Source organism: Neofelis nebulosa, chromosome 1 (genome assembly GCF_028018385.1).
Source record: "Neofelis nebulosa isolate mNeoNeb1 chromosome 1, mNeoNeb1.pri, whole genome shotgun sequence".
In the NCBI taxonomy this organism is placed as follows: Eukaryota; Metazoa; Chordata; class Mammalia; order Carnivora; family Felidae; genus Neofelis; species Neofelis nebulosa.
In genome coordinates, this window is record NC_080782.1 from 133877909 (window position 1) to 134022087 (window position 144179).

The 144179-nt window shown below is 38.9% G+C and overlaps 1 protein-coding gene, 1 long non-coding RNA gene and 1 other non-coding gene across 3 annotated transcripts; 1 reads left to right on the forward strand and 2 right to left on the reverse strand.

Moving 5' to 3' along the window:
* Positions 1-18559: 18559 nt before the first annotated feature.
* On the reverse strand, positions 18560-104067 carry SLC27A6 (solute carrier family 27 member 6). The gene is made up of 10 exons (XM_058737156.1): positions 103037-104067; positions 84559-84762; positions 69352-69510; positions 67906-68030; positions 39573-39767; positions 30987-31077; positions 27245-27443; positions 25356-25453; positions 24057-24187; positions 18560-20092 (listed from the first exon to the last, which is right to left on the reverse strand). The coding sequence occupies exons 1-10, from the start codon at positions 103515-103517 to the stop codon at positions 19916-19918; spliced, it is 1860 nt and encodes a 619-aa protein (XP_058593139.1). The 5' UTR covers positions 103518-104067; the 3' UTR covers positions 18560-19915.
* Positions 104068-104268: 201 nt separating this feature from the next.
* Positions 104269-105275, forward strand: LOC131516306 (uncharacterized). Its single transcript, XR_009263979.1, has 3 exons — positions 104269-104550; positions 104955-105010; positions 105107-105275. It is a non-coding gene; the product is annotated as an uncharacterized LOC131516306 (long non-coding RNA).
* A 21839-nt stretch (positions 105276-127114) lies between these two features.
* LOC131489339 (U4 spliceosomal RNA) lies at positions 127115-127249 on the reverse strand. Its single transcript, XR_009250492.1, has one exon. It is a non-coding gene; the product is annotated as a U4 spliceosomal RNA (small nuclear RNA).
* Between the last annotated feature and the right edge of the window lie 16930 nt (positions 127250-144179).

Genomic DNA, 144179 nt, shown 5'->3' on the forward strand with positions numbered 1-144179 from the left:
CACACACACACTCACACACCCCATACATTAGTGTAACAGAGACAGGTAATCATGCTAAGGCTGGAAGCATTACAAGTCCAGTACAAAAAATAGAGAACTGCTGAATACCACTAGTTTAGTGTGGTTTCTGTGAATCTTACCAATGAGCAGGATCAGGCGGCTGTCTGGCGTCTTTCATCCAAAGCAAGGTTTATGGCGGTACCTGGAAAAGACAGAGACAATGAGTTTCCACTAGTCAGTACTTTGCCAAATTAATATAATGAAATAAAATTTTCTGTAGCATGTCCAAAGATGGGTAGGCACCAGGATAGGACACAGTTTACTTTTATCCCAGGCTTGTTTGTCAGCTTCTAGATGCACAAAATTAAACTCCCTGGTGGGCTGACTAAATTTAAACCCCAGGACTCCTCTGGCAAATGCATTTTGCTTTTATTTCCACCTCACTTTCTTCCCACCTATGTAGTCTGCAGCCCCTGAGCTCATTTAGACTGGAGTCTAATATCCGTGCTTCTGGCATCTGGTTTGTTTGGTCCCAACTGAGTCTTTCCCTTCAGAAGATAGATCTATAAAAAGAAAACGGATATTTTTAATAAGCGTGGAAAACTTTCTGGTTACAAATGTTTTCATGATGACACCACTGGCTGAAAAATAAAATTTGAAATGAGACAGTTTTGGGGGTATTTTTTAATGTGTAGATAACACTTCAAGAAGGATAACACCCTGGGGTAATAACCTGGGAGGAAGTACAGAATGCTAAACACCAAAGGGAATAAGCAATTGAAAAAAAAAAAAAAAAAAAAGCCTGGGGAACTCTTAAACAGAAGTCAGGCAAGGAAGCTGACCCTTCCTGTCCAACAATGAACTGAATGCTAGAAGCATGGGTATCATCTGGGAGGTGGTGAAAAGGGCATAATCTTAGGTCCTGAACCTTACAGTGTCAGAGTCTGCATCTTAACTATATCATTTGTTGATTCAAATGCGCACTAATGTTGGCACTCAGCAAGATTTTAATTGTTAAAAGTTGTCATAAAATAGTAAGGTATCATTGCTACTGTATTCTTGCATTCAGAAATCAGAACCTAACACAGTTACCAAACCCAGCACAACCTAACTAGCTGGTTATCAGTAACTGTTTATTATTAAAATTAAATCACCACTTTTGTACTGAAACCATTTCTTTTGCTGTGTAGACTATCACTGCTGAGATAAAGTTTATGGCAAAGCAATAAATGTAAAATTTGAAAAAACAGCTTGAAAGGGAGGAATGCCCTATCATTTATGTATTTACATATTCCTGTGCCTGCACACATGCAAAAGTCATGTATAGAAATGTATAAAATGTGATATGAATTAAAAATGTAATGTTTGTCATGTGTCTTTATGTAATAAAGGATACCTAGATACAGAGAACTTAAATGTATCCAGTGTCATGAAACTTTTTTTTAATCTTTTTTTAAATGTTTATTTATTTACTTTTAAGAGAGAGAGCACACGTGGGGGGAAGGACAGAGAGAGAGAGAGAGAGAGAGAGAGAGAGAGAGAGAGAGACACAGAATCTGAAGCAGGCTCCAGGCTCTGAACTGTCAGCGCAGAGCCCAATGCAAGTCTCGAACTCACAAACTGCAAAATCATGACCTGAGTTGAAGGATGACGCTTAACTGACTAAGCCACACAGGTGTCCCCAGTGTCATCCAACTTTTAAGTGGCAGAATATGGGAGAGAATCTAGTTCTCCTGACCATAATATTACATTGTATCTAATAACTTTGATGCTTAAACAATTTATTAACTACAGTAGTATCTCATGATGAGTTTCAAACAAGAATCAAATTATAGCTTGAATGTTATGGACATTATGTTCATGTTTTTCTGGAATTTTAAATAAATGAAATGCTCATCTTGGAGGTAAAAATACTTCTCATTATTTATAATCAGATTTTTAAAAAAAATTTTAAATCTTTTTATTTATTTTTGAGAGACAGAGTGTTAGCAGGGGAGGGCAGAGAGAGAGGGAGACACAGAATCCAAAGCAGGCTCCAGGCTCCGAGCTGTCAGCACAGAGACTAACGTGGGGCTCGAACCCACGAACCACGAGATCATGACCCTAGCTGAAGTCAGATGTTCAACTGACTGAGCCACCCAGGCACCCCTATAATCAGATTTTTAATGTTTATGCTATTGTATTATTATGGACTTTTCTACTTTCTAAATAAGATAGGGTAAATTTAATTTGAACCTTAAGGTTTTAACTCAGAAATTTTAATTTCACTAAAGGGTATCACAAAATTTTAAATATGAAAGTGTTTCTAACACTTGATTCATTTTAATCTGTTCAATTTTTATAATGTAAACCATAAAATATATGAATAATAAAGACTATTGGGTATTTTCTGTGTGTCATGCACTTAGACCAATAAAACTTCCTTGTCTTCAAAATACTGATATATATTAGTTTCAATTTTTATTATATATAAACAATACCTTATTTATATCTATACTTTATTTTTTTTTAAATTTTTTTAACGTTTATTTATTTTTGAGACAGAGAGAGACAGAGCATGAACAGGGGAGTGTCAGAGAGAGGGAGACACAGAATCTGAAACAGGCTCCAGGCTCTGAGCTGTCAGCACAGAGCCCGATGCGGGGCTCGAACTCACGGACCGTGAGATGATGACCTGAGCCAAAGTCGGATGCTTAACCGACTGAGCCACCCAGGCGCCCCTATATCTATACTTTAAAAATAAGGAATGTAGAAAGTCAAAACACTTGTGTTACAATAAAATAATCCAAAATTGCATGTACACCATGATTCTAATATAAAAATATTCATACGTATAAAGAATGAAATGCAAAAGTAAGTTTATTTGCTAATACAGACTTATAGATTTGTGCTCCTCTAGACATTTACATAATATTATATATTATTTTCAATAAAAATTGAGTGCTCTGTGTGTGTGTGTTTTCAAATGAGAAAACAAGTGTTTCCTCCTACTGTGCTTAAATTTTTATCTTCTTAGTGATCAACTTAGGGAAACAGAACTTAATTTCAATTGAATTAGAGACATTAGTTTTATTCATATGTTTTGGTTCTGTTTAAATTTTTACAGATCACAAGTTCATATTCTCTTATCTTCTAAAAATGTCATAGTTTTCTTACTTTCACATTTAAATTTGCGATTAATTTGTGATTGATTTTCGTTTGCGGCAGGATGTTGAAACAAGTTTCGTTACTTTTCCACGTGGATATCCAATTTTCACAACATGGTATTTTGAAATCTGTGTCATTACCTCACCGATCTCCAGTACTATTTTTCCACGAGTCAAGTGTTCATATGCACAAGGCCATGTTTCAGGCTTCCCTGTTCTGTTCCTTTTTTAATTTTTCTACCTTTGTGATACCATGATAATACCTTAATTATTTTAGCTGTATAGTAAATCTTTCACTACACATTTTATTTACTTCATAGAAGAATATTCAGATTAACAACATCTTTTTTATCGTTGTAATATGTATTTGAGAGAGAGAGAGAGAGAGAGAGAGAGAGAGAGAGTGTGTGTGTGTGTGTGTGTGTGTGTGTCTGTGCACGAGTCAGGGTGAAGGACAGAGAGAGAGAGAAAATCCCAACCACAACTCTGAGATCATGACCTGAGTCGAAATTAAGAGTAGGTTGCTCGGGGTGCCTGGACAGCTCACTTAATCTTCTCACTTAGGCTCAGGTCATGATCTTGCGGTTCGGGAATTCGAGTCCCGCATCGTGCTCTGTGCTGACAGCTTAGAACCTGGAGCCTGCTTCAGATTCTGTCTCCCTTTCTCTCTGTCCCTCCCCTGCTCATTCTCTCTCTCTCTCTCTCTCTCTCTCTCAAAAATAAACATTAAAAAAAAAAGAGTGGGTTGCTCAACTGACTGAGCCCATAGAAAGTCTAACATATATGTAACTAAAGTCTCAGGAGAGAAAAAGAGAGACAAAGAATGACACAGAAGGAATATGTGAAGTAATAACAATTAAGAATTTCCTGAAACTGATTAAAGACTTCAATTCATAGATTCAAGAACACTAAGTTCTGATCAAAATAAAATTTTACAGGCAAATAAGTGGGAAAATGGTTAAAGAGGACACAAAAATTGAAAAAGGAACAAGAAAGAAATCAGATAAAAAGCATGTAGATACATTATAGGTTTTAGCTCAGATACTATGGATGTTAGTTACAAATTCAAATACCCATTCTATTGCACGTAACTGTGGTAAGTGCTAGGATTGGGCTATTTCAGAACCTCTCAGATGCCTTAAAGCCATTGTGCAGTCTCTGCAGGAGTCGATCGATTCCCAGTGTATCCTAACTCCTACAATATAATCTTTTGAGCCATAATGTAAAGCATTGTAGGTTTAGAAGGGTCCCCACCGTAGGTGGATTCTGGAGTGCCTTTGTCCCAGATTCCCAAAGTTCTTTCGTTAGTGTGGCTGAGCTTCCCCGACACCACTTACTGCTCAACGAAAGAACCCTGGGCCAAAGCAACCCCAAAGGGACTCAGCATTTCTCTGCTTTTCTTTCAAGACTCAGTTATTTGCTTTTCTGTTTTCTCATCCAGGGACATACTACTTTTTAGGATCCAAATCACTTTAAGGACATTTTTTTTGCAACCTAGTTTCTGCAGGTTTTCTCGTTCTCATTGAGAAGTTACCTAGTTTGCCATTACCAGTGAAGATAATTCCTCCCTTATTATTATTTTTTTTCCACAGGCATAGGGGCTGCCATTTCATCTTTCTAATCTAGTTCAAATGGTCTCTTCATTTCTTAAATTTATGAAAAATAAGGGTTTTAATATCAAATAGCATAGAATCTCATTAAAAGTCAGAGAATCTCTGAGTTCAGTCATTAATACTATATTTAATACTTATAAGTCGAGGGTTTAACAGGTTTATTGTGTGCATTGCCCTAGTATTCAATTCCATCAAGATTCGAATGGGCCTAAGCTTTATGTACACACATTTAACATCAACTTTATTTAGCTTAGCTAATTCTAAAGAAAAACATAGTAATAATAGATATAATATTAGAGATATGGGGCAAATGGTCTCCAAATATTTATAATCTGGAAGACACTAAAGAGATAGGGAAACCAGGAACTAAAAGCAAGGACAGAAAGAAAGATGAATATGTGCAGAAGACAAATTCCATTTTTTCTGTTTTTCTAGGCTCTACTACGGCTCTCTGGAGCTGCTCGTTCACCTAGTATGCAAATAATGTGGAATTGGGGGTTCGTGTGAGTATTTCTCCCATCTCATTTTCCTAGCTTTATGCTTGCTTATTCTTGATAATGAAAACAATGCCAGATGGTATGGCCAGTTAACAGGCTCTAAGAGACAGCTACCAGAACTTAAATGGGAGTTAGTCTCAAATAACTCAATTCAGTTGCTTTCCTTACTGTGAACTGGAAATGTGCAATCAGTTGGCCAGGGATAGACTGAGTTACTTTATGTTAATACTTCAAGCTTTGTTTAATGCAGTTCTGTTCAGAAACTGCTTGTGGAGTAGAAAAGATTTCTTGGTAAAGACAAAGTCTGTGATGACTGTTGAATAGTGACTATGAATTACCAAGGTTGAAAAGGGTATGGGGGAAGGGTGGCTAACATGGGGATATATTTAAGAGATGTATTTTAAAATCTTATCATGGGAGAAGCAAAGGAGTAATTTCTGCCTCTAATCAGACAAAAGTTTCTGACCTGATGAATTGGGTGAAAGGATAATGGTGCAGTTTACTGTGATTAGAAATACAATCGATTGAAATCCTAAGATGCATCAAATTTAAGAAATTGGATTACAAAGAGGTGCAAGGGGCTATGAGAGGAAATGGAAGCGAATCCAGAGAAACTAATATCCTAGAAGTCAAGAGATTTGAGAGTTTTGCAAAGAAATAAGCACCCAAAGATATCAAATGAAGCCCGGGAGTCTAAATAGAAAATAGTGAGAAGCCATTGGATTTAACAATATGTTGACTACTAAGGAATTTTTGAAAGCAATTTTGACATCATTATGGCATCAAAAATGAGATTTCAGTGAGTGAACATGCAAAGGAAGGTAAGGAAGTAGAAATAACAAGGCCTAGTAGACGTTCAAGAACCTAGGCCACAGTGACATGGCCTTGATTCCATAAAGGAATCAAGATTGAGGCAAGGTGTCCCCCCGTCCCAGCCCCAGAAGGAGTAAACTGAGAGATCAGAAAGACCCAGGGATAGGATAAGTAGAGGGGAAAAAGTACACAGCTGATAGAGAAAATACCAAATGAGAAAGAGTGGTTTGTTTGTTTTTTTAATTTTTAACTGTTTATTTATTTATTTTTGAGAGAAAGAGAGAGAACAAGCAGGGAGGGGCAGAGAGAGTGAGAGAATGAATCTGAGGCAGGCTCCAGGATTTCAGCGCAGAGCCTGATGCAAGACTTAAACACGTGAACTGTGAGATCACTACCTGAGCAAAAGTCAGATGCTTAACCGACTAAGCTACTCAGGCACCCCTGACAAAGGAGGGTCTTGATGGAAAGTAATGGTAAGTGGTTGGTCATAAAACAGAAGGACATTTTGAACATATGAGGGTAGGCAAAAATTGTTTAATGAAGATATAGATGTGAATGTGTTTGGAGAGGCTTAGCTATGTAGATGATGCATGATCACACCTTAAATGATGAAAGATACATTGATTAAGCTTTACTCTGAAAACTTATTTGAAGTTGGTGTTTAATACAAGGGATATAATTAAGAGAAATACGACAATTTGTAATAGTCATCCACATAATAGAGACTCTAAGTAAGATGAATGATACTGTGAACCAATCCAACAAGAATATTCTAATTAAAAAATCTTGCATTCAAGACTGAGCTTGAATGACAATTATGGGATGGAAGGGAGTTGCTAATGTTGTGTAAAGGCTATGTTCTCATCAGGAAGGCTGCCCTTAGACTTCAAGGACATCCATTCCATCAACCAAAGAAAAGGCCAGCAGTCACGATGGGGTAAATACCTGAGATGGCAGAAGTCAAAGAGGAGGACATGCCTAAAAATATGTAGAAAATAAGAGCTGAGGAAAGAGTTTTTGAAGCATTCACCACAATTCACTGCACCTGGTAATATTCTATTTATATTGGCCCTTGGGATTTCGATAGAGCTCATACATCCCTGTTTGCCTGGTTTATATCTGTTGTCACAGCATCCTTTCCTATTTAACATTTGTCACGTGGTGAGCCTAGATTTAGGCACACCTGGTTGAACATTAGAACTAAGAAAGGTCATGCAGAAGTTAAGTGAATATGTCAAGTTAAGAGGGGTAAGAAAATTTTAAATTAGATCGCCATGTCCACTGGTGTTTGCCTGAAGCCACTCCCAGCCAAAGCATTTTGCTTTAATGTAATTTGACCTTGATATGCTTGATTTTATAAGCTTCCCTGTTCAAACTGCAGGAGATTAGCTAAGGCTGAACTACTGACTACTGAACTACTGAACTACTGATGATAAAGATCTAATCACAAGAAAAATGCCCCAGAGGCTCATAAACCTCTAGAAGCTTTCTCACTGAATCCAATGCTTTTTAAATTAAGAGTCAGGTACCTAAAAAGAAGTAGTTATTTGTAGCCACAAGTAAAGGACTGTATTAGCATTTTTTTTTTGAGGAGACAAAAGGGGGAAAAGTCAAATTAATATCTGCTTTTCCTATTAATTTGCTTTGCCTTTCTTCTTTTCCCGCCCCATTCTGGAAAAGCAGCTTATAATTTGAATATTGTTTCTTGAATACAAAATCAATACAAAAGCCTCTATAGACAGATAAGGGATTTTATACTTCAGTGCAGGATTTTCCAACGTTGGCATTAAAGATGCTTAGGAGGCTCGTTAAAACACAGGTTGCTGGGTCCTGCCCCCAGAGTTTGTTTCAGTAAGTCTGCCACTGAGCTGGAGAGTGGAGTAAAACTCGGGGATTTCTAACGATGCTGCCGATGCTGTCCCAACCCACACCTGAGAGCCCCTGCCTTACTACAGGTAGCAACTCAAAATACTCTCTTCCTTGTGTGGTACTCAAGAAACCCTGACTCATTCTTGCCCCATCACACTGCTGCCCAGATGCGGTGAAAATTCAGGCCTGCACTGAAATCCCAGATCACTCATGATTAGTCACATGCTTCAGGAGACTCTGACCCTCAGCGGCTCATGTGAGAATTAAGTGAGAACATATAAAGTTAAATGGCTACCAAAGTAAAAGGCCTGATGAGAAATCCAAAAGTCCACTGGTTACCGACACAAAGCCTACGGGAGCCAGAGGGATTAGCTTAAATGAGCTCATTCCCCCATTTGTTAAGTGTGCTCAATATGGACGCCTGATCAGGGCAGAAATCATCCATCTGCAGTCCCTAATCAGTTTCTTTCATATTTTGATATGATTGCAATCTTAGTGATAATGGGAAATTTTAAAGATTTCTTTTCAGATTACCTTTTTTAAGTAGGTTCTACACTTTTTTTTCTTTTTAATACAGCAATTTTACAGATTACTTTTTTTTATTGGAGCCCAACGCAGGGCTTGAACTCATGAACCTTAACCAACTGAGCCACCCAGGTGTCCCTCATTTTACAGATTACTTCATAAAAGTAGACAAACAGTAAGCCGTTGTTCTTATGTAGTGCTTCCTAAAGTTTTTTAGGTCCTGAACTTTGAGAAACTGAGGAAAGCTATGGACATTTTCTCCAAGTAAATACACACGGTTTGTTGGGGAAACAGTTCAAGACCTCCTGAGAGATCTGTATTCTCCAAATTCAGAACCTCTTGTTCTAAGCGCTTCAGGTTGATCCCCTGCTAGTAAATGAGCTTTCCACAAACCTAGGATCTGAAAGTCTCCCTTCTGGGAGGATTTCAGAATCAGGAAGGGCTGGGCTCCCCGCCTTGACCTGACAGAGTCTGTGTCTTTAACTCAATCTTCTTTTGTCCTAGAATTGTATTCATTTTAGCTGTTGTGAAAAATTACCAAACTTTGCAGTTTTCGAACAAACTTATTACCTTAAAGCTCTGAAGGTCCGAAGTCCTAAAATCAGAGTGTCAGCGAGGCTCTAACAAAGAATCTGTTTTCTTGCTTTTGTTTTCTTGCCTTTGTGAGCTACAAGAGGCCTACTTGCATTTATTGGCTGGTGGTACCTGCCTCTGTCTTCAAAGCCAAGGGCCTAGCTTTCTTAAATCTCCTTTTCACCTTCGTATCTCTGGCCTTCATTCCAAGGTCTCTCTGGCTTTCCTCTTTCCCTTTGTGAGGCTTCTGTGATTACACTGGACCCACCTGAGAAATCTAGGATACTCTTCACATGTCAGTATCTTTAACTTAACGATTTCTGTAAAGGCCCTTTTGTATGTAAGGAAACACATTCCCAGGTTCTGGGAATGAGAACAAGGATCATGGGGTTTGTGTGTGGGAGACATTATTCTGTCCACTAAAGCATTCATTTTATTATCATCCCTCTAACATACACTAGCTCTTGCTTGATTATCATTATTTACAATATCAGTCAAATACAATTAATAACTGCAGATTTCAGTTAAACATTTTAAACTTACTAGTAGTAAGGAAGGACACTGAGAGCTGCTCAGTGAAGTGTAAAAAACTTCTAAACTTAGATATTTATACACATAAATTAATAACGTTTTTAGTTCTCAAATCTAAAACTTGCACATTGTGGACACATGGTCAAAAGAGCCTATATTTTCAGAGCAACTGAAAAAAATAAATAGAAAAAACCCAAACTAGTTTATCTTAAAAGCACATGATGTAATCCATCGAAAATTCTTGTGCTCAAATATAGAAAAACACTACAAAATGGAGGAAGAAAGACATGATTTCACAGATTGTCAAATAAAATGTTATTTTTTTAATTGATTCCATGTTCAATATGGTTTTTAAGATAACATGACTTTAAGCTGAATTATTAGTAGTATAATATTTAGACAAGGAGATAACGTTCATTCAAAAAAGATTATTTTCATTTTTTAAAAATTTTTTAATGTTTATTTTTAAGAGAGAGAGAGAGAGAGAGAGAGAGAGAGAGAGACTGCAAGTGGGGGAGGGGCAGAGAGCAAGGGAGACACAGAATCCGAAGCAGGTTCCAGGCTCAGAGCTGTCAACACAGAGCCGGACATGGGGCTCAAAGTCACAAACCATGCGCTCAAGACCTGAGCTGAAGTCAGACGCTTAACCGACTGAGCCATCCAGGCACCCCTAAAAAGATTGTTTTTAAAGCATCTATCCACCAGACACTATGCTAGATAATGAGGATACTTTCTACTTTGTACTGTTACTATGTCCTCAATTTTAAAAATTTTAGATTCATAAAACCTGAGTAAAAAAAAAATCACATTACAATTATAGGAAAAGGCCTAAGCTTTAAACTCAATAAAATCTTGGTACAATGAATTTTTTTTTCTGAATTATTGTACCTGATCATGCAGTTTTATTAGCAAAAATGCATTTAAAACTTTTTTTCTATTATTGGTTGCATCACGCAAGGTTTTAAACCATCTGCTTTTCAAAATGCTCAATTTAACATCACCATCTGCTGAAGGGGATTAAGAGCACAGTTACCTTGATGAGCCCTGAGTAACATACAGAGTTAGTGAATCACTATATCATACACCTGGAACTAACTTAACACTGTTTTAACTGTAGTGGACTTTTAAAAAATTTTTAAAAGGAAGAAAATTCTGACACATGCCACAACACAGATGAACTTTGAAGACATTTTGCTAAGTGAAACAAACCCTCTGCAACATTTGAAAACTTTTTTTTTTCATTTTGCCCATATGTCTCATGAACATCTCTCATTACACACTACAGTATAACCAATTACAGAATTTACCTGCAATCATTACTTTTAGCTAAACTTTTAGTAGGCTGAGATTTTAAGCTGCAAGAGTAGTAAATATGGCATTATAAAAATCTTTTAAACCAATAATTATTTACACGATATTCTAAATTGTCTCAACCTTTTCCACAGACTCATTATTGGATTTGGGATGGACACATATTTTTAAAATCCTGAGTTGATGCATACATAGGCAGATGCATAAGAGTTGTATGACAAGAAGTAATTAATTCCTCTTCTTCAATGAAGAAAACATGGGAAAAAAAAATAGAAAAACACGAGCGGTGACTGGTGAGTTTATCAGGCTGCAGACTCAGGTGCACAGGAAGGGAACCCAGGCCTTGGTCGCTTTGATCACTTGACGCTGGCATGAGCTGACCTGTCCATCATCCCACTTCCCCCATCTGGTCTGCAGATCAGGCCAGAGGCAGGCACATCAGTGGCAGCTGAGCTTCCTCCCCAACTATGAAGCTTTTTGGTCCAACACTTTCATTATGACAATGACCCTCTAAAAGCCTTGGAACAATACTTGGCTGGGCTCCTGAACCATGCTGGCACAATTAGAATTCTCTCAGACTATCTCAGACCGCTTTTGCTTAGACACGCCACAGACAGTTCCTACCACACCACGCCATATTGGATAAAGGGGTCCTTGACGTCTTGCTGCCTCCCAGGGCTTTACTTGAACTGGGGTTCAGACTAGCCCCCTCCAACCACTGCTCCAATTAGGGTTTCTACTGTTCTTTTCTTTCCTGGTAGTTGGCCTCAAACATCAGCTGTTGTGATTCCCTGGGAATCACAACAATATTGAACCCTTTGGTATCCCCTACTGCCCCCTCCCCAACTTCTAGTCTGGTAAACTGGAATATTATCTCCAGAGACGGGAAACGGTAGCCCTGACTGACTTTGCAGCTAACCCTTGTGAAACTCGAAAGTTATGTATTGACTTCTTTGTTCTGTGTTCTGCTGTGTTCTTCTTTGTTCTTTGTTCAGGCCAAATCTGAGGTAATGGCTGCCTGTTGCCCTAGCTGGGTAGGACGATGGTGAGGAGAGAAGGGGAAGGGAGGAAAAGCTGGTTCCTGGGATAACTAGGAGGTGGATACATATTCAGAGTCTTAGTCTCAAACTTAAAAACACAAGAAAAAGGACAAATGTGTGAGTGAATATTTGGAGGGGAGCACTTAATTTATGTGGAATTCTTGAAATTACAGGAGTTGTGAATGAAAATAGCTCCACCTGAAAGGGCATAGGATTGAGGCTAGCATAGGAACTTACCTATTCAGGTGAGAGGGAGAAAAGTGTTGGTTAGTAAACCAGCTTTTCAAGGTTTGTGTAGTTTGATTTGTTGTAATTTTTTCTGATAAAAGTTAAATTTTAGATTTTTAAAATGCTATGAGGAATGACAATGGGCTGGGCAGAAAGGAATTCACTCCCATTTTTACAAGTTCTCTTCTGGTCACATGGTGGTTGCAAAATTTTTACCTCAGGAGGGGTGCCTGGCTGGGTCAGTCAGTGGAGCATGTGACTCTTGATCTTGGGGTTATAGTTTCAGACCCGAGATGGGTGTAGAGATTACAAAAAAAAATCTGGGGCTCCTAGGTGGCTGAGTCAGCTAAGCGTCTGACTTCGGCTGATGTCATAATCTTGCAGTTTGTAGGTTCAAGCCCCACATCAGGCTCTGTGCCACAGCTCAGATCCTGGAGCCTGCTTCGGATTCTGTGTCTCCCTCTCTCTCTGCCCCTACCCCGCTTGTGCTCTGTCTCTCAAAAATGAATAAATGTAAAAAAAATTTTTTTAAATAAAAAATAAATCTTAATTTTTTTTATTTCTGAAAAAAATGAAAAAAAAATAGGGAGAATTTGTCCTCATCATCTTCTCTCCTTCTTGTTGAAGACTTTCAATCCTAAACCTCAGACATTGCCAAATATTATGAGAAGTTGTCTTTCTGTTTTTCTTAAATTTATATATATTTAATTGTTACTGAAGTAATGCTTGTGTTTTGCTAGGCAATTGTATTTTTCAACGCACAATATAAATTTTATTCTATACAACAATAAGGAAAGAATCCAGGCACCAGCCCCAAAGGGCCTTATAATCTCCTGTCTAAGAAAATAATCCACTTAGTTCCATGGAGAATAAGATGCCATGATTCCATAAGGGGAATGATATGAAATTGATAACCTGGGCATAGGTCCCCCAGGGACACAGAATGACCCCAACCTATCCTGGGCACTCAGGAAGTATGCTGCCAGCTACTGATACCAGGAGAGCAGCAACCCATACAGAGATATCCTTACTCATGCAATCTATTTTGGCATTTGAAGGCTTGTTTAATCCATCTCTTAAAGAATCGTTTACAGAAGGTAATGCATGGCAATGTTTATTCTTATAAATTATTTCTTCACGATAACAGCCACATCCAATTTCATTGTCCTTTTCCCCTTCCAGTTATGGCTTAGTACTACTTCTAATAACGTCAGACTTTGTGTTTGACTTACATTTGAACCTGATTTAGCAGCTTTCCTCGAAGTCCCTGATGTGTTTCCTAGTAGATACTGAACACATCAGGATACTTTCAATGACAGGTAATAGGAATCCCAGTCAAACTAAAGGGACTTCATTGCTTCCCATAACTAAAGGTCTAGATGAAGAACAAATTACTTGAGAGGTCCAATTTGGGATTTTGCTCCATTTCTCTGCAGTGCTCAACTCCACGCTTCTGTATGTGTTTTTTTTTTTTTTCTTAGCTCAATCACACATCCTTGTTTGTTTTTTTTAATTTTATTTTTGAGAGAAAGAGAGAGAGAGTGTAAGCACGGGTAGGGGCAGAGAGAGAGAGAGGGAGACCCAGCCTGGGAACAGGGTCCATCCAGGCTCTGAGCTGTGAGCACAGAGCCCGAGGCCCGGCTAGAACTCAGGAGCCACGAGGTCATGACCTAGCCAAAGTCCGACACTTAACCAAGTGAGCCACCCAGGCATCCTGTCAATTGCCACATTAATTGTAACACAGCTGCATTCAACAGTTAGGGCCACTCACTCATTCACCTCTGGTTAGAGAGTGTGGCTTTCCATTGTTCTCTGTTAAAAGTAAGGAAGGACTTTCACAGAAACCCCCAGGAAACTTACCATGGTGTCTCATTAATGAGAATGTGAAACTCATTTCTATTCTTAACAAGCCCACTTAACAAGGGAATATCAAGAGCAACTTGTTCTACCCTGTAAACTGAGGTCAATTACACAAACCTTATAATTGATAGGAGAAAATCATCATCATCACCATCATCATCACTATTTCAAATAGGATAAGGAAAGTAAACGTACTGGCCTTCATTTATGGACTTCTTTTTCCTATTAGAGACTCCCACCCCTGCATCTTGCCAGTAATACTTTGGTGATTTATTCCCTCAGCATTGAGCTTCACATAGTCTTTTTCTGAATTTGTATGCCTAACTCCTTCATGTCCATGCTCCTCCTGCAAGCCTTCTCAATCAAGCACACTACCTCTTCCTTGGTTCTGCTAAATAAAGGTGAATGAACATCCTGTATGGCATTCATTCCTGTTTTAACTTGCTGATTGATTGACACTTAGATAGCTTTGTGATGAACAATATGAGGGAATATTATTTGTTACTTATGATCGTTGTTGCCATGTCTGGATTATTAAGGTTTGGGAATCCACCTCTTCAGGAATGTAACCCTCTACTAAAATCTTGTTTCTATGGGAAAATGACTGCATTTTTATTATTTCCATTGCCATTAAATCCATTTATTATTTGAATTAGTATATGGCTCTAAAGTTAGATACTGGTTTTTCCAAATTAATGTGTTCATTCATTCATTAAGAATGATATTTCATGATCTAAATCCTGTACATACGAAATAGCCATCTATGTTTTTGCAAAATGAAAATTACACACTGTTGTGTATATTCAGTAGGTAGACGCAACAAGCATTTTTTTTTTTATTACTGAGTGTACCCAGAACCTTCACATTTGTTGTCCATTTCATCTTCACAACATTTTTGTAAGATTTATACTTAGAGTTATGGATTTATAACTCCTATTTTACAGGTGAGGCAAATAAAGGTTAGAGAAGTGACTTCCCAAAGGTAACCCAACTAGGTAAGCACTGAGGCTGTGAGAGAAGAGAACACAGTAAACCTGACTATAATTACACTTTACTCCTGAGTTTATTTTTTATTTTTTTAATGTTTATTTATTTATTTTGTTTGAGGGAGAGAAAGCTTGAGTAGGAGAGAGGCAGAGGGAGAAGGAGACAGAGAATCCCAAGCAGGCTCTGTGCTACCAGCCGGAGGCTTGAACCCCAAACTGTGAGCAAAACCAAGAGTCGAACGCTTAACCAACTGAGCCACCAAGGCGCCCCCTACTCCTGAGTTTAAATAGAAAGTCATAATTCTGGACACTGGACAGCACAATGTCAAGGTGGCAATGCATTTCCAAGAGCCACATATTAAAAGAATATTTTGGTATGCATTAAACTTCTACATCTGCAGTGTGGGCCAGTAGATATACACCACTGTTTGGGAAATTTTTTAAGAAATAAAAATCACCACAGATTAATAATAAGAAAGATCATCATTTGCTATTCCATAGAGTTTTTAGAACTTGTTAATCTGATATCTCTCTTACACAAAGACAATAATTTTCTTAAAATTGCCCAATATTTTACATTCTGAGCCTAGACACAAGCCTATACGTCTCTGGGTCTTTACCAACCTTAAAAGTTTTGAGGACTGCTAGTCGGGTATTTTGGAAAGTGTTCTCATTTGGCATTTTTCGGATGCTTTTTCTCACGATAAGACTGGGGTTATCTGTGGGTTACTGCCCACAGTCTTTTTTTTAGTCCAGTGTGAATGACTAAAGGCTAAGAAAAACATATGAGAAAACTGTATTATTGCTTTGTTCTTTTTATATATGAAACTTCTCCCATTTCCCAGAAAAAAATTAATTCCTTTACTACAAAACCCCATTTTATCTAAATGGCTTTTCATGTTTTCATAGCAGATGCATTGTGATAGCTTCAGATAATGTTTTCTTCTTGGGTTTAAATAGAATATGAAGGTAATTAAATAGCAAAATCAGATATTTTGATGCAGATCAAAAACAATTGGCTATTTATAGACTTCCTTTTTATTTTTATGTATTTTTATTTTTTACATTTTTTTAAAAGCTTATTTATTTTGAGAGATGGAAACAGTGTGAGCAGGGGAGGGGCAGAGAGGGAGAGAGAGAATCCAAGCAGGCTCTGCACTGTCAGCACAGAGCTTGATGCAGGGGTCAAATCCATGAACTGTGAGATCATGACCCAAGCTGAAATCAAGAGTCAGACACTTAACTGAGCACCCAGGAGCCCCTAGATTTCCTTTTTTTTTTTTTTTTTAATTTTTTTTTAACGTTTATTTATTTTTGAGACAGAGAGAGACAGAGCATGAACAGGGAAGGGGCAGAGAAAGAGGGAGACACAGAATCTGAAACAGGCTCCAGGCTCTGAGCTGTCAGCACAGAGCCCGACATGGGGCTCGAACTCACGGACCGTGAGATCATGACCTGGGCTAAAGTCAGATGCATAACCGACTAAGCCACCCAGGCGCCCCTAGATTTCCTTTTTAAACATAATAGTTTGGCTTGCTTATCAATCACCAAAATATTTGACTACCATAGTTTGTGCAGATTTGACCATTCTCTTTGATATGAACCAATGAGGTCATATTTTTGCCTTCTTCGTTTTCTTGGCAACATTAAGAAAGAATTACCTTTTTGTTTGTTAAATTCAGTCTGACAGAAATTTGTTCATTATGGTATTGCCTTTCTGGCATAAGTTTTCACATATTATCTTCAATATTTTTAGCTCATTTGCATGAGAATATAATATCTGGTCTCAATACTGCAACTCTTAGTATATGGAGAATTTGCTTTAATTTTCCTTTATGTCATTGACAATTTACAAAACATATGTCTGTAGAAAATGGCATTTTTTGGCTCAGATGTTCACTTATAAAAGATAGTATATTCAAGAAATAGAACAAAGAAGAGCCATAGTAAACAAAATAATAAATAAATAAATAAATAAATAAATAAAATAAATAGCAATGACTTACCTAATTCCATTCCCAAATCTGGCATCACGATGTCAGCTTAAGTCTGTCATTGGCCCACCTATTACTGGTATGGGTATCTTCTTCCCATCCATCAGGCACATGGAAGCCAAAGTAATCCCTTGGCTGCTCTTTCTATTCCAGCCCTAATTCATAAACAGGTAGAAAGAGGCAAAATATCTGCCAATTCTAAGACAAGTGCTTCATGAATCATACTAGAAGACCCTCAGAAGCACAATTAATGGACAATTCTCTGAGTATTTATCTGGAGAGTTCCTTTATTGCAATTTTTCTTCCATATCAAGAATTAAAAGTTAAGATACTTAATATTAGTTTGAACCAGAATTTATCTAATTTACATTTTGGAAAGCAAGATGGCAGCACTTAATTTCAGGTAACTTTGGCTTTTCTTCCACCTATCATTTCCCTCAACTTTGGGTCTATGTTCTGAAAAGTATGCCGTGGACACTTGGAGAAGAGGGGGCACGTATTGGGTTACGTGCCATACAGTGGTCTCTGAAAAAGCCATTGTTTTATTTGGCTCCCAAAGATCCATGCTGTTAGTCACTGAGATGCCCCTTATTTCCAGCCCCCAACCCTCTAGAAGCCCAATGTCCTTCTCACTAATCTCCTGCTAAAATGGAAGTCATGGGAACCATTCTATTTCTGAAATAGCCTCATCTCTGTGTCTCTAACATCAGAGGCTTTCCACTGCAGGTGGAAGTCTCTTTTCTATATTCTCTTAAGGACTTTTTTTTTTTTAATTATAATCAGAAACCTCCTTTCCCCCTGCTTCTATCCTAGCAAAGTTGGATCTTGGTAGGAGTTCCATTTCTCATACTCTCACATATATATTTTTTTTGCAATTGTTCTTAACAATACATGTGGCCAACTTCCTTCCCCAAGTTTCTAGATGTTTTGTCTTACTCTTTAAAAACGTAAATCCTTAGTGTCTTTTGTTTGAAAGGCATTTTGAATGTCATACAGTCTTATTTTCTTTCTTTTATGTCATGAATTATTTTATACGCTGATGGAAATTTTTTATAATCAAGAGAAAAGCAGAGAAACTCACTATCTCAATTTGCTACAATTACACAGAGGGCCCATCTTGGTCTTTATATGTATTTTCATTGTGGCTGGAGTTTCTTTTGCCTTTGAAGCAGTTTTCAACTGCTTAATCATGAGGCTTCGTTTCCCCCATCCTGCTGTTGTTTCTTTGATAATCTGATCCCAGGTATTTTCCATTTTCCAGTAATTTCTGACAATGTTTTATCTACAGAAGACAGACTCTCTTGTCCGCCTCCCCCCATCTTTTAGTAGATTATTGTCTTCATAATATTCTGTCTTTTACTGTAATGGATTCAACAGGAAAGGTGTGGGTAAGGGAGTGAGATGTGTATGCTAAATTCACCATCATGATCTAATGTCCAAAGATTTTAAAGAGGAATTAGTAGAAAAGTGTCCAGATTTATTGCAGTAAAGAGCACCCATAAATTAAAAATATGTACATAAAGGCAAAGGAGTTTTTTAATGGGAAAGGTAAAGAACACCAATCACCAGTATAAAAATTAAATGCTAATTTATTCATTCACTTAATACTTTTTTAACAAACAACATTTATCCATTCTCAGATAGTGGGAGAATACACTTATTTAATTCATTCTACTTATCATTTAAAAACTTTTTTTCTCTTTAAAATTTTTTTTTTTTTGCCAAATTGATTATATTTTCTTTTTTTTTTTTTCCTTATCCTAAAGTTCGGCCTCTTATTTCTATGTTACTTATGGTTAACCTTTACATTTAAAACATATTTCAACCTTACAACCTTTGTTTTCCCAACAATGACAAAAAGGAACTACAAGATCTGCAAATTCTTTTCCAACCAAAATAAGCGTTTTAGCATGGGAGGCAACCTGAGGCAAAGCCAACTTTCCTTCTGGTTGCACAGGGAGCCGGGTTTATGGGCAAAGGAGCTTCCTGCCGAGCTCCGCTCCACTTCTCAGTCCAGCTCCACACTCCCCCCTGTGGGAGAAAGCTCACTTTGCTGAGAGCTGTTCATGTGGTTCTAGCTTGAAGCAAACCTTGGAGCTTGGCACTTCCAGACTGAAAGAAGTGCAAGGGTGCTTATTACCCTGTCCTTGCAATAGTGTTCTCACTTAACAACTCACAAGTCTGCTCACACGCAAAGCCTTTTCCTGCCTCCGATCTTGGGGTTCATACCTGCATTCTTGTTCTAGTCCATTCTTTCTCTGTATCATTAGTGGTTTCTAGAGCTCTGTTGGATTTTATAATGAATTTGATCCCATTTATGTATCTTTCAAAAGTTCCTAAATGTTTCGAGCTTACCAGTTTTCTTGTTTTGCTATCTCACACTTCTATGTTTCTCCTATCATCTGAATGTGAATTCAAGATAAGGGCGATAGACAGAAGTGCATATATTTTGGCCAGTCAGCTTCCTCTACTGGAAGTTTATAATTAAAAACATCAGAAAAAAAAAAACACCTCAAAACACATATTAATGAAGATGATTTTATTGAGTTTTAGGACAGGGCAGATAAAAATCAAATATTGGAGTAAAAATAAACCCATTTTTCAAAACTAGAAACTAAATATTTAAAAGTACATTTTACTAAGTGTCTAAATTGTTACCCACTTATGTATCATTTAGAATCTTCACAACTAAAGCAAATATTAGTTATGCACTAAACCCCAAAATAGGTAAAACAAATAATCAACTAGAGTTTGTTTTGAATTAAAATAAATTAGAGTTCCTACTAAAAGAAAAGCTGTTGCGTATTAAAGAAAATACAGCATATGTTGATTAATGTCCATTCCCTTCCTCCTTTAATGTTAAAGAATCACACTCTCCTCTCCTCTCACCTGTCCTAAGAAAACATGAAAATCCAATACGTAAAAAATCTTAAAGTTTGACCTCCCCTAACATGATCTGATCATAAAGTTCTTTGGTCAAGGGAACATAAGACTTTTTCAAGTTATCCATGAAATAAAGTGGGTCAGAAATTTTCAGTGGACTAAACCCTTCTTCCACCAAGTGAAACTTCTGTAGTTTGAATGTCCCTGTTGTTTCCATCTTCTCCTGTAAAATAATTGCCAGAATTAGTGGAATCATTTAATATTGTCTAAAATATATAAACAAAATATTCAATAATGAGACTATAACATTTAATTATAACACTTTCATAACCATTGACCATCTCTCTATTTACTACTAATAATTCAACATTAGAAATTTTAAAATGCCCTCTAAAACACTGAAATCTTTAGCTCAATTTACCGCTGAGCTTTATTCAACCTGTAAGAATTACGGAAATTGTCGGGTCACCTGGGTGGATCAGTCGGTTGAGTGTCCGAATTTGGCTCAGGTCATGATTCGTGGCTCGTGAGTTCAAGCCCCACAGTGGCTCACTGCTGTCAGTCTGTCAGCAAAGCCCACTTCAGATCCTCTGTCCCCCTTTCTCTGCCCCCCTCACTTGCAGTCTCCCCAAAATAAATAAATATTAAAGAAAAGAATTATGAAAATCGTCAAAAACTAATTACGCTTGATTATAAACCCTCTAAAACACACAGGCTTATCACTTTAATTCACTGTCAGTACATTATGTACAGAGAAAGCTATTAGACACCAAGAAGATAGAAGTTATAAAAGAGAACATTCTATTTCATAAGGCAGAATTTGATAAAAACCAGAAGGGGTAAAGGATGATCTAATACTTGGGTTGCCAAACTCTGCACTAAGGTGCTTTGCAGTATCCCTGGTGAACTTCCAGAGTGTCCAAGGGATATTTAAAATTTTCTAGGTAAACCCTGTGACATCTCAGTCACCACTTGCAAACTACTAGCTCAAGGTAGTTCACAGTTCCTATAGTAGTTTGTGATACATTCTTTCCAATGATGTCTTTATGAAACAGGGTTTTCAGTGGTTGGCATGATAAAAGGGAAGTACAGCCGAAAATCAATGTGGGACAAAGAATTAGGCTGGTTCTGTTCAGTCTGATCTAATCCCAGGGTTTGAGGAGTTGTATAATGCCCAATTTACATCTCTTTGGTATATCTGGTTATTAAAAAAAAAAAGCATTTTTTCTTTCACGTTGTATGCATTACTTTTTCAAACAGCAACTAATTTGTTAGACTTATGAATTTGTTTTGACCCAAATACTGAATAAATCAAATTTTAGGTATTTGCTTGACTGCAGAATGCCAGGAAATATTTACTGAGACACTATAGATGCCATGAATCTAGAAAATTTCAGAAGCTCTGCTTTAAGGGATTTAAAGGAGATAAAATGGGGGCAGCTGGGTCGCTCAGTCAGTTAAGTATCTGACTTTGGCTCAGGTCACAATCTCACAGTTCGTGAGTTCGGGTCCTGAGTCGGGCTCTGTGCTGACAGCTCAGAGCCTGAAGCCTACTTCAGATTCTGTGTCTCCCTCTCTCTCTGCCCCTCCCTCAATCCAGCTCTGTCTCTCTCTCTCTCTCTCTCTCTCTCTCTCTCTCAAAAATAAATAAACATTAAAAAAACACAACAAAAAAAGGAGATAAAATGTAACCCTTTGTGGTTGTTTCAGGCATGGAGAAGGAGCTTGTTTTAAATCAGATGACCATGTAGAGGTTCTTATAAAGGTTCTAGGAGTAATATGGCCATTTTTATTCAACCTTCTGAACTAATTCGAGAGTCAAGTTCTCTGTGAGTCTCCTTCCCTGATCTCATCCTCACTGTCCCCACCCTTTCCCAATACTGTCATCACAGAATTAGATCTATGTAGAAACACATACTCTTTTTCTCATTTTTAGAAAATTAGAAGCTCACTGTACTTACACTATTGATGTTCAACCTTAAAAGAAAAAAAGTTTTATAATGTGCCAGGTATATTTCCCCAGATTAGGTAATTTTTCATTGGGTAATGAAAAATTATTAGGCAATGGTTTAATAAGATCTCATCTAATTATAATATTTTAATTAACATTACTCTTATTCTAACTTATAAAGAATATCAAAAGTTTTTATTGCTATAAATAATACTTTGAAGAACATCTTTATATATAACATTTTTTCATCTTTGATTATTTCCTAAGGATATATTTCAGGAAATGAAATTATTGAGTCAAAACATGTAAATTCTAAGAGTCTGATTATATATTTACCAAATTGTTTTCTAGATAGATTATAACACCTTGTGTTTCTACAAGCAGAATAAAAGGACCATTTAATTTCATTGTACCCATGCTGAGCAATACCATATAAAATTTTTTTGGTAAATTTATTGGCCAAAAAAGTCATTTTTTAATTTGTGCTAAACAGACTTCGATAAGATTTTATTTTGATAATATAGTTGCTTTATTCATTTTGTCAGAGGTGACCTATGCTTTTTGCTCTGCTTATATCACATCATTTATAAGAATTCATTTGTTAAATAAATATTTCAACTGCCAACTATCATGCATTGTAATAAATACTGTAATAAATACAAACACTGTAATAAATATAATAGTCACGGCTCTAATTCTTTGAGGTGTTTAATGACACTAGAATATTTTCTAAGTTTGTCCAAGACTGATTTAGACTTCTAGAGTAGTTCAAAGCTAAAATATTTCTTCTGCTTCATGAAAGTGAATTGTAAGGTGCCCTAGGGGAAAAATGTTTAAGATATCATTTAATCTATCAACTGTGTTCTCCATTACACAATACACTATTTCTAGGGTGGTATGGGGAGGGCCAAGAGGAAGCAGGATATGGTTATAAAAGGGAAAGAGTTCTTGTGGTACCAGGAATGCTCATATCTTGACGGCAGTCAATGATGAATGAAGCAACATGGGTGATAAAAGTGTATAGGCCTTAAAACACACACACACACACACACACATGCACGCACACATGCACGTGTGAATATAAGTAAAGCAGGAGATTTAAAAAGATGGATAGATTGTATCACTGTCTATGTCCAGGTTATAATAGTTTTGAAAAAATGTCACCACTGGAGGAAATCAAGTAATGAGTACACACAGGATCTTTCTGTATTATTTCTCACAACAGCATGTAAGAATGTTATACATTGTAGATCAGTCTACAATGATCTCACTAAAAATTCCAGTTGAGAATGTGTTACTTCTGCTTTACATCCACTTACCTTTAGTATTTCAGAGCATTTTAATGAAAATAATCTGAGGCAGTGTATACAAACAGAAAAATAGAAAATTACGTCAATATGTATTTATGACAGTTAAGATGATGTGTCCCACTGGACAGTAATGACAGGCCACAAAGATGCTCAACAAATGCTTTAAAGATGAATATGAGGCCATCAATTGCTCCCCTCGGAATGTAACAGTGATACGACAAATGTATCCAGAAAAGCTCTATGTGATTGGATGTTAAGAGGTGATAAGTGTTAGCTTTGGGTTCACAATACTAAATACATGAATGGCTGAATAAATGAGCAAGCAAACTGATACAGTAGCTAAGTAAATTTTATTTTTACTGTTTTTTATTCTAATAACCTAACAAGAGAATGCCAGCTCTCAAAACAAATACATTCAGAAATCCCTAAAGGTATAAAGTCCTAGAGGGAGGGCAGACAGAAGGAGGTAAAAATTAAAAGCAGAATTGCTTAAAGCCATTTGCTTTTAGGCTCTGCACACATCCTGCAGACACCTTGAGGTCAGCTTGGTGGAACATAATTTTAGGCACAGAGCACCAAATGTCTTCACAAGGCTTGGGTGAAACGTAGTTTTGGCTTGAAACCATCTCTGAGGTCTTGAGTGAAGAGGAACAAAACAATCCCATAATGAGGACAAAGACAAAGACATCCTAGCATTTCATCACACTCCCTTCTATAATTAGGCTTTGAATATGGCATAAATTAACATCCTAATGATTTTCAGTGTTCTTGAGATTTTCTAATAGAAATAAAGTGCTCACAATATCTAAAAGATAAAATATTATTTTGTAAGTAGACCATCTCCTGGATTCCTGGTCTTGTAGTTCAGTTGAGTCTTTACCCAAGTACAATTACCTGAATTCTTAAAGGTCAAGCAGTAAGATTACCTGAATTCTCAAAAATCTTGGGCAGGCATAAGCTGGTAGAAAAGATACAACTTGTTCATAAACTTTCTCCAAGTCTAACGACTTATTTGGTTTTAAAGTAATAGAAGCCATTCCTGCTTTTCCTTCATAATCTGAAAAAAAAGTTGGAAATAGCATTAATTTTACAGGTACTAGGTGATTTTTAAAACGGTCCTGTTAATTATATACTAATTGTTGCAAATAGAGACATTAATCGTGTCACAGCAATAACAATGCAACAGTAGCATAAATGAGTGGGTCCTTCCTTGAGCATATGATTTGCTCCCCAGAAATAAGTTATAAACAGGGAACGGTAGACTCTATTCTTAATCATCCACACCACGAAAATGAAATAGATGGGGTGGAAAACACCATAAATAACCCCTAGTTTGCATCCTACAACCATTAATGTAAAATATTAATAGGAGACATTTATTTACTGGTGAATATATTCCAGAAATATATCCATGTTAAGAGTCAATGCAAAAAAAAAAAAAAAAAAAGACAACATTGTTTTCAAATTTAAAAACTAGACTGCCATTTCCATAACTAATTCCACAGATCACTTACTGCTGATCATGCCACCTATGGATTTTTCCAGGGAATCAGAATCTCCTATAGCTTTCCTCCAGCACCCAATGTCTGTTAGAGTAAATATCCCCTCCTCTGCCCCCCATTTAATACTCCCACCTCATGTGTCCTGGGCACCTACAAACATTAGTTGGAAAACATTGTTGTTTATCAAAACAGCACAGAAGAGCAAAGGGGCATAGCTATCCTCTAATTCCAAGTTGGTAACTTTTCTTTGCCATTTTCGCCATCATGAGAAATCCTCTTCTGCATACTTTCAAAGATAAATGAGGCCAAACAGACTTTAAAATTATTTTTGAAGAAGACTCAACTTAGCTACAAGTCAGTGTCATAAAACATTTAAACTAGAACATGTCCACGTTTAGTAGCATGTATAAACTCTAGTCACAAAGAGAACAATAATTAATAAACTATGGAAGAGCTGTAACTATTTTCGAGCAGTGAGTCACTGACCAGAGTTTCCAAGCTTTACCTAAAAATACACACATACATTAAAATTAAGTTGGTACCTGATGGGACCATGAAATTTGTTAGCCTGGTCTAGAGTCACTTGCCAAGACAAGACTAAGCTACTTATTTTAATTGATAAAAAAAAAATGAAATGTGGCATTAGTAAGATCATTGCAGAAGTGAAGAAATGTGGCACATTCTATTCGGAGAATTCCTCCCAAACCTGAATTATATTCATACCTGGCACCACCACCCCATACACGTTTGTTTCCTGTATGAAATCCAACATTCCAATAACATCAGCAACCTCTGTGGTTGCAACATTTTCTCCTTTCCACCTAAATGAAAGAAAGAAGTTCTGATTAATACACCTATATTTGAAGAAGTAGGTACCCAGTTTTAGTTTTAGTGCCTTGTACGTGGCTCCGTGCCAGTACCTGGTAACTGAACACAATGGCAGATTTCAGAACGAATGGGAGGCATTTGTAAGGGAGCACACTGTTGACAAGTCAACAAAACCAGAATCAGTGTTTTAGTGAAAATAACTTTATCTGTGTTTCATTGGTATAAACTGGTTATTGAAAAGTGTTTTTTGGTAATATGTCATAAAAGGAAAAGAATGATAAATCCCTCTTTATTTATGAGATGTATTAACGGTTCAGTACAAAACATTCCCTGTCTCCAATGACAGAGATAGAAAAAAATGAAAGGAAAGCTATAGTGGTCTCTCCAGTACCGACCCCCTTCAACTTCTAGGGATTAACCCCTTTGGTTCCCTGAATGCCAATGAATATTCTATTTCAATTAAAATAATTGTACGTATGGTGAGCACATAACATGGTACTAGAAGGTGAGGAAGTAAGAAGTATGATTCATTTATTCATTCAAACATGTTTTTGAATGTCTCCTGTATGTTCTTCACTGTTCTATAGTCATAGACCATGACTAATAATTTCATAAGCCCAAAATAATCTTAAGGAATTAAGAAAGAAATGTAAAAAAGATAAATTTGGCTCTTTCACTGTTTTTATCATTAGGTCAAGAATTAGACCATATTTGACCAGATTGGTTTCTGTTTCAACCCTGCCATTTAAACACCCAGAGTGGATGAGGTCAAATATAATAAAAATAAGTTCAGAGGAGATATACACACACACACACACACACACACACACACACACACACATATATAATATTTTATATATATTATATAAACATATATTTTTATATATCTTATATATTTATATATTTTATTTATATTTATTTATTTTAAATATATATATTATATAAATATATAAATTTATTTATTTATAAATATATCTTTATTTATTTATATATTAAATATTTATATATTATATATTTTTATATATTATATTATATTTTATACATATATGAATGTCTAAATATGTCTAAAATGTCTAACGTTTATTTATTTTTTCAACTTTTTTTTTTTTTTTTTTTTTTTTAATTTTTGGGACAGAGAGAGACAGAGCATGAACGGGGGAGGGGCAGAGAGAGAGGGAGACACAGAACCGGAAGCAGGCTCCAGGCTCCGAGCCATCAGCCCAGAGCCTGACGCGGGGCTCGAACTCACGGACCGCGAGATCGTGACCTGGCTGAAGTCGGACGCTTAACCGACTGCGCCACCCAGGTGCCCCTAACGTTTATTTATTTTTGAGAGAAACAGAGATAGAACGTGAGTGGGTTAGGGGCAGAAAGAGAGGAAGACACAGAATCTGCAGCAGGCTCCAGGCTCCGAGCTGTCAGCACAGAGCCGGACGTGACAGCTCGACAAGCTGTGAGATCATGAAGTGAGCGGAAGTCGGACGCTCAACTGACTGAGCCACCCAGGCGCCCCTGTCTATTTTATATTCTAATGAAAGGAGCTCACTGATTTTGACCACACTGATTCATTAAAGTAATGATAAAAATTGACATCAAGATTTAACTTAGGTTTCAATCTAACAACAGATGGTCCATGAATTTTTAAATGAGACATTATTGAGATAAAAAGCGCTCTGTCTGCCCTGAAGGTAAAGACCAGGGCGTCTAGAATGTTTCCATACAGCCTTGCTTAGAGCACGGTTCACAGTCACAGAACCAGCAGTACAACCGATGTTATTTCATACCTGAAAGTGTCTCCAATACGGTCCCAAAAATAAAGGAAATTCTCCTGATCTTGGACCATTAAATCTCCTGTGTTAAAGTAAACATCTCCCTTCTTAAAAACATCACAAAGCAGTTTCTTTTCTGTGTGCTTCTTATTCCCAGCATAACCAAAAAAGGGATTATTCTCAGTCACTCGAGAAATGAGAAGTCCAGGTTCTCCTGGGAGAGAAAAGCATTTTTCAGTGATTGGATTAAAACGATTATTACACATATCATGCACGTACTTAAATGGTATCTGACCAACACAACCAGGGTTGCCGATCTTCCTCTGAACTTATTTTTATTATGTTTGACCTCAGGCACTCTGGGTGTCTGCATCCAGCATATCCTTTCACAGACTGCCACAGACACAAATTACTTTGGAAAAACTAACAAAAAAGGAAAGCGAATGTCAACAAAACCATATTAAATTTATTTTACATCCTGCATGGATGACCGAAGGCTACTTTTCTTTTATGTTAACTAGATTTTAACACTAAGAATAATGACAACCCTATAAATAACCACAATTATAATGTTAATAAGATTATGACTGTAGCGATGCTTATTGAGCATTTACTATGTAGCAAGCCCCATGAGCCCTTTGCAAACGCTAGCTTGTTTATTCTTCACAGAAATCCTTTGAAATTGATCATTAACATTCCTATTTCACAGGGAAGAAATGGCCCAGAAGGGTGAAGTAAATTACCAAAGACCAACAGATGGACAGGAATGGACCCAGAACTCAAATGTAAGTCTAGGATTCTGCAGCAAGGTTTCTGTTCACTACTCTCTCTGGTCTAGAAGTTATTAGAAGTTTAAGAAAATGTTTTATTCTTATGGGATGTTGTCTGGAAATCCTCAATGGGCAAGAGACAAGGCATAAAAGTTATTAGTATTACTTAGAAACATTATCTGAAAAAAATTTTCGATCAGATTTACTCAAATTGATCAGGATTTTGCCCAGCAAGCTGCACGGTAAAAAACTACTTCTATGAGAATGATAGAAGACAAAGGAAGCAGCAAACACTGCCTGAAAAAAAAATTTTTTTAAATGTCTCTTCAGTTTTTCAGAGAAAGAGCAGGGAAGGGGCAGAGAGAGGGAGACAGGATCCAAAGCGGGCTCTGTGCTGAGAGCAGAGAGCCCGATGCAGGGCTCAAACTCATGAACCGTGAGATCATGAGTTGAGATGTGAGAGCATGACCTGAGACATGAGATCATGACCTGAGCCGAAGTCAGACGCTTAACAGACTGAGCCACCTAGCTAGGCACCCCTGTCCCAGAACATTCTAAGTCCATTGTTGACTTCCTGTGAAGAGAGGCAACATCCACATGATTGATTAGATGGGGTTAATTCCAGCACATTGTAGAGTGATTTATATCATTTTAACATTCTCTATTAAACTCTCATTGCTTCCACTCATTCTGGACATCCTGGCTTCCAAAGATATACACCAGTGGCAAAGCCATGCCTGCTCTACTACAGAAAAGGCTCCTGGTTGTCACTGTCATCACTGACACCTCCATCATCATCATCGTCATCATCATCATGGCCATTGCTACACTTTCTGAGCATTTTCTGGGTACCAGTCGTTATTCTGAGCACTTTATTTTGTGTATCCCATTTAAGTCTCATCACAAACCTATAACACAAGCCCTCATATTATCTCCATTTTAGAGGTAAAGAAACCGAGAAAGAGAAAGTAACTTGCCCAGTGTCACATATTTGCCAAATGTTGGAGATGGTTTTTTTTAACCAGGTTCATCTGACTTCTGAGCCTGTCTTCCATCACATATTCCTTCAGTCTACATATCCTCTATTTCAGAAATTTCCAAGCTTCTCTTATTTCCCTTAGAATTTTTTTTTTTTTTCAACGTTTTTTTTTTTTTTTTTTTTATTTATTTTTGGGACAGAGAGAGACAAAGCATGAACGGGGGAAGGGCAGAGACAGAGGGAGACACAGAATCGGAAACAGGCTCCAGGCTCCGAGCCATCAGCCCAGAGCCTGACGCGGGGCTCGAACTCACGGACCGGACCGCGAGATCGTGACCTGGCTGAAGTCGGACGCTTAACCGACTGCGCCACCCAGGCGCCCCTCCCTTAGAATTTATATTCTTCTTTTTCCTTCAAGACACAGGCTTATAGTTTCTTCCCTGACAATTAATTATTACAAATGCTTAAAAAGATCATAGTGTTTCTTCTATCTGTTCTAGGCAAATGTATGCAAGGCAAAATACCATTAATAGAAAAAAACACTGAGTAATTCATAATGAGAATTGCAAAACACTAAAGCAGATGTTTGGGGACAATCTGCTTTTTAAAAAACCCTGAGTTTACATAAGCAGTTCTGGGATTCAAGTTCCAATGTCAGATATGATTGTAATTGTAATAAGTAAAATACACCAGGAGTGCTTGGCTGGCTTGGTCGGTAGAGCGTGTGACTCATAATCTTGAGGTTGTGAGTTTGAGTCCCATGTTGGGTATAGAGATTACTTAAACAAAATTGTAAAATAAATAAATAAAATAAAACAAAACACACTAGTTAAGTGTGTGTATAGTTTAGAAATGGATTTTTTTCTTGGACACAGCTTATAGAGTTGAATTAGGGAAAGATATTTTATAGATGCCCTTAGGCTTGAAATTCAGAGGAGAAGGAAATTTGTGTTTTAATAGATAATGCTTATATTCTTCCCAAGCTTTCAGCTACCAGAACAAACCAACCGACCAGGCTTGCAACCTTTATCTCCACATTTGAAGTAACAATTTAAATGAAATCATCTCTGAAATGTAGTCCAAGCATATTCTGAGGCGGCAAAAAGTAATTTTGGCCTGATTTATTCAGACTGAATGTCTAAACAATTCCAAATGCACATATCTACATTTAAATTCCTAGACTGATTATATGCAGCAGCAAGTTAATTGGGGTACTTGCTTTTATTAACATGTCTAACCAAAAATCATCATAAAGTCCTCCTTGGGGCAGGAGGGAAGTGAGAGGGAGAAGTGGGGAGGTAGCAAGCCACATGCCAGGCTCTCAGTAGGGTTCTACATCTATCATCTCATGTAATTGTGAACAAAACCTCATAAATAAATATTGTCACCTCTACTCTACATATGAAGAAAATAATCTCAGCCTGAGTGGCCTGCCCAGAGTTGGACAGTTTCTAAGCATGAGAGCCCACATTTAAATCGAAGTCTGCCTGACTTTCCATTATACCTAGAATGATAACTAGGGCATTGTTTTTCATATTATATCTTAGTCATATGGGACATTAGTGCCACTATTACAGCTAGACGTGGTGGACTGAGCAAAATATAAGCCCAGGAGTGCCTGCATGGCTCAGCTGGTTAAGCATCCAACTCTTGATTTCAGCTTAGGTCATGATCTCACAGTAGTAAGACTGAGCCCTTCGTCAGACTCCACTCTCTCTCCTTCTCTCTCTGCCACTCCTCTGCTTGCTCTCTCTCTTTCTCTCAAAACAAACATTTTTAAAAAAAGGAAATATGAGCGCAAGAGTAATGTGTTCTAAATTTCAATATCTTACTGAGTGACCTATCTGGGATCCCTAACATCTAATAATTAAACTCTTCTCCCTGCACTGAAATTCCAAACAAGTCTCATCACATATTAGTAAAAGCCATTCATTCTAAATTCAGTAGTAATTAAACAGAAATTCAGAAACATTGCCTGAGGGGACGTGGTCAAACACAAGAATCTTACCTTTTTTCACAGGAGTACACCAGCCCTGTTCATTTCTAATGGGTTCATCTTTCTGAAGATCATACTTTATCAAGTCAAAAGTGAATAAAAGCTGCCAAAACAAAATTAAACACACAATAAAGACAAAAACAACAACAAAATATTCATTTGTGCAGTGACATCTACCGGTTATGGACTTTTTGTTCTGTCAGTTGAAATAAAGAATGAGAATGTAGATTTATTACTATAAGTCAACTTTACTGAAAAAAAATTAACTATGTATTTGAAACTCAAAACTGAAGGCAATAGTAAATAGCACTTGTATACTGGTATTTACTTCAATTTCATTTTGTGTTGCACATTATCTTAGGAAAATTTAATTTTATTCTTTATTCCTCAATTACATATTCTACTAATTCCAGGTAAGAGGAACACTTCTTGCCTTCTCCTTCAGAAATCATTCAGAAACAGCCTTTGAAATAAAAGTTTTAATAGAACTAAAATGTCAACTATGTGAATGCAAGGATTTTGTTGTCTACTTTAAATTTACAATCCCTTGAAAAGGGAGGGATCAGATGCCCAAAAAATACTTATTTGACACGGACTTTGAACTTTTTCCCTAGGCCTTTCACCTTAATGTCCCTAAACTAACTCAGTACCTCTGTGCACTCATGTGCTATGAGATGGTAAATTGGTAGAACACACTCATCAGATTGGGAAGCAAGCTAATTGGACATCTCTCCTTGTCCCCAAATATTTCCAGCTACCCTGCTCTTGTAATGTCCATGTTACCATGCCATGCTGATTCACAATCCACTAACGTGTGACCCTGGGAGAAAACTGCAGAGTGGTTCAATCCAACTCATTTATTTTATATATAAGAAAATTGAGGTTTTCCTGATCCATTAAACAAACAATCTTATTAAGGAGAACTAGAAAATGGTAAGCTAAGATGGAGATAATAAAAGGAGGTAAGAAAAAATAATAAGGAAGGACAAAGAGAAGACAGAGACCAAGAGGAGGAGAAACAAAATGAACAAATATAGAACAAGTAAGTGGAAAAGATTAATAAAATTAGTGAGGTAAATGTATTATTTACAAAAAAAATTTTTTTAATGTTTATTTACTTTTCAGAGAGAGAGAATATGCACACACAAGCAGGGGAGGGACAGAGAGAGACACACACAGAAGCCGAAGCAGGCTCCAGCTCTGAGCTGTCAGCACAGAGGCTGACACGGGGCTCAAACTCATAAACCATGAGATCATGACCAGAGCCGAAGTTGAACGCTTAACGGACTGAGGCACCCAGGCACCCCGAGATAAATGTATTATTTATCATTGAAGACTAGACACAAACATTTGTTTTTGTTTTTGTTTTTGTTTTTTAAGTTTATTTATTTATTTTGAGAGAGTGAGAAATAAAGCACATGAGCTGGGGAAAGGCAGAGAGAGAGGGAGAGAGAGAGAATCCCAAGCAGACTCTGTGCTGCCAGCAGAGAACCTGATGTAGGGCTCGAACTCATGACACCATGAGATCATGACCTAAGCCAAAGTCAGAAGCCGGAAGCTTAACTGACTGAGCCACCCAGGCACTCCTATTTTTAATGTCAGTAAAATCCACATGTAGTTAGAATCACAAGTCATTACTTGTGATGAATATAACTGACACCAACTCATGTTGATTGAGTGCCTCCTGCATGTCAGACACTGCTACAAGCTTAAGAACAGCATTTAATTTAATGGGATAATTTAATTAATATTATCCCATTTTAAGATGTGGGTCAATGAGAGAGGAGGCAAAACAAAATATATTGTAATTCTAGACATAAAGATTCTTTATTAAAAGGCAAGCTTGCATCTTGTTGGTTTTCGTCTGTAATTGGGATAACAGCTTTCTGGCCACTTGCCTAATGACTGGTAAAAGGAGAGATTCCAGAAGTTCCGGAACTGCATTTATCATTTTGGTCAAACAGGAACAGCGCCCTTGTTCATTACCAATCTCCTTTAACATGTTTTATAGTTTGAAAACTTTGCTCAGAAGCTGACGATATCAGCATTAGTGTTGTTTCTTTCAGATTAATTGGTCAACCGCATTCATGGATGCGATTCATTTTACACCAAACCACTGTGCCTGTTGTCACATATAGGGGACTTGCAGGTCACAAGTTGGGTAATTTTATCATACGAATGAAATTTAAATATATTGCAGCATCGTGAGATGGTCTGGGTCTGAGTATTAAGTTTCAGCTAGAGGGATTTTTATTTTTTTCTTGCCTTTGAGATTCCACACGATTACAAAAATGGCTGTGTTATAATAACACAAATAAAAGTAAATAAATCCCCACCTTTTAAAAAAAATTTTTAAGTTTATTTTATTTATTCACTCAGAGAGAGAGAGAGAGAGAAAGAACAGCGGGGGAGGAGCAGAGAGAGAGGGAGAGAGAATCCCAAGCAGGCTCTGCACTGTCAGCGCAAAGCCCAATGTGGGGCTGGAACTCACGAACTGCGAGATCATGACCCGGGCTGAAGGCAGGCGCTTAACTGACTGAGCCACCCAGGCACCCCACATCCCCACTTTAATATCCCCTGATTGTATATGTGCACACACAGGTATAGGTATGTGTGTCAAGAGCAGAGCTGCACGGGATCGCATTCATAACAGACTAGGTAAACGGATCCCCAGCACTGTGAAGCACACACCTGGGGGCTGTACACAGTGCCTCAGAGTTCCCATACATGTCCGCATGCTTTTGTCTATTCACATCTGTACATTTAGAAGCTGCAAAGGAAATAGAAAACTCACTGCCTCTGTTAATCGGTTATGTTTATCTTGTTTGTTTTCTGCCTTCCCCAATAGAATATAACCTGCACATCAACAGGAATCTATGTCCACTGTGTTCATTGGGTTCACAGGGTGAGGCGTACTGAAAAATTTTAATAGACTGTATAAAGGAGTTCATTTGATGAGCATCATTACAAATGTGTTTAAATTGATAGAGAGAAAGGTAGGAAACTGATTAATAAAATATACTCTCTGACAAATGAAACCATACCATTTTAGGAAGTGAAACCAATTTAAATTTCCTTGAGTTTAACCAATGAAAATGGAGCTCAAGTTAAATTACAGTGTTTCTTTAGTGTAAAAGATATCAGTCCCTGTGAGGTAAAGACCCTTAAACGCAGAATTTAACCGAGGTCTGGCTTTCACTCTCAGCTTCTGGCAGATAATCTCTATGCCCCTCCAATGCCATGGCCAACAGTATGTTTGTTAGCCTCAGGCTGTTCGGCATGTGGATAGTGACAATACGAGCTAGATTTAGTGTCTGAACCACACTGATAATGTGATGTAGGGGCGGGGCTTTGGGTCCCCTAGCTTGACCTCTTGAGGGATTGGAGATGGAGGTTAGCCCCAGAAGCAGCCAACTACATTTAAATGTGGACATCAAGGCTGGTGAGTTTCCCTAGCGGCAATACTCCATGTACATTGTCACCTGTCAATTCCAGGGGAGTAATGCCATCCTGTCTCCACAGGAAAGGAGTAGAAGCCTTTGCATTTGGTGCCCTGCTGATTCTGCCCCATTGCTTCCTCCTCCGTCTGATTTTAATCTGTATCCTTTAGATCCTTTAGCTGTAATAAATGGTAATTATTATGCATAACAGCTTTCTGTGAGTTTTGTGAGTACTTAGTGAATTATTGAACCCAAAGGGGGCTTTAGGGACTTCAAAACTGCAAGTGCTGTCAGAGGTAAGGGCTTGTATGGATTATTGCCTAACTTCATAGTTAGCTAAATTTCCTAGTCCATAAAAAACACCTACTTTTAGGGCACCTGGGCGGCTCAGTTGGTTAAGCAACTGACTCTTGGTTTTGGCTCAGGTCATGATTTCATAGCTCGTGGGATCAAGCCTCGCACTGGGCTCTGGGCTATCAGCACGGAGCCTGCTTGGGAGTCTCTCTCTCTGCCCCTCCCCCACTCTTCCTCTCTCTCTCTCTCTCTCTTTCTCTCTCAAAATAAATAAACTTAAAAAAAAATGCCTACTTTTAAGATAATAAAAGTTTAAAGACATGTGAAGGAGCCTTTTATTTACACTGTACTTATGGACTTACTACTATAAGATGAAAGAATCAGCACTTGTATTTCGGCCTCTGCTCCCACCCAATTCCCATCATTGTTAGTGCTATAATTATTTTTATATTTTCAGGATTTATACTTCCATTCCATCTATAAACATAATCTGGAGCTGTTCAATCTTCTATATTTAAATGGATTCAATCAATCCTTTTAACTGAAGGTGATTCCTTCATTTCTAAGTTCTGTTTTATCTTCAGGATGACTGGACATTTTCACTAAGTGAGTTTGATAAAGTACCGCGTTCCTGTAAATACATGGGTGTTATAGTCTCTGATTTCTTAACTTTTTGGGAACACCTCTTTAGACTCAAAGAACAATGGGGTCAGAAGTAAAATTCTTCGGTGAATACATTACTTTGTTTTTTTGTTTCTTTCTGGCATTGAGTGTTTTGTCCTCATTTTGAGAGAAGCCTAAGCTGTTTCGCATCTTCAACCTACAGTTTGTACAGCCTTTGTTTTCTCTGCCTCAGCATCTCCTTAGAGATCTTTAATTCGTGTTCAGTAATTTCAACAGCATATATTTTTCTGATGATCATCCTGCATTAAGTTGTTTGTTCCTGGAACACAATGTGCTCTTTTGCTAAAGATTCAAGTCTTTAAGGAAGTTTTCCTCTATTAGGTTTCAAATAAGAGTCTTCTCTTTAATTTTCTTTTTCTGCAGGGACACCGATTAGCACATGTCAGATAACTGTCTATGTTTCCAAAATCTTTCTAATTTATTTTGTATTCCTATTTGCTTATCCTTTTTACTGTGTTTGTGTGATGCCTTAATCCCATCTATCTTGCTCCCTAACAATGTTACAGCCTATAATGTGGTGTTCATTTGTGCAACACTTTCATCTTCCCTTTTAGTTTTTTTTCTTTGAGCTGACTCTATCTACTTTCCAACTCCTTTTGTTGATTGACATTTCCCTGGAACTTTCCTCTCTTCTGATCTCTTATTTTTATTTATTTATTTTTTAATTTTTTTTTTAATGTTTATTTATTTATTTATTTTTTTTATTTTTTTTATTTTTTTAATGTTTTTTATTTATTTTTGGGACAGAGAGAGACAGAGCATGAACGGGGGAGGGGCAGAGAGAGAGGGAGACACAGAATCGGAAACAGGCTCCAGGCTCCGAGCCATCAGCCCAGAGCCTGACGCGGGGCTCGAACTCACGGACCGCGAGATCGTGACCTGGCTGAAGTCGGACGCTTAACCGACTGCGCCACCCAGGCGCCCCATAATGTTTATTTATTTTTGAAGGAGACAGAGAGCATGATCAGGGGAAGGGCGGGGGGGGGTGGGGCACAGCATCCAAAGCAGTCTCCAGACCCTGAGTCTCCAGACCGTCAGCACAGAGTCCAACGCAGGGCTCAAACTCACGAGCCCTGAGACCATGACCCGAGCCGAAGTCAGACGCCCAACAGACTGAGCCACCCAGGCACCCCTGAGCTCTTATTTTTAAAGAGAGTATCATTGCAATTTTTGAAATTAAGGGGAATTAAGGGAAACATTCCCTGGTCATTTCAGAGGGCTTATTATTTTCTGTGCATCCATATTATTTTTTCAGCTACCTTTTATTAAGATCTATCTTTTCTCTTTTTTTCAAGTTTTATTTTCTCTAGGGATTTTGTGTTTGTTCCTTCCCAATTATGTTATCCCTGGGTGTAGGGATAAGGAAAAGCCAGTCTGTTGCTGTTATCAAATGCAGGTCCGTCCATCAAAGGCACTGTCACAAAATATAGGGTTTGCTCTGAGGGCACAAATGGCACACAGAGCCCTTCAGCTGTGTGCATTTAAATGGCAAATGTGGCACACAAGAAGGACACTTGGGTCACAGGAGCTCTGTGTTGATGCCTCTTCTTTTTCCTTCTCTGTTAATATCCCATCTTTGGAGGCTGATTTGTTTCTGAGACAGTAAGTGGAGAGGAGGCCTCCATGAAGTTTAAATTTGTGAGAGACAGACTTATCAAATCTCCCCACATGATCATGAAGCAATTATTGGTCCAAATTTTTCAGCTTCCCTGCTCTGTAACGAACTCCTATGCAAATGAAGTGAGAAAAGATAAGGTAGAATTCATTTGATATGAGGTACCACGTTTTTCATTTCCAAACTGAAAACATAACCGAGCCTAAGTTTAAAATCAGAAGTTTTCCAAATCAGTTGGAGACAATCATGCCTTATTGCTTTATTGACAGTATTGCAGTCTGACAGGGAATTTAAGACATTTAAAAATTATAATGAAGTCAAGCCAGTAATGTAAAATACAAATCTTCTTCATTGTGCTCTTGTTGGATGATTACTTTGCAATGACTCAGCTTCACTAAAGAGCTTTAACATGAATACCATATTTTTAATGGAACCACTGCAATGAGTTGAGAAAATTAACTGGGAGGAGTGTAAACCTCGGTAGTGTCAGCACTTATTTTCCCAAAATTACTTTTCAGAATGTACATGCATGTCTGTGATGTCAATAAGACCCTCAAAATCCCAAAGAGCACATCATAAAAATAGTGTGTATCTTCTCAAGGTTACAAACATCAGAGCAATTTCTATCAGGTTTGAATCTATTTCTCTGCTTTTTAAAAATTATATGTTTATCTCTTTTGATGCTCCTCACTGTTTATTTTATATATATATTTATTTATTTATTTATTTATTTATTTATTTTACGTTTATTTTTGAGACAGAGAGAGACAGAGCATGAATGGGGGAGGGTCAGAGAGAGGGAGACACAGAATCTGAAACAGGCTCCAGGCTCCGAGCTGTCAGCACAGAGCCCGACGCGGGGCTTGAACTCACATACCGCGAGATCGTGACCTGAGCCGAAGTTGGCCGCTTAACCAACTGAGCCACCCAGGCGCCCCTTATTTTATATTTCTTTACTTTATATTCTTGACTACTTCCTTCTTTTTATTTCCTTTAGGTTTATTCCAGTTGCTTTTTATGTATTTAAAAAACACTTTTTAAGTGTTTATTTATTTTTGAGAGAGAGAAAGACTGTGAGCAGGGGAGAGGCAGAGAGAGAGGGACACACAGAATCCGAAGCAGGCTCTGAGCTGTCAGCACAGAACTTACAAGCCATGAGATCATGACCTGAGCTGAAGTCAGATGCTTAACTGAGCCGCCCAGGTGCCCCTCAGTTGCATTTTAATTAACCCCCAGAAATGGATATTTAGCTCACAAATTTTCAACCATTCTTATGTGAGTCCAAAAACTGTGAAATATAATGCTTTCATCTTGATTCAGCTCAAATTACTTTTTAACTTCAATTATTTGTTTTTGTTGACTCACTGGAAATTTAGTGATGTTTTATTTCCAAATATATGGGAGATGAACTAGCTGTCATTTAAAACATTTATTTCCACTTGAATTAAAATGCCGTTGGAAACATCATCTATATTCAACCCTCTGAGATTTGCTGGAATTCCCTAAGTGGCCCAGTAATCTTTGTGAATGTTTCAAAAGGGCTTGAAAAGAATGGATGTTCTGCAGTCTTTTTCAAATTATTTGTATTTATTATTATTATTGTTAATGTTATTATTATTATTATTATTATTATTTGGTAGGCTCTACAACCTGTATGGAGCCCCATGCAGAGCCCAACGTGGGGCTTGAACTTATGACCCTGAGATCAAGGCTTAAGCTGAGACCAAGAGCTGGACACTCAATGGACTGGGCCACCCAGGTGCCCCTATTCTGCAGTTTTTAGAGGCAGTGTCCTATATATATTCATTAGCTCAAGTAGTTTCTTTATTGCATTATTCTGTATCATTGCAGATTTTCTTTGGCTTCTTCTATCAAACATTGAAAGAGCTATAATATAATATCCTACTATGATTCCAGCCTTATTTTAGTTCCTCTTGAGGTTACATACATTTTACTTTATAAATTTAGAGACTATTTTCTTTACTTTCACTTTTATTCCTTAAAAAATATCGATGACTATAAACTCTATTTTGACAATTACTTTCACCAAACCAGCTGAAGACATCTGTTCAATCTTTTGTCTTCCACAGTTGTTACTGAGAAATCAGCAGGAAGTTTTTTACTCCTAGATAAGTGATTTGGGGCAGCTTTTACGATTTTTAGTAGTATCTTGATTCATTAGAAGCCTGTACATAACTTTTGAGTGATATAAAAATGAAGGCTAAGCAGAAACCCTGCATTGAAAATACTCAGGCAAAATGAAAAGAGTCAAATTAACATGTATTAGAAACTTTGCTTGCTGTTTATACATTACATCATGAAATTTGAAAACAGAACAAAAGACTTAGGTATCATTATCCCTACATTATAGAGGAAAACATGTGAGATGGTTAAGATTTTCATAATCTATGTTCACCTAGAGGCCATGACTTTATAGAAGTTCTCAACTCAAAAAAAAGGAAAAAGAAAGGTGATAATATTTACCATAATTCACAAACAAAAAGTCTAGAAGAGAGGTAAGCAGATCTCAATATATTTCTTTTGTAAAGAAAATACCGTACTTACTTTGTGAAGGAAATTTGTTCTCCCAACGGATCCAATTTTCCCATTATGATTAATTAAACAAATGTTTCCTTCAGTAGCTCCATAAAACTCACAAATCTTAATATTTCCAAATCTGTCTAAAAATTCCCTCCACACATCACTCCGTAGGCCGTTTCCAACTGCCAAACGCACTTGATGATCCTTTTCTCCTTCTCTCTGTTAGAGGAAAAGATTTGACTTGTAATTGATTCATTCTAGTTCTCAGCTCTTTATCTCATTATTATGACTTAAATGGAAATATCCAGAAGTTGGGTGCACATATGCAATAATGGAAGGGAAGTTAAAAACAAATCATGCTTAACTCTGTTGCAGAACTACATCCAATAGCTAAGGAAACTAACACTGGCCTAGAGTAATATAGCTTTTATTATCTGGTAAAAGCTCTTCCCACATTCCAGATTATGAAAGCCTTATTTTGGTAGAGATTAGGTAAGGAAGAAAGCTTATTTCAGGAAACAAGCAATAGTTTAAAAGAATTATAAAATGTACCTGAGTTTATCCTCTCAGCTCTACTACTTACTATCTGTATAACTTGGAACAAAAGGTTGAATACCACTATAATACTATAATTCTCATTTTACTCACTTGCTGAGAACTGACAACATCTATCTCACCTATGTACTGCAGTAGTCATGTAAACCCACCACATAGCAGGTGGGAAACAATAAACTGAGGTCATCTAATCACTATAATATATGACAGTGCAAATATTACAGCAACTACTTGTAAATATTATTTTTGAATCCATAATATTCTCATATTTTACTTCTAATTTGTATTTTAGAATTGAAAGAGAAAACAGAACTATATTTTCTTCTACATTCAATACAATACAATACATTAAGTAACATGAATTATACACTGACCAAAAATGAGAACCTCATACGTGTTAGAATGGCAATTTTTTAAAAAGATAAGAAATAACAGGTATTAGTGAGGATGTAGACAAAAGGAAACATTTGTGTATTGTGGGTGGGAATGTGCATTGATACAGCCACTATGGAAAATGGAATGGAGATTTCTCCAAAAATTAAAAATAAAACTCCCATAGGATCCCATACAATTCCACATCTGTGTATTTATCTGAAGGAAATAAAAATGCTAACTGAAAAATATATGCACCCCCATGTTCACTGCAGCGTTATTTACAGTACCCAAGACACAAAAACAACCTAAGGGCCTACTGACAGATGTTATCAGTCAATAAATAGTGGTACACACACACACAGGACTACTATTCAGCCAAGAAAAGGTAAATATTGCCATTTGCAACAACATAGATGGACTCAAGGGTGTTATGCTTAGTGGAATAAGAAGGAGAAAGACAAAGACCATGTGATCTCACTTATATGAGAAACCTAAAAGCAAAAGCAAAACCCAAAAAATCCCCAAACCCAAAGCTCACAGATATAGAGAACAGAAATGGGGAAAGGGGAAGGGTGAAATGGGTGAAGGGGATCAAAAGGTACAAATTTCCTAATATAAAATAGTCATGGGGGTGTAATGTTCAGCATGGTGAATGGAGTTAATAATGCTGGGCTGAATATTTCAAAGTTGCCAAGAGAGTAAATCTGTTTCCATCACAAGAAAAACAAATGTGTAACTATCTGTGATGTTGGATATTAACCAAACTTATTTTGTTGATCATTTTGCAATATACACAAACACTAAATCATTATGTTGTACACCTAAAACTTACATAACATTAAATGTCAATTATACCTTACCAAAAAATTAGAGTCAGACTATACTATCAATGTAGTTATGGTAAATCCATGATTCCCGCTGAGCTACCTCCATCCTCACCAAAATACAAACTTAACAAGAAATAATAATACATCAACAACGGTAATAAAATAGAGAAATCAATGTCCCTGACACTTATAATTAAAAATGATCGGTTGATCACATTCTTTATCTCAGTCCCTTCTCAGTCTTAAAGGAAAGATTTCATCGATCAATTCTCAAGAACAAAGAGAATGTGAGTGAAAGGTCATTTTGGAAACCGCAAAGTAAATAGGTAACAGCCATGGGACGAAGCAGAGTGGGGAAGGCTGACATCAAAGTCCATAGGTGGGGCACAACAAATGCCCTAAGGTGTTATGGAAGCACTCTTCAAAAAGAATGAAGAAGGTAGAAGCCTGGGTGGAAAACCAGCAGCCATACCCACAGATAACGTCGGCACAGGTGATATACATCTGGGCACCTGCCCTTGCTACACATTAGGCAAATACTGGAGATTTCCCCTCTGGAAAAGTCCATCCAGACAGACACCAGCCTGGATTGAGGAATCTACTGAAAATAGTAGTGTTAAATAAAAGGTGAGATCATTAAACTCAGAGCAAAACTAATCTATAGTGATAGAAATCAGAATATTGTAGGCATTTGGTGGGACAATGACTGACTCTTAAGGACATTCAGGGGGAAGGTCTTCATGAAAAAAAATAAAATTGCTTAAAAATACTTGAAGTGTAAATCATAATGAGAAATTTCAACTTCAATGGAGAGTTTCAGATTAATCAGTATTGCAATACTAATTCATTTAGATCCTAACTCATAGGCATTTAGAAAGCTCAATGCCTTTTTAAAAAGGCTATTATTAGAAATAAGATGTTGCTGCATCCCAATGTTTATAGCAGCGCTATCAACAATAGCCAAAGTATGGAAAGAGTCTGAATGTCCATCGATGGATGAATGGAAAGAAGGTATATATATAGTATATATATGGTATACCATATATATATTGTATATATATGGTGTATATATATATGGTATATATACATATATATGTATACAATGGAGTATGACTCAGCAATCAAAAAGAATGAAATCTTGCCATTTGCAACTACGTGGATGGAACTGGAGGGTTTATGCTAAGTGAAATTAGTCAATCAGAGAAAGACAAATATCATATGACTTCACTCATATGACGACTTTAAGATACAAAACAGATGAATATAAGGGAAGGGAAGCAAAAATAGTATAAAAACAGGGAGGGGGACAAAACATAAGAGACTCTTAAATATGGAAAACAAACAGAGGGTTGCTGGAGGGGTTGTGGGAGGGGGGATGGGCTAAATGGGTAAGGGGCACCAAGGAATCTACTCCTGAAATCACTGTTGCACTATATGCTAACTAACTTGGATGTATATTTAAAAAAAAAAAAAAAAAGAGTAGAATCTAGTAATTCATCACTTACATACAATATCCAGTGCTCATCAATTTTACCTAATTTTAATGAATTGAGATTTAAATTTAAAAATTGATTCTTGGTTTGAGTCATTAGAAAAATTTTAACTGTATTTGAAACAACTTGGTCATTCGAATCTATTTGCTTTAACTGTAAATTTTGTGACCTCTATATACACACCAGATTCAGGCTTAGTTAAAAAAAAAAAGGGTTATAAAATATCTCAATTTTTAAGATATCTGTTATATGTTGCAATGATATTATCTTGGATATAATGGATTAAATAAAACCTATTTTTAAAATTAAAAAAAAAAAAAAGGATATGTGTCATCATTGTACATGGCAGGGGTGAGGGGTGTGGAAATTAGGGAGTAAATCTTTTCTCCTGGGTTGTGAAGACTTCCTAGGGGAAAATGGGCAGGACAACTTATTCATATGTTAATTTTTAAAATTAATACATTTCAATTTTTATATTAGATATTTTCTGTTCATCCGTTGAATTTGCTTTATGACCTGACAGTAATTTATGATTAAGTCTAAAGAGTCTACTCCAGACCTGGCATGCAGAAAACACTCAATAAATATTGTTGACCAATTAAAAAAAAAAAAAAGAAAATGTTGCAAAACTCAAATTGTAATTATACTTTAAACACATTCCGGGGGCGCCTGGGTGGTGCAGTCGGTTAAGCGTCCGACTTCAGCCAGGTCACGATCTCGCGGTCCGTGAGTTCGAGCCCCGCGTCAGGCTCTGGGCTGATGGCTCGGAGCCTGGAGCCTGTTTCCGATTCTGCGTCTCCCTCTCTCGCTGCCCCTCCCCCGTTCATGCTCTGTCTCTCTCTGTCCCAAAAAATAAATAAAAAACGTTGAAAAAAAAAATTTAAACACATTCTGTGCCTCAGCTATGAATAAAATTTACATATTATAATTTCTTTATAATAAAAAACGGATGATCAACATATTTTAAAATGATCACAATTATATTGGTACCAAAGAGGGAGAAGAAATGTATGTATATATGTGAGTAGGAAGTCAGGTAGATGACAATTAAAAATCAAGGGGTGCCTGGGTGGCTCAGTTGGTTAATTGTCTGACTCTTGATATTAGCCTGTGGGACTGAGCCCTGCATAGGGCTCTGTGCTGACCCTGGAGCCTGGTTGGCATTCTTTCACTCTCCCTCTCTCCCTGCCCCTCTCCATTCCCCACCCCACCCCTTTCAAAATATACTTTAAAAAAAGGAAGGAAAAAACCTGAAAAGTCAATAGTCATAGACATATTTTATCGAGAAATATGTGACTATATAACAACCCAAAATATCTTAAAATAATTAAGAATGTTTACCTGTAGAGATCAGGTATTGATAGCAGGGGGTTACTATTTATCTTGAGAGATTGATTTTTTAAAACTACAGAAGTCCTTATTTGATAAAATAAAAATTAAAGAAACTAAATAAGAGGCAAACAAGAGTGTGGGTACATCAAAAATAAGACTCCAACTTGCTGATTTCCTTAGTCCCACATCAATAGGGTTTAAGGTAAACATTCTCCAGACAGAAAAAAACTCACTCAGACAAGAACAGCTCCTTCTTAGACAGAGGATTCTTTTCTACCACTAAATATAACCTTGAGCAGTTCTGTACTGGCTCCCAGCTCCCATGGGCATGTTGGATATTGCCTACCTGGCATGGAACTAGTTCTTAGATTTTCCACTGCCATTTTTCTAGACAAAACAGTAGTGCTGCAAATCTTAAGAGTTATTCTGCTTGAACAGAGAACAATCCTTTATATGGTAGAACTCTTGGAAGCTTTTCAGGTCAGAGATGAGTTTCAGCAAGTATCATTATTTCTAAAATGTGTTGGCACACTCCAGAAAACAATAAGTAGGTTGTTTACAAACCAAATTTCATAGACTTTAACCTGTGTGGGCCACAGGTATAGAAGTTTACTAAATAAGGACATTCATTCAAAATAATTCAATTGGTAGAAAAATCAAGTTATTAAAACTAGGATAAGGCTTTTGTCTGAAAAGATCAAATGCCCTTATCTAACTCTCAAGGTATCTTTATTCTATCTACTTCAAGCAGAGCCTGATGTAATGACTACATTAACCTGGCATCCACTGGCATGATGAACTGGGAGGTTGGTAGGGGTCAGGAAATGGAAAAAGGGGGTCAACAGAAAGGGAAATGTGAGAAAGAAAACATAATAAAGATTGGCAAAGGGAGCTTTAAAAAAGTGACCCTGGAATGTATGGAAATTGGAAGGTGGGTCTAAGGGTTGCTAATTATATTTGGTTTTATATGTGTACATTTTATAATTGCTCAGAAACTAGCCAGTACATCATCTAAAACACAACCAAAATTTCTCAACTTCCGCCTACAATTAAAAAAAAAATCCCCTTCTCTGTCCATAAATTCCTTCAAAACTTCTTTTTTTTATTAATTTTGTCTAATGTTTATTTAATTTTGAGGGAGAGAGAGAGAGAGAGAATGCAAGCAGGGGAGGGGCAGAGAGAGAGGGAGACACAGAATCCGAAGCAGGCTCCAGACTCTGAGCTGTCAGCCACAGACAGTGATGTGGGGCTTGAACCGACAAACAGTGAAATCATGACCTGAGCAGAAGTCAGGTTCTTAACTGACTGAGCCACCCAGGGCACCCCCCTTCAAACCCTGTTAGAACAAATTCCTATTTCTTCTCATTCTCCCTGAGGCAGGAAGTTACTACCTAAATATCTCTAGATATCTGAGCTGCATCGGGAATGGAATGAGGAAAGCATGCATAAATATAAGTACAATTAAATGAATGAAGGAATACATAACACTTACATATATACATGTGCAAGAGAAAGACACAGACTGGCAGAGAGAACAAGTAATGAGAGAGACAAAGTGATGGAGAGAGAGAGAATACATAAGGGACAAACAGAGACCCATGGAAAGCAGGAAAGACACAGAGTAAAAATGAAAGAAAGTGAGAGAGACCTACACAGAAGAAAGCAAGAGTGACACACAGAACAAGGGACAGAGGACAGGGGCAGGAAAGGGTGGGTAGAGAGAGAAAGACAGAGAGAAAGGATAGAGTATAAATAAAAGAGAGAAAGGGACAAAGTGAAATAGAGATACAGAGAAACAAAAACACAGTCGGGGCACAAAGACAACAGTGCTTGCACACAAAGGGATGCCATCTCTCTCTCTCTCTCTCTCTCTCTCTCTCTCTCTCTCTCACACACACACACACACACACACACACTCACACACATATAGGCAGAAAGGTAGAAAAAAAAAGATAAACTAGATACAGAGAAACATATTCGAAGAGAGAGAGAAAGATGCACTCACAGAGACACAAAAATAGAGACACATGGTTGCCCAGAGAGACACAGGTACTGAGACATGCAGAAAGGGATACAAGCAAATAGAGAAACAAACAAGGAAAAACAAGTAAGGTAGAGACAGACAGAGAAAAAGGGCAAATACAGAAATCCAGAGGATGATGTTGGACAAAAAACAAAAGACGTGTTTGCAGCCAAATCAGCAGAAGCAGAAAGATCGAGAATATGTTTGAGTCCCTGTGTCCAGGTTATTGTATTACCTCATTTTAATCACCATGATAACCCTATAAAATAAGATGTATTGTCCCCATTTTGCACACTGGGATAATGAAGTTCAGGTCCAAGGTCATAGACATGAAATAAACAAGAGACAGAATTTGAACTCATGAAAATGAAAGCCCTGTGTGGGCAGGGCTGTTGCCTTTTCTCTCCTCCACTGTGCTCCATTGACTAGGATTATGACTAGGATTATTGACTAGGATATGATTATGTTTATGTTCTTTAAACATAAGAGATGTTTAAAACATATCTGTGGAAGGAAGAAAGAAAGAGAGGGAAAGCAAGTCAAAAAAGAAAGGAAGACAGGGAGGGAAGAAAGGAAAAAAACAGAAGAGAAAAAAACAGCTCAAGCCCCCCAACCCCATACCCCCCAAAGCCCATGTTCTATTTTTCCCAACCTTTCCCCAGGATTTTAGTAATAGGAAGCAATCAAAACATGGGTTTCTAATTCAGTAGTTAGTGCCTAAATATTTATAGACTTGCACACATGTAGAGTAAGCCATTTTAGAACACACACAAAGTATTCATTTTATCTCCAGCCATTTAAAATCCCATTTGAATATTTTTTGAGAGAGAGAGAGAGTGAGAAAGAGAGAGTGTGCGAGTTGGAGAGGGGCAGAGAGAGAATCCCAAGCAGTCTCTGCCCTGTCAGTGCAAAGTCGGACGCGGGGCTCGATCCCACAACCCTGGGATCATGACCTGAGCCGACCTCAAGAGTCAGACACTCAACGAACTTGAAATTTAAAAGTGAATCTGTTGGATGAATCAGACCTTTTAGGACAGCGATCCCAAGGTCTTGGATTTCAGGAGAGCACTTTTTTCATTTGCCTTTCAGTACCATGTATCCATTCCAACTTGGACGTACAATGCCCAACAGATGTGGCCATACAGGACTCACATCAACTGGAACCAAGGCTTTTGTTTCTTCAAAGTGTTCTTGGGGAGCTGTTTTTCCAGCAGTGTCTATTGGTTGAGCTGCTACAGGGCAGTCAGTGGTTGAACTACAGCAACCTCCTACTGAGTCATTTATTTATTTATTCAACTGCTGAAGTGGGCAGGCCTCTAACAATACCCTCCTAGAAACAAAGTCTTCTTCTTCCAGAACATGTGCTTAATCCTCCTCAGAAAATCTAAAACACACCCAAGCAAAATAGCCTCTTTATGTGCCTATGAAAAATGAAACTCTGGAGGTTCTGCTTAAACACAGGTAATTTGGCATCAGCTATGATTTCTTGGGAAACAAAGGGCATCTGTTGATAGATGGAGACGGAGAAAAGAAATAGAAATTGACAGTGAAAACAAAGGGGCAAATCCTTTCCGCCTTCAGTCCCAGATAACTAGCTGCTTAGTGCGTAAAAAAAGTATGGTCTAATTCCTAAAGGATCATCTAAAATCTCTAACAACACATGTTAGGGATTATGATTCTTCCATCTTGATTCTCTTTAACATCAGACCTCTTTTTCCCAAAGCCCACTGATAATTATGCATGCATAATTGCATGTATCACATCAACGCATTCCATATAATAGGAATGAACTACATTCCAACAGTTTGCTTCCTTCACAGCCACTCCAATATTATACCTTGAAAAAATAAAGGCAGTGAGCCACATGGGTATTACAGAATGGGTACGAGAGTAACACTAAATGCAAACAGGCTGTCAGAGAATCCTGGGGCAAAAAATCCAGGCAAAAAAAAAAACCAAAAAACAAAAAAACAGAAAACCAACAGCCTCTCTTTTACTGAAGGGGGAGAGGAATGGTGGGGGACAGAGTGGAGGCCTCTGTTGAGAAGGGACCAGAGAGTACTTGAAAGGAGAGACCTGTACTGCTAACTGGGTGCGGGCTCCAGCACCCCATAAGTCTTTGCCTCCCCAGCGTGGGTTTGGGCAGGCCATAGTTTCCGAGATGCCAGGCCACAGTTCCACAAACCATTTGAAGGCATAAATAGTAGCTTGAAAAGACCTCTGTGATTTCAAGTGTTAAAGCAGAAATTTCTGCAGCCACATCGTGGGCTTATTTCACACTTATCTTTTAGATATAATATTAAGAGGGACTGCCATTTACAATCTGCTTCTGAACAGGTGTTTTCTAACCTGACAGCACTCGTGGGGGGGGGGGATACTCAGAGCAGGGGGAGAGTCCTGCTTTAGACCGGGGACATTTCAAAGTTGCCTTGTTTGAGAAAGACTGGTTCCAAGAGTCTCTGCAAGACTTGCCTTGAACCTGAATTTTATTTCATCGAAGTACAAAAAGGGCTGTGTAAACATAGAGGGCAGGGTAGTCTTCTCTGGAAACCCAGAAAAAGGGTCACCTGAGCCACAACTACTGTGATTTATTAATGAAATGTTCTGAAAAGTGCAGGGGCCCATTACCAAGATAATTTCTGCTCTGAGCTGGATGCAGCAACGGTCTGACTTGCTCCAGGTAATGATGCAAACCTTTGATTTATCCAAACTCCCTCTGAGTTCTGTCCTCAGGAACTTGACTTTCTGATTTTTATAAAAAAATCTTTAACCTTTTATTTTATTTATTTATTTTGAGAGACAGAGCTGAGCAGGGGACAGGCAGAGAGAGACAAAGACACAGAATCCAAAGCAGGCTCCAGGCTCGGAGATGTTAGCACAGAGCCAGACGCGAGGCTCAAACTCACGAACTGTGAGATCGTGACCTGAGCCAAAGTCAGATGCTTAACCAACTGAGCCACCCAGGCACCCCTTGACTTTCTGATTTTAATTGAGCTTACCATGCAGGGCTGGGACTAGTGAAAGATCGTGCTGGTCATGAGTACGTGAGTATCCCAGCAATGAGGCTTCTTACATTGGTTACTTTATTTAACAAATAATAATAATTCAACAGGGGAACCTGGGTGACTTAGTGGGTTAAGTGTCGGACATCAGCTAAGGTCATGATCTCACAGTTCAGGAGTCTGAGCCCCGGATCAGGCTCTGTGCTGACAGCTCAGAGCCTGGAGCCTGCTTCAGATCCTGTGCCCCTCTCTTTCTCTGTCCCTCACCCATGCACACTTTGTCTTTCTCTCTCAAAAATTAATAAACATTAAAAACAATTTAAAAATAACTCAACAAATTTTTACTGAGCACCTACTATACGTCAGGTACCATTGTGAGTATGGAGGATATAATTATAGATGAAAAAGATAAAGTCCCCGCTTTCCTGGAACCTATATAATAGTAGAAAGGAGGGATTAAGAGAGAATAAAGAACAAGTACATATAAAATCTATAACAGAGTCATAAGTACCATGAAGAAAAATAAAGCAGTAAACGAAGACTATGGGATAAACATTGTAATAGAGTCTGACTCCATTCCTGGTGTATGACTACTGATAGCCTTCAAGTCCCCAACACTCCCTTCTTCCCCTACCTCACATCTGGGCAAGCAGGAGAGAAAGCCCAGCTTTCCTTCCCTTGGCAGCAACAGGAAGTTCAAAGCACACAAGCAGCCCCACCTGCACAAGACCACTCACCCTACTGCCTCCTCCTCATCACAATAAAAGCTGAGCCCATCCCTTTCTTCTGCTTTCTGAAGCCATTTTTAAAACATGTTTATTTATGGTGAGACAGACAGAGAGGGTGAGTGGGGGAGGGGCAGAGAGAAAGGATCCAAAGTAGGCTCTGCACTGTCAGCACAGAGCCCCACGTGGGGCTCGAGATCATGACCTGTGCGGAAATCAACAGTTGGATGCCTAACTGACTGAGCCACCCAGGTACCCCTGAAGCCATTTTTGGATACGCTTGGGACCAGGCCCTGCTCTCCCCAGAAAGCCCCATTATGTAAGTAATAAACCGTTCACATTCTCTTGGTGCATGTGTGGTATCATAATGTGGCCACCACACTACACATCAGTAGGACCTGTGGTCAGAGAAGCTCTCTTTGGTGAGGGGGACTGGGATGGGCTAGGCAGTGAGTCATGCAAATATTGAAGGAACATTCAAGGGGAGGGAACTGAGAGCCCCCTTTCACTGAAGGAAAAGCAAGAAGGGCAGCAAATGTGGTGGAGTGAACATGGAGAGAGAGCGGTGTGGCAGGGAATCGGGGGATGAGGGGACATCCCGGTAGCGGAAGCAGACCACATAGAGCTGTGTGGTCTGTGATAAGGGAACTGAGATTTTCTTCCAAGTGAACCATGAGAGGGATTTGCATAGTGGAGTAACACAACCTGACCTATATTTTAACGGAACCATTCCAACTGCTATGTAAGAACAGAATTTAAGGGGACAAGAGTGAAGTGAAGAAGAAGCCAGTGGTAAAATATCAGAAGGAACCAGAGCTGGCTCAGATGAGAGCAGCAGGGAGGTGTTAAACTGAGGTTTCGTTCTGGATGTATTTGAACGTCAAATCTGTAGGGTTTGCTCAAGGATTAGATGGGGTGTGAGGGAAAGAGAACTCCAAGGGAGATCCCAGGGTGTGTGTGGCTGAGGACTTGGAAGAATGGAGTTGTCATTAACTCGGAGAGTCAGGTTGGGGCAAGGAGAGCATGTCAGAGGAAGTGCTGAAAAGTTGGGCTTTGGCCACTTTCGAGATCAGGTGTCAGGAAGATTAAGGAAGATCCAGCAATGGAGACCATGTAAAGCTCTCAACTGGCATTCTTGAGTTGGTCGATATGAGTCTAATCTAAACACATACACTGATAAAGGGCAATCTGAACCTATCACGCTGGAGACTAGCTCTTCAATTTAGGCATATTCCCTAAGGTAACAAAAACTATCTCCGGAAGCCTCTTCCAGGGAGTCCCTGGCCATTGAGATCAATCTGTTTCCATTTGAATTCCTGCACTTAACTCATTAACCCTTACATCAACTCTGGACATAACTGCTATTACACTCATTTTATAGATGAAAAAACTGGGGTGTTGGCTATTCAGAAAAGCAAGATAATTTGCTCAAGATCACACAGCTTTTGAGACATGGAAGTTAGGCTTGAATTTCAAGCTCCCTGATGCCAAGGGGCAAACAAATTAAATTACTTGCCTCATGTCACATGGTGAATTAATGGAAAGGTTGGAATTAGCCCCCTGACATGTTTACTCTAAATTTATTGTTATTTTTTTTCCATTGGGAATAAAATGATCATTTGGAAAATTCTAGTCATTTATCACTTGCTGAAGATTCTTGTACTTGCTCATTGCAGGGTAAAGATTGGCCATTTCTCACTTTGATTTTGTATGTTCATAGCAAGGAAGTCAGGAACATACTATTAAAGGAAGAAGCAACGTGAAAAATTGCAAATAAATGATAAAATAATCTTAGATATAATTTTAATATTTTAAATCGATTTGGACTGTAGGAAAACCTCACTCACATACCATATATACAGGAAAAATAGTATATAATCCAAGAGGAAACATGCATCATATTTTCAGGATTTCTAATTTTATATTTTTGTTTTCAGTGTTTTTAGTTGTGAAAACACAATATTATAAAATTACTAATATGTTAATATTTTAAAGTTGTACTTTAAAATTATGCTGTATTGAAACTGGCTTTTAGGGGCGCCTGGGTGGCTCAGTCGGTTAAGCGGCCGACTTCGGTTCAGGTCATGATCTCGCGGTCCGTGAGTTCGAGCCCCGCGTCAGGCTCTGTGCTGACTGTTGAGAGCCTGGAGCCTGTTTCAGATTCTGTGTCTCCCTCTCGCTGACCCTCCCTTGTTCATGCTCTGTCTCTCTCTGTCTCAAAAATAAATAAAACGTTAAAAAATTAAAAAAAAAAAAAAAAAGAAACTGGCTTTTATAATTAGAGTGTGATTTTTATTGGTCATAGACCAATTATTTTCAACACTCACAAAAATTACTCTCATTTTACAATGACATATGCAGAAAACATGACTACATTCTGTTTAAAAATAAAATCCTTCCATTTGTATTGGGCTTCCCAGTTTAGATTTTTTTCACATATATCTCATAACTGGATTATGTGAGGGACAAGTGAGGACAAGTAAGTACTGTCACCTATTTTAGATGAAGATGGCAAGTATGGCTCAAAGAGAAGTGACCAGCATAAAGTCATACGACAAGAATTTGAAACCGAGGGGCACCAGGGTGGCTCAGTCTGTTAAGTGTCTGACTTTAGCTCAGGTCATGATCTCATAGTTCACGAGTTTCAGCCCCACTTTGGCCTCTGTGCAGACAGCTCAGAGCCCGGAGCCTGCTTCAGATTCTGTGTCTCCCTCTCTCTCTGCTCCTCCCCCATTCATGCTCTGTCCCTCTCTCTTTCTCTCAAAAATAAATAAACATTAAAAACAATTTTTTAAAGTGGGTACCTGCGTGGCTCTACAGTAGGTTAAGAGTCCGACTTCAGCTCAGGTCATGATCTCATGGTTCATGGGTTCAAGCCCCATGTCAGGCTCTGTGCTGACAGCTGAGAGCCTGGAGCCTGCTTCAGATTCTGTGTCTCCCTCTCTCTTTCTCTCTCTGCCCCTCCCCTGCTCATGCCCATGTGTGTGCTCTCTCTGTCAAAAATAAACAAACATTAAAAAAAAATTTTTTTTAAAGAGTTTGAAATTGAACCCGTGTCTTTTGATTCTACAGTTAATGCACTATCTGATGACTTTGTGCATAAAGTAAATTTCTTGGGAAATTTAATAAATAAGGGATATGTGTACTCTTAACGGAAATCATAGCATGAATGGTAAAAGCAGATAGACAGAAAAAAATGTGTATTTTATATGTATCACTACTAATGAAATATGAACCATTAAATTTTAAATTAGCAATTAAAAGCTTTTAATAATTTACACAGTCTAAAACATTCTCAAAATATTCATTAATTCCCTGCTAATTCTACTAGCATTTAGGGTGCTTGTAGTTATTTCTTATCCTAGTCCTTCTTCGAACTATATTTGTATATTTGTAGTTTCTAAGCAGAAAAGAAGGTTATGGGAACTTGCCAACTTTTCTAAATGCTTTCATAGCTAGTATGAGAATATTAAACACACCTTTGATTTACTTAAGGAAAAGTGAGTTTTAAAAGAGAGATGATTTACTCAACCATATAATAATATGTTTCAAATATCTGGGGGAAACAAATAACAAAAAATGTATAAATATCTTAAAATGCCTAGGTCTTGGAGATAAAATCAATTCTTTTGAGTGTTCCAGAGAAGAAAATGGTGATGAAACTAACTCAGGACATCTTAATAACAATTAAAGTTCACATTAATTTAAAAATATCATTCTTTAGAGGTTATTAAGTGTGATGAGAAAAGTTTCCTGACCTTCATGCTTTGATAAACTACATCTTTTACAAGAGGTGGAATAAGGAAAACATGATGATAAAACATTTGAGGTTATGTAGAAACTAAGAACATGAAAACACGATGAAAGAACAAATGTTCTTAATATACCCATTAAGGTGCATTTATTCACCTACATCAACTCAGCATCATTTAGTATCTTCTAGTGGAATCGTATCCTTTGACACTGCTATATCTTCTTCATTCCCACCTCCTACCTAAACACGACAAGGAAAAAGCTTGTCTTGTCTGGTCTTAAAGCTTGGAAGAAATGATGGGCGTTCTTCAGGGAAAAGAGGGTGGGTAGTTTTTCAAATTGAAGTCTTAAAAAAATCTCACAGTGCCAATACTTGATCACTGTTACTCAACATTTTCGTTTTGTTACACTCAGAAAAGCCCAGCAATCGCTTAAAGGTTCCCCACAGGATTGTCCAAACACTGCTAGTGAAAAAACTCAGTAAAATTTATATGGCTTTTGATGAGCAATAATTAATAAATATTTATCAGTTATCCAGGTCCTGCAAAATGTCTCTCTTTTCATAATGGGAATCGAGTGTAACCATTTTGTCAAAGTTTTAATGCGCTTTAACCCAAGTATCTAGAATCCTAAATATGCTTTCTAGCTGCCAGTGAATTTCTTCGCTTTTGAGAAAACAGAAGGAAGAGGGGCGCCTGGGTGGCTCAGTCGGTTGAGCGGCTGACTTCGGCTCAGGTCATAATCTCATGGTCTGTGAGTTCAAGCCCTGCGTCGGGTTCTATGCTGACAGCTCAGAGCCTGGAGCCTGCTTCGGATTCTGTGTCTCCCTCTCTCTCTGCCCCTCCCCCGCTCATGCTCTGTCTCTCTCTCTCTGTCAAAAATAAATAAACACTAAAAAAAAAAAAAAGAAAAGAAAACAGAAGAAAAGGGATGTAACTTATGATGTATACACTAGAATACATATACCAAAATACATATACTAGAAAGTATAGGTAGGCTATGCCTTCAGAATGTGAAAACATAGGGGTTTTACATGGAGACAAACTACATTGCCCAAATGATAAACCATAATAATAACTTGAAAAAAAAAGCATTTCATATGTGCACCATAACATAGGTCTTTGTTTTGCTAATTATATCCTGCCCCCTGTATGCTTTGGGCTCCAGATTCCCACATCCAACTGTATATTCCACTTCTTTACCTTGATGCCTCATGAACAGACCAAAATTAACAGATACAAAAGGAATTTCATTTTAATTTCTCAAATCTTGATTTTCCTCATCTCTGCAAATGGCTCCCAATTTACCTATTTCCACCAGAAACCTGAAACTCATCATTGATTTTTTTACTTCACTCCCTACCCCTGAATTAACAAATCTTATTATCATTCCCTCAAATAGGTCCCAAATCAGTATAGTTTTTTCAGTTAGCCTTCGTGTTTTTCCAAATGCTCTGATGGGAATGACATGCAAATTTCTCCTTCACGTAGACTGAGCCCTTCAAGATCTGGTCTGTCAGTGGCCTGGCCAAAACTTCCTTCTCTTTAAATACTCAGACTGTGTCCTTTATTTTATTTTGCTTTGTTGTGACTGCAACCCCCCAGCTTTTCCACGGCTGGATCCCACTTGCCATCCCAATTCCTCAGCTCATAGGTCACCATTTCAGGGAAGCCTTCCCAGACCCCTCAACCTAATTAGCAAAGTCTCACCCTCACTACCCATCATCCTCCACCACCTCACCCTCTTTTTCATCATCACACTTGTCATTGTTTGTAATGAATTTCCTTCATGTGTTGGCTGGTTTATTTTCTCTCTCCCCAAGCTAGAGTGTGAGATCCATGAGAAAAGGAGTCCTGTTTGTCTTGGGTGCCCCCGTATATGGAAACCTGCAATATTACCTGAATGAATGAGTGAGTGACAGATATGATCCTATCCCTAGAGAAAGCTGCCTGCTGTCTTAGGCAGAATTTATTTAAATAAGATGAAATGCTGCAGGAATTCCCCCAAATGATCAGTGATATGTAGCACTCCCCAGCGTTCCTCACCAAGCAATATTAAATGCAGCATTACTGGTACAAAACCAAAGAAGTAGGTCCAGTCAGAAGTTGTATGATGGCACTTCAGTTATGCAGAAAACGTGAAGGATGGATGTGAGGAAGAGCTGCTTTCCTACTCTCCAAGGAAAAGAATAATTACTCCATCCCTCTGAGTAAGAAGGGCCAGAACCTTGGCTGTTTTAAAAGGGCAGTGCTGCTGCCAGAAGTTTGAGGCATATCCAATGTGTACGCCACAGGAACTTTTATAATTGGACTTTTGAAATGGAGAAAAAAGACAGGGTTTAGGGGGTGGATAAATGCTTCCACCCAGGGAAAGCCAAGTCCAGGGTGTTTTTATGCAACTAAATAAAATCACATACAGCTTTGGGTAAAGCTGTATTTATTTTCCTCTCCCCTCCTCCATTTGCCTTCAGGTAATTGCTTTAAGATTATTTCACACATACTAACTTTTCCCCCAAAGAACTTTAGTTAAGAATTAAAATATATAGGAATTCTGCTTTTAAACACTCGATTCAGGTGGTGAATTCTACCTGCAGGTAAATCTCCTTTGGAATATATCACTTACCCTTGGATGGACAACAAATCCGGATGTATTTGTAGAATAGGTGATTTTGCTTTCTTTTCTTTAAGGATTTATTTTAACCAAGTGTCTAGGAGGCTTCAAACCACTGTTTATGAGACATCCACTTTTAACTCCCTGAGGATATGGACCCTATCATCTGTTCACTGTCTGGCTGTACCAGAACTCAATGCTATGCTCACAGAAGACATGGTCCCTTCTCTGCAGAAGCAATTCACTGAAAAGAATAAATACTGGACAGGGGGAAAAAAAAGACCTCCTTGAAGGTGTAAGATGTCATAACAGAATGACTTTCTTCTTTTCCTGATCTTTAATGCCAAGAACTGTTTGTTTCCTTCTGTGTGAAATCAGCAAAAGTGATTAGGTAATACAATGCATCTCTGCTTAAGAAAATTATTAAGTTTCTGTCTCTCTCTCTCTCAAAAATAAAATAAACATTAAAAAAGTCATTAAGTTTTCCTTTGGGCAAAGCTATTTTTATTTCTTTCTCTTCTCTACTTCCTTCAGGTGAATGCTTAGAGAATATTTCACAAACGCTATCTTTTCTTCGAAGGACTTGAGTTAAGAATTAAAATATTTAACTAACTAAAAGAAATCGAGTGCTCTACTTTCAATTCTCGGTTCTCTCAAATTCTCTGCAGCTATAGCATTTTCTCAAAATTAGTGCATTAGCAATTCAAAGAGGTGAAAATGATATTTCATTTTATAAAAAAAATCGAAGGAAAACACTCTGAAAAAAGATTTTTAGTGAACATGACAAACTATTAACACCTTTATTATAGGAAATGATAGCTCAAACAGGTAAGAGAAAATATTATGTGCTAAAGACATAAATGAGTAAAAGGCTCAGAAGAGACATTTTGAGGTGAAATAAGATAGAAAATTATTCCACCTTGCCAGTAATCTTAACAGAAAATTTAAAAACATGTTTGTTTCTAGTCTATAAAATTATAAATAAAATTATAGTTTTCCCATTAAAAAACAAGAGATTCTTTGTGCGAACAAAATATTATTAAGAAGTCCAACCAAATTGAGTTTCATCCATCATATCTGAAAGGGTGGATCTTGAAGATTGGTCTATTTTCCCTGTTCACCTCCTTCAGGGACTTTTGAGGAACCTTGAAGGAGGCGCTGGTTCCCCATGAAGCATAATTAGAAAACCATATTTTTAATATCACACAGTACTGATAAGAGACCGTACAATATGCATCCTCCCACAATGGTCGATGAAACTCTAAATCACATTAACCATTTTGTTTTTGGTTTTTTTTTTTTTTACATTTTATTTTATTTTATTATTATTATTTTTTAATATATGAAATTTACTGTCAAATTGGTTTCCATACAACAACCAGTGCTCATCCCAAAAGGTGCCCTCCTCAATACCCAACACCCACCCTGCCCTCCCTCCCACCCCCCATCAACCCTCAGTTTGTTCTCAGTTTTTAACAGTCTCTTATGCTTTGGCTCTCTCCCACTCTAACCTCTCTCTCTTTTTTTTTTTTTTCCTTCCCCTCCCCCAAGGGTTTCTGTTACGTTTCTCAGGATCCACATAAGAGTGAAACCATATGGTATCTGTCTTTCTCTGTATGGCTTATTTCACTTAGCATCACACTCTCCAGTTCCATCCACGTTGCTACAAAAGGCCATATTTCATTTTTTCTCATTGCCACGTAGTATTCCATTGTGTATATAAACCACAATTTCTTTATCCATTCATCGGTTGATGGACATTTAGGCTCTTTCCATAATTTGGCTATTGTTGAGAGTGCTACTATAAACATTGGGGTACAAGTGCCCCTATGCATCAGTACTCCTGTATCCCTTGGATAAATTCCTAGCAGTGCTATTGCTGAGTCATAGGGTAGGTCTATTTTTAATTTTCTGAGGAACCTCCACACTGCTTTCCAGAGCGGCTGCACCAATTTGCATTCCCACCAACAGTGCAAGAGGGTTCCTGTTTCTCCACATCCTCTCCAGCATCTATAGTCTCCTGATTTCTTCATTTTGGCCACTCTGACTGGCGTGAGGTGGTATCTGAGTGTGGTTTTGATTTGTATTTCCCTGATAAGGAGCGACGTTGAACGTCTTTTCATGTGCCTGTTGGCCATCCGGATGTCTACTTTAGAGAAGTGTCTATTCATGTTTTCTGCCCATTTCTTCACTGGGTTATTTGTTTTTCGGGTGTGGAGTTTGATGAGCTCTTTATAGATTTTGGATACTAGCCCTTTGTCTGATGTGTTATTTGCAAATATCTTTTCCCATTCCGTTGGTCGCCTTTTAGTTTTGTTGGTTGTTTCCTTTGCTGTGCAGAAGCTTTTTATCTTCATAAGGTCCCAGTAATTCACTTTTGCTTTTAATTCCCTTGCCTTTGGGGATGTGTCGAGTAAGAGATTGCTACGGCTGAGGTCAGAGAGGTCTTTTCCTGCTTTCTCCTCTAGGGTTTTGATGGTTTCCTGTCTCACATTCAGGTCCTTTATCCATGTTGAGTTTATTTTTGTGAATGGTGTGAGAAAGTGGTCTAGTTTCAACCTTCTGCATGTTGCTGTCCAGTTCTCCCAGCACCATTTGTTAAAGAGACTGTCTTTTTTCCATTGGATGTTCTTTCCTGCTTTGTCAAAGATGAGTTGGCCATACGTTTGTGGGTCTAGTTCTGGGGTTTCTATTCGATTCCATTGGTCTATGTGTCTGTTTTTATGCCAATACCATGCTGTCTTGATGATGACAGCTTTGTAGTAGAGGCTAAAGTCTGGGATTGTGATGCCTCCTGCTTTGGTCTTCTTCTTCAAAATTACTTTGGCTATTCGGGGCCTTTTGTGGTTCCATATGAATTTTAGGATTGCTTGTTCTAGTTTCGAGAAGAATGCTGGTGCAATTTTGATTGGGATTGCATTGAATGTGTAGATAGCTTTGGGTAGTATTGACATTTTGACAATATTTATTCTTCCAATCCATGAGCAGGGAATGTCTTTCCATTTCTTTATATCTTCTTCAATTACCTGCATAAGCTTTCTATAGTTTTCAGCATACAGATCTTTTACATCTTTGGTTAGATTTATTCCTAGGTATTTTATGCTTCTTGGTGCAATTGTGAATGGGATCAGTTTCTTTATTTGTCTTTCTGTTGCTTCATTGTTAGTGTATAAGAATGCAACTGATTTCTGTACATTGATTTTGTATCCTGCGACTTTGCTGAATTCATGTATCAGTTCTAGCAGACTTTTGGTGGAGTCTATCAGATTTTCCATGTATAATATCATGTCATCTGCAAAAAGTGAAAGCTTGACTTCATCTTTGCCAATTTTGATGCCTTTGATTTCCTTTTGTTGTCTGATTGCTGATGCTAGAACTTCCAGCACTATATTAAACAACAGCGGTGAGAGTGGGCATCCCTGTCGTGTTCCTGATCTCAGGGAAAAAGCTCTCAGTTTTTCCCCGTTGAGGATGATGTTAGCTGTGGGCTTTTCATAAATGGCTTTTATAATCTTTAAGTATGTTCCTTTTATCCCAACTTTCTCAAGGGTTTTTATTAAGAAAGGGTGCTGGATTTTGTCAAAGGCCTTTTCTGCATCAATTGACAGGATCATATGGTTCTTCTCTTTTTTTTGTTAATGTGATGTATCACGTTGATCGATTTGCAAATGTTGAACCAGCCCTGCATCCCAGGAATGAATCCCACTTGATCATGGTGAATAATTCTTTTTATATGCTGTTGAATTCGATTTGCTGGTATCTTATTGAGAATTTTTGCATCCATATTCATCAGAGATATTGGCCTGTAGTTCTCTTTTTTTACTGGGTCTCTGTCTGGTTTAGGAATCAAAGTAATACTGGCTTCATAGAATGAGTCTGGAAGTTTTCCTTCCCTTTCTATTTCTTGGAATAGCTTGAGAAGGATAGGTATTATCTCTGCTTTATTTTTTTTTTTAATATATGAAATTTACTGTCAAATTGGTTTCCATACAACACCCAGTGCTCATCCCAAAAGGTGCCCTCCTCAATACCCATCACCCACCCTGCCCTCCCTCCCACCCCCCATCAACCCTCAGTTTGTTCTCAGTTTTTAACAGTCTCTTATGCTTTGGCTCTCTCCCACTCTAACCTCTTTTTTTTTTTTCCCCTTCCCCTCCCCCATGGGTTTCTGTTACGTTTCTCAGGATCCACATAAGAGTGAAACCATATGGTATCTGTCTTTCTCTGTATGGCTTATTTCACTTAGCATCACACTCTCCAGTTCCATCCACGTTGCTACAAAAGGCCATATTTCATTCTTTCTCATTGCCACGTAGTATTCCATTGTGTATATAAACCACAATTTCTTTATCCATTCATCAGTTGATGGACATTTAGGCTCTTTCCATAATTTGGCGATTGTTGAGAGTGCTGCTATAAACATTGGAGTACAAGTGCCCCTATGCATCAGTACTCCTGTATCCCTTGGATAAATTCCTAGCAGTGCTATTGCTGGGTCATAGGGTAGGTCTATTTTTAATTTTCTGAGGAACCTCCACACTGCTTTCCAGAGCGGCTGCACCAATTTGCATTCCCACCAACAGTGCAAGAGGGTTCCCGTCTCTCCACATCCTCGCCAGCATCTATAGTCTCCTGATTTCTTCATTTTGGCCACTCTGACTGGCGTGAGGTGGTATCTGAGTGTGGTTTTGATTTGTATTTCCCTGATGAGGAGCGACGTTGAACATCTTTTCATGTGCCTGTTGGCCATCCGGATGTCTTCTTTAGAGAAGTGTCTATTCATGTTTTCTGCCCATTTCTTCACTGGGTTATTTGTTTTTCGGGTGTGGAGTTTGATGAGCTCTTTATAGATTTTGGATACTAGCCCTTTGTCCGATGTGTCATTTGCAAATATCTTTTCCCATTCCGTTGGTTGCCTTTTAGTTTTGTTGGTTGTTTCCTTTGCTGTGCAGAAGCTTTTTATCTTCATAAGGTCCCAGTAATTCACTTTTGCTTTTAATTCCCTTGCCTTTGGGGATGTGCCGAGTAAGAGATTGCTACGGCTGAGGTCAGAGAGGTCTTTTCCTGCTTTCTCCTCTAAGGTTTTGATGGTTTCCTGTCTCACATTCAGGTCCTTTATCCATTTTGAGTTTATTTTTGTGAATGGTGTGAGAAAGTGGTCTAGTTTCAACCTTCTGCATGTTGCTGTCCAGTTCTCCCAGCACCATTTGTTAAAGAGACTGTCTTTTTTCCATTGGATGTTCTTTCCTGCTTTGTCAAAAATGAGTTGGCCATACGTTTGTGGGTCTAGTTCTGGGGTTTCTATTCGATTCCATTGGTCTATGTGTCTGTTTTTATGCCAATACCATGCTGTCTTGATGATGACAGCTTTGTAGTAGAGGCTAAAGTCTGGGATTGTGATGCCTCCTGCTTTGGTCTTCTTCTTCAAAATTACTTTGGCTATTCGGGGCCTTTTGTGGTTCCATATGAATTTTAGGATTGCTTGTTCTAGTTTCGAGAAGAATGCTGGTGCAATTTTGATTGGGATTGCATTGAATGTGTAGATAGCTTTGGGTAGTATTGACATTTTGACAATATTTATTCTTCCAATCCATGAGCAGGGAATGTCTTTCCATTTCTTTATATCTTCTTCAATTACCTGCATAAGCTTTCTATAGTTTTCAGCATACAGATCTTTTACATCTTTGGTTAGATTTATTCCTAGGTATTTTATGCTTCTTGGTGCAATTGTGAATGGGATCAGTTTCTTTATTTGTCTTTCTGTTGCTTCATTGTTAGTGTATAAGAATGCAACTGATTTCTGTACATTGATTTTGTATCCGGCAACTTTGCTGAATTCATGTATCAGTTCTAGCAGACTTTTGGTGGAGTCTATCGGATTTTCCATGTATAATATCATGTCATCTGCAAAAAGCGAAAGCTTGACTTCATCTTTGCCAATTTGGATGCCTTTGATTTCCTTTTGTTGTCTGATTGCTGATGCTAGAACTTCCAGCACTATGTTAAACAACAGCGGTGAGAGTGGGCATCCCTGTCGTGTTCCTGATCTCAGGGAAAAAGCTCTCAGTTTTTCCCCATTGAGGATGATGTTAGCTGTGGGCTTTTCATATATGGCTTTTATGATCTTTAAGTATGTTCCTTCTATCCCGACTTTCTCAAGGGTTTTTATTAAGAAAGGGTGCTGGATTTTGTCAAAGGCCTTTTCTGCATCGATTGACAGGATCATATGGTTCTTCTCTTTTTTTTTGTTAATGTGATGTATCACGTTGATCGATTTGCGAATGTTGAACCAGCCCTGCATCCCAGGAATGAATCCCACTTGATCATGGTGAATAATTCTTTTTATATGCTGTTGAATTCGATTTGCTAGTATCTTATTGAGAATTTTTGCATCCATATTCATCAGGGATATTGGCCTGTAGTTCTCTTTTTTTACTGGGTCTCTGTCTGGTTTAGGAATCAAAGTAATACTGGCTTCATAGAATGAGTCTGGAAGTTTTCCTTCCCTTTCTATTTCTTGGAATAGCTTGAGAAGGATAGGTATTATCTCTGCTTTAAACGTCTGGTAGAACTCCCCTGGGAAGCCATCTGGTCCTGGACTCTTATTTGTTGGGAGATTTTTGATAACCGATTCAATTTCTTCACTGGTTATGGGTCTGTTCAAGCTTTCTATTTCCTCCTGATTGAGTTTTGGAAGAGTGTGGGTGTTTAGGAATTTGTCCATTTCTTCCAGGTTGTCCAATTTGTTGGCATATAATTTTTCATAGTATTCCCTGATAATTGTTTGTATCTCTGAGGGATTGGTTGTAATAATTCCATTTTCATTCATGATTTTATCTATTTGGGTCATCTCCCTTTTCTTTTTGAGAAGCCTGGCTAGAGGTTTGTCAATTTTGTTTATTTTTTCAAAAAACCAACTCTTGGTTTCGTTGATCTGCTCCACAGTTTTTTTAGATTCTGTATTGTTTATTTCTGCTCTGATCTTTATTTTTTCTCTTCTTCTGCTGGGTTTAGGCTGCCTTTGCTGTTCTGCTTCTATTTCCTTTAGGTGTGCTGTTAGATTTTGTTTGGGATTTTTCTTGTTTCTTGAGATAGGCCTGGATTGCGATGTATTTTCCTCTCAGGACTGCCTTCGCTGCGTCCCAAAGCGTTTGGATTGTTGTATTTTCATTTTCGTTTGTTTCCATATATTTTTTAATTTCTTCTCTAATTGCCTGGTTGACCCACTCATTCGTTAGTAGGGTGTTCTTTAACCTCCATGCTTTTGGAGGTTTTCCAGACTTTTTCCTGTGGTTGATTTCAAGCTTCATAGCATTGTGGTCTGAAAGTATGCATGGTATGATTTCAATTCTTGTAAACTTATGAAGGGCTGTTTTGTGACCCAGTATATGATCTATCTTGGAGAATGTTCCATGTGCACTCGAGAAGAAAGTATATTCTGTTGCTTTGGGATGCAGAGTTCTAAATATATCTGTCAAGTCCATCTGATCCAATGTATCATTCAGGGCCCTTGTTTCTTTATTGACCGTGTGTCTAGATGATCTATCCATTTCTGTAAGTGGGGTGTTAAAGTCCCCTGCAATGACCACATTCTTATCAATAAGGTTGCTTATGTTTATGAGTAATTGTTTTATATATCTGGGGGCTCCGGTATTCGGCGCATAGACATTTATAATTGTTAGCTCTTCCTGATGGATAGACCCTGTAATTATTATATAATGCCCTTCTTCATCTCTTGTTACAGCCTTTAATTTAAAGTCTAGTTTGTCTGATATAAGTATGGCTACTCCAGCTTTCTTTTGGCTTCCAGTAGCATGATAAATAGTTCTCCATCCCCTCACTCTCAATCTAAAGGTGTCCTCAGGTCTAAAATGAGTCTCTTGTAGACAGCAAATAGATGGGTCTTGTTTTTTTATCCATTCTGATACCCTATGTCTTTTGGTTGGAGCATTTAATCCATTTACATTCAGTGTTATTATAGAAAGATATGGGTTTAGAGTCATTGTGATGTCTGTATGTTTTATGCTTGTAGTGATGTGTCTGGTACTTTGTCTCACAGGATCCCCCTTAGGATCTCTTGTAGGGCTGGTTTTGTGGTGACAAATTCCCTCAGTTTTTGTTTGTTTGGGAAGACCTTTATCTCTCCTTCTATTCTAAATGACAGACTTGCTGGATAAAGGATTCTCGGCTGCATATTTTTTCTGTTTAGCACACTGAAGATATCGTGCCAAGCCTTTCTGGCCTGCCAAGTTTCAAAGGAGAGATCAGTCACGAGTCTTATAGGTCTCCCTTTATGTGTGAGGGCACGTTTATCCCTTGCTGCTTTCAGAATTTTCTCTTTATCCTTGTATTTTGCCAGTTTCACTATGATATGTCGTGCAGAAGATCGATTCAAGTTACGTCTGAAGGGAGTTCTCTGTGCCTCTTGGATTTCAATGCCTTTTTCCTTCCCCAGTTCAGGGAAGTTCTCAGCTATAATTTCTTCAAGTACCCCTTCAGCACCTTTCCCTCTCTCTTCCTCCTCTGGGATACCAATTATGCGTATATTATTTCTTTTTAGTGTTATCACTTAGTTCTCTAATTTTCCCCTCATACTCCTGGATTTTTTTTATCTCTCTTTCTTTCAGCTTCCTCTTTCTCCATAACTTTATCTTCTAGTTCACCTATTCTCTCCTCTGCCTCTTCAAGCCGAGCCGTCGTGGTTTCCATTTTGTTTTGCATTTCGTTTAAAGCGTTTTTCAGCTCCTCGTGACTGTGCCTTAGTCCCTTGATCTCTGTGGCAAGAGATTCTCTGCTGTCCTCTATACTGTTTTCAAGCCCAGCGATTAATTTTATGACTATTATTCTAAATTCACCCTCTGTTATATTATTTAAATCCTTTTTGATCAGTTCATTAGCTGTTGTTATTTCCTGGAGATTCTTCTGAGGGGAATTCTTCCGTTTGGTCATTTTGGATAGTCCCTGGAGTGGTGAGGACCTGCAGGGCACTTCCCCTGTGCTGTGGTGTATAACTGGAGTTGGTGGGCGGGGCCGCAGTCCGACCTGATGTCTGCCCCCAGCCCATCGCTGGGGCCACAGTCAGACTCGTGTGTGCCTTCTCTTCCCCTGTCCTAGGGGCGGGATTCACTGTGGGGTGGCGTGGTCTGGGCTACTTGCACACTGCCAGGCTTGTGGTGCTGGGGATCTGGCGTATTAGCTGGGGTGGGTAGGCAAGGTGCACGGGGGCAGGAGGGGCAGGCTTAGCTCGCTTCTCCCTAGGTGATCCACTTCAGGAGGGGCCCTGTGGCAGCAGGAGGGAGTCAGATCCGCTGCCGGAGGTTTGCTCTGCAGAAGCACAGAGTCGGGTGTTTGTGCGGAGTGAGCAAGTTCCCTGGCAGGAACTGGTTCCCTTTGGGATTTTGGCTGGGGGATGGGCGGGGGAGATGGCGCTGGGGAGCGCCTTTGTTCCCCACCAAGCTGAGCTCTGCCGTCTGTCCGGGGGCTCAGCAGCTCTCCCTCCCTTTGTCCTCCAGCCTTCCCGCTTTCCGAGCAGAGCTGTTAACTTATGACTTCCCAGATGCTAAGTCGCGCTTGCTGTCGGAACACAGTCCGTCCGGCCCCTCCGCTTTTGCCAGCCAGACTCGGGGGCTCTGCTTGGCCGGCAGGCTGCCCCTCCGCCCCGGCTCCCTCCCGCCAGTCCGTGGAGCTGGAGCGCGCACCGCCTCGCCGCCCTTCCTACCCTCTTCAGTGGGCCTCTCGTCCGCGCTTGGCTTTGGAGACTCCGTTCTGCTAATCCTCTGGCGGTTTTCTGGGTTCTTTAGGCAGGTGTAGGTGGAATCTAAGTGATCAGCAGGACGCGCGGTGAGCCCAGCGTCCTCCTACGCCGCCATCTTCCGGAAGAGAATCCACATTAACCATTTTGAACAGCAATTTGGAAATATGCCATAAAAATCACCAAAATATCCACGTCCTTTGTCAGCCTTCACGTCTGAGCCCCTATTCTGGCGATCTTGCATAAAGATACTAATGGCAGCATCATTTAACACAGTAAAATGTTAGAAAAAATTGCATGTGTTCAACCATTCAGTACATACTTAATGAGAAAAAAGTCTTGTAAAAAGCTAATGTTGTTACTGAAGGATAAGGAGGAAAAGGAATGGATAGGGGCACAGTTTAGAAAGTTCATGAAGAAGTACCTAATCTATCCTTTACTGAAGGTGGCTCCTATTTTACTGGAGGGCATTAATTCCCTAAATTATCTTAGTCTAGATACCACATTACCAAAGAACACAATGAAAACTAGAAGAGAAAATATTTCAGGCTGTGGCATTATACTTAATTGTTCTACCAGGTCTTTTCAGAAGACCACAACACTGACATTGACAAAGCCTCCCAAAGAGAACAAAGGTCAAAAAAGTCTAGAACATGTCTCTGAGACTCTCTGTCTTAGCGATAGATCGAGGGAATCTGTAGCTAACTGAAGCACTCCTGACCAAGGAAAGAACAAGGATGGCTTCTGGCCACAACAGGGGTGGGGGGGTGTGGGTCGGGAACTAGACGGGAGGTCTCCACATGGTAAACTATGAGCTTAAAGTGAATGAGAGCATTTTATAAATAAGGTTATCCAGTTTCACATTCTTTTTGTGTTTTTCTGCCCTGTGTAATCCCATATCTTCAACAAAGTCTTATTTAAATGCTCCCAGCCTAGTCTCAGCTGTGCTGTGGGTAAAGAAGGATTACATGTCCATATTTTAGCCAGCCAGAGAAGACATCTGGCCCACCATCCATGCCTTAAGCTGGCATGATGATGGCAAAGGTGATGAGAAATGAACAAAGAAGTTTAGCAAGGGTCAAGGGCAGGTCATCAATTCTGCTGCCCGTCCTACACAGGGGGCATTGTCTATCACCATTATTCATGGGGCTGGTGGAGATTTGATTACAGAAGCCCACTTCTTTATAGCCTCAAGAATGTTTAGAAAACCAGACAGTTAAAAAATAAGCACCTTGAAATATAAATGAGATCAGGAAAAGGAAAATAACCTCTGAGGCAAAAAAGCAAACAAACTAATAAAGACAAACTTCAGGCTCTTGCAACTCTCTCTGCTTGTCTATTTTCAGAGAGGGGCAATTTGTCAATTGTCTGTGGATATGATTGGTTTAGGTGGGCAGACAAACATACATCAAAGCAAAATTTCTTTTTAAGTTGAAATCAAAACCAAACAGAAAGATATACTAAGATAATCACATATTCAAAAGAAAAGAAATAGAAAACAAGTCTAATCCATGTCATTAGTTTTGTTTTGTTTTTTCAAAGAACAGCATTTTAAAAGATTCTCTAATTCAACCTTGTAATAACTGCTTTCTGTGTGCATCATCTAATGTCATAATCAGATGTGTGCTGTGTTTACAGAAATTTTAATCAGTCTAAACACCAAGTGGACTGGATTGTGGGTCTGTCCTATCCTGCCACCATAGAGAGCACATTAGTACAATCCTGCCTAGCTGTCCTTTTATTTTTTCTGACTTGTTTTACATTCATTTCATCTTGGGGTATTGCAAACATCTGTCAGTCAGTCAAACTATGCTCTGGAAGAAGTAGAATATACACGAACAAAAATTAATTTTCTCCCCATGCTTTTTCTTTCTGAAATTACTTTTCCTTTCTGGTAATGATTATTCTTACCTTAGGTTGTTTGCAAAGATAGTGACAGAGTTCTCCAATATACTGAAACACAGTCACATTGTACTTTCTACAGTCATTCCAAAACTGACTTGCTGAGAATTTCTTCTTTAATACACAAGTAGCTCCTATGAGAAAAGGCAAACAAAACAAAACAAAACACAACACAACAACAACAACAAAAAAACAGGCACTAGGGGAAATATTTGAGGGCAGAATGAACAGAAAACTAAAATGATGTTGGTCTGTCTGGTGCACTTGTATTCAATTTCAAGACTTTTATAATCTATCAGTGGCCATTTATATCAAGCTCATTTGAAAACATTAATCTTACAGTCCAATAAACTTTTTAAAAATTCATGTTACAATTCTGTATTTTGACTACAAATATATTCTTTTTGGGATGAAAGAAGCTATCAAAATGCTTAGGGAGTTGCAAGCGTTAGAGGATGACTACCCATAAGGGTTAGTCTTCTCCACAGGGATCAACAATATTCATTTACTTTTGACCTTGAATATGTACATCTTATTTACTTTTAAAACCTTAAAGGAGCCTTAGTATTTCTCAAGGTTGAGAGTTAGTAAGGTAGAGTTGGTAACATAGCACCAAAAACAAGTTCACTGATGGCTGCAGAATTTAACTGTAACGACCTGATTTTCACAACAATGTAAATCATATGACTTTTTTCCAAGGAAAATGCTAATGTCTTGACCCTCATCTTGATTTATTTTGGACACTGATCATAGTCTAAATATGCTCCTCCATAAAATTACTTTATTGTAGTTCAGACATATACACTGTGACATATAAACACACACATAACTATAGTTAAGTACTATTTCAGGGCCAGACACATAATCTGAGCATGTTTATGAATGAAATCTACTGAGTCACAAATTCTACCAACTGAGTTACTAGATGCCCAGGTACCTTGTCTTCAAAGACAGGCTCAACAATTCCTTCTACACACTTACCTTTCAATGTGCATTTGCCACTCTTCCCTTCAAGGGGTAGGGTCTGTTTCCCCACCTCTCAAATCTTGAATCTGGACTGGCTTTGATCATCAAAATACAGGTGAAATTATCTAAGTGATTTCTGAGGGTAAGCCTTTAAAGCAACGCAGCTTCCACATTCACCCTCGTGGAAGGCTCCTAGTACCATCTAAGGAGGCCAGGGTAGATCATCCAAGGAAGAGTGACCGCATGGAGAAGGAAGCCCACTCAACAGTCAGCTCCAACCACAAGGCCAAATTTCCAAGGCACTGGTCTTTCCAGTTTCAGGAATAGAATGCTATGCCATGAAATTATGTCCTTTTAATAAACGTTCTGTTGTAATTATATAATAAGCACACAATCACTATGAATTCTACTGATAGAGTTTCAAACTTTAACACAAGTTACAATTAATAGGCATTTTGAAGACTTACCAGACATAAAATAAAAACTTACCTAACTCAATACATCCACCAATTCCCAGAAGAGCTCCTGAACTATGATACAGGGGAAGGGTTATATAAATGATGTCATTAGCAGTACAACCAAAAGCCCACAAGCCAGCAGAGCCCTTTAAAGTCTGCATCTGAGTGATCACAGCTGCTTTTGGTAGCCCTGGAAGACAAGAAAAGAAATATATGTAACAGAAAGTTTATGCTGGTATCAACTACAGTGGCAGCTGAGACAAAATACATCAAAATATTACATGTGCTTTATAGGGACCATGCAAATGTGAACTGCCCCTGTACTTAGTTCCTAGAATCTTGGATCTACCCAGAAGAATCAAAACTACAATTATATAGAGTTTGGGATGCCATAAAATTCAAAGAGCCACATCTGCTACAAGAATGACAAAAATGTCCCAAATCCGAAAATGTACACCCAAAATGAGGCAAATCACAACATAAATCTAAATTATACTTAAAGTAGAAATTTTCTAGTGAGCAATTCTAATTCCAAGATTCTGTCTCAAGAACCAGTAGTTTTGGGGCGCCTGGGTGGCGCAGTCGGTTAAGCGTCCGACTTCAGCCAGGTCACGATCTCGCGGTCCGTGAGTTCGAGCCCCGCGTCGGGCTCTGGGCTGATGGCTCAGAGCCTGGAGCCTGTTTCTGATTCTGTGTCTCCCTCTCTCTCTGCCCTCCCCCGTTCATGCTCTGTCTCTCTCTGTCCCAAAAATAAATAAAAAATGTTGAAAAAAAAAAAATTTTAAAAAAATAAAAAATAAAAAAAAAAAAAAAAAAAAAAAAGAACCAGTAGTTTTATCATGTTTCATATGTCCTGAATTGAGATCATTATAGAATATCAGATTCAGTAATACATAATGTTGAAACAGTTCTAAACATTCATGAGCCAAACATCGATCACTTTCTTTTTCCCTTCCAGTCTTCTTCTATGTACAATGGGTTTCTTAAAAACATTTGTAGTTGTGATTAATATATAAAACATTTTGCTTACTTTTTTTTATTTTCCATTTCGTTATGGGCTTTTGGATTACAATGCCAGCATAATAAATTCATCCAGTTAGTACATAATGTAATATGAAATTGGCTTATTTGAGATTGAATATCAGCAATTTCATGTTTCAACATACAATTCCTTAGCATGGGACACAACTTGTTTTTACAATGATAAGTACCCTCTCTTAAATTCATCTGTTAGATTAAATGCTACTTTAGTCCTATTTTGTCTGTCACTTCAAAGAATTCTAATATTTTTGGAATGTCTTCACTCAGAGGGTCCCAGCCCAAATCTACCTCACCAATAAAGTTATTTCACTTCACAAAACGCAACGGTGACAAGGAATATCATTTGTTGTTCCAGAGATGCAAGTGGAAACCAATGTCAGAAAAGCCACAGGAATAAGCAAATAACAGGATTAAAAGTGAAGAGCAGCAGATAGTAGAGCCAGAAGTATAGCCTTTTTCTCTACCCCACATACTGATACAGTCCTACTCACTACCTGTCAAAGGCAGGTCACTAATGTCAGTGGCTCTACAAACTTACTGCTGCACCTAGGTGGACTTGATTGCCCACTTCTAGAAATGGAGTTCTAAATTTCACAATGTGTTTCCCAAACGGAAGTACTTCCTTATTATTTTCAGCTTGCCTTGAAGTCTTGTAGTAAAATACACCCCTACAGTGATGTCAGCTGCGAGGCTGTGTGAGTCAGTCCTTGTTTCTCTTCCCTCTGATATACAACTAAGGGGACATGTATAATTACCTCCCTCCAAAAGTGCCGCGGCATAGCTCACGAAGACACCCCAGAGATCCATCCACAGGTGGATACGATCATGGCTGAACTGGACCCCAGAGGCAATGACAGAGACAGGGCAGTGGCACTGGAGCCGTGGAGGCAGAGAATGAGGTAGCTGGCCCAAGAGCAGGCCAGCATGACCCTTGTGGCAGAGGAGATCCAAGGTGAAGGTGAATGAGTGGTGAATTGGCCTGGCCACGTGTGCTGCCGCTGGAAGGACCAGTTGCTCTCTCTCAGGAGTGACCACAGTGACTGAGGGGAGGGAAAGGAAAGTCAAAGAGGCAGACAAAGAGAAGTGAAGCAAAGTGACTCCTACTGGTTGCCCCAGGACTCAAGAGGACCACCCATAGATCTCTAGGACACCCTTCCTCCCAACGCTTGATGATTCCCCCTACAAGGGCAGAGGCACACCCAAAGCCCCAAGAGCTAAGTAGACCCCCAGGCCCCCACCACTCTGCCTTTTTTAAGTGCTGCCAGCTCCAGAAAGAGAAACCAAGAACTGGTGCTATAGCGCCACCTTCTGGAAAACAAAAGGAAGGCTCCTAACTACCTTTGTTTTCAACTGTTAGTATCAAAGAAAACAAAACCTTGTCTGGGAGACCTGTCTGGCTCAGTAGATGGAGCATGAGACCCTTGATCTCTGGTATGTGGCTTGGAGCCCCACACTGGTGTAAAGCATTACTTAAAATATTTACTACCAAAAAACCCACCTTGCCTACATAAGAAAAGTGTTTGCCACTTTAAATACGGTGCCGGAGGCACTTTTCATCAAACATCGTGAAAAATCAGGGTAATACAGTATAACAAAAAGAAAATGACAACATTTCATGAACAGAACCTCAAAATATGGAATAATGGAATCTAACTGGTATGGAATTTAAAATATCTATCATGAAGAAATTCAATGACCTACAAGAAAACTCAGAAAGACAATATGATGATCTCAGGGATAAAATTAATGAATAGGAGTACTTTACCAGTTCTGGAGCTGAAGAATTCAATATATGAGATGAAAGATGCGTTAGAATTCACTGGAAATAGACCAGATCATATGGAAGAGAAAATTAACTAGATGGAAGATAAAAGTATAGAGATGATTCAGGTGTAAGAGTAGATAAAAACTAAGATTTTTAAAAAGTGAAGAAAACCTATGAGAACTATCTCATTCCATTAGAAAAGCCAACACAAGAATAATGGGTACCCCAGAAGGAGATGAGAGGGAGAAGGGGGCAGAATGAATATTTAAAGAAATAATAGCTGAGAACTTACCATACCTGGGGAAGGAACTGGGTATATACAAGTCCATGAAGCTAATAGAATACCTTAGTATTTCAATGCAAAAGATCTTTTCCAAGACACATTATATTAAACTGTCAAAAGCCAATGATAATGAAAGAATGATAAAGGTAGCCAGGGGGAAAAAAAGACAACAGTCTACAAAGGTACCCCCATTAGGCTATCATCAGATTTCTCAGCAAAAATTCTACCGGCCAGGAGAGAATGGAATGAAATATTCAAATATTGGAAGATATTGGAAGATAAAAACTGCCAGCCAACAATAATCCATCTGGCAAAGTTCTTTCAGAAATGAAGCAGAAATAAAGTCTTTCCCAAACAAAACTGAGGGAGTTCACCACCACACGAAATATTGAAAGGAGCTCTCTGAGCTGAAACAAAAAGACAAAAATACACAAAACTCTGATTAAGTCGCTAAGTAGTCAGAACTAGAATCTGTAACTCTTTTTTATAATATTATAATAAACTCCTAATTATAACATAAAGGATAAAGGAAAATAGCATTAAAATTAGCTCCTGGGGCGCCTGGGTGGCTCGGTCGGTTGAGCATCCTACTTCAGCTCAGGTCATAATCTCGCAGTTGGTGGGTTCGAGTCCTGCATCCGGCTCTGTGCTGATGGCTCAGAGCCTGGAGCCTGATTCCGATTCTGTGTCTCCCTCTCTCTCTGCTCGTACTGTGCTCACTCTTTCTCTCTCAGAAATAAACGTTAAAAAAATAATAACTAGCTGCTACAACTTGGTAATAAAATCACAGCATAAAAAGAGATAACTTGTGACATCAAAAATATAAAAGGGCAAGAATAAAAAGACAGACACTTTATAGGTGAATGAAGATAAATCGCTATCAGCAGAATAAGAACTATTTTATCTAAGATATTTTATGTAAATGCTTGGTAACCACAAAGCAAAAATCTAGAGCAGAGACATTAAGCATAAAAAGAGGGGAGACTGAGCAAACCAGCATGGAAAACCACCAACTTCCAAAGGAAGACATAAAGGGAAGGGAAATGAAACAATGGAAACACAAAATACCCAGAAGGCAAAAGATAAAATGACTGTAGTAAATCTTTGCATATCAATAATCACCCTGAATGTAAACAGATTGTACTGTAAGTCAAAAGGCACAGCGTGGCTGCATAGGTTAAAACAAACAAGACTCAACTATATGCTGCCTATAGGAGACTATTTCAGCTCTAAAGACACACAGAGGTTCATAATCGAAGGATGAAAGATGATATTCCAAGCAAATGGAAATGAAAGGATGGCAGGCATAGCCATATTTATATAACAAAACAGACTTCAAGCCAAATGAGTAATAAGAGAGAAAAGGTCATTATACAGTAAGGGGTCAATACAGCAAGAAGATACGATGATTGTTATTATATGTTCTCCACACCTGAGCATCAAAATGTATTAAGCAACTAATAACAGATCTTAAGGGAGAAATAGACAATATAATAATTGTAGGGGACTTCACATTTGATCTTAACCAAAAGACCAAGAAGCAATTGTAGGGGACTTCAATACCCCACTATCAACAATAGGTAGATCATTCAGTAAGAAAATCAACAGGGAAACACTGGAATTGAACCACATTTTAGAACAAATGGGCCTAATAGATATAAACAGAACATTCCATCCAGCAGCAGCAAAATACACATTCTTCTCAAATGCAATGCAAAAGTCTCCAGGGTAGATCACAAAACAGATCTTAGCAAATTTAAGAAGAATGAAATCACACCAATTATCTTCTCTGACCAGAATGGTATGAAACTGGAAATCTGCAACAAGGGAAAGTGAAATCTACAAATGGTGGAGGCTAAACAACACACTTCTAAACATCCATTGAGTCAAAGAAGAAATCAAAAGGGAAATAAAAAATGTATCTCAAAACCAAAGAAAAGAAAACGCAACATAACAAATATTGTGGGATGCAGCAATAGCAGTTCTTAGAAGAAAGTTTATAGCTATAAATACCTACCTTAAGAAATTAGAAAGGTCTCAAGTGACCTAACTTTATACCTCAAGGAGCTAGTAAAAGGAAAAAATAAGCCCAAAGTTAGCAGAAGGAAGGAAATAATGAGGATCAGAGAAATACAAACCAAAATAAACAATAAAAAAAAAATCGACAAAACTAAAAGCTGGTTCTTTAAAAAGTTCAACAAAATTGGTAGACTAGAGAAGAGAGAAGAATCAAATAAATAAAATTAGAAACAAAAGAGAAGACATTACAACTGCCACTATAGAAATAAAAAGCATCATGAGACACTAATATGAACAATTATATGCCAACAAATTACATAACATAGAAGCAATGGATACATTGCTAGAAGCACACAACGTACCAAGACTCAATCAGGAAGAAATAGGAAATCGTAACAGATCAATAATGAGTAAAAAGACTGAGTATAAAAAAACCAAAAACTCCCCAAAGTGAAATCTCCAGGACCAGCTCCTTCACTGGAGACTTCTACCAAACATTTGAAGAAAATACTGACAAGGAAGCAACACTTCCAAATGCACTGTACAAGATCAGCATTACTTTGATACCAAAACCAGATAAAAATACAAGAAAAAAAAAATAGTAACCAATATCCCTGATTAAAACAGATGCAACAATTCTCAATATTAGCAAACTGAATTCTAGAACACATTAAAAGCATGATACACCATGACCAAGTGGGATTTATCCCTGGGATCCAAGGATGGTTCAACATACGCAAATCAATAAATATAACACACCACATCAATCAGATGAAACCTAAAAATCACACGATCATTTCAAGAGACCTAGAAGAAAAGTGTTTGATAATAAACATCCTCTTTTAATAAAAACCTTTAACAGACTGTGTATTGAAGGAATACACCTCAACATAATAAAGGCCATATATGACAGGCTGACAGTTCAACAGAGAGAAATTGAAAACACTCCTAATAAGATCAAGGACAAGGCAAAGGATGCCCACTATTACAATTCCTATTTAATACATTACTGGAAGTCTTAGCAAGAGCAATTAGGCAAGATAAAGAAATAAATGTTCTCCAAATAGGAAAGAAAGAAGTAAAATTGTCATTATTTGCTGATGATATTATCCTATATAGAGAGAAAATCCCAAAGAATTAGGCAAAAGACTATTGGAATTGATCAACAGTTTCAGTGAAGGGTCAGGACACAAAATCAACATACAGAAATCAATTGTGTTCCTTTACACTAATGATGACTCATCTGAAAAAGAAAGAACACCATCCCATTCACAATAGCATCAAAAACAATAAAATGCATAGGAATAAATATACTCAAGGAAATAAAAGATCTGTACAATGAAAACTATAAAACTTTGCTAAAAGAAATTAAAGAAGACACAAATAGAAAGACATCCCATGTCCATGGATCAGAAGAATTAATATTATAAGAATTGCCAAACTACTTAAAGCCATCTACAGATTCAAAGCAATCACCATCAAAGTACCAAAGGCATTCTTCACAGAAATATAGGAAACAATCTGAAAATTTGTGTGGAACCACAGAAGACCCCATTTGTGTGGAACCACAGAAGACCCCAAATAGCCAATGCAATACTGAGAAAAAAAGAACAAAGACAGAGGTATCATGCTTCTGAATTTCAAACTATACTACAAAGCCACAGTAATAAACACAGTAGGCACTGGCACAAAAAGAGGCATATCTACTAATGGAACAGAATGGAGAGCCCAGAATTAAACCCTGGCATATATGGTCAACTAATATTTGACCAGGAAGCCAAGAATACCTAGTGGGTAAAAGGTAGTCTCCTCAACAAATGATGCTGGGAATACTAGAAAAACATACGTAGAACAATGAGGGGCACCGAGATGGCTCAGTCAGTTAAGTGTCAGCCTCTTGATTTCAGTTCAGTTCATGAAGTTAAGTGTCAGCCTCTTGATTTCAGTTCAGTTCATGATCTCACAGTTCATGAGATCGAGCCCCACATCAGGCTTAGAATGTTCTCTCTCCCCTCTCTCTGTCCGTCCACATGCTTGCTCTCTCTCTCTCTCAAAATAAATAAATAAACTTAAAAAGGTGTTAACAACATATAGAACAATGAAATTGGACCTCTATCTCACACCATAAAAAAAATGAACTCACCATGTATCAAAGACTTAAACATAAAATCTAATACAATAAAACTCCTAAAAGAAAATATATGGAAGAACCTTGTTGATATTGCTCTTGGCATTAATTTTTTTAACATGATACCAAAAGCATAAACAATAAAAGAAAATTCAACAAATGGGATTACATCAAACTCAAAAGCTTCTTTACAGCAAAACAAAACAAAATAAATAAATAAATAAATAAACAGCCAAATAAAAAGACAACCTATAGAATGGGAGAAAATTTCTGCAAACCATATATCAGATAAGGAGTTAATATTCAAAATATGTAAAGAAGTAAATCAACTCAGTAACAGAAAAAAAATACAATTAAAAACTGGGAAGAAAAACTAATAGACAGTTCTCCAAAATGTACATCAAAATGGCCAGATACCTGAAAAGACATGCAACATCACTAATCACCAGGGAAATGCAAATCAAAACCACAGTGAGATAGCACCTCACACGTGTTAGAATGGCGACAGCCAAGAAGACAAGAGACAACAGATTCTGGCAAAGATGCAATAAAAAGGGAATATTTATACATTGCTTGTGGAGTGTAAACTGGACTCAACACTATAGAAAACAATATGGAGGTTCTTCAAAAAATTAAAGAACAGATTTACCACACAGTCCAATTCTACTTCTGGATATATACCCAAAGGAAATCAAAATGTGATTTCAATCAGATAATCTGCTCTCCCATGTTTATCACAGCATTATTCATAATAGTTAAGATAGGGAAACAACCCAAATGCCCATCAATGGATAAAAAAGATGTGGTCCATATACACAGTGGGATATTATTCAGTCATTAAAAAGAAAGCTATTCTCCCATTTGAGACAACATGGATAGACTGTGAGCACATTATGCTACGTGAGATAAGTCAGAAAGAGAAAGACAAGTACTGTATGATGTCACTTATATATGGGATCTAAAAATGTTAAGCCTACAAAAACCAGAGAGTAAAATGTTGCCAAAGGATGGGTGTGGGGGGAGGGGGATAAAAGTGATGGTGTTTAAGGGTACAAACTTTTAAGGAATAGTCAACAAGGTGTAGAAATCTAAGGTATAGTACAAGGAATATAACAGTAAAATTGTACTATAATTATGTGATATGCTAAATATCACTATATAGAGGTATTATAATATAATAAATGTTTCAAAGTAACACATTACATACTTTAAATTTACAATGCTACACATAGAATTTATTCAATAAAAATAAGTTATAAAATAAAATACACTCCCATGTCTGATGTTCGAATTTTATAGCCAAAATCTCCTACTGCCCACTACATGCTTCTCTAGGTATTCTCTGGCCCCATGTAATGCCCTATGGTTGGTACTTTCTCCTGGACCTCCTACTACTGATCATTTACCTGTTTTGGCTCAACCTCTTTGAAATGATACTTGATCTTCCAACTGAGATTTGACTCATGGTGGTATTTCTATCTATCTCCCAACATATATCTCACTGAGACAACGAGCACTACCTATTGCATACAAACTAAACTCCAGTTTGCTCTGGTAGGCCTTCTCTGATTTCATCATATATTCAGTGCTTTGTATAGTAACCAAAATTACTTACACGTTGCACAGTCAACTGGGGTACCATCTTACTAATAGTAGGACATCATTCTTTCCTCTGATTCAACACATTTACTGATAAAAAGCCAACATTTTCATGGGGTTTTTGGTCACAGCAGCACATAGAGCTATGAACCAGAGGCTTCAATGACTCCTAGACATTTTACCCAGGTGAACCTCAAGTCCACCCTGTTGCCTCACCTGCTTTGACATTTTCTGACAAGCTTTGTGCTCCATGTCTACTAAAATGGAAGATAATTGATCTCATATGCAAAGCTGGCATTGTCTTGCATTTTATCCTAACTAAAATTTACTAATTTTTTAAAAAAGAAATCTCTCTGGCTCTTCCTGATAGCTTGGCATCTCACACCATAGAAGTTTATTGTCCTCCTCATGCATGGGGAATCTCTCCAAATTTTCTTGTTAAACCCATTGGGTGAGACTAGCTCCATCTTTGGCTTTTGGTAATTCAATGCCTTTCTCTTCTTCATCCAGAGGATCAAGCATTTATGTGTTTTCTGCTTCCAAGAAGTTCCCACCCATGGTCCTTCAGTCACTATATTCCCTACTTCCCACACTGCTCCTGATTTCATGGCAACCCAGCTTTAAAAGTAGCTTTTTACTAGGGGTTGTAACCAAAAATAAGGATGCTTTATCTAGGTGTTTCCTGTGAGCTTATGTACCTCCTTCAAAGCACACTAGTAAACTAATTAGCCATGTTTCCCTTCCTAATCTGGTTAGCTTTAAGTGATAATGACCTTGTTAATGTATTATAAGCCATCCAAAGTATTCAGTTAGATTTTTTGATAAGAGACAACAATTATGAACTTGTCCGGGAAATGAAAGTGATCAAAACTTGATGGAGGTTAAAGTTGGAAAGAAGGAAAAAAGAAATAGGAGAATAAAGTTTGTTAAAACAGCATTTTAAAGTCCTGCCTTTAAAGAGTTAGAAAGCACATTAACATATTAAAGCCCTTGTGGAGCCCAATGGTGCAGAAACTTTGTTATTTTTGTTATGGTGTTTCTCAAACTTATGTGGTCATAAAGTCCCTTTTCGATTTTTATTTCATTTTTTTAAAGTTGTGAAGGGATATGCTGTACAACAGACGTGGAGAAAAGATACCTAATATGGTCTCCAAAGTCCTCTGCTCTCCTAACCTTCTATGAAACCCTAGCATTGGAACTCCTCACATGTCCAGGAGGAGGTCCAGGCATAAAGGTGGGAGGGAAGCTGTGTCCAGTGAGTTGAGGATTAGGAGGATAAAGAAGGGAGAGATGATCCAATTCAGAGGTAGGAATAAATAATTTAAGGAATTCTGGGATAGTTTTGGAAAAATGAAAAAATCCATAAGGTCAAGGAAAAGGAGAGACAAAGGACAGAGAGATTGAGATGGTGCTAGCCACTGGCTTCCAGGCATAGTGTGACAGGCAGTGACCTCGTTTTCTTCTTCCCCCTCCTTCTAGGAACGGTCAAACCAATGGCTCCTCTGTCCAGGCTTAAACAGCTTTCCTAGAGATTCTTGAACCTACCTAACCAAGCCCAGTGAACAATAAGAGAACTAGATGTTGGCAGATAGAACACATACACTCAAGGCAAAAAGAATGGAATTACAGATGAAAACAACAAAATTTTGGAAAAGCAGAAGGACAGCTGTGTACACAGCAGACCCAAAAAGCTGACACAGGAGATAAACCTTGAGGAAAGCTTATCTGCCCCCACAGAATCCCAGAAAGGCTCAGAAATTTGATTAGCAGGCACCCTATTGAAATGGAAGATAAATATGGAACTATAAACAAGGAGCTTTATAGAAGTTCTATTTAAGAAACCATGATGTCAATGTTATAGAAAAGGGAATCTATATAATTCTCAACCTTTGTTCATTAAAATATCACATTATCACTTATGTCAAAGAAACATGAATGCCATCAAAACTGAACTCAATCTTTTTCTCACTTGGAGACAGACTGTGTCTGCTCAGATCCAGGAATATATTATTTTGGTGACCTTGGGCAAACAGAACTTGGCAGTGGTAAGAATGGATAGGAAATGTTTAATACCAGCTGACAGGCTTCCTTATAACCTGCCAAAAGGGCTTATGAGAAGATTCTCTCTCCATCATTCACTTTTTCTAAGCCCACTTTCTTTTTTTTTTTTTTTTGAAATATGAAATTTATTGTCAAATTGGTTTCCATACAACACCCAGTGCTCATCCCAACAGGTGCCCTCCTCAATACCCATCACCCACCCACTCTCCCCTCCCTCCCACCCCTCATCAACCCTCAGTTTGTTCTCAGTTTTTAAGAGTCTCTTATGTTTTGGCTCCCTCCCTCTCTAACCTTTTTTTTTCCTTCCCCTCCGCCACGGTCTTTGTTAAGTTTCCCAGGATCCACATAAGAGTGAAAACATATGGTACCTGTCTTTCTTTGTATGACTTATTTCACTTAGCGTAACACTCTCCAGTTCCATCCATGTTGCTACAAAAGGCCCTATTTCACTCTTTCTCATTGCCATGTAGTATTCCATTGTGTGTATAAACCACAATTTCTTTATCCATTCATCAGCTGATGGACATTTAGGCTCTTTCCATAATTTGTCAAAGCCCACTTTCTATATCACTTCCTAACTTGCATCAACACCTTCTTCATTATCAACATCCTAAGACTTTATTGTGTGAGAATCAAGTGACTTTTATGACATCAAATGGCATACTAATATAAATGATCATATTTATTACCGTTACAGTCACTTAATTCAGCACAAGATTTTGAGTTGCAAAAGCAACATTTTGTATGAGAGAGATGCCTTTTATAAAAAAATATTAATTAAATCTTCAAGGAGGCTCCATATGGTTTTGTCAGACTCTTCGATAGCATTATATTATTAAATCGTGATATCTGTGACCAGTTCTGTACATTGCTCTGCTCTGTTCTTTATAAGAGGACCCCACATTGCTTAGACTTTAAGTTAAAAGGGGATGACATTTGTAGAACACTCCCTGTGTAAGATCATTCACAAACCAATTTTAGAAGAATGTCAATAAATGCTTCTTGATATTTGTTTTACAATTCAAAAAATAATACAAAATTATAGCCCCAGATTGCTTCCACTATTCTGGTAGAAATTATGAGATATACCCTCCGGAAAAGAGAAGCCTCTGGAAACCTCGGGAAGAAGAAATACTGAGCAAATAAGGGGAATAAAAAAACAAAGTCTGCCTTTGCCTTCAGCTCCCTTTCACATTTGACTCGTTTCACCATTCAAGAATCCTGTCTGAGGAATCTGAATCGCCCACAAGTAACAAACTGAAAGACACTGACAGTCATGAATTCCCTGACAAAATGTCCTTTACGATGAAACCAAACAGTCCATAAATTCCACTCAAGCACACAGAGCCTCTAGTCAGGATTTGTTTTGGGGGGTTTTATGTGTGTTTCTTTGTATGCATTTTCAATATGAAGTGAATATTTAAGGAAATCCTCTAGGATAAAGGACAGAGACCAAAACAAACCAAAAGATAAAAGGATGTTGGCAAAAATAGAGACAAGGTAGAGAGGAGAAATTTTCAAAAAATTATTGCTAATATTCTGAGAGATACGGGATAATAAATAATAACACAAAAATAACATGGTGGAAAAAAGAGGCATTTTCAGAGAATAGAGGTTTGGAAGATAAATCTCTCAAAAAGTAGATGAAAAGTAAGAGAAAGAAAATGGGATAAAAAGATTAGAAAATTAACAACTCAGTCCAGGAGGACCAATCTTTAAGAAGTTACAGTTTCAAAGACAAAAGAATAAACAAACAAATATAATAGAAGGAGTACATGGGCAGAAAGAATAGCAATAAAAAAGGAAAGAGAAGGGGACAGAGACCTTTTTTCTCTTTAATTTCCAAGTACCTAGACTTGTAAGACATGAGTTTCCAGACAGAAAAGGCCTATAAATTTCCCAGCAAAATGGATAAGTAAGACCAGGCCCAGTATAAGTCATCACCTCATTCAGGACCACTGAGGACTCACAGGAGATAATAAAAATCCCCTCCAAAGAGAAAAACAACACCAGCTTGGATATAATGGCAAAGAAATCAGAAAAGAAATGATGTCTCACTGTGTGTCCTGGAAGTCAGAACATGGAGCCATGTCCTCAAACCCTGGCATAGAAATTTTCTTCTAACCTAGAATACTACGTGGCTAAGTAGAAGGGTAGAAAATAGACATTTCTGGATGTGAGGACTTAACCATTCATCTCCTAAATACTCCTTAGCAGATAGCTACTGGAAGCGGAGCAGTGAACTGAGGAAACTAATTTAGGGTCTAGGAATTGGGGGATCAGAAAAAAAGAACTGAAGGGAATTCCCAGGACAATGGTGAAAAATAAACCCAGGATGGTCAGAGAGCAAGGGGTTGAGACTGAAATCATAGGAAGGCTCCAGGCGAAAGGTGGCCAAGAACACATGCTTGACAACATACAGACTATCTTTTCAATATCAAAGGTGAGCTCTCTTTTTGACAAAGGGGTGAATATGAGTGATAGGTGTATAGATAACTAAGTAAGCAAGCAAACAAAAACAACAATGTTTAAGTTCAGGTTGGGGGGAAATCTTACACAAAAGGAGATAATAGTGTTTACTAAGTTATGATACTGATACCAATCCAGTCAAAATTAATGATGACACATTAGCAGGATGTTGGGGAAAGAAAGTGTCTGCACCAGAGAGAAAGAAATAAATGGAGAGAAAGAGTGGCTGGTGATGGAAGGCAAATCCTCATTTCCATCATGGGAAATCAGTAGATACTTTTCAGTAAGAATCTACTAAATATCCAGTAAGATACCTGTTTTGTTTAGAGAAATGGAGGTGATTCCTAAAAAGGAAGATCTAAAAATACTGAATGCATTTGGTTTGGGGAAGGAGAAATTGAGGCGGCAGGGGGTGGGGGGGGGTGGTGGCATGCGAGGTACTTTTCTCTAAAATTTCTTAAGCTATTAGAATTTTTCATCTCTGTGCTATAACTTTAACACAAATAAGTATCAAATAAAATAAAAATTAGTAGTACTTTTGCTTTCAGCCTGTTGTACAAATGTGTTAAACAATCTGGTTTCAATCCTGAAAAACAAAAATTGTTACTAGTGGCTTTGGCATGTTCTCTTTGGGCTGGGGGAGTGGTGAAGATTGTTTGGAAGACCAGTCACTTTCTGTTTTTAGCAAGAAAACAGCCATACAGACAGATTGGTTAAGTACCTTCTGTTGGAAGTTTTTAAAACATACCATTTCTGAAATTTTATTGTCTCTTGTAAAGTCCAAAGTCAGACTAAATGTATGCAGACAATTTGATACACATTAGCATTTTCCAGTTCATTTATCAAAGCTGTTCTAAATGAAGTTAAAAGCACAGCCTACTTTCCAGTGTAAAAGAGATCGTTAGCCTCCAAAGAGTAAATTTAAAAAAGAGAGAGAGAGACAGGCACACACATACACAGAAGAGGAAAGAAAAAGAAAAATGTAAGAAAACTATTTATGCAATAATAGTTTGCTTATATTACTGCCTGTGCCCAGGAAATGAGGAACAGAGTATTTTTAATGTACTTAATTCAAACACCCAATCATCTTCACACTAACTGCAAAAGTGTATTTAGCCTACCATAAAGACCATTCAACTTTTCGTAAGAATCAACTGAGTTTAATATTTTGTTGAATTCTTAGGCAGCTTATTCTTTTTATTCTGGTGTGTTGTTATTTTTACCAAAAAAAAAAAAAAAAAAAAAGGTGTGAATGTTTAGTTACTTGATCCTATTTTCTATCTTCTCCAAAACATGCAGGGCTTCCAAGACTTCCTATTTGTCACGTGTTCCGATCACCCTAAGGAAAAACTGGGAGAGCCCGCTACAGGTGCTTGAATTACAGCTATGGCTGGATTGTGTTTAGGATTTAACATGGTACACGAAAATAGAGAAGACCTTTAAAAGAGACTAACGGATTTTTGAATCCAGTAAGATAATTAGAAACTACTTCAGCTAATTTCTTCATTTTATGCATCAGGAATCTTAAGGAACAGAGAAGCTACCAGGTATCTTGCCAAAGAGGCTGGCCAAATTTCACACTCCGAGCAACTGGGTTGGGTCAAACTGTTCAGACATTCCAGAGTCCTTCATCGAATCAAGTTTGAAGAAAATCTTTCTAAATGAGACAGTGGCCAAGTGAACAGGGTAATTTGCCATGTTGTGGTTAGAGCAATGCACTTTTTCATCCAGGTTTGAGGGTTCTAAGATCTAAGAGCCTCAGGACTTCTTGGATGCATGCTTTTTCAGATGTTTGCTGAGTACCCATGGTGACTACGGTTGCTTTGCAAATATGTTGCTTTCTTTTTAATTCTCAAGATGAAAGGGATCATACCTGTTGTTCCAGAGGTAAAGATATAAACGTGAGTAGACCTAAGGCTTGAGGCAACATGGTGGCTGCGTGCCACAGGCTTGTCAGATGCCGTCCTCAGTTTTTCTTTGAGTGAAATCACACCTCGTGGAACAGAATCACTCATTGCCCAAACACTGATACCTTCTGGGATTCTCAGCAGGATTTCTTCTATAGTTCCAAGCAAATCTAAAAACCAAAGGTTTAGGAATAGATAAATAAACCATAAATCTCAAACGATTAACCTGTGTTTTCTTTTCTCTGTTGAAACAGGGATAAAATGTAAATAGAACACCGACTTCCTTTTCATTAGGATAACTATATGATTCTGATTCAACCGGACCAATTGAAAGGGAAATCCGGTTATCACCTGACTTAATAAATTCAAATAGGCTGATTCAAATTGAACTTCAGAGACAACATTATTCAGATTATGTTTTTTTCCAATTTTTAAGTGGAACTCTTTTTATATCCTGCTTTACATCTACACTCAGGATACTAAACATTTTCCGTGAAATACATCTTAGTGGCTCATTATACCCAAAAAAACCATCTGTCTGTCACTGTTTAATTCATTGTATTCTGCAATACATTCAGGAGACTCCCCTGACTCTTCTGGTATCATAAGATCATTATGGTTTAGAGACACTTTTGGAGTCAAAAGCTAAGGAAATTAGAGATGTCCTTTTCTCTGGATCAGGATAATGGAAAGTCGGCTTGGGGTCGCCTGGGTGGCTTAGTCAGTTCAGCATCCGACTTCGGCTCAGGTCGTGACCTCATGGTTCACGAGCTCAAGCGCTGCATCATGGTCACTGCTGTCAGCCTGTCAGTGCCGAGCCTACTCTGGATCCTCTGTCTCCCTTTCTCTCTGCCCCTCTCTTGTTTGCACTCTCCCTCTCAAAAAAATAAATAAAACTTTTTTTTTTCTAAAGTGAAAGTCTTTGAAAGCAAAAGGAGGAAATGAATGTCTTCCAGAAAAGGTAGTAAGATCCTCGGTTCCCAGCAAGGTCCAACAATGGCAAGTAGGAGCAGGTTGATGACAGCAGCACCCTCCATCAGCAGCAATGGAATCCAAGGCTCGGCTAGAACCAAGGTCAGGCGAAAAGGGAGGCAGAGGAGTAGAAAGAAAATCCTGAAACACTGGTGTCTTCAAGCCTGAAGATCTTGAGAGTCTCATAAGACAAAGAATCTGGGTTGCAATAAAGGTTTCAGAAAGGAGAAAGGGACACCTCTCTCAAGATGCGTCTACCGTATAGATCACAACAAAGCACCTGGAGAGGAGAGGCTATGTTACATTAATTTGGGAGACTGAACTAAATCTTCTTAATTTGGTCATTAATGTAGAAGAAAATGTAATCTGCTCATGGGGAGAGGTGGGTAGAGAAAAAGCAAGACAGAAGGTGGGCATGAGTCCCTGAGGAGGAAATACTTATTAAGGTACCCAGCACACTGTAGGATATAAAACAAGGGTGGGGGAGGCATCTTGTTCCTGGAGAGTCTTTGCATAAGCCAGTGAGGAGGCCTTCTTTTTTTTTCCAGGGAAGAGACACAGTTATTTACGTATTTTAAACTCTTTTAAAATTTGACACTTCCCTACTTTAATATGGATCTCTAACAGTGAAGTTTGACTTTTACATTCTACAAAGGTGCTCCGATTTTAGTTTGGTATTCCTATAAACTGTCCCAATTGTCGAAGATATAAGTGATTTCTGAGGGCTACATTATTTATCTTAAAATCTACATTATTGTAGTAGAGATAGAAACTAATACCCCACTAGCCTGTAGAGTTAATGCAAGAAATGCCAAAGATTACCAACAACCACCAGAAGCTAGGAAGAGTCAAGGGAAGATTTTTTGCTTAGATCCGTTAGAGGGAACATGGCCCTGCAGACACTTTTATTTTGGACTTCTAGCGCCAGAGATGTGAGGGAATAAATTCCTATTGTTTTAAGCAACCTAGTTTGTGATATATTACTTCAGCAGCCCCAGGAAATTAATACACCAAGGTCACAAGCTGGTGAACAGAACTGTTATTCTTTTTTTTTAATTAATTAATTAATTTTTAAATTTGCATCCAAGTTAGTTAGCATATGGTACAATGATGATTTCAGGAGTACATTCCTTAATGCCCCTTACCCATTTAGCCCAACCCCCTCCACAATGCCTCCAGCAACCTTCTGTTTGTTCTCCATATTTAAGAGTCTCTTATGTTTTGTCCTCCTCCCTGTTTTTATATTATTTTTACTTCCCTTCCTTTATGTTCATCTGTTTCGTACCTTAAATTCCTCATATGAGTGAAGTCATATGATATTTTCTTTCTCTGAGTGACTAATTTCCCTTAGCACAATACCCTCTAGTTCCATCCATGTAGTTGCAAATGGCAAGATGTCATTCTTTTTGATTGCTGACTAATACTACATTGTGTGTGTGTGTATATATATGTGTGTATGTGTGTGTGTGTGTGTGTGTACCACAAATTCTTTCCATTCATCCATCCATGGACATTTGGGCTCTTTTTATACTTTAGCTATTGTCGATAGAGCCACTATACACACTGGAGTGCATGTGCCCCTTTGAAACAGCATGCCCGTATCCCTTGGATAAATACCTAGTAGTGCAATTGCTGGGTCATAAGGTAGTTCTATTTTTAATTTTTTGAGGAACCTCCATACTGTTTTCCAGAGAGGCTGCACCAGTTTGCATTCCCACCAACAGTGCAAAAGAGATCCTCTTTCTCATCATCCTCGTCAATATCTGTGTTTGCTTGAGTTGTTAATGTGAGCCATTCTGACAGGTGTGAGGTGGTATCTCATTGTGGTTTTGATTTGTATTTCCCTGATGATGAGTGATGTTGAGCACTTTTTCAAATGTCTGTTAGCCATCTGGATGTCTTCTTTGGAAAAGTGTCTATTCATGTCTTTTTGCTCATTTCTTCACTGAATTATTTGCTTTTTGGGTGTTGAGTTTGCTAAGTTCTTAATATATTTTGGATACTAACCCTTTACCTAATACATCATTTGCAAATCTCTTCTTCCATTCAGTTGGTGGCCTTTTAGTTTTTCTGATTGTTTCCTTTGCTGTGCAGAATCGTTTTATCTTGATGAGGTCCCAACAGTTCATTTTTGCTTTTGTTTCCCTTGCCTCTGGAGATGTCTTGAGTAAGAAGTTGCTGCAGCCAGGCTCAAAGAGGTTTTTGCCTGCTTTCTCCTCTATGATTTTGACGGCTTTCTGTCCTTCATTTAGGGCTTTCTGTCTGACATTTAGGTCCATCCATTTTTATTTACTTTTGTGTATGGTGTAAGAAAGGTTCATTTTTCTGCATATGTCCAGTTTTCCCAGCACCATTTGCTGAAGACACTGTCTTTATTCCATTGAATATTCTTTCCTGCTTTGTCAGAGATTAGTTGGCCATATGTTTGTGGGTCCATTTCTGGGTTCTCTATTCTGTTCCATTGATCGGAGTGCCTGTTTTTGTGCCAGTACCATACTGTCTTGGTGATTACAGCTTTGTAATATATCTTCAAGTCCGGAATTGTGATGTCCCCAGCATCGGTTTTCTTTTTCAAGATTGCTTTGGCTATTCAGAGTCTTTTTCAGTTTCATACAAATTTTAGGGTCGTTTGTTCTAGCTCTGTGAAGAATGCTGGTGTTATTTTGATGGGGATTGCAATGAATATGTAGATTGCCTTGGGGAGTACCGACATTTTAACAAAGTTTGTTCTTCCAATCCAGGAGCATGGAATGTTTTTCCATTTCTTTGGGTCTTCTTCAATTTCTTTCATAAGCTTTCTATAGGTTTCAGTGTATAGATTTTTGAACTCTTTGGTTGTGTTTATTCCTAGGTATTTTATGTTTTTTGGTGCAATTGTAAATGGGATCGATTCCTTGATTTCTCTTTCTTTTGCTTCATTATTGGTGTATGAGTGCAACCGATTTCTGTGCATTGATTTTATACCCTGTGACTTTGCTGAATTCATGGATCAGTTCTAGCAGTTTTTGGTGGAATCTTTTGGGTGTTTCATATAGAGTATCATGTCATCTGTGATGAGTGAAAGTTTGACCTCCTCCTGGCTGATTTGGATGCCTTCTATTCGTTTGTGTTGTCTGATTGCTGAGGCTAAGACTTCCAATACCATGTTGAGTAACAGTGGTGAGAGGGGACATCCCTGCAGTGTTCCTGACCTTAGGGAGAAAGTTCTCAGCTTTTTCCCAGTGAGGGTGAGATTATTGGTTGGTCTTTCATATACAGCTTTTATGATCTTGAGGTATGATCCTTCCATCCATATTTTCTTGAGGGTTTTTATCAAGAAAGGATGCTATATTTTGTCAAATGCTTTCTCTGCATCTATTGAGAGGATCATGTGGTTCTTATGCTTTCTTATCTTGATGTGATGTATCACACTGATTGTTTTGCAGATATTGAACCAGTGCCTGCATCCCAGATATAAATCCCACTTGGTCGGGGTGAATAATTCTTTTAATGTATTGTTGGATCCAGTTGGCTAGTATCTTGTTGAGGATTTTTGCATCCATGTTCATCAGGGAAATTGGTCTGTAATTCTCCTTTTTAGTGGGGTCTTTGTCTGGTTTTGGAATCAAGGTAATGCTGGCTTCATAGAATGAGTTTGGAAGTTTTCCTTACATTTCTATTTTCTGGAACAGCTTCAATAGAATAGGTGTTAACTCTTCTTTAAATGTTTCGTAGAATTCCCCTGGAAAGCCATCGGCCCTGGACTCTTGTTTTTGGGGAGATTTTTGACTACTAATTAGATTTCTTTGTTGATTATGGGTCTGTTCAAATTTTCTATTTCTTCCTGTTTCAATTTTGGTGGTTTATATGTTTCTAGGAATTTGCCCATTTCTTCCAGATTGCCCTTTTTATTGGCATATAATTACTCATAATATTCTATTATTGTTTGTATTTCTGCCATGTTGGTTGTGACCTCTCCTCTTTCATTCTTGATTTTATTGATTTGGGTCCTTTCCTTTTTTTTTTTGGATCAAACTGGCTAGGGGGTTTAACAATTTTATTAATTCTTTCAAAGAATCAACTCCTGCTTTCATTGATCTGTTCTACTGGTTTTTTGGTTTCGATAACATTGATTTCTGCTCTACTCTTTAGTATTTTCTGTCTTCTGCTGGTTTGGGATTTTATTTGCCCTTGTTTTTCCAGCTCTTTAAGGTGTAAGGTTAGGTTGTGTATCTGAGACCTTTCTTCTTTCTTTATGAAGGCCTGAATTGCTATATACTTCCCTCTTATGACTGCCTTTGCTGCATCCCAGAGGTTTGGGCTGTGGTGTTATCATTTTCATTGGCTTCCATGTACTTTTTCATTTCCTCTTTGACTTCTTGGTTAGCCCATTCATTCTTTAGTAGGATGTTCTTTAGTCTCCAAGTATTTGTTACCTTTCCAAATTTTTTTCTTGTGGTTGATTTCGAGTTTCATAACATTGTGGTCTGAAAATATGCACAGTATGATTTCAATCCTTTTGTATTTGTTGAGGGCTGATATGTGTCCCGGTATTTGATCTATTTTGGAGAACATACCATGCACACTGGAGAAGACTGTATCTTCTGCTGCTTTAGGATGGCATGTTCTGAATATATCTGTTAAGTCCATCTGGTCCAGTGTGTCATTCAAAGCCATTGTTTCCTTGTTGATTTTCTGTTTAGATGATCTGTCCTTTGTTGCTAGTGGGGTGTTGAATTCCTGTACTATTATGGTATTATTATCAATGAGTTTCTTTATGATTGTGATTAACTGATTTATATATTTGGGTGCTATCATGTTTGGAGCATAAATGTTCACAATTGTTAGGTCTTCTTGGTGGATAGACCCCTTAATTATGATAGAATGCCCTTCTTCATCTCTTGTTACAGTCTTTATTTTAAAATCTAGATTGTCTAAGTTTGGCTACTCTGGCTTTCTTTTGGCAAAAATTAGCATGATAGATGGTTCTCCACACCCTTACTTTCAATATGAAGGTGTCTTTAGGTCTAAAATGGGTCTCTTGTAAAATGCATAAAGATGGATCTTGTTTTCTTATCTGTTACCCTATGTCTTTTGATTGGAGCGTTTAGTCCATTGACCTTTAGAGTGGGTACTGAAGATATGAATTTATTGCCATTATGTTGCCTTTAGAGTTGGAGTTACTGGTGGTGTTCTCTGGTCCTTTCTAGCCTTTGTTGCTTTTGGTCTTGTTTTGTTCTTTTTTCTTTTTTCTTTTCTCCCCTCAGAGAGTCCCCCTTAAAATTTCTTGGAGGGCTGGTTCTGTAGTCATGAACTCCTTTAATTTTTGTTTGTCTGGGAAGCTTTTTATCTCTCCTTATATTTTGAATGGCAGCCTTGCTGTATAAAGAATTCTTGGCTTCATAGTTTTCTGATTCAGTTCATTGAATATATCCTGCCACTCCTTTCCGGCCTGCAAAGTTTCTGTGGATTGGTCCGCTTCAAAGTCTTATGGACTTTTTTTCCCTTGCTGCTTTCAAGATTCTTTCCTTGCCTGAGTGTTTTGTGAATTTGACTATAATATGCCTGTTGATGGTCAGTTTTTGTTGAATCTAATGGGTGTTCTCTGTGCTTCCTGGATTTTGATGTCTGTGTCTTCCCCCAGGTTAGGAAAGTTTTCTGCTATGATTTGCTCACATAAATGTTCTACCCCTTTTTCTCTCTCTTTATCTTCTGGGACCCCTATGATTCTGATGTTATTCCTTTTTAATGAGTGACTCAGTTCTTCAATTCTTATATCATGCTCTTTTGCCTTAGTCTCCATCTTTTTTTCTGTTTCATTATTCTCAATAAGTTTGTCCTCTATATCACTGATTTGATGGTCTACTTCCTCCATCCTTGCCACTGTGGCATCCATTAGAGATTGCTGCTCAGTTACAGAATTTTTTATTTCATCCTGACTAGCTTTTACTTCTTTTATCTCCGCAGAAAGGGATTCTAATCTATTTTCAGCCCCAGCGAGTATTCTTATTATCATTATTCTAAATTCTGGTTCAGACATCTTGCTTGTATCTGTGTTAAGTCCCTGGCTTTCATTTCTTCCTGTTCTTTCTTTTTGGGTTTAATTCCTTCATTTCATCATTTTGAAGGAAGAAAATAAATTAATAAAGTAAAAAAAAATTTAAAAATTAAAAACAACATGGGAGTGCAAGCTGGTGCAGTCACTGTGGAAAACAGTATGGAGCTTACTCAAAAAAACTAAAAATAGAACTACCCTATGACCCAGAAATTGCACTACTAGCTATTTATCCAAGGGATACAGGTGTGCTGTTTCGAAGGGACACATGCACCCCAATGTTTATAGCAGCATTATCAACAATAGCCAAAGTATGGAAAGAGCCCAAATGTCCATCGATGGATGAATGGATAAAGAAGTTATAATATATATATATATATATATATACACACACACACACACACACACACACACACACACACACACACAATGGAGTATTTCTCTGCAATCAAAAAGAATGAAATCTTGCCATTTACAACTATGTGGATGGAGGAACTGGAAGGTATTATGCTAAGTGAAATTTGTCAGAGAAAGACAAATATCATATGACTTCACTCATATGAGGACTTTAAGAGACAAAAGAGATGAACATAAGGTAAGGGAAGTAAAAATAATATAAAAACAGGGAGGAGGACAAAACATAAGAAACTCATAAATATGGAGAACAAACAGAGGGTTACAGGACGGAGTGTAGGAGGGGGAGTGGGCTAAATGGGTAAGGGGCATTAAGGAATCTACTCCTGAAATCAGTGTTGCACTATATGCTAACTAATTTGGATGTAAATTTAAAAAGATAAATAAATTAAATTAAAAATTGAAAAAATTGGAAAAAATAAATGCCTATAAAAAAATTTAAAACAACATAAAAAAATCAAATAAGGGCTGCTAGATCCTAGGTGTGTTTTGGTCTGGTTGTTGAAAGAAGGTTGACAGATTAGAGAAAAAAGGAAAAGATAAGAAAAGAAAAAAAGGAAAATGTTTTTAAATTAGAAAAAATGAATACAATAAAGTAGAATAAAATGAAATGATGAAAATCTAAAGAGAATTTTAAAAATTTACAAAAAAGTAAAAAATACAGTAGAAAAAATTAAAGAAAAATCTTTTTAATAAAAATGGAAAATAAAAATAAAAATTTTCCCTTTCTGTATTCAAGAATAAGAAAAGAAAAAAAATTGGATAGATGGATCAGGGAACAGAATGAAATACGATTGAAATTACATCTGGTCTCCCCTAGAAGTCAAACTATGAAGCACCTTACAGTCTGTAAACTAAGCAGGCAGAGAGACTTGTGGTGTTCCTCAAGAGCATGGTTAGCCCATTTGGGAGGGGCTTAGTGTCATGGTTCCATTCTCCACTAGATGGCACTGCTTAGCTTAGCGGGGTGGATTGTTGTGGTGCTTGTAGGCATGTATGCACATGCGCAGGTGAAAAAGGCATACCCAGCTACCCAGTCTCTAGTTTTAGAACTCTGTGCTCTCTCCTACTGGCAATCTACACCCCTCCTTGTCTCTGGCTTCTGTCCACTCCCCGCTTCTCCACTTTCTGTGACCAAGCCATCAGGCTGACAGGTGGCACTTCCTTTCTGAGTTTTATCTCAGATGGGGCTGTGTTTCCCACACCCCTCACTTCGGAGGGACTGTGGCTTTGACCCACTCAGACCCTCTGGGGAGGGTCTCACTGAGCAATGGCTGGGTGCTGGCCCGCCCCCAGAACATCAGCAGGACCATGCTGCTGTCGATGACCAAAGACTGCTGCTCGGTGCCAGGCTGCCCCCAAAAAGTTTGTGCGATCGTGTAGCAGCAGCATGTCAAGGATTATGGTTAAATCACAACACACATCTGGCACCAGGCTTCACCCTTAATGTCCTTGTTTCAACACCAGTGAATGTTGTGTTCTCTGGGTTCTCCTTTGCCTGTGGAGAGGCCATACAGCCTCTACCAAATATCCTCGAAGCAAAGGAACCGCCACTCCCCATGTGACCTGAGGGCCTCCTGGACCTGGCTGTCTGCTCCTGGGGATTTGCCTTTCCCACCAGAGTACTGCCAGGCATTGATCTGCAGAGTTTTCAGACTCTGCACATCCCCTGTTTATAGAGTCTTAATGGAATTTAAACCCTCTCCTTTCTCCTTTTTCCCTTTTTTGTTCAGTCCCTTGTGGCCGTTTGCACTCTTCCACTTTCTCTCCAGCTACTTTGGGAGGGTGGTGCTCTTCCCATATTCTCCCTGCCATCTTTGTCCTCTCTCTGCAAGCAAAAACAGCTCCCTGCCCTCTGTGGCTTCTCTCTCCCCCAGTTCACCTCTCTGCACTGTGTACCTGCTGAGTTCTATGGTTCAGGTGGTGCAGATTATTGTGTTAATCCTCAAATCAGTTTTCTAGGTGTGCAGGATGGTTTAGTGTTGATCTGGCTGTATTTCATGGATGAGACACAAAAAAAAACCTTCCATGCTGTTCCACCATCTTGGCCCCTCCTCCAGAATTGTTATTCTGACCTGTGTTTGATGATCTCTAAAGTGTATACACTACCTCATAAAAAAATCAATTATAAAAAATAATATTAGGGGCACTGTGTGGCTCAGTAGGTTGAACGCCCAACACTTGACTACAGCTCAGATCATGGCCTCACAGTTTATGAGATTGGGCCCCACTTTGGGCTTTGCACTGAGCATGGAACCTGCTTGGGATTCATACTCTCTTGCTCTCTCTGCCCCTCTCACCCCCAAATAAGTAAACATTAAAAAAACATATTAAATATTAAATATACCCTGGTCAGAATGTTCAAGTACATATAGATATGAACATTTCCAATCAAACAATTATATTGTTTTCTAAATTTTTAACAAAATTTTAAAAATAATTACAAGATATATTTGAAGCTGAACTCAGTGTGCTGCATTAAACACCTTTTTTGAAATGTAAATCAGAATCTGATTACCTCAAAAAGCCATCTGTCAGCCACTACTTAATTCTACTATAATTCAATACATTTGGGAAAAAACTCATGATTTAGTTCCTCAAAATCTATCATTCAGATTGATCACAAAGAAACAGCAAGAGAAATATGTCAAATGGGACCAGGTTGTTCACAAGTAAAACCTGCAATAATACTAGGGAAACACAGAAAATAATAAGGAGTTCATATGTAGGATGTAGGGAGGAAAACTGGGACTTGAACTTTTCTGAATTAATTTCTATTCCTATAGCAAATCCAAAGAAAATAAACTGTAAGAGTCCAGAGTTCCACTGAGCATATACAGCATGCTGCAGGTTGCTTTGGTAAGAAGAAGTGAAAAATCACAAGGAATGCTGGCTGGGGGGGAAGAACAAGCCACAAATAAATGAAAAAAAATAGGACAAATCATCTAGACTTTCTATTTTCTTTTATTTTAATGACTCTCACATTTTGAACATATAAGTACAAGTCTCTTAAGTGACTCATTTCATTATCTCAATTTCAAATCGCTCACGGGGAATTGTAAATTAACAGCATAAACTTTTATACGTTCATAATGGTATGTATGTCTAAATAGAAAAAATAAGTACAAAGAAAGTTAGAGGATGATGAATTCTGGCCCAAAACCTTTGTTGGAATTGTAGAGGCTAAAGAAATACTCAGGGGCATCTGACTGGCTCAGCTGGCTAAATGATCGACTCTTGATTTCAGCTCAGGTCATGATCTCACAGTTCATGGGTTCCAGCCCAGACTCAAGCTTCATGCTGCCAGTGCAGAGCCTGCTTAGGATTCTCTCTCTTCTTCTTTCTCTGCCCCTCCCCTGCTCGCTCTCTCTCTCTCAAAATAAATAAGTAGACTTTAAATACATATATATGTATTTTAATATAGATTAATATTTACTAATATTAATATATATACTTATTTAATATATATTTTAAAAATATGTATGTAAATAAATATATATTATAAAATATATATATAATAAAAAACAAACACTCAATGTTGTCAAAGAGTCATAATTTTTACAAGAAAAAGGAAGTTAGTAGATTCCTAAGAATTAGAGGAAATACAATTTCATTTCCTTCATATGTTAACATTAAACTGACTTAGCTGAAACATTTAGAATTCCACAGAACTTTCATCATACAAATTATTTCTTCAGTAGTAGTAGGAAATGTGGGTGAGGATAGTGAAAACTGAAATAAAAATTTAAAAAGTCTTGCAGAAGATAAAATATTATTTTACTCATCACGGCCAATTTATGTTAACAAAATGAAAAGTTTCAGTGTAATTTTGAAAGTAAATTCTAAACATTAAGTCCTGACAGAAAAGAACATTTGTTCAAATGCCTCAAGGAAATTTGCCTGTGTTTTTCATGAAGATTTACTCTTTAGTGAAGTGTGCTACCACTGAAACCCAGAGAACTGTAAACATCTCAAGGTAATGATGTGGACCCTAATCCATACTTGAGCGGACTGTGCCTGGCACACACACGGGAGTTGCTGGACAGAGATGTGCTTACGGAACTGAGCTCTGCCCATGGGATCCACTGTGGATGCAGGTTTTGACGGAAAACTACCATAAGAAAGTGAGACAGCTGAATATTCTGTGACCTTTAATTAAGTCAACATTATAGGACAAGGCTGTAATGGAGAAGACTTTCAAAGCAATAGGTTCTTTTAAGAAACACTTATTATTGGAGCACATGGGTGGCTCAGTTGGTTAAGCACATGACTCTTGACTCTTTCAGCTCAGGTCATGATCTCATGGTTCATGAGTTCAAATCCTGGTTGTGATTTCACAGTTCAAGCCCCCCTCATGATCTCACGGCTCGTGAGTTTAAGCCCCATGTCAGGACCTGAGCTGACAGCTTGGAGACTGCTTGGGATTTTCTCTCTCTCCCTGTCTCTCTGCCTTTCCCCTGCTTGTATGCATGCATTCTCTCTCTCTCTCTCTCTCTCGAGAAAAAAATAAACTTAAAAAAACACACATTATGTCTCAAGCATGCAAGGCATTTCATTAGGTGGTGTTGCAAGCATAACAACAGGTAAGTTGTGATCTCTGCTTATGATCATGTAGCACTTTTTGTACCAATGAAGTTGGTTCTCTGTCAAGTCTCTTATTCCTATTTCTGATAGTACAAATGCAATTAGTAAAACTTAATATATCACTCTACTATGCCATTAACATGAATTAGGTTATTAAAAGTCTTGCAAAGGAAGAGCTTGTGGCTCTTAATATACTTGAATTCTTAGGTTAAGAAGAAAACTTATATGAAATTCAACTACAAACGTTTAGATTGAGCTTTTCACACTCCAAAGCAATAATCACACAGAATCCAAAGTGGAATTATAGACCTCACTTCATGCTTTAACCACCATCCTACTACTTAGGGCAGCTTTTCAGCAGCTTAGAATAGGTTTTTCATAGAAAACATGGGCAGACTCTGGTTTCTAAGAAAGTTGATATTTAGTTGATATCCTAATGAATATTAGTTTATTAATTATCATAATAACCCTAGGAAGGGCACAAAAGCATAAGACTTTCAATTGTGATAACATATTCTTCCCTGAAACGATTTTATTAGCTGCCCTGAATATATGCACATGAGTTTGTAAGGGGGTTTATGTGTTTTCACTCTTGGCCATCCCCACCCATTTTGAGGAAGAGACATCATATTCCTTATGGGTAAAATTGTGCAAAAAAAGAAAAAGTAGAACACTTCATTTGACTTTGTTTCTAGCACATCTCCTATTGCCAAGGAAAAATTATCACTCAAGTGGGACCACAACGCCACAATATATTTGGCTTACTATTTTTCAATGACAAAGTAGTATAAACCAGTAAATGCATAGAAAAGCTCTCTAGACACAGACTAAACAGTAAGTAGAGGATAAAGTGGTAAAAGGCAAATACAAGGTGGTATTTCTACAAGTTTCGGACCCCATCAGAGTTCTTTTCCACACTCCTCTTTGGTTATAAATGGAAGTGTCCTCTTTTTCTCAGCCACAGAAGAGCTAACCCATTTCGCTGCTAATTTGTGCCTGACACTCTTCCAGCCCCAGCTGCTGATGATGGGGAAGTGGACATGTTTGCAATGCTACTGGGGAGGACACAATAGATGCTTAAAACCAGTTCACATGGGCCGTGTGCCATGTGCCTGGAACTCCCTCCTGTCAGCCCTCTCCCCAACAAAGACAGAGACTCCTACTTCGTATACATGTCTCTGCTCCTCTGCAATTAAAAATAATTATAGCAACCATTTAATGGATAGATACTATGGTCCAGGGACTCTGTTGCGTTCTTTACGTTTAATTCACACAAGACCCAGTGATACTCATTGATCATCTGCTATGTGTCAGCAGTCAGTTAATGGCAGAGCTAGGATCCAAGCCCAAGTTTTCCTGGCTCCAAGATGTATACGTCTCCCATTTTACCCTGCCACTTCTCTAAGCAGTCATGATGTCCTTTTAAGTAGTTTTTGCTCCTGCCAGTATTCAAACATCATCCCCTTACAGTAAACATGTGTTCAGCAGACAGTGTAAATAAGAACCCCATTGAGTGTCCCCATGATTAGAAAAGAAAGAAAACTACAAATGTATCAGTACTTAGAACACTGTCTTTTTTAGTTAATGAATCATGAAGCCACTGAACCTTCCTATTGAAGTGAGCAATTTTCTTTTGGAATGGAGGTAATCTTTGATGGAGTGGAGTCTAAAATGGAAAAGAAAAATGCAAAACAGCCAGTCATTCTACTAAACATTAGCAAAAATATTAAAATGCCCCCCAAATCAAAACCAATATATGTGAAGACAATTATGGCACATGGATTAAATGATAAAAGTGTACATGAGCCATGTATCTTATCTGAATATGCATTCCTTTCTATACAACTTAAAAGGCCTTTGTTTTTCTCCTAACTCTTCCTCTTGGTCTTTAAAAAGCAGTTATCTTTATGGCTGATAGTCATTGGGAGAATTACAAAGGCTTGATGACTGGAACAGTCTGAATGAGATGGTTCATGAAAACTAACGAGGCAAACCTGCATGTTACTTTAAGTTTATAGTACTGTTTCTTGGGAACACGAACACAAAACCCTTCCAAACATGTTGAAAAACAAAATACTATTGAATCTAAAGTAAGAGTTCAGGGTAATATTAATATGTATTTTTTAGCTATCCACTGATAATAATTTTGTATATTCAGAAGGAAGAGAGTACAAAACACACACATGCAAGTAAATCTGAAAACTTGGGGATGCCTAGTGCGTCTAAAAGACTTCGTACTTTTGGGAAGTCATGATCCTAACACTTAGCAACATTAATTACCAGATGAACAGCAGAGGGACAGTTTATTAGCAAAACTATGCAAGTAAATAAAAAGGTACTGAGTGTATATATGTACTTTGGAGTTTTTCATTAGTTCATTCATTCATTCATTCATCCATCCATCTAGACAATAAATATTTGTTGAGCATCTCCTTTGTGCTAAGTTCAGGGAATTTAGTGGTGAACCAAACCAACTTCCTGGGCTCAAAGAGCTTACATCCCCATTCGGTCTAGTCCCCAGAGAGACACAAATAGCAACTAGAACTTTACCACTCCATTGGGTGGCTGTGAATAGCCAGAGCATATGGGAGGCAGGACGGTTTAGTGGAAAAGGTACTGAAAGAAAGTAAGTGGATAGATGAAAGGTGAGAGAGAAGGAAGGGAAAGGGGGAAGGGTGGGATGGGGGGGGGGGATGGAGAACAGAAAAGAAAGGAAAAGATGGAGATGGGGGAATGAACAGGAGCACGAGGACAAGGACAAAGGTGTACCCAGCAGGCCTTTGCATCAGAAAATGCAGGCTCTAGTCATATGCTTCTTCTACATATGTGAGCTTCAGGGAACAGCTTGCCCTCTCTAACCTATACTTTCCTGATCTTTAAAACAAGGCTACTATGGCTGTGGTGAGAATCACATAAGATAATACATATAAAAACAATTTATAATTTATTAAGTACTTTAGAAAAGGGAGAGATTATTTATTATTATTAGTAGTAGTAGTAAATAGGTCAAAGAATATAATTACACAGACTTTTTAAAGTGATACACAAGCATCCCAACACTTTCCTATTTATTCTAAGCAACGAGAAAAGCATATAGACATAGAAATCATCTTGGCAACAGCCACTATTACTAATATCAAAGTTGAGATATTGTGAGGAAAGGACTAGGTTTAATCTAAGCCTATTTTTCAGTAAGCACTGACATTTTCCAGGGAAATCTGAAATGCCATTTGACACTTCTTCAAAACTACAGAGTACACACAGGAAACTTCCTAGTAAGTATTTTTGAACCTTCATACCGTGAGAGAATGAAATACAAGTTTTAAAACCATTTAAATTGTTTCTAGTTATCTGTGTATGAACTACCTGGTGTTTTAATATTGGCAACTTTTATTTTACTATTTTTATATAACTGGAATGCGTATTTTTTCCTAGTAGTGTCACCAGGGGACTGAGATACAGAAACAATTAGGCTCTACAGTCCAGCACTGTCTTATATAGGAGACCAGGTTGGGAACGTCTGCTCTTAAACCTGAGTTGTGTCAACCTGGACACCCTCAATCAATTTCTTCCCTTCGATTTCCAATATATAACTCTGTACCTGCCTCTCGGAGTCACTGGGAATATCTTTTACATAGTCAGCCTTGAGTAAAAGGCAACTGTTAACATTTTTGTTAATGCCACTAACAATTTGCCTGGTAGATTAGTTGCTATCTTCTCCCTTTGACTTGTTCATGGAGACAGAATTATAAGACATTATCTGGCCTACCTGTAAAACCTGTTTGAAATCGATTCTAGATAACTTCTGGAAAATAAAATGTTGTTAAAACATACCAAAGTAAGGTGTTTGGGGTCCTATGCCAAACCACTTACTAGCCTTTCTTATAGCTAACACCAGATTAGATGGCAGCAGCAAAATCCAAACAAGTTTCCTTATTAAAGGCCTCAGATGACTTAATGATAATAATAGTAACAATTATTTCAATTCACTAAGGCTTCAGTTGGTACATACCAGGCATTCAGCTAGCCACTTTACATAAGGTCTACCATTTAATCTCAGAATTACACTGTGAAATAGATGGTATTGTCACCATTTGCAAGTAAGTAAAACGAGAGAGTGAGGGAGCGCGGAAGATCATCTTATCCTTAATGTCTGGCTTATCTCCATCTAAACCACCTCAATACAGTTTCCCTGGGGATATAATGGTTTAATGGTACATCTCCATCAGAAACATTCCATGAGATTCTAAGAGCTCTAACATTTAAGGCTCTAAAAATCATATGTATGTTTAACTCAAGATGCCAAGAATACAGAATTTCTTGTATTTCAGGCTAAGAGCTTCATATATAGAAAGGTGCTTGTGATATAAGCCACATCTTAACAACAACAACAACAACAAAAATCTAGTAATTAAATGAAACGGAATTGTCCCATAGCCGAAAAACTTATGTACTTTATATATTTTAAAGATATGCTGAAAAGAACTGTTAAAAAGATTTAAGGTTGATTTCCCCCCCTATCTACTCCTAAGCAAATTGACTGCTGTTGGCTTAAAACTCCAGCATCTCAAATGGCCTTTTATATACCAAAACTTACTGTTGGTGTTAAAAACAAGGAAACAATGCAATTAAGTTACTGGCAAGGAAAGCAAAACTCTGGCACAAGTAACACTGCAAAATTAATTGGTCCTAATTAGGCAGTCACTCAGCAAAGAGCAAAGTTGGAATGTCTATGTTGAAAGGTAATAAGCCCTATACATTTTGAGAGGAATCCCTCAGGAGACTGGCTGTAGGATGTTTCTCAGGTTGGCTTTAAAAATATGGCTACAGAAACCTTTTCAGGGACACTCTGGCCCTCTTCGTTTGCTCTTGTCAAAGCAATTTATGGCTTTATCAAATTTCAGCACAATTTAATTTTGGTTTGTTCTAGAAACTGTGACCTAAATTGGATTTAGTGATCTAATTGGATTGAGCAATAATAGGGGCAATGGAATAAAATGTGAAAATATATCCAAAGAAGAACTATAATATTTTTTTTTCTGCTTCATTCACATTCATTCACACTTGCCCCATTCACCATGATATCAAAATTCTGTATGACTTATTTATCCTGCTTATGGTCACAGCTCAGAGAAAGTTCATCACGCTAGTTAAACTTGAACAAATGAACAACAAATGAACAAAAAATACACAGGAGAGACTATGCAGCTTCTCCACTCCTTTAGATTAAACAAGACAAAATCAATGCTTGAGAGTAAACATTTTGCTACTTTATCAGGTCCTAAGTTGAGCTGGAAGGACAATGGGAGCAAGGAGAAATCAAAGTCTCGAGTAACCTTTGTACTATATATCGCCTAACCCATTATTGTGTGATGTGCAATAATGATACAAGAAAGGTTACTAGTGAAGTTCTACACCTTCAAGATCACTTACATATCAATGTAGATAATTTTTCCAGACTGCTCTGTGAATCTAAAAACTCTGCACGAGTTGTCAGTATGCATCTATTCATCTAAAACACTTAAATACTTTAGCTAAGGTCCTTGCCACGGAGCCTCTTCATCCTCTACCTTCCTGGCTTCATGCAAGAAGAATATACATAAACCCATTACATTATACCAAGTAAGTATCACTTGTCATACTTCAATTCCACTTGGTGGTGCAACTCAACTTCCCAGGTTCTTTGTTAATGAGGTATTCAACCAAAAACTTTTCTTTGCAGTTCTGTGTCAGTATGTGTATCCAAAGCCTAACCCAAGGGAGGAGGGAGAGAAGACTAGAACATAATGGAAGCGAAGAAAAAAAATGCAGAGATGGGGGTGAGGGAAGGGAGAGCAAGAAGCCTAGACTCTGCCAAGAGCCCGCCCACTGGCTGGGAGATGGGAGCCTAACCTTGCTATGCAAGTCCCAGCTTGCAGGGATGGCAAAATAAGAGCAGACATGAAGATAAGAATTCATGCAATTCAGATTAATTTGCTCTTCAAATGTAGTCAACCTTCATATTGTTACTGTTAGAGGCAGGTAGGTATTCCACAATGAAATGAAAGTAACTTTCCTACTCATCAAATAATTTTGTCAGATCTGACAAAACTAGAACTTACCGAATTCTATCTCTCTGTGTTCTTGCATTCATGGAAGATACCAATAACCGTAAAACTGCCCCTCTTTCAAAATAGTAAGAAGCAGAGATTTCAGAAAAGTTTTCTGAACCTTTCCTGGTGGTTACTAATCTACAAAAGGGTAAGTGATTGAAATAGAACAGGGGATATTAAACCAGCAGTCACAGAACTGTAAAACTATTTTGTAGCCATACTATGCACACTTCATCACACACACCCGAAGTGTTAGTTGTGAAGTGTTGTAACCAACAGGGGCCAGGGAGCGATGACAGGCAGGGTTGCCTTTTGCCCATGGAGACCTCACCCGGACGGGCTTTTTACCTGCACCCACCACGAGGGCCCTGGGCTCACAGCTGCGGATGCAATGCAGAAGGGAGTTGGAGACAATGTTGGAATTGAGGAAGGCCACCACGCAGCCCAGCTTGGCCAGGCCGAACCACACATGGACAAAGTCAGGCTCGTTGCTCATCAGCAGAGCCACGGTGTCCCCCCTTTTCAGCGTGGAATGGTTCAGGAACACGTGAGCCACTCTGCTACTCCTTTTGTCCACATCCTGATAAGTGTAGATGTCTCCCTCATAGATGATGAAAGGTTTCTGGGGCTGCTTCTTGGCAAGAGTCAGGAATTTATCCAGGACAGTGAACAGCTCCCCTTTCAGTACGTACATCTCCAGCCGAATTCCATAGCGTACCACCTTCAGCAGGTACCAGAAGTCATCCCAGAAATAAGGGAACACCAGTTTCTGCAAGAAATGCAGGAAGCCTATTCCAGCCGCTAGTCCTGTTAACCATGGCAGGAGCATGGGGGCAACCGGAACAGAGAGCAGCTTGTGATCCCAGCCCTTCTTTTCAAATGCAGCTTTCCGCAGAGACCACGGCTACTCAGAGCTGAGGGCTGGCACCTGCAGCTTGAGTCAGCCTTTCTGGGAGGAAGAGGGTGATCTTGAGAAACAGAATCAGAAGTGTGCACGGAAGAAATCGCCCCGAGGGATGCTGGGGATAAGGCTTAGGTCATCACCTATCAGGGGCCTCGCAATCTAGGAGTCCAATTCGCAAGCCCCGACGGCTGTCCGCGCCCTGGGGGGTTCTCTGGCCCTCTCAGCCCTCTCGCTGCAGGCTGGCTCAACCCCCGACGGCTTTGCGGCCCGGAGCCAACCCCACCACCCTCAGGAGAACTATGTCCAGGAGCAGACGTTCTTCTGCTGGGTGTGGGCTTTCGGGCGGCTGCAACTTGGACGCTGAATTCGAGCCTGGAGAAGCTGGAGTTGGCGAGGGCTGACAAGCGCAGCCGCTGCGGGTCTTAACCCGCCAGAAACCGCGCAGGGTCTCAGGGCCACGCCTCTGCCGGGGATGCCCCCAAGTCAGGTGGGATCCAGGCCCGAGCCCCGCCCCTGCTCCGCCCCGCGCCCCCGCCCCTGCTCCGCCCCGCGCCCCCACCCCGCGCCCAGGAGCTCCCCCCTCCCCTCCGGGGGTACGGACACACTGGGTTCCCGCGAACTGCTCCGGGTGGCCACCATGTCCCCTCCTGGTGCTCTTGGGCTGGTGTATCTCTGCTCGGAACCGCGGCCGTGTCGTCCGCCTGCAGCCCGTCTCCAGGCTCCCGGCCAACCCCTGCTCGGGGCGCCGCCGCTGGGACGGCTCGGGCTCCGTCGCCGCCTCCTCTCTGGGCGTGCGTCCCGCCGCCCCGGCGAGTGTGCCGCTCGACCCGCCCCGGGCCTCTGGCCGGGAAAAGACGGTCCCCGAATGCAGGGAAAGCCGGGGATCCTGGAAGTCGTGGCTAGAGTCAAGGGCAACCAGGCTGCTGGAATTGGGTCGAGAGAGTTCATTCACTAAACAGTAAGACCTAAAATCGCTGGAGAGGCGATTGGAAGAATTAAAAAAAAAAAAAAAAAAAAAAAAAAAAAAAAAAAAAAAAAAGTCTCGACAGAAAGAACGAAAACGACAAAAAAAAAAAAAGATATTTATGAATTGGCCACATCAAGGAATATTTGAACTTTTTCTTCAGAAAACACAAAATTGGGTTGTTCTACAAAAAGTACTTTTGAAAACTTAAAGTTTGGTATTGACATGTATGTTGAAATTCTATCCTTAGAGTGCCTAGTCATTGCTCTTTACAAAATGTTCCAAAATTACTGATTGATGTGGAAACTTAAGTCCATATCTACATCCATATTTCTTTTTAGGTGAAAAATACTATTCTCTGTCCTTAACAATAACTGTTTTTTAAATCCCCCATTTAGATCGGGAACTTGAACTAAGAATTCCCAAAATGGGAGAGGAGATGGTGAAGAAACAAGTAATTGCAAAGAATTATAAAATTTTCTGCAATGATGAAATTTTAACTGAAGGTAAAAAACTGAGGGGCATTTAGTTACACTTTTTTTTCTTGCAGACACCATCATCCCAGGCCCCTGCTTTTAAGGAGTGTGAATAAATGGTTAATTGTACATAATGAAACCATTAAGCATTGCCTCACATTTCCCTCTTTCTTCTCTTATGTTCTGCAGCTGGGTTCTAGCTAACCTCAGATTTCCTAATAAAAAAAAACCTGGTAACTCCAAGGCCGACTCTGGTTTATCAATCTGAAAATGATTACTTTGAAATCACAGCGAAGAGCCCAGGAGAAAGACAGGCTCTTTGATCTTTTTTGCGCAGATGAAGAAAATGCTTTCTCAGTTTATTCAGAAGGGATGGTCTTTTCAATTCAAAAACATCTTTTCAGTTAAAAAAAGTGTTAGTATCAAGCAGTTTACAACTTGAAAAGTCAGTTTATGACTTGAAAAGTCAGTTTATGACTTGAAAAGCACCTTTGAAATTGGATCCTTTTCTCTCCTAGCTGTAATCTGATTCAGTCACCTGGAAAAACAACTTTCAAAGCAGACCATACAGACCAAGAGCAGTGGGTTTCAGCTTTTGGATTTCCACTACAAGTAAAATCTGTCTTCCTCTAGTGGGAACAGAACAACTAAGGAGACACAGGTTTGCCATCCTTTAATTTGTTAAATTAAAAACATTAAGCACACGTTAAAACAATTACCTGCTACTGTCACCATTGTTTTATAAAGGGAAGGATTTATTTCAACATTAAAAGCCAAGAAAGTAATACTATTATAATAAAGGGCAGTCTTTTAAAATAAATAAAATTGGGGCGCCTGGGTGGCTTGGTCGGTTAAGCGTCCGACTTCAGCTCAGGTCATGATCTCACAGTCCGTGAGTTCGAGCCCCTCATCGGGCTCTGTGCTGACAGCTCAGAGCCTGGAGCCTGCTTCTGATTCTGTGTCTCCCTCTCTCTCTGACCCTCCCCCGCTCATGCTCTGTCTCTCTCTGTCTCAAATAAACGTTAAAAAAAAATTTTTTTTAAATAAATAAAATTAACTTCATGAAAGACTCATTGGGTTACACTTATTTTTCTCATCATTTTTTTGAATGTTCACTTATTTTGAGAGAGAGTGAGCGAATGGGGGAGGGACAGAGAGAGAGGGAGACAGAGAATCCCTAGCTGTCTCCTCAGGGTCAGCACAGAGTGTGACCCAGAGATCATGACCTGAGCTGAAATCAAGAGTTGGATGCTTAACTGATTGAGCCACCCAGGTGCCCCTTTGTTTCGTTTTGTTTTTAAAGTAGGCTCCACACCCAGCCTGGGGCTTGACCTCAAGACCTGAGATCAAGACCTGAGCTGAGATCAAGAGTCAGACACTTACTTAATCAACTGAACTACCCAGGTGCCCCTCTCATCATGTTTAACATCATCCCAAGGCATGGAGATAGATTTTTATCAACTACAGATATAAGTGAGTCAAGAAAATATTTGGCACCATGAATATGAGACACTTTGATTTATTAGGAGAGCTACAAGCTACGTTGCCAAAATTTATATGGGCCAAGAACAATTCCTCACCTGAAATCTCACCATAAAAGAGTCAATGAAAATATTGGGTCAGCTAAGCAGTATTGTATGTACTCTTAAATCAGCCCATGTGTCTGTTCCTGTTTTTGTTTTTGTTTTTCCATAAATTTGGTATTCACTTTCAGAAAGAACCAAAGACAGCTCAGTAAAATATATATAATTATTTATTACAGTTGCTAATTATTGCAAAATGGGGGTAAGACACTAAGAATAACTGCAAATGAGTAAATTTATTGTTAAATTAAAATAAAAACAAACACATGGGAAGAGTCTAGACGTTTCTGTTACTATTACTTTTGATTAGGGACAATGCAGTATTTCTCAGGTTCCCTTTTATGGAATATAGAAATTTAATTGCTTTTAATGTTATCTGAAAATAAATATTGTGACTAAATGCAAGTCAATGCAAATAAATCCCCTTCCTTTATTTTCAGTGTATATATGATCTCCTCTCCCCCATTCCCATTTCTGGTTTGACTTTCCCCTCTAACCTGCTCCCAGTCCCCTCTGTTGCAGATTGTTTAGGCAGCAGATAGAAGTAAAACTGAACAAAAAGCATCGTATGGTAGACACGGAGTCATCTTATGCCCATAGGATTTTACCACTGTAACTTAAGAATTCTGACTTTGTGTAGACAAATTACTCGTGTCTGTAAGTATTCTGACAAAATTCTACAGCAGTCATATTTTGGATTATAGGAGGTTTGGGGAAGGCAGAGGTTTAGAAAGTCAAAAATCCGCAAAAGGTGTTTGCAATGGGCAAGGAAGCTGAGTTCCTTGACTGTAGCAGAGCTTGAGGAGGTGGGTGGGAGTGGGGTGGAATGTGTGAGGGAGATGGATTGGTAAAATGAGGTAGGGAAGGGTGAATGCAAGACTTCCACTTAACACTTCCATACAGGAAGGGGGTCTCGCTCAGGTTTTAATCACTGTCTTCGTCTCTCATCATAGCTTGATTTTAATGTGAAGCCTCACTCTTCCTACCGTCAGTTGCTTTGTTTGTGTTAATGAGCCATCATTGCCCACAAGATTATTCCCCACAAGAACTCAAGAAGCCAATTCAACATTAAAGATGAGAAGTGGGTTAGAAGGTTGGGTGGTATTAACATTACCATATGTCTTAGACACATCAAACACTTCTTGAAATATAAAATTTTTACAGCACCAAATAAGTGATCCTATAATAACAGTCTGGGCAGCAATTCTCAACCAAATTAAATGTTTAACTATCATTTTTGCCACAGACTACAAACCATGCCTAGAAACTTCTGCCAATCACCATGTTGCCAAGAAGATACTTTACACATGTATTTTATTCATGCATTTTAGAAACAGTTTTCTTACATCTAAGCCTGTCTGTTTGCGGCAACTTTCCCTTCCTCAGTGTTGGTGAAATATACCCTTTGGGAAGGACATTTATGCAAAGTTTTGTATGTTTATTCTGAATCCTCAGGGTAGCTTCATTTCTATTTAATAAGCCACCTACATGGAGGCAGGTCATTTGGTCATTAGTGACATAAATCAAAGAAATTCTTTGGCAACTTTTATTAGGAATTAACAATGTTCCAAATATCACAGTGAGTTCTTCCATGGACCCCACTTTTGCAAATCCCATAGGGTCTAAGATTTAGTCTCAAAGCTCTGGGAGGGGACAGTGGGAATTCTGAGATTCAGCATGAATATTTCATTTCTTGGCACATCCTGGAAATTTACAACACTTAAAATTAAATACTTTTCCAATGGCTTAATTATAATAATTATTTCTCCCTGGGTAGACAGGTGGTCCAGTGCTGGTGGGCGGGTGCTCCAGACCTGGCACTACTCTGCCAACTTCAACTCATGCCTTCTATTTAGGGGGGTCAAGGCAGCTGCTCCAGCTCTTGCCTGCTCCCAGTCTCCAAGAGGCAGAAGGGATAGGGACTGAAGGAGTCACCTCATTTAGTGTCTTGTTGTTTTATTTTATTTTTTAGCTTTTTATCAAATAAAATTTGCAAACACGCATAAAAGTAGAAATAATATAATAATAATACCCCCTACCATATAGTCATCACCTAGAGTTCGTGATGGTTAACATTCTGGCCAGTTTGTTTAAACTATTTTTTTCTGAAGCATTTTAATTGCAGACAACATAGTATTTATATCCTAAATATCTAGGGACATCTCTGAAAGAAGGACATTTCCCTACCTCATCACCATATCATGATCACATGTGATAAGATTAACAATAATTCTTTAATACCATCTCATACTTAGTCCATATTTAATTGCTTCCAAAATGCCTTTGGGAATTGGTTGGTCTAAAACCAGAATCAATTCAAGCTCTGAAGTCTAAATTCTCTTTTAATCTAGAAGAGTCCTTATCACAACCTCTTTATCTTTTCCCCAGAAGTTTCCTTTTTAAAGACAATAGACCAGTGGTTGTGGAGAGTGTCCCACCTTCTGCTTTGATCTGATTGTTCCCCCATGACCCCTTTAAAATGTTCCTCTGTCTCCCATATTTCAAGTAAACTGAGAATTAGACCTATAGACTTAGACTCCAGTCAAGCACTTTTGGCAAGAATACTTCATAGGAGAATCTATGTATTTTATGCTGTATTACATCAAGATAAACATGATATCTAGTTGTTGTGAATCAGACTGCTCATCACTGTTGATGATGAAATGTACCTTACTGTATACACTGATGTCCACCTTGCTTTTTCCACCTAATGTACTCTGGTGACCCCAATCTATCATTATGCAGACATTCTCATCACTTCCTTTTATGGTTGTATATACTCCATCATGTGATGATATCATAACTTATTCAACTTGCTCTCCACTGATGGGCTTGTTTTTAATCTTTTGCCATTATGAATAGTGTTATAAGTAATGAATCCATGCACATGGTATATATTTTTCCCAATGTAATTTTGGGATAGCTTCCTAGAAATGGGATTTATTGCTGAGTCCAAGAGAAAACATATGTATTATTTTTCTGGATACTGTCATTTTGCCCTCCACTGGTTCAGGTTTCACAGAGAAGGAAAAGCAGATCCAGAGAAGCTGCTTAGGCATAGCCTCGCAGGGCATTCATCATCTGAAATAATTTGTAAAATTAACTTATGACTCTTCTGGAAACAGAATTTACTTCATTTTTATTTTTTTGTTTCTAAATATACTTAGATTTTGAGTTTGTCATTCCTAAACAAAGTAGCATTCAGAAATTTATGATAAAAGGAATAAGATATTAAAATCTTCACATATTTCTGTGATAACCCTCACATGATTTTTTTAATCAATTGGATCAAAAATTGAAACTATTTGCTCTTTAAAAACTTTAAGTATTTTCCTTCTCATTCTTGATTACATGAATATTTCTGAAGATACCTTATCTATCAGATTCTGGAAGTTAACATTAGCATTTAGTTTATGAGGCAGAATCATTCTTCCCAACACGTTAATACTTTATTGGAGGGGATCCAGATTGACTCAGATGGTTAAGTGTCTGACTTCAGCTCAGGTCATGACCTCACAGTTAGTGAGTTCGAGCCCCATATCGAGCCTGGAGCCTGCTTTGGATTCTCTGTCTCCCTCTCTCTCTCTCTGCCCCTCCTACACTGGTGCTCTCTCTCTCTCTCTCTCTCTCTCTCTCTCTCTTTCCCTCTCTCCCTCTTTCTCTCTCTCAAAAAGAAATAAACAAACATTAAAAAATTAAAAATTAAAAAGTTGAGAAAAATACTTCATTGGATGAACTAGATGATGTCCTCAAAGGTCCTGCCCCTTCACACCTCAGACCTAAAACAAGTTCAGGCAACTCAGCCTTAATATTTTTCAAGCCTGAAACCACAGGTGACACCTTTTAATCATATATTCATACGATTCAAAATTCCTATTGCACAATAATTCATGTGAACACTATCTGTGCCCTACATCTCTATCTCATTATCAAGATGCAGATAAGAGTTCTAAGAAAAAAAAATTTCTAAGAACTATTTTTTTAATAAAAATTCATGAGATCAAACCCAGTAAATATCACCTTTCCAGATGTTTTGAACATTAAAGTTGATATTTTGATACTAAAACAAATTCATTAATTGTATCTATATGGTCACTACCTACACTAAATTAGCCAACATTTAAATGAAATTATTTATTACATCTTTTGGGGTTTTTTTGTTGTTAATTTATTATTATTTCCTGTTTATTTCACTAGTTTGCAAGTGCTTATTGCTACAAGAACATATTTCTGTTTACTTGGCTTAGCAGCAGGCAAGGAATCATCACATTCACACACTGAATTAGTCCAGTATGGATTTGGTAGGCTGGTGACACTTGGGTTGGAAGTTAAAATTTCCGACATATCTGTACTTACTGGATTTGCACACAAAGTACTTTGTCTGAAATATCTTGTGTAATGAGGTTGAGATGTCAAAACATTAATGTCCTAAAAAGAAAGGCAGCAATGGAATTGAGTGAGTGTTTGCTCCAACAAACCTGTATCTTTGGACTTGGGTACTCCTTACTCCAATCCTATTTACTAGAAACTACAGAAGTTGAGGTACCACCTTGATGACTCAAACTAGAGAATTTAAACTGGCCATCTAACCAGTATAGCCCTTGATTTCCTTGACTGGGAAGAATTAAATTGGATCTAACAGTTTGCTGACAGCAAGCAAACAATCGAGAAAGAAAGAAAGAAAGAAAGAAAGAAAGAAAGAAAGAAAGAACGAACGAGGGAGGGAGGGAGGAAGGTAAGAAGGATGGAAGGAAGGAAGGAAGGGAAGGAGGAAGGGAGGGAAAGAAGGAAGGAAGAAGGGAAGGAGGGGAAGGGCGAAGGAAAGGTTGAATCAGATATTTATATTGCAGTGACTGTTCATGGGTGGTAGATGTATTGTAGTTTATTTTTTTTTTTTTTTATTAATTTTTTTTTTTTAACGTTTATTTATTTTTGAGACAGGGAGAGCCAGAGCATGAACAGGGGAGGGTCAGAGAGAGAGGGAGACACAGAATCTGAAACAGGCTCCAGGCTCTGAGCTGTCAGCACAGAGCCCGATGCGGGGCTCGAACTCACAGAGTGCGAGATCGTGACCTGAGCCGAAGTCGGCCGCTTAACTGACTGAGCCACCCAGGCGCCCCAGATGTATTGTAGTTTCATCTATAGCATGAGTATACTCAAGTATACCCTGGACTGGCCCTCTGGAATGTGAAAAGCTATCCCAGAGAAGGACCATAATAGTTTACTTTTATTCCTCAGGCCTGCACCTTCCCTTCCCTTTCATTGCCTATGACTGCCTTCCCTATTCTCCACACACAATCTACAACCCACACCCTGAGTTTTTCGTAGTAAGAAGAGAAATAACAAGGAAGCTAATTGAGAAAGGAAAGTGTAAAACCTCCAAGGTGGGTCCTCCCCTTACATACTGTCTCACCAGCAAGATGCACTGTCAGGGGCGCCTGGGTGGTGCAGTCGGTTAAGCGGCCGACTTCAGCCAGGTCACGATCTCGCGGTCCGTGAGTTCGAGCCCCGCGTTGGGCTCTGTGCTGACAGTTCGGAGCCTGGAGCCTGTTTCCGATTTTGTGTCTCCCTCTCTCTCTGCCCCTCCCCCGTTCATGCTCTGTCTCTCTCTGTCCCAAAAATTAAAAAAAAAAAAAAAGTTGAAAAAAAAAAAAAAAGATGCACTGTCAGTCTCCCAATGAAGCTTTCACCTGTCAGAGTTCCCCATCCTTCTGTTCACCGGACTTCTAATGCAGATTTTGCAAGGAACTGCCAAGATAGTCATCTTTTGCATAAAGCAGAGTGAAAATCCCTAATGTTTAACTAAACCTTAGGGAAACTGATTGCAACTGATAGCAAATGAGAGAAACCAACTAACGCCATGCCGATTTAAACAGAAAAGGAAGGAGGGAGTTTGGGAAGATGGCAGCGCAGGAGGACGCTGGGCTCACCCTGTCCTGCTGATCACTTAGTTTCCACCCACACGTGCCTAAAGAACCCAGAAAACCGCCAGAAGACTAGCAGAACGGATTCTCTGGAGCCAAGCGCAGACGAGAGGCCCACGGAAGAGGGTAGGAAGGATGGAGAGGCGGTGCGCGCTCCAGGGACTGGTGGGAGGGAGCGCGGGCGAGGGGCAGCCAGCCGGCAAAGCAAAGCCCCCGAGTCTGGCTGGCAAAAGTGGAGGGGCCGGACGGAGTGTGTTCCGACAGCAAGCGGGACTTGACATCTGGAAGGTTGTAAGTTAACAGCTCTGCTCGGAGAGTGGGAGGGCTGGAGGACAACGGGAGGGAAAGTTGTTGAGCCCCGGACAACAGAGCTCAGCTTGGTGGGGAACAAAGGCGCTCGCCAGCGCCATCTCCCTCGCCCATCCCCCAGCCAAAATCCCAAAGGGAACCAGTTCCTGCCAGGGAACTTGCTTGCACCTTGCAAACACCCATCGCTGTGCTTCTGCGGATCCATCCCTCCAGCGGCGGGTCTGACTCCCTCCCAGTGCCTCAGGGCCCCTCCCAAAGCGGATTACCGAAGGAAAAGAGAGCTAAGCCTCCTGCCCCTGTGCACCTTGCCGATCCACCCCAGCTAATACGCCAGATCCCCAGCACCACAAGCCTGGCAGGGTGCAAGTAGCCCAGACGGGCCACGCCACCCCACAGTGAATCCCGCCCCTACGAGAGGGGAAGAGAAGGCACACACCAGTCTGACTGTGGCCCCAGCGGTGGGCTGGGGGCAGACATCAGGTCGGACTGCGGCCCCACCCACCAACACAAGTTATTCAAGACAGCACAGGGGAAGTGCCCCGCAGTCCCGCACCACTCCAGGGACTATCCAAAATGACGAAACAGAAGAATTCCCCTCAGAAAAACGTCCAGGAAATAACAACAGCTAACGAACTGATCAAAAATGATTTAAACAATATAACAGAAAGTGAATTTAGAATAATAGTCATAAAAATAACCGCTGGGCTTCAAAACAGTATAGAATACAGCAGAGAATCTATTGCTACAGAGATCAAGGGACTAAGGAACATCCAGGAGGAGCTAAAAAATGCTATTAATGAGCTGCAAAATAAAATGGAGATGACCGCAGCTCGGATTGAAAAGGCAGAGGAGAGAATAGGTGAACTAGAAGATAAAATTATGGAAAAGAAGAAGCTGAGAAAAAGAGAGATTAAAAAATCCAGGAGTATAAGGGGAAAATGAGAGAATAAGTGATGCACTAAAGAGAAATAATCTACGCATAATTGGTATCCCAGAGGAGGAAGAGAGAGGGAAAGGTGCTGAAGGTGTACTTGAAGAAATAATAGCTGAGAACTTCCCTGATCTGGGGAAGGAAAAAGGAATTGAAATCCAAGAGGCACAGAGAACTCCCTGCAGATGTAACTTGAATCGATCTTCTGCATGACATATCATAGTGAAACTGGCAAAATACAAGGATAAAAAGAGAATTCTGAAAGCAGCTAGGGATAAACATGCTCTAACATATAAAGGGAGACCGATAAGACTCGTGACGGATCTCTCTACTGAAACTTGGCAGGCCAGAAAGGAATGGCAGGAAATCTTCAATGTGATGAACAGAAAAAAATATGCAGCCGAGAATCCTTTACCAGTAAGTCTGTCATTTAGAATAGGAGAGATAAAGGTCTTCCCAAACAAACAAAAACTGAAGGAATTCATCAGCACTAAACCAGCCCTACAAGAGATCCTAAGGGGGATCCTGTGAGACAAAGTACCAGAGACATCGCTACAAGCACGAAACCTACGCACATCACAATGACTCTAAACCCATATCTTTCTATAATAACACTGAACGTAAATGGACTCAATGCGCCAACCAAAAGACATAGGGTATCAGAATGGATAAAAAAACAAGACCCATCTATTTACTGTCTACAAGAGACTCATTTTAGACCTGAAGACACCTTCAGATTGAAAGTGAGGGGATGGAAAACTATTTATCATGCTACTGGAAGTCAAAAGAAAGCTGGAGTAGCCATACTTATATCAGACAAACTAGACTTTAAATTAAAGGCTGTAACAAGAGATTAAGTAGGGCATTATATAATAATTACATGGTCTATCCATCAGGAAGAGCTAACAATTATAAATGTCTATGCGCCGAATATGGGAGCCCCCAAATATATAAAACAATTACTCACCTTATTGATAAGAATGTGGTAATTGCAGGGGACTTTAATACCCCACTTACAGAAATGGATAGATCATCTAGACACACGGTCAATAAAGAAACAAGGGCCCTGAATGATACACTGGATCAGATGGACTTGACAGATACATTTAGAACTTTGCATCCCAAAACAAGAGAATATACTTTCTTCTCGAGTGCACATGGAACATTCTCCAAGATAGATCACATACTGGGTCACAAAACAGCCCTCAACCAGAATTGAGATCATACCGTGCATACTTTCAGACCACAATGCTATGAAGCTTGAAATCAACCACAGGAAAAAGTCTGGAAAACCTCCAAAAGCGTGAAGGTTAAAGAACACCCTACTAAGGAATGAATGGGTCAACCAGGCAATTAGAGAAGAAATTAAAAAATATATGGAAACAAACGAAAATGAAACTACAACAATCCAAATGCTTTGGGATGCAGCGAAGGCAGTCCTGAGAGGAAAATGCATTGCAATCCAGGCCTATCTCCAGAAACAAGAAAAATCCCAAATACAAAATCTAACAGCACACCTAAAGGAAATAGAAGCAAACAACAAAGACACCCTAAACCCAGTAGAAGAAGAAAAATAATAAAGATCAGAGCAGAAATAAACAATATAGAATCTAAAAAAACTGTAGAGCAGATCAATGAAACCAAGAGTTGGTTTTTTGAAAAAATAAACAAAATTGATAAACCTCTAGCCAGGCTTCTCAAAAATAAAAGGGAGATGACCCAAATAGATAAAATCATGAATGAAAATGGAATTATTACAACCAATCCCTCAGAGATACAAGCAATTATCGGGGAATACTATGAAAAATTATATGCCAACAAACTGGACAACCTGGAAGAAATGGACAAATTCCTAAACACCCACACACTTCCAAAACTCAATCAGGAGGATATAGAAAGCTTGAACAGACCCACAACCAGCGAATAAATTCAATCAGTTATCAAGAATCTCCCAACAAATAAGAGTCCAGGACCAGATGGCTTCCCAGGGGAGTTCTACCAGAGGTTTAAAGCAGAGATAATACCTATCCTTCTCAAGCTGTTCCAAAAAATAGAAAGCAAAGGAAAACTTCCAGACTCATTCTATGAAGCCAGTATTACTTTGATTCCTAAACCAGACAGAGACCCAGTAAAAAAAAGAGAACTACAGGCCAATATCCCTGATGAATATGGATGCAAAAATTCTCAATAAGATACTAGCAAATCGAATTCAATAGCATATAAAAAGAATTATTCACCATGATCAAGTGGCTGGTTCAACATTCACAAATCAATCAACATGATACATCACATTAATAAAAGAAAAGATAAGAATCATATGATCCTGTGAATTGATGCAGAAAAAGCATTTGACAAAATTCAGCATTCTTTCTTAATAAAAACTCTTGAGAAAGTCGGGATAGAAGGAACATACTTAAAGATCATAAAAGCCATTTATGAAAAGCCCACAGCTAACATCATCCTTAATGGGGAAACACTGAGAGCTTTCTCCCTGAGATCAAGAACACGACAGGGATGTCCACTCTCACCGCTGTTGTTTAACATAGTGTTGGAAGTTCTAGCATCAGCAATCAGACAACAAAAGGAAATCAAAGGCATCAAAATTGGCAAAGATGAAGTCAAACTTTCACTTTTTGCAGATGACATGATATTATACATGGAAAATCTGATAGACTCCACCAAAAGTCTGCTAGAACTTATACATGAATTCAGCAAAGTTGCAGGATACAAAGTCAATGTACAAAAATCAGTTATATTCTTATACGCTAATAATGAAGCAACAGATTCTTATACACTAATAATGAAGCAACAGAAAGACAAATAAAGAAGCATCAAGAAGCATACATTGCACCAAGAAGCATAATTGCACAAGAAGCATAAATTGCACCAAGAAGCATAAAATACCTAGGAATTGCACCAAGAAGCATAAAATACCTAGGAATAAACCTAACAATTGCACCAAGAAGCATAAAATACCTATGAATAAACCTAACCAAAGATGTAAAAGACCTGTATGCTGAAAACTATAGAAAGCTTATGAAGGAAATTGAAGAACATATAAAGAAATGGAAAAACATTCCGTGTTCATTGGTTGGAAGAATAAATATTGTCAAAATGCCAATATTACCCAAAGCTATCTACACATTCAATTCAATCCCAATCAAAATTGCACCAGCATTCTTCTCAAAGCTAGAACAAGCAATCCTAAAATTCGTATGGAACCACAAAAGGCCCTGAATAGCCAAAGTAATTTGAAGAAGACCAAAGCAGGAGGCATCACAATCCCAGACTTTAGCCTCTACTACAAAGCTGTCATCATCAAGACAGCATGGTATTGGCACAAAAACAGACACATAGACCAATGGAATAGAATAGAAACCCCAGAACTAGACCCACAAACGTATGGCCAACTCATCTTTGACAAAGCAGGAAAGAGTATCCAATGGAAAAAAGACAGTCTCTTTAACAAATGGTGCTGGGAGAACTGGACAGCAACATGCAGAAGGTTGAAACTAGACCACTTTCTCACACCATTCACAAAAATAAACTCAAAATGGATAAAGGACCTGAATGTGAGACAGGAAACCATCAAAACCCCAGAGGAGAAAGCAGGAAAAGACCTCTCTGACCTCAGCCATAGCAATTTCTTACTTGACACATCCCCAAAGGCAAGAGAATTAAAAGCAAAAATGAACTATTGGGACCTCATGAAGATAAAAAACTTCTGCACAGCAAAGGAAACAGTCAACAAAACTAAAAGGCAACCAACGGAATGGGGAAAGATATTTGCAAACGACATATCAGACAAAGGGCTAGTATCCAAAATCTATAAAGAGCTCACCAAACTCCACACCCAAAAAACAAATAACCCAGTGAAGAAATGGGCAGAAAACATGAATAGACACTTCTCTAAAGAAGACATCCAGATGGCCAACAGGCACATGAAAAGATGCTCAGAGTCGCTCCTCATCAGGGAAATACAAATCAAAACCACACTCAGATATCATCTCACACCAGTCAGAGTGGCCAAAATGAACAAATCAGGAGACTATAGATGCTGGAGAGGATGTGGAGAAACGGGAACCCTCTTGCACTGTTGGTGGGAATGCAAACTGGTGCAGCCGCTCTGGAAAACAGTGTGGAGGTTCCTCAAAAAATTAAAAATTGACCTACCCTATGACCCAGCAGTAGCACTGCTAGGAATTTACCCAAGGGATACAGGAGTACTGATGCATAGGGGCACTTGTACCCCAATGTTTATAGCAGCACTCTCAACAATAGCCAAATTATGGAAAGACCGAAATGTCCATCAACCGATGAATGGATAAAGAAGTTGTGGTTTATATACACGATGGAGTACTACGTGGCAATGAGAAAGAATGAAATATGGCCCTTTGTAGCAACATGGATGGAACTGGAGAGTGTGATGCTAAGTGAAATAAGCCATACAGAGAAAGACAGATACCATATGTTTTCACTCTTATGTGGATCCTGAGAAACTTAACAGAAACCCATGGGGGAGAGGAAGGAAAAAAAAAGAAAAAAAAAGAGGTTAGAGTGGGAGACAGCCAAAGCATAAGAGACTCTTAAAAACTGAGAACAAACTGAGGGCTGATGGGGGGTGGGAGGGAGGGGAGGGTGGGTGATGGGTATTGAGGAGGGCACCTTTTGGGATGAGCACTGGGTGTTGTATGGAAACCAATTTGACAATAAACTTCATATATTGAAAAAATAAATAAACAAACAGAAAAGGAATTGCCAGAAAGTCTAGAGAACTGGACAAAGCCAAGGCAAGAGCCAAAGGAGTTTAGACACGATGAGTACAGCTAAAACCACACCTTGACCAAGCACCATGTGGAGGTAGGCACTGCTATCTTTCCAAGTGTATGTGAGGTATAGTACCAGACACCCAGTTCCATGTGGCACCAGACAGGGTACATTGATGCACCAGCCAAAGGCCTTGTAAGCTGCCAGATGAATTCTTGCTCTAGACCAAGGGCCTGTAGGGTTGTACTCATCCCTCACTTCTAGGGCCTGGAGAAAGAACAGTGTTTGGACAATGGAAACTTCGTAGTAGGAGATGGGTCCTGCCTCCCCAAGCATCACGAGGTGGAGAATTCCCCAAAAGTAGGAAAGAGCTTCAATAACTAACCAGGCAGAAGTAAAGTAAAAGGCCCAGTAGAGGGACACTTTAGATGACTTGAGTTTTGTGAATTTCCCTATTTGTTAGTTTCAAGCTAATGTTTTTAGATTTATTATTAAAATGTTGGGGCACCTGGGTGGCTCAGTCGGCTAAACGTCCGACTCTTGATTTCGGCTCACGTCATGATTTCTCAGGTTCGTAGGTTCGAGCCCTGTGTTGGGCAGGCTCTGTGCTGACAGTGCAGAACCTGCTTGGGATTCTCCCTCTCTCCGTCTCTCTCTTCCTCTCACGAGTGTGTGCGCATTAGCGCGTGCGTGCGTACACACACACTCTCTCTCTCTCTCTCTCTCTCTCAAAAATAAATAAATAAAAACATTAAAAAAAAGTTATAAAATGTTTTTAAAACCTTCAAATAAGGGTTCTGCATACAGTGAGATGTGACCTCTAAATCTGTCATTAAATCAATTTAGTGAGCTGATTTTTTTCAATATGCTAGAAGGAAATACAAATGATCAACGTGCCTATCACCCAGTGTGATGAGTTTTCTTCCCTAGAACAGTTTCAGTTATGTAAATATATAGGTACATATTTATTTAATTACAATGTAAAATGCTGTGGGTCATAGTAAATAAAAGTTTGAAAACCATTGCTCCAAAGGACTGTACACTTGGGTTCAGGTATTTGGAGACTAGAGAATAACTTCAGTTTTTCACGATTGTGACCTGGGAGTGGAGACAGACTGGGGGCAGAAGGGACAGATCAGGGCAGCAGAACTGAAAACATGTGGGTCACTGTCAGGGCTCTGTAAGTAATGTAATTTGGAGATGATGCAGAACAAAGGACCTGAGAACTGTCGTTGCCCTCTTCCAACTGTCCTTTACCCAAGCCCCAGATGGCTGCAACTCTTCATCCGGGTCTCAATAATCATTCCCAGTGATTGGGGAGGCAGCGTTGGAAAGGGTTACAGCAGTGGGACGTGGTTTTTGTTATCTGAAGTTAGAATACATTATGAATTTCCCCTGGGAGAGCTTAGAGCACAATGCTAGTGTCATGTTATGCTATAATGCTGCTCTAATGAGGCGCATTATGAGTCAGGTAGGCTACACGTATTCATTATTTCTCCAATAAATATCTGCAATTTCCAAAGAACTGACAGACTTCCTAATGATTTGGCAATTTCCTCCATACTTCCAAGTGGAAGTGGAGGTTGATGAAAAGTCATGTGCACAAAAGAGGAAGTATCTCTCAGTATAAACACATGGACAGGCAGTAGAGACATGTCAGGACCGCTTTGTCATTTGTCATTTGCACAAATTGTTATCTAGTAACACTAGACACCTTTAGTGCCGTTGTACTCTGACATTACTCATTTTTAGGTCTCCCCCAAATGGAGTTACCATTAACCTGAACACATTGAGAGACAGTCTGTTCTTCCTTTTTGTAGCGGGGATAATCTCATGATATGATCACGTTGATCTTCTTGTGGTCCATGCCAGAACATCTTTTCTTGGCATTGGAGTGTGCACTGAACTGCATGGTTCGTCTGCTGAATAAACACTGTTCTATAGCTCAGAACTGCATAGTGTGGTGCGGTTCACAGGACGCGGAACTACAAAGAGAATCATCCCTGATATGCAAACACATTTTCTCTCACAGATCACTAGACTGTAAACTTCCAGAGAGTAAGGAATGTGATGTATTTAACTCTGAGTTCCCGGGTTGAGTATAGAGCTTGATATTCAACGAACACTCGACATATTCTGGAAAGTGATAGCCACATTTCTCTCTGACATTTATTATTACAGGCTTTACTGATCAATCTTTACAAAAAACGTTAGGAAATAGGTTTTATCACCTTTTACACTGTGCAAATGAGAAAGCTGGGGAAGGTTAAATAATTGCTCCTGTCATACAGCTCATGGGAGGTCAAGCTGGGATTTTAACCATGTAGTCTGACTCAACAGTCTGCAACGTTAATCACTGAGCAAAACTGCCTCTCTTGAAGTTGAAGTATTGTTAGAAGGCAAGAGGACCACAAGAAATACTACCAGAGGCTTTAAGAAATTATCAAAATGAGAATAGAGGTAAAATTATACAATCTCCCAATACAGTGTTACTTTCTTTGCTAAAACAGCTTTCCTCTCTGCCTCCCTTTAATGAAACTGTCTACAGCTTATAGTGTTATGATCTTTAGAGACCAGCATATACCTTAACAGTAGGGGTTACATAAATATAAAGTTGATTTTATTCTCATGTAAAACAAATCTGAAGGTAGGAAGTCCGTCTTATTTTTTAATGTTTATTTATTTTTGAGAGACGGTGAAGGGAGGTGCACAGAGAGAGAAGGGGACACTGGACCCAAAGTGCACTCTGCACTGACACCAGAGAACCCACGTGGGGTTCAAGCTCACCAACTGTGAGATCATGACCTGAGCTGAAGTTGTATGCTTAACTGACTGAGCCACCCAGGTGCCCTGGTAAGAAGTCCATCCCATGTTTTCATCAGAAACCCCAACTCCTGTTGTTCTCTTCTACCAGGTTAGCATAAGGTTGCTACATTCATGACACATCGAGACCTAAAACGGTCTGTGTAACTTCAACCATTATATCTGAGTTGTGGGCAGAAGACAAAAAGGCAGAACAATAAAAAGAAACTCCTTCCTGCAAGTCAGCTACTCTTTAAACATCCTTCACAGAAATCATACATAACACTTCTGTGGACATCTCACCAGCCAGTGCTTGGTCACATGACTGCACCTCACTTTAAGGGAGGCTGGGAAATGTGGTCTTTCCATGCATCAACAGGCTCAGCTAAAATTCAGGATACTGAACTAAGAAGGAAGGGGGATTGTGGATATGTAGGTAGACAACTAATAGTTTCTGCCACAGAGTCCCTAAATGACATGCCACCTATCTCATGAAATCTTCCCTTTAATTTCTTTTTATTTATTTTTGAGGCGGGGGGAGAGAGACAGAGAGAGAGAGAGAGAGAGAGAGAGAGATTGAGAATGAGCAGAGGAGGGGCAGAGAGAGAGAGGGGGGACACACAGAATCTGAAGCAGGCTCCAGGCTCTGAGATGTCAGCACAGAGCCCGAAGCAGGCTCCAACTCACAAACCATGAGATCAAGACCTGAGCTGAAGTCGGACAGGCGCCCCAACTTTCCTTTAACTTGTAATCTGATGTGATGTGTCCTTACTTCAAATTCCATAGCATATTGTGTGTGCCTCCAATTACGGGTTTTATTATCTGATTTATACTGTGCTCTTGTTTTATCCTTACGATTTGATGGCCAGATCCTTGAAGTCAGACACTGCCTCGGTCCTTTATGCATTCCATGCAGCACCAAGAATACAGTCTTGAATCGAATGGAGGAGGTTCAGTGTGAATGCAAATGGCATCTTCTTTGTGCTGCAGGAAAACAAAAGAGTAGTCACACATGATGCTAATGTTAATACACAACAGGTCGGTGATTTCCAATAAAGCAATAAGACTGTACATTTTTCAGCAAATAGAATTATTTGAGGATCTACTTTAACCTAACTATGGAGCTAAATAATAGAGATAATTTTACTGCATTGTGCAGACATGTTGGAATAACACAAAACATGAACGCTGAGCTTATAATCATTGTCATTATTCTTTCATATTATCATCCAATCATCATTGCCTTCGGGGAGCTGCCTTCTACACAAACAAGGAGGTTCACTAGTATATAAATAAATATGTGCCATATGAGCAAATCCCTGGTATTATCTGAAATAGAACAATGACACTTTAAAAAGAGAAAATAGGGGTGCCTGGGCATCTGGGTCTTGATTTAGGCTCAGGTCATAATCTCTTAGTTCATGGGATTGAGCCCCATGCTGGGCTCTGAGCTGACAGTGCAGAGCTTGTTTCGGATTCTCTCTCTCCCACTCTTGCTCTCTGCCCCTCCCCCACTCACGTACTCACAATCTCTCTTTCTCTCTCAAATAAATAATCATTAAAAATAAAATAAAATAAAATAAAAAGATAAAATACCATAAAAATGAAGGGAAAGTTTTTCCTCAGAAAGTGATTTTAGAAAAGGTGAGAATAGTAGATCTCTCTTTTAAAAAAACTTTTTTTTTTTTTTGAGACATAATTGACATAAAACATTACATCAGTTTTAGGTGTACTACACGAGGATTCAATATATGTATATGTATCAGAATAATCACCTCAATAAGTCTAGTTAACATTCATCACCACATACAGTTATAAATTTTTGTCTTGTGCTGAGAACTTTTAAGATTTACCCTCCTAGCAACTTTACATATATAATATGGTATTATTACCTATGGTCATCATGTTGTACACAATGTACAATGTACATTACTTCATCAGAAATTATTCTTTTTTAAACTGGAAGTTTATGCCTTTTGACCAAATTCGCCCATTTCACCTATCCCCTACATCCCAATATGTTCTCTGTACTTGTGAGCTCAGTTTTTGTTTTTCTTTTAGATTGCACATATAAGACATATCATACAGTATTTCTCTTTCTCTGACTTATTTCACTTAGCATAATGCCCACATATGTGTGGGTTTATTTCTGTACTGTCTTTTCTGTTCCATTGACCGATGCATCTGGTTTTTCTTTTTTTAAGTTTATTTATTTATTTTGAGAGAGAGAAAGCACAAGCAAAGGAGGGGCAGAGAAGGTGGGACAGGGAATCCCAAGCAGGCTCCAGGCTGTCAGCTGCAGAGCCCAGCATGGGGCTCGATCTCACAAACTGTGAGATCATGAGCTGAGGCAAGATCAAGAGTCACATGCTTAACTGACTGAGCTACCCAGGGGCCCGTTTTTTTTTTTTTTTTTGGGGGGGGGATTGTTTTTTAGTTGTTGTTTTTTTAAGCTTATTATTTATTTAAGCAATGTCTACACCCAATGTGGGGCTTGAACTCATGACCCCGAGATCAAGAGTCACATGCTGTTCTGATGGAGCCACCCATACCTACATAACTGTTTTTATGCAAATGCCATATTGGATAACAGAGGAGTTAGAACTGTGGTATAATATGTATGTACAACTTGTCAAAGACTTTGACGGTCAGTAACTATGTTGAGCGTGTATTCAACTATGTTCAATATGTGTATCTTCTTTGAACAACTATCTATTCGGATCTTTTGTCCTTTGGTTTTGTAGATACAAAAAGAATTATTTCAGCTTATTTATTGTTCCAGTTTTATTAGGGTATAATTGACAAAACCATATATATTTCAAGTGTACAACATGATGATTTGATACGTGAATACATTGTGAAATGATTACCACAATGAAGTTCATTTTATAATGGTATTTTTTAAACGAGGCTTTTATTAACCTTATTTTATGTTTCTCGGATTTTGTTTTGGCTTTTTTCTGTTTACACTTTAAGCATCTGAGTCATGTTGCTGTATTTTATACAAGCTAACTCAACTGGTTTTGAGTCAAAGATGAGTATAAATAAAGAAATAACTAATCCAGGTATGCACTGACCTAGTTGTTTGCATAGAGCGGAGAACATTTTGACTTTCCTCATGATAATGATGTCAAAAACCGACCTCTGTGCTCCGGAGTCCAAATACGTAAGGTGAAGACAGTTTGGGTATAAAGAGGAACAAGAGCTTCATTGCTTTGTGGGGCAAAGGAGACCGCAGCAGACTAAGGCCTTCAAAGCTACAAGCCCATGCCGACCAAGGGGCCGTGGGGTTTTATAGGGGGTGGAGAATCTAGCCGGTTTCAGCAGGAATTGTGTTTGTGCAGCCAGCCTCCTTGCTCTTGTTTTCAGAGTGGTACTGGGCTCCTGAAACAAAAGCCTCAGAAGGGAGGAGGGGAGGTGTGTGGCACAGAGGGAAAAAGTTACTTAGGTCAAAAATCAAGGGGTGCCTGGGTGGCTCAGTCGGTTAAGCATCCAACTTCAGTTGTGTTAAGCATCCAACTTCGAGGCTTGTGAGTTTGAGCCCCGCGTCAGGCTCTGTGCTGACAGCTCAGAGCCTGGAACCTGCTTCTCATTCTGTCTCCCTCTGTCTCTGCTCCTCCCTGTTCACACACACACACACTCTCTCTCAAAAATGAATAAACATTAAAAAAAAAAAAGAGTCTGACTTGATTTTCGCTCAGGTCATGATTTCATGACCATGGAGCTGAGAGTGGAACCTACTTAATATTCTCAGCCCCACTATCTCTCTCCCCCGTGCGCCCCCCACCCCATTCAAGCTCTTCTCCCCACTTGAGCTCTCTTGCTCTCTAAAATAAATAAATAAAAATGTTTCAAAAAATTGAGCCTCCTGGAAGCATTAATGCAGCCATTTTGATTTTTGTTCAACTTCATGCTTTTAAGTGGTTTCTATCACATCGCAAATTTTCTTTCCCTACCCACATTTAAGTCACATTTACATCTTCATGAAGACAGAGCAATTGTAAATATAATCTGCTCCATTGTGTGTATCTCATATGTACTAAACTACCAACTGGCACATCTTAAAAACTTGTTTTTAGGGGCGCCTGGGTGGCTCAGTCAGTTGAGCATCCGACTTCGGCTCAGGTCATGATCTCATAGCTCGTGAGTTTGAGCCCCTTGTCGGGCTCTGTGCTGACAGCTCAGAGCCTGAAGCCTGTTTCAGATTCTGTGTCTCCCTCTCTCTGACCCTCCCCCGTTCATGTTCTGTCTCTCTCTGTCTCACAAATAAATAAACGTTAAAAAATAAAAATAAAAAGCTTGTTTTTATTTTAATAGTTCACAGTAATAGGCCTAATATCTTTTATCACTTATATCTGTTAGCCATTTGGTTATAGTAATTTTTAAAACTTTTATGACTTCAGAAATAAAGGTAATAAAATAAAAATAAACATTTGTCTGTGAGAGCAATTACATTATAGAACGACTGGTATTTTTTTTTTTTTTTTTTTTTTGTTTTCAACATTTTTTTAAATTTATTTTTGGGACAGAGAGAGACAGAGCATGAACGGGGGAGGGGCAGAGAGAGAGGGAGACACAGAATCAGAAACAGGCTCCAGGCTCCGAGCCATCAGCCCAGAGCCTGACGCGGGGCTCGAACTCACGGACCGCGAGATCGTGACCTGGCTGAAGTCGGACGCCTAACCGACTGCGCCACCCAGGCGCCCCTAGAACGACTGGTATTTTTTAATCCTTCTACACAGTGTATATTAAACATCAATTAAGGAAATAGAATTCTTAGCACAAAAGGAGAATATTTTTCTACCTCAAGTACATATTTCACTTCAGTTTGATAATTCTTGATTTTTAGGAACTGAACAAATAACTTGAGACATTCTGTGTTAAACAAGGATAATTGTTAAGCATGAAATGTTTGCCTGAAGTGGTCATTTCTTTTCAAATCCACATGGAATTCACTGACACTATGTAATTAAATACCACACCTCCCATCTCTCTCTCTGCTTCTCATTTTATTCTAATTTAGGAACAACTTGCATGGTTAAGAAGTTTCTTCCAGTAAGTTCTGGGATGACTACTAAAAACACAGTGACCTGATGTTTCTACAGAATGGGGAAGTTCTGCCATTAATTGTGTAACAAACCAAGGGTGAACTTGACAGGCAGGGCTCCTGAACTGGGCACAGGATACGGGGCAATGAACTCTGCTTTTCACAGACATTGGTTGTCAACCAGGGAGATTTTGCCCTGATTTTGCAATATGTTCACAACGTTCTTCATTGTTACAACTGAGGTTTCAGGTGGCCAGGAGGGGTGGAGGTGGGGGGCGGGGGATAGTGGAGGGGCAGATACACTACTAGCATCTAGTGGGCAAAGGTCAGGCATGTTGCTAAACATGCTACAATGTAAAGGACACAAAGAATTTTTGGTCTCAAAATGTCAATAGGGTCCCTCCTACTTGAGAAACTGATGCAGAGAAGAATGGCTCTATCCGCATGTCCTATCTCTTCAGCTTCTTACTTATCAGTTGAATGCCAGACAGCACACTAGGCCTTTGACACTGCATCAGTCTCTCTTCCGACCCTATATGTATTACCTTAGCTCACTCTTACATTATCTAGGCGAGGAAGTATGATGACCACAATACACTTTTCACATGTGATTCAAATTCATTACAAACTCAAAGATGCATGACGTCTGAAATGTTGCTCAACTAAAATCAAGCAGCCCTGGTCCTTGTTTTCATGGAACATCACCTAAATACTAATAGTAAAATTTTATCTTAAAATATAAGGGTAAGAAAAAATATACCATTCTTTTCTCCCTCCACTCGTACATTTTCAATTAGCAATAATCGCACCTCGGATAAATCTCTTTGGCTACGATACTGCCACTGTGCAAAGCTTCACTTGTACATTTTCAACTAACCTGAATTTCAAGTGATTCCCTCTCTTCAATCCATCAACATTAGAGGGAAGATTGTTATTAAGCACTTTCAGTTAATCTAAAGATATTTCAGGAGACATCATTCTTATGATTGTCTTCTTTTGCAATAATATGCAAAATTAATATGAATAACAGAAAAAATAAACTATCAAAAAGAGCGTAGGGGGCACCTGGGTGGCTCAGTCGGTTGAGTGTCCAACTCTTGGTTTCTGCTCAGGTCATGAACTGATGGTTTGTGAGTTTGAGTCCTGTATCGGGCTCTGTCCTGGCAGCGGGGAGCTTCCTTGGGATCCTCTCTTACCGTCTCTCTCTGACCCTACCCTGCTCTCTTTCTCTCTCAAAATAAATAAATAAACTTTTTTTTTTTTTAATGATGTGCCTCTTTAAAAAAAAGAGAGCATAGGGAATTGAGTAATGCAGAATAAAACAGTTATCATGAAAACAATCAGACATCTTTACTTTTAATTATATTTTCAAGCCATCCTCACTATCACTAGGTCAAGAGCACCTTTCAATTTACTCCATCAAATAGTCTCAGTTTTGCTGTGGGGCAAACAGGAATTTAGCCTAAGGTTTAGGAGAAACCTCCTATTTATATTTAATCACTGGCGAGGCAATTATAGTTTTTAAATAAAAAAAATATGAACCTGTTCCTGGAAGCACAGATATTTGAAATTTATCTTATGAATGACATTTAGTGCTTTGTGATTGGTGTGTATATTTCTTCCAGGTGCTCATTGCTCTTTGTTCTGATTAGCGGCTATTTTTGTATACTCCAAACACTTCTAATAATACATATGAGCAAATATACAAAAATCATCTATTTTTTTAATAATTTTTAATGTTTATTTACTTTTGAGACAGACAGAGAGAGAGAGAGAGAGAGAGAGACAGAGCATGAGTGGAGGAGGGGAAAATCATCTATTTTGTATCCTAATCTGTAGTTTGGATCGTGTTCACTGGGATTTCCCACAAGAATTTTTTGTATGTGAAAACTATAAAGTGCACATTTTTGTTTAAAGAAACTCATATTTTCCTTTATACCATGAACCACAATCTAGTTAACTATGGAGAAACAACTAACCATCACATGCAGGGGAAGAGGTCAAAAGCAAGAGAAGGATAAGCAAAATATAAGAATATTTCTAGTAGTTTGTTAAAAGGAAAGCTCAAGCGGAAAAGCACCCTGGAGAAAGAAAGCCTTGAGAAGGAAAGGTTCCTCCTCCAGGAACATGGCCGGGATGCTGCTACACAACCATCATCGTAAAATTGTAAATTATTCTGAATAAACACTTTTACAAAATGGATGCACTGATTATCACAACTACCACCCACGTAGCTTCATACACACCCACTTGCTAAGTGTGAAAGAGTAAATTTGGTCAATTATCCACCAGGGGCCAGGGAGTGTTGAAGAATGGTGCCTCTTATTCTTTTTTTTTTTTTTAATTTTTTTTTAACGTTTTTATTTATTTTTGAGACAGAGAGAGACACAGCATGAACAGGGGAGGGGCAGAGAGAGAGGGAGACACAGAATCTGAAACAGGCTCCAGGCTCTGAGCCATCAGCCCAGAGCCCAACGCGGGGCTTGAACTCACGGACCGCAAGACTGTGACCTGAGCTGAAGTAGGACGCTTAACCGACTGAGCCACCCAGGCGCCCCCGGTGCCTCTTATTCTGAGGTCATTTGACCTCACCTCTAAGATCTTCATTTCAAAATCTGTGAGTAACTTTTGAGACGTACAAAGTGACAGTGTTCTGAGACAATCCTCAAATTGTTCCTCGTTGTCACCAAGGGGCAGAGTTCTCTAGAGGAGCGTAACGAATAAGAAACAAAGTATTTGGCTTCCAAAGATTGTTGTGCCATACAAAGGTCAAGTAAAAATTCATCTTGAGAAAGAAAGACTTGCATTTTCTGCAGCAGAATCATCGTATATCCAATTTTAAGACCCTGTTAGCCAGTAAAGAAAGTCAGCACCGTACTGAGTCTCATATATAATCTAATGATTGAAAGTGTATTTTACAGTTTCTATAAAGTACTCAACACAAGCTGTGCTTCCAGGATTTGGCCTCACTAGTGTTCTTCCTCTCTCTCTCTCTGTCTGTCTCTCTCTTCTTTAATTATATCCCATATAAAAATGTTACATATAACACGTTCAGAATAAAAAAGAGATCATCAAGTATGCCAGCATTGGGAAATGGAACAAGGCCTAAGACTTGGAAGGAATTTCTTCAACGGTTTGGTCCAACTAAAAGGCTGGAGGATTACAGACCCACGGAGTGAAATATATTTATCTTCATCTACACAAATGCTACAGGAGCTGTGGGACGTCACAGTGTCTTTTCTGAGATAAATGTCAGCATGCTTTTGTGGAGACAGCCTGCCTGAGCCCTTCCTGTGGAGAGCCACAAGTATGATTCAGGTTTCCTTCTGTGTTTGCCAAAATCACCATGATTTTACCAAATGATATTTTCACTTCACTTACCTTAACATTCCTTCAACTGTCTTGATATTTAAAATGAAAAAGAATGAACAATTTGGAGAGGATGACAGATGGTATGTCAAGGCCAAACGGGGTGTAAAATGGCTTTCTTTCCAGTTCATCCTTTCTCTTGTTCTCAGAATGCTTGCAGCTCCATGCTAGATGACCTGTTAAAGCTACACTGCTTAGATTTCACATATTTTCTTTTTTTAAAAAATGTTTGGGGCGCCTGGGTGGCTCAGTGGTTGAGCGTCCAACTTCAGCTCAGGTCATGATCTCTCAGTGTGTGTTTGAGCCCCGCATCGGGCTCTGTGCCGACAGCTCGGAGCTCGGAGCCTGCTTCAGATTCTGTGTCTCCTTCTCTCTCTTCCCCTCCCCCACTTGTGCTCTGTCTCTATCAAAAATAAATATTAAAAAAAATTAAAAAAATGTTTAATGTTTATTCATTTTGAGAGAGACAGAGTGAGAACAGGGGAGGGGCAGAGAGAGAAGGAGACACAGAATCGGAAGCAGGCTCCAGGCTTCGAGCTGTCAGCACAGAGCCCGACACGTGGCTCTAACCCACGAACCACGAGATCACGACCTGAGCGGAAGTCAGATGCTCAACGGACTGAGCCACTCAGGCACCCCCAGATTTCACATACTTTCTAAAGGAGATGTTTCCATTAGCGTGAGTGTATCCTCAGGGGAACATGTGGCTGCACTGAAGCTGTGTAATGTGTGAACCAACTGATTTTTTGTCTACCATGTGCAATTTAAACAAGAGGTATTTACTAACAATAAACACTGACAATGATTCTTTTGAGAATAATGAGAGGAATGCATTTCCAAACTGTCTGTACACAGGTGCCTATGTCACAAATGAGTAAGAAGGCAAATATCATTTTTCTTTCCTTTGAACGCTCGGAAGAGGTTGCCTTTTTGTACCCCAAGTGATTCCAAACTACGCCTTCCTAGGCTGTGACAGAAATGAAAAAGCCGTTAAAAGCAAACTCCTAAATGGTGTATTTGTAAACGGGGATCAGAATTTGGGGGTCCTGCTTTTTGTGACCCAAGAAGGGCTTCTGTACTCAGGAACCGAGTTGGGGGGTGCACTTGGGAAGCATTTTCCGCAAAAGTACACAGGTGAGGCTCAGTCACTGAGGGAATGCTCTGAAATGAGCTTTAGAGGTAATGACGTCATGCTCCTTCTGAAAATTATATTGAACAGAGGCTAAAAGCCTAAAATTAAAACGTTCTATTTTCTAGACCAGAAATCTGAGATCCCAGTGACATGGCTGTATCTTGGTTGGGATCATTGTAAAATTAGGTCCTTTCGTACTTTCCTTTCTTTTCCTTTGTGTTACGTTGCCATCAGGCACTGCTCACACTGTAACCGCACCATAATGAATACTTTTCTCATATTGAGTTCGTACGATCTCTTCACAGCTTGAATAAGATGTGTTTCAAAAGGAATGACTGGGAACAGCCAGCTCACTTAATGTGTTTTAAGATACAGTTTCCAAACTGGAATTCAAATATTTTAGGAACTCACTGGGCACTTTTTCAGCGAAAGCTGTCTTGTACGCTATTTCCTTCTCGGTTCCTAGGCACAATCTTTTCCATTAGTTGATAAACTACACCTTCTGTCTTCCTGCCCCTTGCTGATATTGTTATCTTTTTTTAACCCTTCGGTTTAAATCTTAGATATCTGGATTACAGCTTTACTGGGAATGTAGGTTTTCCTGCTGCTGTTGTTGTTTTCCAAGGACAGTAATGAGGACATTTGCATTAACGCTTTGAGCTAAATAAAAATCTCATTGCGGTTCTATTTGCTCTCACTTTCTGGAATAAAATTTAAAATGCCAGTGTAGAGTATGTGAGTATATATGTGTAAAATAAACTGGTTTGAAATAAAAGCTTCCAACTTTTTGACAGAAAGGAACTTATTTTCTGTGCACTATATATATTTAATGAGACGAAAAGGAGAATGCAGTTCAGCTATGGAAGCCATTGCCACGCTGGATTTTTTCAAGAGGCCCCTGTATATGAAGTGAGACTCACAGATATGATGGAGCTTTGGTTTTAGAATTCAGTTAATTTTTTAAACCTAAATATAGGGGCGCCTGGGTGGCTCAGTCGGTTAAACGTCCGACTTCAGCTCAGGTCATGAACTCACAGTCCATGAGTTTCAGCCCCATGGTGGGCTGTGTGCTGACAGCTCTGAGCCTGGAGCCTGCTTGGGATTCTGTGTCTCCCTCTCTTTCTGCCCCTCCCCTGCTCACGCTGTCTCTCTCTCTATCTCTCAAAAAAAATTTTTTTAACCTGAATATGAATTTATCAGAGGGGTTGCAAGAATTAGGATTTCTTGCAAAGTGGACTTAGAAGTATTATTTCTTCTTTCCATTTGTAATTTCATGGAGTTATTCCATGTCACTTTTCTGTACTTACTACTCTGACAGAAAATTTGGCAAAGGTGTGAGCATGTTTTTCTCAAAGCTTCAGTGCACTGGCTCAGTGAGTCTGGGCTAACTCTATGAGATTTAACGTAACACCCTAAGTGTTATGCCCTTAACACGCCCTTTAACACTAATTGTCTTGATTGGGTGTAGGGGGTTTTGTTTGTTTTTCAGTTTACCTGGTTGTAATGTAATAAATCATGAAATTTCGATTGCATGACATTTAAAGGCGAATTCCATCCCACTGGTAATTTTAAGATGAATTTGAAACCATGTTAATCATCAAGCAACAATGATAATGACTGTCTGTTGATCTTAGTGTCTAAAGAGCAGGTAGGAATGGTGATAGTCACTCTTATCCATCTCAAGAGCCAGAAGAGAAAAGAGTTTATGAGCATGCTGTGCGTTTCCTCCTACGATGAGTTGTGGTAAGAAAAGGGATACCGCTTCCAAAGAACTATACTTGTTTCTGCTAAATGGCTTGCTTCTGACTCCATTCCTCTGAATGGAGCCCAGAAAAACTACAGAAACGAAACTCGGCCTGGGAAGACTGAGGGCTGTCAAGAGCTGTTGTGAAGAATGAGTGAGGCCATGTTGGTATAGATGTAACAGTGGCTGGAGGCTGAAGGGAAGGGATAATTTGGAAGAAAGCTGTAAATTCCATTCTTACTTTTCACCACACTGCCTACGGAAAATCATTGCTTATTCTATGACTGAAGAAATTCTCAGCAATCGCTAGGCTGTTGGGATTGGTGGCGTGTACCAGGCCATGCCCCACCCCTGCCCCCCAAATTCTCTCAGGTATTTTTGAAGAGACACGCACAAGGATTTCACTACAGCCTCCTGTGAGCGCAGTGAATGCGGCCAGTCTGACCAGGAAACAGTCCCGCGTACTTTGGAAAAACAGCTTTCTCAAACAGGTTAAATTCTCCAAAGAAATGAGGTAAATCAGAGTTGTCAATATAAATTACTAACACCAGCAATTTCAATCTTCTCCTTTTCCCCATATTCTCATATCCATCAGTCCACAGAAGCATGACTGTCAGTCTTTCCTCATGCACAGCAACGGTTTATAAAGTTATCTATGTGTCATGCAATCCAATACGGTCATCCTTGAGTCTGTTTGGTTCCATAACTGAACTGGGTAAGTCAGGAGTTTTATAAGGCAAGCACAGAAATCAGGATGTTTTGACATCATAATTAATCTCTTGTTTTCTAAAGACTGATAATTTAGTCCCAACTGTCTTCAGAGAGAGATTCTCCATCATTCCTTCACTTCATAATGGCAGCCAGGATCCACACCTGCTTAACCTATGTTAGGTAACTCATTTCTCCAGCTTTGGGTTTGGTAAAGATTATAAAAGAGGGCTGAAAAACCAAACAAACAAACAAATAAAAAAAACTTTGCTACATTAGAAAAGCAATATTGAGGCGTGTCTGGGTGGCTCATTCAGTTAAGTGTCCAACTTCGGCTTAGGTCATGATCCCACGGATCGTGGGTTCAAGCCCCACGTCGGGCTCTGTGCTGACAGCTCAGAGACTGGAGCCTGCTTCAGATTCTGTGTCTCCCTCTCTCTCTGCCCCTCCCTCACTCATGCTCTGTCTCTGTGTCTCTCTTTCAAAAATAAATAAACATTAAAAAATTTTTTTTAAAGAAAAGCAATATTGAAACAGATACTACATAATTTTAAATTTTCATTAACTGGAAATTTTAGGATCTCATGAAGGCAACACCAACGTTCAAGGTATTTTAAAGGAATTCTAAAAATAAAAGGATTTAATGCAGGTATCATCAGTGGGTCATTCTATTATTTGGAAATCCAACTTTCCTTTAACAAAGGAAACCTAAAAGAATATCATTTCTGACCAGGTTAGGTTATAATTGTTATCATGCTATTTTTCAAAGCATATGGGAATAATTCTGAGGATCAGAAAACTCACTACGATTTTAAAGGTTTATCTGGCAGCTTTTCTAACCAGCGTTGCTGCATCTATCCTTTTCATTTTTATTTCTCACCAAGAAGTATCATTTTTAATTGACTCATGGCTCTCAAGTTATGTAAGTAATCAGGTTTAATGAATACATTTGGTACCAGGAAGTCAGTGAATGGGAAGTCTAAGGACCTAGGAAGGATTCTTATCAAAAATAAGCTATTAATTTCATGTATGTATATCATTACGGGCTCTTTTTCATAAATTAAGTTAATAAACAGAGCTGAGTCCTTTTTTAATAGTCTAGGTAAATAGTGGACAGAATCAGCTATAGTATAGACGCTAAAGTCATAGGATGGTCACAATTCACACATTTTTAAAAACTGTCTGTGTAAGTCCAGGAAGCATTTGTGAGCTTTGACTAACGATGAAGCAAAGCCTACACACGTACAGTCATAGTTGGACAGGTTCTGTCGGCTGGGTCAGGCAAGGTCATCTCTTCTTTGGAATTCTGTTAAAATAATTTCTTGCTGTTCCAATCCATGCCTCGCCCTGCAGCCATATTGATGTCTTTAACACATCTAGATGATTCTCTCCTTTAAAAAATGCTCAGCTATCTTTCCTATCTGGCAAGATAGCATTCACACACCCCCTCCTGACTCCTTCCTGCTTACTGATCTGTACTTCTCCCAGGAACTCATTCAGCTATATCTCCCAGGAATCCCTACACCGCTTTCCACCCCAAACCTCCTACTTCCAACTTCAAGCCTTACCCTGTGCTTTTCATGACAATTTTCCCTTCTCAATCTGTCAGCTATATAGCTCAAGCCCAGTTTCTTTGAAAGGATCTCCACGTCTTTAGTGCCAACACAATCTAGTCTCCAAATTCCTGTAGCACATGTTTTCTCATTTGCTTATTTTAGCATCTAATTATACACTTCCATATCTTGTTAATTATTATTTCAAAGTTTAATTAGGTTCGCATAATTAGGTATTTAAATAATAATTACTGCTGTGTATGAGATTTTACTGTTTTCCAGCTAGCAGAGTGTTGTGCTCTTATCAGAACCTTTTTACCTGTTGAGAGAGGAAGTTCAAGTAGAGTGATGTAGCAAAATCAAAAGTCATGTGAGGTCTCTTGGTTACATAAGTTTAAAAAATATAAAATAGAGAACAGTGACTAATTTCTTATCTGCGGCAACATCAGGCAATGTATAACAGCAGGAAATGACTTACCTCTCTGTCCCAAAAATAAATAAAAAACGTTGGAAAAAAATTAAAAAAAAAAAAAAGTATTAAAAAAAAGGCTTCAGTCCTTAATAAGAGTTTGGGAAGACTGTTTTTCAAGTCACGCTTGTTTTCAGTTGTGTCTTTCCTCAGTGCTGCAGAGTATCTAACCTTTCTTTCTCTCTTCGGAAAATAAGACTGTTTCAAGATGTGTCCCCAACTTTTAAAAAAGTAACAATAGATTTTATACTTCTAACTAGATTTTGTTGTTGTTGTTGTTTATTGTTGCATGGTTTCTTTGAAAGATTATGATTTTCCAGTCATCCTCACTGACCTAGCTTTTAATATTTATAATCAGATCCAGTTTATTAGTCATGTGAAACAGAAGAAGTCTTACATTATCACCACATTTCATTTTGGCCTCTGAGTAATGCCCACTTTATTCACTAAATTTAGTTCCAAATTTAACTGCCCCTAAAACAAATCTAACTTCAAAGGATGGTTTGACATTATCGATAATATCTTTAAGAAACTGGTTCAAATATTGAAGGCAATTACTAAGGAGGAGTTCCAGGGGGAAAAAAAGGAAGAAAGAAAGAAAGAAAGAAAGAAAGAAAGAAAGAAAGAAAGAAAAGAAACAGGCAAATGGTCAGAATAGTTTTAGTTTCCAAAGGTGTCTTCTTTGAAAATTAGAAAAATGAAACACTCCCTTATATGTGTAAATTCTGGTTTGTTTGTTTATATCATTGCCACATTCTAGCCATACGCTAAATGAATGTGTGTTTCATACCTCCCTTTCAGTTCAAAAAGTTACTGAGTATATCTCATCTTCAAGGCACCTTGCTGGGGATAGAAACAGAAATGTAACAAAATAAAATACCTCGGGACAGCTTCCTCCCAGTGAGGAAGACATACACATATGAAAAATTATAATAAAATGTTATGCGTAAGTGTCGCTGGGAGTATCTAAAGTTTGGCTTATGATTATTCTGGGCAGGTGAGGGAAACAGAAGAATTTCCTCCTTTTTTCATCACCATGAGGGCTGTCTCAAGAAAGCAGAAGTGATGATTCCTTTTTATGGAGCGTACGTTTTAGTAGACAAAGGAAAACGTTAAGTAAAAAGAACAGCCAAAAACACATTGTGTTGTAGTGACACGAATTACAGCAAAAATGAAGCCGAGAATGGAGCTAGAGGTGTTGGGGTGAACAAAATTTTAAGTAAGGTGATCAGAGAAGGCCTCCGTGAAAATGTAAAACTTGAGCATCATCATCAAGGAGGGGAGGGTCTAGGCAAAGCAGCTATCTGGAGGAAGAGAGCTCCAGGCAGATGCAGAGAGCCAAAGAGAGAAAGAAGCCTGACTGATGTGCTTAAGGAGCATCACGGAGCCCTGTATAGCCGTTATGTCAAAGGATGAGCACTGGGGGCCGTGGGGTGGGGGAGGCAGAGTTAATCCAAGATGAGATCAGAGCGGTAAGGACTAGGTGCATATGTCACAGGGCATTAAAGCCATTTTAGGGCTTTCATTTTTCTTTCCTTTTTAAAACAAATTAATTAATTATTTAAGCCGATCTCTACACCCACCATGGGGCTTGAACTCACAACCCCCAGATCAAGAGTCTCACTGAGCTGGTCAGGCACCCTGGGCTTTACCTTTTCTCAAGTAGAGATGGAGGCCAATGGCATTTGGGAGCTGAAGAGTGCTAGGATCACACTGATTTCTTAACAAGGTCATGCTGGCTGTTGGGTTAACACTAGACTGATAAGACAAGGGCAGCCCCTGAGAGATCAGTCAGGAAGCTATTGCACTTGTCTGCTTTAGGAATGGGAGCTTGCTCCGTGAGTTCGAGCCCCACGTCGGGCTCTGTGCTGACAGCTCAGAACCTGGAGCCTGTTTCAGATTCTGTGTCTCCCTCTCTCTGACCCTCCCCTGTTCATGCTCTGTCTCTGTCTCAAAAATAAATAAACGTTAAAAAAAAAAAAAAAAGGAATGGGAGCTTGCTCGGCTCTGCAAACAGTAGTGAGCATGGACAAAAGTGTTCAGAGCTGGGAGACATTGAGATAATAGAGCTGGCGACGCAGGCTGATGAAGGGGAAGCTAGGATGTGAGAGAAAGGAGGAGGCAACGACAAACCTACGCGTTCGAATCATCAGAAAGAACGGACAGCAGTTCCGGCTGGAGCCCTATGAGACCTTCGAACAGAGATATGAGTGGGCCCTGAGAGCTATAGTGGAGGGAGGAAGTCCTCACTGGAGATACAAATTTGCAAATTTCCAACCATGTTGAGATAGCAGTAAAAATGGTGTCTGTCTGTTTGTTTGTTTGTTTGTTTGTTTGTTTAAGTAGTCTTCATGCCCAGCACGGAGCCCAACGTGGGGCTTCAACTCACAGACTGTGAGCTCAAGACCTGAGCTGAGATCAAGACTGAGCCACCCAGGGGATCCCCAAATGGTTTTATTATCCGCATTAACTGAATAGAACCCCAAGACCCACAAAGGTGGGCTACTAATGCAAGGTCCCTCACCAGTGGGACAGAACAGGAGTGAGAACTTAGGTCTGCCTATTCTTAGATTAGTGCTCTTTTGTTTGCCATACTTGTTAAATACATCTTCCACCCTGCTGCAGTTATGTGTTGTTGCCTGCGAGCCGATACACTCAGCACAGGTTTGCTGAGCACCCACCATGTGCAGGAACCGTTCTTGGGGCTGGGAATAGAAAAAAGGAACAGAAGTGACAAAATCCTGTTTGTCGAGCCTGCATCTTGTTAGGGAAGGACACAAATAAACAAGGAGATATGTGATAGATTGCTTGATGATAAAATACAGACTTTAACAGTAAGCCCAGGTAAAGGGGGAAGGCAATACCAAAGGCAGCAGAGGCGTGATTGTGTCGTCGTGTTTCACAGGGTAGGCATGGAAGGGTTGACTGAACTGACCTGAGCACTGACCTATGGAAATGAGAGACAGCCATGTGGAATCCGGGGGACAGCAATGTGAGACGATATCCCCCCCGAAATCAGTAAATCAGAAGAGGAGCAAAATAAGATTTATGAGTGAAGAAATGTGTTCTCCCCCTGGCCTAGCAGTAAATGGATTTTTCACCAGGTAGCTTAATTTACAAAACAACAAATTCAGATCTGATAGTATGGGGTGAAAAACAGACATTGCTCTCAAGCTGAAAAACATGAAAAACAATAAAATAAGTAATAATGCAAACTGGTTATATTCCAGAACGTAGGAATTAGCCTTTGAATCATCCTTTACAGACCTCCAACCAAAGGATACATTAACTACACAATGATACAATATTACTCTTAAAAAAAAAAAAAAAAGCGCCCTTGCAAGTGCTGCCATCTTGTGGCAGAACAGAAAACTGTTATTAAGTTACGGCATTAATGGCTACCTTTACGTTACTATTGTTTGTCTTAATTGATCAAATGCGTCTATTGGAAGAGAAAAAGTATGCTTTATAACAGATCTGGAATGCGAAATACCTTTCAACTAAGTTAACATTCAATTAAAGAGCTGGAAAAAAAAAGTGAAATTTACAAAAACTGAGACTTTATTAGCTTGACTAAAAGAATGTTAATTGCACTGTAAAATTACTTCGCCGTACTTAAAATTTCTCCCCAATGCACGGATACATGATTCTAAGGTAAATTTCATTATTCTGTACTCCCCAAATTATCCCTTTCTCTACACTTTAAGCAGATCTTGTTTTTCAATCCGTGACAAATTGCTTTCTGCACATACTAGATAACATCATACACAGGGTAATTTTTATTCCCTGTGTCCCTGACTTTTGTGTTTGTTAGCCATTAAGTGATTTGAACAGACCGGTTGCCTGGGTATTTATGAGCATTGTGCTTGGAGGACTAGGATTCCTGGGGGTGGGGGAAGGAGGGAGCTGCCTAAGGCCATGATTTACTGTGCCTTGAAAACGAATTCCCTGTCTCCTGGAGAGTTAAAAATCATAGGCTATCACCAGTGGTATGTTATTGTGACCCCATATGCCTTGAGAGCAAAAGTGTTGGAGGCATCACTCAAATGTAATTGAGTCACAGGTCTGCCCTACAATTCCATCTCTGGCTGTTTGTCCTGCAGCCCTGCTCCTGCCTGATCCCACATTGATCCTTATTGCCTTACAAAGGATCAGTGTCTCCTGGGCCTCACAGACCTATCTCACCTCCCTTACCAGGTATTATTTTTATATTGTCAAAGACATACGGCGTTTACATTTGATTCTGTAGCAGTGACTCCCACGCCTCTTGAACCTTGATTCCAGATTTAAACAGAATCAATGTTCATGGCAGAAGCACCTAGCGGTCTTCCTGTGTCCACCCTCCACGTTTTCATGGCCAGTAAGAGAAACCTTGATTATTTTCACCTGCACACTTGGCTGCCCAGAATGAAAAGTGCGTTTCCCAGTCTTCCAGAAATGGCTCTTGACTGTCCTAGCCCACGAGAAAGAAGCAGAAATGCTGAGTGAATCCTTACAGGAACTTAAAAAAAAAAAAAAAAAAAAAAAAAAAGGCAGCTAATGTCCTACATATTAATTTTTAAAAATCAGTTTCAAGAAGTATCATGTATGTTGGAAGAGGCTAACCATGCTCTATATGGTGGGAAGTAAAGCCTACAAAATTTCAGGGGAACGCCACATCATGGAGATTCCAGGTGTGCAACAGGATGGGGCATGCCCAGACATACCCTCCAAAATAAAAGACACATTATTGCTGCTTGAAGTCTGACCCGCTTGTGGGACACCTCTGAAGGATCGCCCAGGTTCGAAACTCCCTCCACTGGAGGGACTGAGACCTCTCTTGCAACTTCCCTGTGCCATTCTCTTTTCTTCAGTTCCTCAGACATCAAAGGGAAGGATCGACCAGCTCTGCCTCTCCCTAATTAAACTCCTGCACACATCATTTCATTTCTGAGTACTTTTCTAGTGAACTCAGCCTAAGACGTCTTTCAATGTCCACCCCATCTCGACACAGACCTATCAGGCTTACGCATTCTTCTGAACGCCACAGGGTCTGATGTTAAAGGTGTTTAATGCTGACCTCTAACCCCTTTCTATCTATTTACGGACAGTATATAAGGTTATTCACAGTATACAATACAATCTTATACATACTGGCAGGTTTTTAAAACACTGGACAAAAGGCATAGAACGTATCCTGAATTATCTCTAGAGTATAGATAACATTTGTTGTTCTCTTTACTGATACTTTTCCTATGAAACAAAAGGTATTATTTTTTCTCACAAAAAAATTTTAAGTAGGTTTTTTTTAATGCTTATTTATTTATTTGGGTGGGGGAGCAGGGAGAGAGGGAGAGAGAGAATCCCAAGCAGGCTCTGCGCTGCCAGTACAGAGCCCAACGTGGGGCTTGAACTCACAAACTGTGAGACCTTGACCCGAGCTGAGATCAAGAGTCAGATGCTTAACTGACTGAGCCATCCAGGCGTCCCAAACAAAAATTTTTAAATAAAGCAAAACCTTTCCTATCTCCTAATACTGCTAACAATAGCTACCAACTGAGAAGACCAAATACACCCAAAAAAGGGAATGGATTTGTAATACAAACCCTATTTGTAGCAACTGACAAGCACATAAATTATCTGTTTCTACGCATTCCAAGAAGAGAAGGGAGATCAGCTGTGTGGCTCTGCCTAGGAATATTTCAACACTCAAAAAGGGAAAAACAAAAACAAAAACAAAACAGTGAGCTATTTCTGCAATCTCTGTCAAGTGATGTTTCTGCCATAATCTACTTGGAGCCAAGTTGAAGATAAACACGACAAAAGTGTGGAGTGAGAACCACATTATAACACAATCACTTAGCATTGTTCAGGTTAATGAGCATGAATGACCTCTAAGAATTTATCAGGACGGGATTCCTGGTGGTGGTATTATTATTAGACGTTACAGGAAGGACTGCGAGTTTGCCTTCAGCTAACATAGGAGATCCTGACTTTCAGCCTTCACTCTACTGAGGTGTAATTCATTTGGTGAAGTCTCCCTTCTTTTTCCTTTTAGTTCCATCCTACACTGTCCTCCTATTTTTGCTGCATTTCTTAAGGAAAAAAAAAATCTCATAGTTCCTTACATATTTAAAACTAATGCTTTATTTGGAGACGGTGCATCTCCTTCTCTGGAGCCAATAACTACACAGAATTAGAATTGTTTCTCAGTGCAGATAACACTGGCTATTTCCACCACAGATTACCGTGGTTTTTCATTTTTTACTTACAGGGATAATCATAAGCCAAAGTGATAGTGGACACACTTGAAATTTGCTCTGTGTTGGTGTGCCTTTTGGGCTTGTGTCAGAAGATTCTAGGACCTCATGCATTTGGCATACAAGTGACTCTCTCTTAAGATGACAATACGTATGTTCTTTCAGATCTGTAAGTCCACCTGTAATGATGCTACATTTTACAGATCACATCTTCCTCCCTCTGAAGTTATAAAAGGCCTTAACCTTAAGGATAAATGAAATGCTTTTCAATAAAAACATTAGCTAGTCATAACATTGTGTGGTCAATTACTAAATAATATTATGATAGCTGAATGCCTTGGAATATTAACAAGGAGGGAAATAAAATATTAAATGAACTTGATACTTATGTAATCAATATTAAATTATTTTAATAGTCAGTACTCCTGTGTTCTTAGGCATGCCTGCACATATTCTTGAATGGGTACTGGGTGGCTCACCTTCGCTAAGAAAACACATCCCTTTCCTTTAGGTGCTGTTCTGAGCACAAGTATTTTCTCGGTAGATTCCTGGCTCTTTAAGGGTTGGAGTTTTGGGTTCATATTTTCACTCCATAGCCATCAGCATGGTGCCAGGGTCTTGCACCCAGATAGTGCTAATAGTTACACGTCTAATTGATTGATAGGCAAGAGGTTAACACTGCGATGAAACCAACTATATACATGAGTGCTGACAGCTTTGAGTAAGAATGAACAGTTGATACTTGGTTAACGGCAAGTGTATGAACAGCTATGGACATACATTCTCAGGTTAGCCGGAGCTAATTACAACTGTATGTGGCTTGTTAAGGAGGGCCACGAGTTCCTCGATTATACTTCCTTCTTGGAAACTGTGCAGGATGTGCCTTCCTTTTGAATCCAGGCTAGCCTTTGACTGCCGTGACCAACGGAGCATTCTGTAAATATATTATTCTGGTTCCACATCTGGCCTAAAGAGGACAGACGAGTTCCATCTTCGTTTCTAGGAGCTCTGTGCCACAGTGTAAGAAGTGTGACTACCCGGAGGCACAGAACACCTGTGGGGAGGGCCTGAGATTACATTTCTGAGGGAACAGGAGTGACACTGCATTCTCCCAGCTGTCTCTGTCAAGGCAACAGGCATGTGGATGAATCCATCGTAGACGCTTCAAACCAGACCAGTCGCCCGCTGAACACCACCAAGTGACCCCAGTTGATGCCACATGGAGCAGAAAAATAACCCAGTTTAACTGCCTGATTTTCCGAATCACAAAATCATAAGATATAATAAAAGGATTGATTTAAGCCACTACTGTTTGAGGTAGTTTCATGCACAGCAATCAATAACCAGAACATTCTACAGGGTGGTTTGCCCAGGACAGTCCCAATGTCTGCCAGTGGTCCAAGCACCCTGTCATGATTTATATTTGCTCTGGATTTTCAATTTTCACAAAGGATTATCAAGAGTTGTGTTTAAATAAGCCAATATGGGCTTGGTAGTTTCTGTCATGTTCTGATCCAGAAAGAGAGTGAGAATTATGTGAAATGAATAGTTGCAACCTGAAACCTACTTCAAAACTGAGATAACCAATGAAACCTTTTCTCTTCTGAAGCCCCCAGACAGAAACAGACTAACATTTCCCCTTGGAGGCTGGCATGTAGGGTGCTTGCCAGATGATGTTATGCTCCTGAATCATTAGCTGCAAAAGACAACCATCTCCTTCTGGTCTCAGGCAGTGGTGAAGGGAGAACCATTCTATTTGCTGCTATGGCTGGCCAGACAGTTGTGCCTTGGTCCTGTCTTGTTCTACAAGAGAGACACATCTGCCAGGCCACCAGTCCTGCATTAAACTGTTTATAGTAGATAGGGGTGAGGGGCCTCAGGGAGGAACATGGGAAATTTTAAGTTAGGTGTATGTGACAATTGTGTATGGAAGAGGGCTGCAGGTATCCTTCTACAGAGTGAATAGAAAGTTGTCTGTATCCTTGATGTAGTGGTAATGTCATCTTTGTATTATGTAAATCGATAATATTTATTCCTTGTTTCTCAAATCTTAAAATTTGCAAGAAATGTTCAGAAGCAACGAGCTAAAATTAAAAGTGCACATTTAAGAAAAAGGAAATATTGAATTTTCAGTTCTCAAGAAAGCAGATGACAAAAGAAACCTGCACAAAATGTTCATCAGTGCCCATCCACCATGATATCTATACTGTCTCACTAACCCATAAAATCCAGAAGCCACAAATCTGCTAAAGAAGGATAGGCATATGCCTCAAAAATTAATTATTTTAAGAAAGCTGTGCCTGAAGAAAACGATTTAGTATGTGTAACTGCAGAAAACGTGTTTACACACGAACCTGCGAAGCCTGACTTCCAATTATATCGAAAGTCTGCTTTTCTAGATTAAACGCGTTCATTTTCGATTTCAAGATGTCTTGAAGCAGTAGTTGTCAATGCATCCACTACTAGCAAAGAAGAAGAAAAAAGACCTTTGCAAACAGTGAACTAAAGCTGTTTGTTCATCAATATCCTCAAATGCTTCAAATAGAACATCATTTAAATTCATATCAAAA

Coding starts and splice junctions, on each gene's coding strand:
- SLC27A6 (XM_058737156.1), bottom strand. CDS start 103,517: ATGCTCCTGCCATGGTTAACAGGACTAGCGGCTGGAATAGGCTTCCTG. Junction 25,454..27,244: donor CGTATTGGAGACACTTTCAG/GTATGAAATAAC, acceptor TCTTTCATTTAG/GTGGAAAGGAGAAAATGTTG. Junction 20,093..24,056: donor CAAGATTTTTGAGAATTCAG/GTAATCTTACTG, acceptor ATTATTTTACAG/GAGAAGATGGAAACAACAGG.